Source organism: Cervus canadensis, chromosome 5 (genome assembly GCF_019320065.1).
Source record: "Cervus canadensis isolate Bull #8, Minnesota chromosome 5, ASM1932006v1, whole genome shotgun sequence".
Classification (NCBI taxonomy): Eukaryota; Metazoa; Chordata; class Mammalia; order Artiodactyla; family Cervidae; genus Cervus; species Cervus canadensis.
Window position 1 is genome coordinate 28,057,382 of NC_057390.1, and position 144,179 is coordinate 28,201,560.

At 40.1% G+C, this 144,179-nt stretch overlaps 1 protein-coding gene, 1 long non-coding RNA gene and 1 pseudogene across 7 annotated transcripts; 1 reads left to right on the forward strand and 2 right to left on the reverse strand.

Moving 5' to 3' along the window:
• Nucleotides 1-373: 373 nt before the first annotated feature.
• Nucleotides 374-98,827, forward strand: SOCS5 (suppressor of cytokine signaling 5). 6 transcript variants are annotated; one of them, XM_043468491.1, is made up of 3 exons: nt 374-609; nt 28,702-29,164; nt 94,662-98,827. In XM_043468491.1, the coding sequence occupies exon 3, from the start codon at nt 94,674-94,676 to the stop codon at nt 96,282-96,284; it is 1,611 nt and encodes a 536-aa protein (XP_043324426.1). In that variant the 5' UTR covers nt 374-609; nt 28,702-29,164; nt 94,662-94,673; the 3' UTR covers nt 96,285-98,827. The 6 variants fall into 6 exon arrangements, with proteins under 6 accessions (XP_043324426.1, XP_043324425.1, XP_043324424.1 ...); XM_043468490.1 differs by having other exon boundaries at nt 375-609; nt 28,702-29,114; XM_043468493.1 differs by lacking the exons at nt 374-609; nt 28,702-29,164 and adding exons at nt 29,325-29,450; nt 47,289-47,350.
• LOC122441645 lies at nt 14,937-17,084 on the reverse strand. The gene is made up of 3 exons (XR_006269413.1): nt 16,839-17,084; nt 16,100-16,154; nt 14,937-15,392 (listed from the first exon to the last, which is right to left on the reverse strand). It is a non-coding gene; the product is annotated as an uncharacterized LOC122441645 (long non-coding RNA).
• Nucleotides 48,475-58,983, reverse strand: LOC122442462 (annotated as a pseudogene).
• Nucleotides 98,828-144,179: the final 45,352 nt, after the last annotated feature.

The window sequence follows — 144,179 nt, forward strand, 5'->3', positions numbered from 1 at the left end:
GCCATCCCATCCTCATTTTTTTCCTGGAGTTGCCACGAGCTTTACTTGAGGCTGAAGCTCTGGTACTTGCTCAGGAAGGAGATGTGTGGGGAACTACTCCCTGATGAACTGGAGTCCTTGAGTCTCTATTCCATAGGGGTTTCTTCTAGATTTTCTAGGATAACTCATCCCACCAGAGGAAATGAGCTCATGTAGTCACTGGCCTGACAGATGGCAATGACTTTGGTCAAGAGTGCCAAGGAAAACACCCCAGAAGACGGCTGCTCCTCCCTGTGGCTTTGGTGGCAGCGCCACGTGGATGGGTCTGTCTGCCTATAGCCTTCTCATACCCGCAGAGTGTAAACACCAGGAGCAGCCACATTCCTTGGGCTCTGCATACGGGGTGCCTCTGGGCATCTGACCTGATCTGAGTCCACAGAGAAGACGCTGTCAAGCCAACTCTCATCTGGGAAATGCAGAGCTGTTTTTAGACTCTGACCTGGTCGAGTCCATCCTGGAAACATGAGCCAAGGAAAGTTGGCTGAAACGAGCAAGACTCATTTAAGAAGCTGTAATGGAGGAACGCCCATTCTGCCCTGTTGGCTGGCTGCCAAAGTAGATTGGCTCCAGGTAAGTCACTGGCAAGGACAACGATGCTTCTTCCTGCTCCGCATCAGTAACCTGTGCGTGGGTCGTGTGCTGCAGGAGGAAGGGCACGGTGTGGAGCTGGAAGGGCGCCAGAGGTTTATGTAGTCTGTAATCCTGGGGCTCAGTGACTTCTTCTATCTGATCTCTTACTTCCAGGAGGCTTCCTCTCCTCACTTCTCTCCAGGTACTGTGATGATTTGATATCGAGGCTCTCATTTAATATTTCCATTCCATCTCTGTCCATGCTTTCATCTGAGATTTTGTTGTGTTCTTGGCTGACCCAAATGATCATAATTCTGAGTTGTTTCCTCCAGTTTCTTCCACTTGTAACTGAGAAATGAGATTATCATGTAGTAAGTACTCTAAGAAAAAGGTACACAGGTTTGCTGTTACCAAGGTTATCTAAACTGACTTTAGTCCATACAGTTCATGTTAGAGGGAAAGGCACAGCAGTTTCCTTTTTCAAGAGTTTTCCCTCTGATTGTTCATTTTGTCCTTGTAACTCTTAGGACCATATAGAGATGAGTCAGATTACCTCTGTTTGACAGCTGAGGACAATTCAGCTCCGTAGTGACTTGTTTGAGGGAGTCCAGGTAATTGGTGACAAAGCTGATGTCTGGTCTCCTGATTTCCATTCTGGGGTTCTTTTTACCCATCTTCCTTATTTCATTCATGCATGTGTGCTAGGTCACTTCAGTTGTGTCCTACTCTTTGCAACCCTACGGACTGTAGCCTGCCAGGCTCATCTGTCTAGGGGATTCTCCAGGCAAAAATATTGGAATGGGTTGCCATGCCCTCCCCCGGGGGATCTTCCTGACCCAGGGATTGAACCCTTGTCTCCTGAGGCTCCTGCACTGCAGGTGGATTTTTCACCGCTGAGCCACCCGGGAAGCCCTTTTCATTCATTCAGTGTAGCGATTGAAATAAAAAATTGCCCCTATATGCCATGGTAGAAACAGGTCTGTAGTCTTATCTCCTAGCCCGCCCACAGAAACCATCTGTCCAGTCACACAAAAATAGCACCGTATTTCAGCCTCTGCACCTTTGCTCCTGCCATCACTTGCTTGAACTGCCCTCCCTCAGTTCTCTGCTTAATGAAATTTAACTGTCCCTTAAGCCCAAGATTAACTGTCTTCTCTTCTATATTGCTCTTCTGATTATAGCAGCAAAAGTAGTTTTTCTTACTTGGGACAGAGTTAATTAAAAAAAAAAGGTGTACAAAGCCATCATATACTGCCTTGGATTATAGCTTTTTTTGCAGGTGAATTTTTTTCTCCACAAATAAACTGTGAGTCCAAAAAGACAGAAATTGTGTCACACATCTTGTGTTCTCTGGAGAGTCTCACATAGACTGTAAGCCCAGTCTTTATTGAATGAGCAAATGTGACCTGGAGGAGGTTAGCTGGCTCCTCGACATAGTCACAGTACTGAGACTTGAATTCTGAATTCCAGAAGCTGGCCTCCATGTTCTTTCCACCAAGAAAACAGTGCAGTTTTCAATATGATTAGCCTCTTTGCAGGTCAACAATGGTTGAAAATAGGCTACTTCATATGGATCAGTCTAATACAATGCATATTGAGTTATTCTAAAAAAAAAATAGAATAGGTTAAAAAAAACCCCGAATTTCCTGGGTTGTTGACTAGTGGTAAATGAGTAGCCCTCTTTCAAGGATGCTGCTTTCTCTCACAAACTTGAAAATTGATTCTCACCATGAGTCAATGTGGGAATAAAGTATGGTGGTCATTAGGCTGGCTTCGTGGGCCAAAGAAAGAGGAGATTGAGAGTGACCCAGTGTTAATCTTCTTTTTTTTCTCAATCACTTTTTAAAAATTTAATTAACTCGTTTTTCATCTGTGCCGGGCTTTCTCTGGTTACCGTGCAGGGGCTTCTCACTGCGGTGGCCTCTCTCCTTGCAGAGCACGGGCTCTAGAGTGCGAGCTTTAGTAGTTGCAGCACGTACGCTTCCTTGCCCTGCAGCCTGTGGGATCTTCCTGGACCAGGTATCGTGCCTGTGTCTCCTGCATTGACAGGTGGATTCTTAACCACTGGACCACCAGGGAAGTCCCAGTATTACCTGCTTTTATCACCCATGCACTGTTTCCATCTGCATTGAACTAAGCATGCTCTGTCTGCCCACAGTGGACCAATTTATGTAGATACAGAAATAGCATGGAAATCCCTCATGGAATGCCAATCTTGTGATCATCTGTTGCTATTGCAAGTCATTTTAGTAAAAAGCTTTGATTTAGTGGATATCTTTTGTCTCTCTTCTTTTTGTTTTATCTTAAGGGTTGAATTAAGGGTAGAACTCCAGGCCTCATTCTATAGATGAAATGTACACTCAGTCTATATACTGAATCAATCTGTATACTGAAATAGAATGAAATAGAATAAAATAGAAATAATTACGCTTACTTGAAACCTCTCAGGAAGCTGCTTGGGTTCGAAGACTCCCAAGGGAATTATGCAAGTGACAACGGTATTTCACTCACCTGCCTTTAGAGTGGGGTGGGATATGGTCAGGTGTAGAGCTCACTTCTGCTGAGCAGTACAAGTTCGGGTCAGAATTAAATGGCTCAAGCCAATAGAGGAGAGACAGATTCTATCCTCTTTCACTTGTGGTTATGAAGCTGTCTTTAAATAAATATTAAGCACATATTTAAATATATGTGTTTGAAGCAATACAAAGTTGTCCCATTAAGGCATCTGTCTGTCTTGGTCTGGCCTTGTTTATCAGTGTCATTTTACTTATCAAAGGGAATGGACCACTCCTTGAACAGTCACAGAAACCACAGTGGAACTCAGGAATCTTAACCCAGTCTTGCATCCTATGCATTCACATCCTGTTGCTAAATAACAATTCATTCCATTTGTTTATTTATTAATGACAATTATCTGCATTGCTCAAATGACTTCCTCATTCAAATTAAATATTAGGATACTAGGTCACATACCATTCATACTGTTCATGGGGTTCTCAAGGCAAGAATACTGAAGTGGTTTGCCATTCCCTTCTCCAGTGGACCACATTCTGTCAGAACTCTCCATCAAGGCAAATCGGAAGTGGTCAAACAGGAGATGGCAAGAGTGAACGTCGACATTCTAGGAATCAGCGAACTAAAATGGACTGGAATGGGTGAATTTAACTCAGATGACCATTATATCTACTACTGTGGGCAAGAATCCCTTAGAAGAAATGGAGTAGCCATCATGGTCAACAAAAGAATCCAAAATGCAGTACTTGGATGCAATCTCAAAAATGACAGAATGATGTCTGTTCATTTCAAAGGCAAACCATTCAATATCACAGTAATTCAAGCCTATGCCCCAACCAGTAATGCTGAAGAAGCTGAAGTTGAACGGTTCTATGAAGACCTACAAGACCTTTTACAACTAACACCCAAAAAAGATGTCCTTCTCATCACAAGAGAAGACTCTACACATGGACATCACCAGATGGTCAACACCCAAATCAGACTGATTATATTCTTTGCAGCCAAAGATGGAGAAGCTCTATACAGTCAGCAAAAACAAGACCGGGAGCTGACTGTGGCTCAGATCATGAACTCCTCATTGCCAAATTCAGACTGAAATTGAAGAAAGTAGGGAAAACCACTAGACCATTCAGGTATGACCTAAATCAAATCCCTTACAATTATGCAGTGGAAGTGAGAAATAGATTTAAGGGACTAGATCTGATAGAGTGCCTGATAAACTATGGACGGAGGTTCGTGACATTGTACAGGAGATAGGGATCAAGACCATCCCCATGGAAAAGAAATGCAAAAAAGCAAAATGGCTGCCTGAGGAGGCCTTACAAATAGCTGCAAAAAGAAGTGAAAAGCAAAAGCAAAGGAGAAAAGGAAAGATATTCCCATGTGAACGCAGAGTTCCAAAGAATAGCAAGGAGAGATAAGAAAGCCTTCCTTAGCGATCAATGCAAAGAAATAAAGGGAAACAACAGAATAGGAAAGACTAGAGATCTCTTCAAGAAAATTAGAGATACCAAGGGAATATTTCATGCAAAGATGGGCTCAATAAAGGACAGAAATGGTAGGGACCTAACAGAAGCAGAAGATATTAAGAAGAGGTGGCAAGAATACACAGAAGAACTGTATAAAAAAGATCTTCACGACCCAGATAATCATGACGGTGTGATCACTCAACTAGAGCCAGACATCCTGGAATGTGAAGTCAAGTGGGCCTTAGGAAGCATCACTATATCACTAAGAACAAAGCTAGTGGAGGTGATGGAATTCCAGTTGAGCTATTTCAAATCCTGAAAGATGATACTGTGAAAGTGCTGCACTCAATATGCCAGCAAATTTTGAAAACTCAGCAGTGACCACAGGACTGGAAAAGGTCAGTTTTCATTCCAATCCCCAAGAAAGGCAATCCCAAAGAATGCTCAAACTACCGCACAATTGCGCTCATCTCACACGCTAGTAAAGTAATGCTCAAAATTCTCCAAGCCAGGCTTCAGCAATACGTGAACCATGAACTTCCAGATGTTCAAGCTGGTTTTAGAAAAGGCAGAGGAACCAAAGATCAAATGGCCAACATCCGCTGGATCATCACAAGAGAGTTCCAGAAAAACATCTATTTCTGCTTTATTGACTATCCCAAAGCCTTTGACTGTGTGGATCACACTAAACTGTGGAAAATTCTGAAAAAGATGGGAATACCAGACGACCTGACCTGCCTCTTGAAAAACCTGTATGCAGGTCAGGAAGCACCAGTTAGAATTGGACATGGAACAACAGACTGGTTCCAAACAGGAAAAGGAGTATGTCAAGGCTGTGAAGTAGGGTGAAAACCCTGCTTATTTAACTTATATGCAGAGTACATCATGAGAAATGTTGAGCCGGAAGAAGCACAAGCTGGAATCAAGATTGCCAGGAGAAATATCAATAACCTCAGATATGCAGATAACACCACCCTTATGGCAGAAAGTGAAGAGGAACTAAAGAGCCTCTTGATGAAAGTGAAAGAGGAGAGTGAAAAAGTTGGCTTAAAGCTCAACATTCAGAAAACTAAGATCATGGCATCTGGTCCCATCACTTCATGGCAAATAGATGTGGAAACAGTGTCAGACTTTATTTTTTGGTCTCCAAAATCACTGCAGATCGTGATTGCAGCCATGAAATTAAAAGATGCTTACTCCTTGGAAGGAAAGTTATGACCAACCTAGATAGCATATTAAAAAGCAGAGACATTTACTTTGTCAACAAAGGTCCGTCTGGTCAAGGCTATGGTTTTTCCAGTAGTCATGTATGGATGTGAGAGTTGGACTGTGAAGAAAGCTGAGCACCAAAGAATAGATGCTTTTGAATTGTGGTGTTGGAGAAGACTCTTGAGAGTCCCTTGGACTGCAAGGAGATCCAACCAGTCCATCCTAAAGGAGATCAGTCCTGGGCGTTCACCAGAAGGACTGATGCTGAAGCTGAAACTCCAATACTTTGGCCACCTGATGTGAAGAGCTGACTCATTGGAAAAGACCCTGATGCTGGGAGGGATTGGGGGCAGGAGGAGAAGGGGTCGACAGAGGATGAGATGGCTGGGTGGCATCACTGACTTGATGGACATGAGTTTGAGTAAACTCCGGGAGTTGGTGATGGACAGGGAGGCCTGGCGTCCTGCAGTCCATGGGGTCGCAAAGACTCGGACACGACTGAGCGACTGAACTGACTGACCTGAACTGAGGTCACCACATGGCCTTTCTGAAGGCCATACCTCTCTGATGTACAAAAGAGAATCAACAAACCAAGCAAAGACTAACAGCCTACTTCCTACCAGGCACTGTGCTAGGTACTGGATAGTACAATACGTTGGATCTAGTTTGGCTTATTCAGAAGACAACCCTGAGGCAAACCAAGGACTGTTTTTATAGAAGGATAAAAATAGTCTTCAATACATCATCTTTACAAAATTATAAAGCAGCTCTTGCTTCCTTTAACAACTCATTATGAATTCTTTATGCATGCAGTTACCTACATTGCAGTCGCATTTATTTTGTTCATGTCTCTAGTGCTTCTTGGTATGATGAATTTATAACGCAAAGACTAAAAGTAGAATCCCCTCTTACGTGTTCTAAAATTACTCCTTTCAAAGTTCAAAAGCTCCTTCTCCCTTTTAGTTTTAGTGGTGGAAAATCTGGTGAATCATTCCTGATTACACAGTATATAAACTTCATAGTTTCATAAAATCTAATCATGTTCCTGTTCAGTCTTCCTGCCAAAGAGCTTTACCCCATTCAGTAAGTCATCACTCCTCAAGTCATTTCTGAGACCCTTCTGGAGCTTTTCTAGATTTTCATATTTGTATTGATGTGTACGGTTTCCAGGAGAGAAATCAATAACTTTTTGAGGTTTAGACTGCCATGCTTCTACAAATATCCAGGTTGATGTTTACATGGCTCTTTAATAATAAACAGGTCAGCAATTCACAACATCATTTGTCATTAATCCTTGCTTCTTACCCAGATATTTCTTGCTGTATAAATGTTCTTACTGCAAAAATAAAACAGTTATACTGAAGCAAACACCTGTCTAGAACACTCCTTCAAAACTCCTTGTCTGCTGCTGCATTCTCTTCCCTGATTTTGGTTTTCTGTGTACATTTAAACACTCATCCATGTGCTCAAAATAAACAAAGATGCAAAACAAAACAACCAATATATTCTTCCTTTCCTCCTGCAGAATCCCAATCAACAAACCTTCTCGTTATGCCCTACCCATCCTCATTTTTCTCTTTACCCTATTTCTACACCCTCACTAAACTCTCTTTTCTCTTCATTCTTTGTCATCGTTGTTTGTCACAGGGTATACGTTGAAAACACAACAAAAAGAAAAGACTTCCCATTCTCCAGTTAATGTGTAGCCAATGCAGTGAGGAGAAAATAGCTCTCTTAGGCCAAATAAATTTTAGCAATTAACAATATCTTCTGTGAATCATACTTAAAAATGTAGCTTTCGACATTTCATACTTCACAAATGTCAATTGTGAGACTTGCACTTAGGTAATAATTAACTACTTTAAAACTACTCCACAAACATTGAATATGATTTAGCATGGCGCCTTGAGTATAGGAAATGTATCGTAAATAATTGATGAGGCTTTACTCTGATAACTATATGAGAAATGCCTACTGTCCTGTAGGTTATACTACTTAATGCAGATGTCTGGCGGCAGTTTAGTTAGCTTTATGAATGTTCTTGATGGATGAATAGAAATCACGTAGTGGATTGATAAGGAGTGGATGGAGTGTATGGGTTTAAGATTTTAGGAGGTAATAGTCCCGTTGGGATCTTCTAGATAGTTTGTGGGCTAGTACTCTGCAGAATTAACACAAATAAGACAGCAATATATATTTAAGGAAATTAATTAGTTCTAGAAAATGATGCTTTTTAATATTTAATTGGTGTATTTTCTAAAAAGGCAGGATTGCACCCATTCATTCAGGAAAAGCTTTTTTTAAAAAAAAAAAAAAAAACAGGTTAAAATTAGAAAATTGTCCAGAGTGTCTTTAATCTTTCATTGAACTGTCCACTCTTAAGTACTTCTATTCTAAGGACTCATCACTGCTCTCCAAACTTCCCCAAAAAAGCCTCTACTGAAGTTTCATCCTGAGTTTTCTAGTGACAAGTTCAATGCCAGCAGGGCTCCATGGACATGTAAATGGGATCTTCACCTTTACATACAAAAGCCACTGAGTAGGTGGCATCATATTTCAGTGAATTGGGAGTGAACACGAAATTCATAGGGACAAGCATGTTGACCCAAACATATGAAGATTGCTGAGTCTAATATTCTAAAATACGTAATTAGTCAATGACTAGGAAACCTTCCTCACATCAGTCTGGAAAGATAGTCAAATACAGAATGTTTTCTTTTTCTTAGATAACTGCGCTAGTTGACTAGTCAATACTATGAGAGTTGCTAATTTTAGAGGTTTTGGGCTCAATTTAACAGTATAGACATAAACAAAATATAAGGACCAAAAAAGGCAATTTTTTTTGAGACCATAACAGAAGTCCCTGTCAGTGGCTGCACATCATTCATGAAAAGTCTGTTGAAATAGAAGAATATAATAAAAGCCAACTGTCCCTCCCAGCTGACTTAAGAAAGCTGAAAAAAAACACAGACATATGACCCGTGGTTTGAGAGATGCCCGAATAGACTCCTCTAACATATTCGTATTAAAACTTGACCCCATGAGTTCTTCAGTTTCTGCTTCAAAGACTCTGTGACTTATGGAAGGATCCATAGGCACGTCCTCCTGATTTGGTCTCTGAAAGGCAGTGAGTCCCCTGGCCTCCAGCTGCATTGTTCATCTCAGAGCAGTGCATAAAGATTCTATAAAGATCCTACAGAACTGGAGATCCTACCAGCTCTTATTCACAAACTTCTTTGATATCTATTCACAGACTTTGGTTCAGAATGAAAATGCATAGGACATACAGTCTCTTCCTAAGATTTCACTATTCTCTTTCTGCTATTTAGGAATAGGAAGTCTATTAATTTAAAGTAAATGTCCATGATTTCCCTGGTGGTCCAGTGGTTAAGAATCTGCCTGCCAATGCGGGAGACATGAGTTTGATCCCTGGTCCGGGAAGATTCCACATGCTACTGGGTGACTAAGCCTGTGAGCTGCAACTACTGAAGCCTGCACATTCTAGACGGTGTGCACTTCAACGAGAGAAGCCACCATAAGCAGAAGCCGTGCACAGCAACTAGAGAAAGCCTGCGCAGCAATGAAGACCCAGCACAGTCAAAAGTAAATAAGTACTTTTTAAATATTAGGCAAATGTCCACAGAAAGCACATCATCCTCCAGGTAATTTGATCACATCTACCAAATTCTAATTAATTTGCGAAAGCAAAGAGGAACTGAGGACCCTCTTGATGAAAGTGAAAGAGGAGAGTGAAAAAGCTGGTTTAAAACTCAACATTCAGAAAACTAAGATCATGGCATCCAGTCCCATCACTTCATGGCAAATAGATGGGGAAACAATGGAAACAGTGACAGACTATTTTCTTGGGCTCCAAGATCACTGCAGATGGTGACTGCAGCCATGAGATTAAAAGACACTTGGTCCTTGGAAGAAAAGCCATGACAAACTGAGACAGCATATTAAAAAGCAGAGGCATTACTTTGCGGACAAGGGTCCATCTAGTTAAAGGTATGGTTTTTCCAGTAGTAGTTTATGGATGTGAGAGTTGGACCATAAAGAAAGCTGAGCGTAAAGAATTGATGCTTTTGAACTGTGGTGTTGAAGACTCTTGATAGTCCCTTGGACTGCAAGGAGATCCAACCAGTCCGTCCTAAAGGAAATATCAGTCCTGAATATTCACTGGAAGGACTGATGCTGAAGCTTAAACTCCAATACTTTAGTCATCTGATGCAAAGAACTGACTCATTGGAAAAGACCCTGATGCTGGGAAAGATTGATGGCAGGAGGAGAAGGGGACAATGGAGGATGAGATGGTTGGATGGCATCACCAACTTGATGGACATGAGTTTGAGCAGGCTCTGGGAGTTGGTGATGGACAGGAAAGCCTGGCGTGCTGCAGTCCATGGGGTCGCAAAGAGTTGGACACGACTGAGCAACTGAAATGAACTGAACCAAATTTTAAAATGAGGAGGAAATTCTGGGAAGATGGAGGAAGTGGTAGCATAGCTTTAAATCTCCCTGGATCCCTTCCCCAAAATAAATAACTGGATAGCAGAACTCAAAACCCTTGAAAATATTTACAGTAAAGCTTAGGTGATAAAGTAGCTTTGTGAACATCAAAATACCAACCAAATGGGATAGCCAGAAGACATGCCGGTTATCAGCACCTATGCATGAGGAAGCAGAGAGATCCATGAGAAACAGTGTATCCAAAAGGTCAGGGGACGGAAAAGTTCAATAACAACCAAGAGGTATTTGCTGAAAAGCATTTGGGCTCGGGTGATAATAGCCCTTGCATGGAAAAGAAAAATTTGAAAGGGAAAACTGCAAATTTAAAGAGATTTGAAAGATATATCCATAGTTTTTTTTTTTTTTTTAATGGACAAAACTAAACTATCATATTTATGGATGACACTTGGGTGGTAAAACCACAAAAGAAATTGATTTCTATAAAAATCAGTACAGTGGTTAATATCAAGGAGGGAGGCAGTTGTGATCATGGAGCACATGGAAGGCTGGCAAAGTTCTCTTTCTTGACCTGAGTGATGGTTAAAGGGGTGTTGCCTTATAACAATCCATTAAACTCTGCATTTATTTTGTTTGGTTTTCTGTATTTGTATTTTATAATAAAAAGAGGCTTTAAATTTTTTAAATGAACATATCCTTTGGCCTAGTAATTTCACTGCTAGGGATCTGTCTGTAAGAGAAATTCACCAAAGTATGCAGAGATAGGCATGCCCATTGCAGCATTGTTTGAAATAGCCAAAAAGTTGGGGGAGGGGTGGATATGAATGTCTATTAGGTGGAGACTCAGTAAATAAATTATAAAACAGCCAACCATTTAAGAGAATACTATGCAGTCAAGAAAAAAATTGAGATGGGTCTCATCTATACACGTTCCCAGACATATCATTATGCTTTTTTTAAAAACCAAGATATACAACAAAATTATTATGATCCCATATATGTAAATACATACACAGACACACAAGTGTGTCTTCACACTTAAAATATTTGGAGGAATATCTAAGAAACAGTTAAAAATCTTTACCCTTAAAGTTGAGTGGGAGTAGGCAGGGAGTCAAAGGGTGAGAATTCAATTGTCATTTTGTGTGCTTTTGTATTTTTCAAAAGTATGTGTGTATTTTATTGTTATTTTTAAAAAGCTGATGCCTTGATTGCAGTCTTGTAAAAGGCCCTGAGAGGGAGAAACCAGCTAAGCTGTACCTGTATTTCTGACAGAAAGAAACTGTAAGATAATAAATTTTGTTGTAAGCTCTGTTTTAGAATATTTGTTACACAGTAACATAGAACTAACACAGTTGACTAAATCCATTCCCTTTTGGAACTAGAGCACATATGCTAAAACACTTGCCTTTGGGAGGCTATATGATACATTGGGTGGATGTAGCAAAGTCAGTATGGTTTGTTTTTTTTAGCAAATGTCCTCACCTGTGCCACTTTATTTTGTTTCAACTCTTTTCTAGCCAGGTGACCTTATCTCTGAAGACTTTATTCAAAATGGGCTTTCTTTACAAATTCATTTTGTTTTCTTTTCTAGCAGTGAGTTTTTTCAATCTCATCTTTTATTTGAAAATTGCAGTTTGAAAGTGATTTAGTTAAGAATCATCCCAGATTCCAACTTATTACTCCACACACTTCTTACTTTCTGTCCTTGACTGCTTTGCTCCATTGTCTGCATTCTTCTACCTTTCTTTAGAGCTTTTCTTAATTCTTTCAGTGCTTGGATGGAGCATAGGAATCTACTTGAGTAAGCCCTCCTATTATTTCCATATTTCAACATTTTTTTCTTTTCTTTCTTTCCCTGGAACTACATTTTTTATATTATAGTCATTGCTCTGAAAGCTTGTACATGACTTCCTTTTATTTCTCACTTAATTAAGAAAGAAGGAATAAATCCTCCTGTAAGAGATAGACCATATGACCACATTTAGTAGTTCTATTGGGAGAACAATATTTGCATTAATTTTTGCAGAATTTCCAGAATGCTTAGTTCTTTGAGCAACATAAGGAATCCCAGATTTAGGAGGCCTGAAATTAGAGGAATGCTCTTCCCTCCCCTCCCCCAGCTTCTCAGAATGGCAATTCCTCAGCTATATAGGAGAATTCAGAAAGGTAATTGGAAAGGGAAGATTTTTGAATACCATTTTCCTTTGTTTACCAAGTTGGTGTGAAATACAAAGGGACCTAAGGATTTATTTTGGATGAATAAAAATTATAGGCTCTCTAAGTTACAAATAATAACAATAACAACAAAACAAAACACGTCACTTTTCCTTCCAAAATATTTGAGATGCACTCTATATGAGGAAAATGGCCTTAAGAAGAACATAGCAATATATATCTTCTGCCACGAAAAACTCAGATGAGATTGTGTCAAATAAGAGATCAAAAAAGCTGGCAACCTATCCGGCAAGGTTTTGACTTGCACTAAGTGTTTTACCCCTTTCTAAGGGCAGCACGGTCCTGACATAATAAACACATTCTTCGGCAATCAAACCGCAGCAGTAACAACAACGAAGACAGACACATAAAAGATTTGTTAGGTTTTATTTTGCTTGTTTGTTTTATTAGCACATGGCCTCAGAGAAGCTAAGTGAAGATTCGCCCCTCCAGCTGTTGGTGTTGCTCCTCAGGGCAAGGCTGACATTAGATACAGGTATTTGGAAATGAAAGATACTCCCTTCCAACCTAGAAGAAATTATTCAGGAATCTGGGAGACAGCATATGATATTTTGCCAGGTGCCACCAGTCTTTCTCAATAAAACATCCCTAGTGAAAAAACGTGGAGGCCAGAAAGGGCTGGTGAGGGAAAGCAGGACGAGGAGGCTGGCAGCAGTATACCCTCAGTGAATTCAATGCAAGGGAGAACATGCAGAGAGACGCCATAAACGTGCTTTCTCACCAAGTTCCTTTCGTTTTAGAGCTAGGAAAACTGAGGTGCAGGCATAATCACCAAAGGCATACAGCTAGTTGCTGACAGAGCTGGCTGTCTCTACTCTATCACACTGCTTCTTCATTTTCCTGATTTCCTACCTCTGTTCTGTTCTGGTCTAAACTGCCTTTGTTAATTGGCACTAAAGCCTCTGCACCTAGAGTTTCAGGCATGTTTGGAAACTTCCTTTAAATGTGTTGATCGACTGAGCGCTGAATTATTTGTGAGAGCAAGAACAACTCCCTCCAGGATGAGGTATTCAGAGATCAGTCATGATATGTTCCATTCTTCCAGGCTCTCTACATTTTCACACAGGAGGAATCAGTTTCTTGAGAGTGCACAGGCCCCCAAAAGCCATTGTAAAGTTATCTGTGGAGAAAACAAGGCAAAATCCCATGGGTCCAGCTACCCTCCACAGTCATCCTTAGGATGACCTTGGAGAACCTGATTCCTCCTGTGGCGATGATGTGTGTGGACTGGGTGATTTGTGAGAGACAGGTGAATGAGCTCTATGTACAGCTGGTCCTTGAGTCTTCGGTCCTCCTTAGCATCAGCTGGCAAGACCGTGTCCTTGTCCCACTGCCTCTGAGAGACACGGAATCTTGGCAGGGAGAGGAAGAGGGAGTGATACTGCATCTAACTTTGAGAATGATCATTACCATATCAGTGTGCAAACGACATGTTCCAATGGGCAGTGTAGGAGTATGCACGTTTGTCTAGTTATCTTGAATATTATAGGCATGGTCTAATTCTTCTTTATATTTTCTTCTAATAACGAACTGCAAAAGAACAAGATGTACGGTTGTGCTTTATAGTTCAGGCAAACAATACAGGTATTGGCTAACATGGTTTGATATGATCAGCTTTTTTTTTTTAAAGCCGATCTGGCAGAAAAGCAGTGGACTATTGCAGGAGTTGCATTGGCCCTTCCAACACTTCTCTGTCCAGTCCATTAATCAGTGGCCAAATCGCCAAGACACCACATTACTGCGCTGTAGCTCAAAGAGGTCTGTGGTTGTAATTGGGTTGACTGGGAACAAAGTTATATCATTCTAATTCTGATTGATTAATGCTGAAGTCCTTGCTAAAAAGTGGTTACCAGTCTGTCTCCACAAATCATTCAGTGGTGAAGGAGGACTAAGCTAAACAAACTTGGGCCTGTGAACACAGATTTTTCTTGCAGTGTGGGGCAGAGGTGTAGAGATGGTGGAAAGGGAAGAAAAAAACTAGATTTGACCGAAGGAGAAAAAAAACCCTGCAGTCTAGGTTCTTATGGCATCTTGGGCACTTCCCTTTCTTTTGTTACCTTGTTCCCATCTCTGCATTCACTGTCTCTCTGCAGTCAGATTACCACCAAATGGTACCACCATAGTCATTCCTTTCTATCACCCTTGGCTCTTTCTTTACAGATGCTCATTATTAGCCAGATAGAGTTATTGCCTAGTCAAATGATTTAAACCTCCCCTCTCTGAAAGCTTTTCTACCCAAATTCTCCAACTCCACCCAATTCCTCCCAATTACTTTTTTCTAGTGAAGCACACTCCCAGTCATCCCCTTTGTCTCTCTCAGTTTCTCTTTTTCATCACTCCCATATCTAAATTTGCTCATTCATGGAAAGATAACATTCCTCTACTTGGGTTAGATAATCTTTTCAAAAATGCTTAGTGTATTTCCACCAATCCTGGACACAGAGTAGGTAGGGTATTAGAGTTGCAAGAATGTTTTGGACAAAATCAAATTTAAATATTGCTTTTCTGTTTAGGGTTCTTTGAGATATATCCAAACAAATAATAGGGGGAAATGTTTTTTCAATTTTAAGTACGCTCTGGTTGTTTCAGTGTCAGCAATCTCAAGCATTACTTCTTGCCAGCTTTCCATTTGGTAGAAGGTGCTTCCTAAAGATGAACTTCTGTGGAGTCAGAACGAGCACAGATGAGCCAAATCACTATTAAAATGCTTGCTGGCTGCTGCTTTTTGCCAGTGTAGCTCTGTGTTTCCACTTGTTGGAAATCCATCTGCCTGTCAGTGTTTATGAACGCCAGTACCTTTTTTGATATAACTCACAGTGTTCCGCTTCAAGAACGCCATAATTTTTAAGTCTCCAACTTTAAAGAAATGGAAGCAACTGAATTTCTCTTCATTTAAAAGTAGAAATAGAAAAAAAAAAAAAAGTAGAAATAGTAGTATTACATAGCTAGAAATTTCTGTAAAGTGGATTAGCAATAACGTTACTTATGCTTTCAAAAATAGGGTTCTTTGAAATTTATGCCTGCGTATCGGTCACAAGATAATACATTCTTTGACTTTAAACTATTTTCTTTCTTGTCCTAGAAATCCTGAATGATTGTTACTCTGTGGACATTTACAGGAATTTGGCTTGAGAAAAAATGTTTCAAAACTCAGGTAGAGGTAAATTATAACTTATTACTGGGAGGAAAACACTCTTAGTTGCAACATCTAACTGGAAAGCTTTTGAATTTTCTAGATATGACATAAAGATTTATGAGGTGTGATTTCACAGAAGAAAAAACATTTTGGTAAAAACTTTTTTTTGGTAGGTAAAATAGGAACTCACAAGAGTAACTAGATGAACTTTAGTGGAAGTCCTCTGTGAACTTAATTGAGCGAATGAAGTCCATTAAACTCCAGGAAACTAAACCTGCATGTTTATTATTTATTTCTGGCACTGAGTCCTTTCCATTTCCCTACAGAGTTGTTTGAGGAATCTAGTATTTTGAAAACATGCTATTTTAACTTGAGTTAAAAACTTGATCCTAGTAATTTGGTGAAAGGGCATGAGATTAGAGTATGGCCAGGGTCTCGTTCTCACTCTGCTACTCACCGGATTTGTGACTGTGGTCATCTCTCTTCCATATTTTGGACTTCTGTCTTCTCATCTGTTTGACAAGAATAAGAAATACCTGATCTCGTTGCCTCTTAACATTGTTGTGAAGATCAAATAAAGTCCTAGTTGTTAAATCATTTTGAAACTATCCAGTGCTATACAATATAAGGCAGTCTATTCATTATCACCTCAGAATTCCTCTCCGATTACATTGCTTCAAATGCATTATTTAGGAAAAGTACAAACTTGAATGCCATATGGAGTCCCTGTTGACACTGCAGATGTTGGTTAATTTTAGATTCTAAAAGAACAAAAGAACAGAAGCAGTACCAAGCAAATTAGCCTCTCTTTAGCTTTTTCTTCGAAATCTCCTATTATACAAATACCAAACTAAAAATGGCAGGCTAAATATTATAGAAAATTACATCATTTGAAGCATCGAAATTCTGTATATCCAAGCCTTTTTGCAGTTTATTTTTGCGGGAGTTTATTCCCTTCAAAACACATCACCAATGAATTTAATGCTATAAGATTAATCATGGTTATTTCTTCAAGGACCAAGTAAGAGGATTTTAATCTTAAATTTTAACCACAAATAACAGAGTCAAGGGAAATAGAAAAGTCTCAGAAAGACTCACAAAAAGCCATTTTGGTGGTCATAGTCTCTCTTGAACTAATGGGAAACTGAACTAAGCTCAGCTAGCCTTGGTCTCTGATTCTGAAGATTCATATTTACCAGTGGGAATTTCCTTGAAGAACAGGTGTGGCAGACTTGCACATACTCATGACAACTGCTTTTACAGCCTCATCAGCTTGAGAAGACCTGTCCTCCTCACATGCGCCATCTGTAAGACATCTCTTTGCATTTTGTCAAACCTGACTCTGCTTACACATGCACAAGCAAGAGGTGTTTTTGTAAAACATATAGATGGCATCTGTCATTCTATCTCTTGTTTGTACACCACCCACTAACAAAAAAATATCCTGGAACAAGCTGAGCATTCTTTAAGTGCCTTGTAATTATTTATATTATATATAACATTTTTATATTATATATTATTAATATAATATTGCTTATATTATATATATACAAAGGTCCAGTTGATATTCTGAACCTAGATTTTTACTTTCTAGAGGATAATCATGTCCCCAAATTGTTCACTAAGTCTATCACTTTAATTAGAAATAATTTTCAAACACAGGCCATAAGTGTTTCAACTATAAGGCACCTGCTCCTCTAAAAGAGGCAAAAATTTTAAAAGTTTGTCTTAACCTATCTTTTAGTCATTTGGTGGATACAGTCTGATGTTTCAAAGTATACTCTCATGTGGATTAGAATTATTAAAAGCAAACCCAAAGAGTAGATTTTATGACACAGCTTATTATGGATGCAGTCTAGGCTGATTATTTTTGTATTAAGTATATTAGTAATCACCTCCCTATCCTGCCCATATACTGCCCCTATTAGCACAAAAGGCCTAAGAAGACAGGTGCAACTTGATTCTACATTACATGGTTCCCTCAAACTGGAACAAACTTTTAACTCCCTCAAATATTTTCCCCAGTGAAGGACTTTGGATTACTGCAGATGATTACAGGCCTAAAGAAGAAATGGATTCAAACAACTCTCATTCACTGCTGAAACTGAACTGGAACTGACCCCTAAAAGCAATTGGCTTAATTCCTATAAGAGGAATATGAATCAGGTTGCCATCTGTTCCCTTCCTTCTTTAACTTCCCCAGTGAGCTGGGTTTAAGCATAGAACTGGAGGAGTCTTTCAGGGAAGGGAAAGAAGACTCAGGTTTGGTGTTTAGATGGGTTTGCTGCAAGGCTTAAGTCACTCTAGATGTGAGAAGAAAGGAGTCTGGGAATTAGCTGGGGAAATCACAAAATTTGGCAAACCATGGGCACAACATGAGTTTAATTTGCCAAATTTTGTTTGAAGATGTTACATTAATCAAAAATCCTTTGCTCGCCAAAGTTGAAAAAACATAACCCAAAGTAGCTGAATCAAAAGGTAAATTTATTGACCCATGTAACTGGATAATTTAGAGTATCTGGTGCAGGTGAAGCTTGATCCAGGCCTCAAACAATATGACCTAGGACTTGCTTTCTCTCTCTCCATTTCTCAGCTCAGCATCTTCCATCTGGGCTTCATTCTTGGACAAGCTCTCACCTTCTGTACCCAATACGGATGCAAGCTGCTACTTACCCCTAGGTTCAAATCCAGGACCAAATTTTCTAGCAGATCTAGAAAGGATCACTGTGACCAGGGGAGTAGGATATACTAGATGACCTAGACCAAGGTCACATGTGTCACCCCACAGCATGGTGGTGGAGACATCACTATTCTCACCAAGCCCTGAGAGGAGGGAGGACCAGAGTCCACAGAACAAAATTAAGAGTGTGGTGAGTAGAACTGATGTTCTCCACAAACACGCAGGAACCAGACGCACAAATAAATTTACTGAGTATTATCCCTCACTTAAGAAGGAATTCTGGATATCTTCTAGAATCCAAGTCTTACCAGCTGAAGAGAAAAAAAGGAGAATGTATAACTCACATTTCCTAATGTTTACATAGAAGAATTAGTGCTTAATGAAAACTTGAAGGATAAATATTGCAAGTACAGAAACCAAAATATATGAGAAGGAATTTAAATTTAATTAATTTAAAACAAAAAAAGAAGTGGATTCCATTTTAAAAAAAGAAAAAGATAATGGCCAAAGGAGAGACTATAGAATCCTCATGTGAGACATTTTAAAAATTGAAGGTAGTTTCAATTAGAGCTACGAGTAGATACTCTTCAAAGATACTGGGCAGTTCTAGCTTCATGATTTGTAGATTTTGCAGTTTCTGAGGAAGAGAACTTTAGAGCTAAGGAAAGCTTTATAGGTGGCTATTTGTTGAAATTGTCAACTCATAGTTTGTTTTTAAATACTTTCATTCTATAATTGAAACAAACAAACAAACCTCCCCATACATGAAATGGAACCAAAGAGAAGTCCTATGTGGAAAGAAAATTTTATTTTCTAATAGTGATAGTAATATGGCTAGGCTAGCTTGTTACGATATTTACATATATTTCTTAAATGGCAGCTTTCACTGCCATGTTACTTGTACATATTTCTACATCTGTATGTTCTCCTAAATTTGTTGTTCAGTCACTAAGTGTGTCTGACTCTCTGCAACCACATGGACTGCAGCATGCCAGGCTTCCCTGTCCTTCACTATCTCCTGGAGTTAGCTCAAACTCATGTCCATTGAGTTGATGATGCCCTAAATAGTTCTAAATATTTCATGTAAATTAAGTACCCTAGGATTTTTCCATCCTGGTCTCATGTATCTGGAATCTAATAATAAAAAAAGTATGGAGGGAGGTGCCTAACATAAAGACAGTATGCTCACTTTACAAGGCTCAGTTATAAAGCACATTTACCAAAGTCTATCCATTTTACCAGGCCCTTAAACCTATTTTCCAAAAGCAACCATGGGAAACTGAAGAATTACAGAGACAAATGCAAAGGGATGCTAATTAAAAAAAAAAAATGGCTGAAGGATATTTGAACCTGGGGCTAGGGTAGCACTAGAGCTGTTTGGGGCAGTCTATTCCTTATAAGCTCTCAACTCCAAGCCCATTAATCCCATCATAGTCTTCATTCAAAAGATGCTTCCATATGTTGAATTAAGAAAACTCAAGTATTTTCTAGAGCTTGCAATTTATTAACTGGCACAGAATCAAGCTGAATATTATTCTTTCTTTTCTTCTTTTTAAAAGTACGCCAGCCATTACTGGTTATAGGAGAAGCAGATTAAATATTTTAAAATTTTCTGGACTTCCCTGGTGGTCTAGTGGTTGAGAATCTGTCTGCCAATACAGGGGACATGGGTTAGATCTCTGATCCAGGAAGATTCCACATGCCACAGGGCAACGGAGCCCATGCACCATAACTACTGAAGCCCAGGTGCCCTGGAGCCCGTGCTGAGCAATAAGAGAAGACTACACACTGCAACTAGAGAAAGCAGGCTTGCAGCAACAAAGACACAGCCCAGCCAAAAATAAATAAGTAAATAGATCATTTTAAAAAATAGTTAAACATGATGAAATACCAGTAAATGCTCATTGCAGAAGTTTTTTTTTTTTAAATTATTAGGAAATGATAAAAGCTATAATTTGCAGACCAAAGAATGAGGAATTATTTTTAATAGAACGTGAGAGCTAATCCTTTGAAAGTTGATGTTCTACTTTGGAAACCTAGTCATGCCACCTTAGAATATTCCTTTGGAAGATTTCGTTAAAGTGTTTGGGAGACTTCTGGGGATTTATCCTAAAGATATACCTGCAGACATATGTGTTGGGTTATTCATCTCAGCATTGTTTATAATAAATAGCAAAGACTGTAAACAGCTCAAGTGTTCATCGATAGGGGAATGGTTAAATAAACTGTAGTGTAATGTTATGCAGCTGTTAAAAAGAATAAGGAAGCTCTCTCAGTACTGATATGAAAGAGCTCGAAGAGACATTGTCAACAGGAAAAGCAATACACAGTTCAGGAGATATAATATGCCACCTTTTGTGTAAGCAGGGAAGAAAAGAACTGCTTACATGTGCATGAAAATCAGGACACATGGAAAATCCAATATAAGTAACTATCTCTACCTATGAGGGTGGGTGGGCATGAAGAAGGGGTGGAAAAAGCAGGGTGGGAGGGAGAATTTTCACCATACACCTTTTTATTTTGTTTTGATCTTTTTTAAAATTTCTGATGGAAATTTTTTTTACGTTTATTTATTTATGTATTTATTTTTGTCTGCATGGGTCTTTGTTGCCGTGCACAGACCTTCTAGGGGCTACTCTCTAGTTGCGGTGCCCAGGCTTCTCATTGCTGTGGCTTCCCTTGTTGCAGAGCACAGGCTCTACAGTGTGGGCTCAGCAGTTGTGGTGCACAGGCTTAGTTGCTCCATGGCACGTGGGAATCTTCCTAGACAGGGATCAAACCTATGTCCCCTGCATCGGCAGGCGGATTCTCAACCACTGGTCCACCAGGGAAGTCCTGTTTTGATTTCTGAAACATCTGAACGTATCAACTGGTCAAATATTAAAAATTAAATAAATACCAGAAAGAAAAAAGCTTGAGAGAACTCATTCAGGAGTCATACAGTAATTTCATGAAAGTTATACTTACAATAAAAAGAAAAAGAAATCTGAATTCATCCTCAACCATAGGTATTCTGTTGGTCAGGTATGAGTAGGTGGAAACAGCAGAAGCTCAGACCACAGAGACTCCCATTCCTGTTAGCAGAGCACCTTGCTTCTGTCCAGTATCTTAACCTTGTGGTTCTTTTTCCATATCCTTCTTTTCTCTTCTCTCAAGAAAAAAAAAAAAAAAAAAATCCAAGATCTCAGAAGATGCCACCAACAGAAAAGTTACCAACAGAAATTACCAGGGTAATTCTATTGGTAGAGGCAGTCCTCCCCACTAGCCTGGGTTGTTTGAGGACAAGTACGTTTCTTACTCAATGGGCTTTGTAGTCTCAGAGCCTAGCGCAGCACCTCCATAGGCACTGTGTAAATTCAGTAAGCTGAACTTCTATCTGCCTGCTTAGCTCCTAATCCTAAGAGTCATCTTTTAGCATCTTTCCCTCACTTGCTGTCATTAAATCCATCAGTTAGACTCATCAGTTCTATCTGCCAAACATACCCCCAAACTACTACCCTTCACCATCTTCAGCACTACCACCCTAATCAAGATCAGCATCTCTGTTCTGGACAGAAATAACTAGTCTGCCTTTGGATCCTCACTCCCAACTCCCCTGGAACACATTCTTCATATGTAGTTAGGGCTATTTTTTAAAAAACCAATCAGATCATACCATACTCCTGCTTATAATCCTCCAGTAGTTTCTATTATGATTAGAATATGATTTAAAGTCTCTGCCAGTCCAAGCTCTGTCTGCTTCTTTGACTTCACCTCCTACCACCTCCCCTCCCTCCCTCCACACCGTATCAGCTAACCTTCAGTTCCTCACAGAGACTTTGCCTTCCCCTGTCTCAGGGTATCGTCTGTGCTCTTCCCTCTGCCTGGAAGGCTATTCCTCCTTCTTTCTGTAGGACTGTCTCCTTCTCATTCGGAGAAGGCAATGGCAACCCACTCCAGTACTCTTGCCTGGAAAATCGCATGGGCAGAGGAGCCTGGTAGGCTGCAGTCCATGGGGTCTCGAAGAGTCGGACATGACTGAGCGACCTCACTTTCACTTTTCACTTTCATGCATTGGAAAAGGAAATGGCAGCCCACTCCAGCGTTCTTGCCTGGAGAATTCCAGGGACGGCGGAGTCTGGTGGGCTGCCGTCTAAGGGGTCACACAGAGTCGGACATGACTGAGGCGACTTAGAGCAGCAGCAGCAGCTCCTTCTCATTATTGATGCTCAAAGGCCACTTTCTCAGAGAGGCTTTTTATGACCACTCCAGTTACGTCAGTACCAACTCCCCATGCTCTTTCTGTAGAACCTTTAACTATATAGATTAAATATCATTCAGTGGCTCTGAAAAGTTTTTGTTGAATAAAGATAAAGACTTTTAAAATTAATCAGGGATAGACTATATAGTTTATTTCCTCAGAGACCTTTTGATGAAACTATTTAATTACAAAGGCAATAAACAATTATAAAGGGCTTTCCAGGTGTTGCTAGTGGTAAAGAATCTGCCTGTCAATGCAGGTGACATGGGTTTGATTCCTGGGTCAGGAAGATCCCCTGGAGTAGAAAGTAGCCACCCACTCCAGTATTCTTGCTTGGAAAATTCCATGGACAGAGGAACCTGACAGGCTACAGTCCATGGGGTCTCAAAGAGATGGATACAACAAAAAAAGAAATTAAGTGTCATGATTTGCTTTTATATTGTACAAAGTAGGCTAAGAGAATAAATGAAGAGAATATGGTTCTATTAATAGAAGAAATAGTAACATGTCATAAACCAATCTAGGCGACAGGCAGCTCGAGCACTAAGTTAAGTAGAAGGAATATAAAGATGGCCAGATGTTGATTTTGCACTCAAGGAGCTCAAAATCTAGCAGAAGACATTTTAAATATCTTAGTTGCTCAGTAGTGTCCAACTCTTTGCTACCCCATGGACTGTAGTCCACCAGGCTCCTCTGTCTATGGGGATTCTCCAGGCAAGAATACTGGAGTGGGTTGCCATGCCCTCCTTCAGGGGGTCTTCCCAACCCAGGGACTGAACCCAGGTCTCCCACATTGCAGGCGGATTCTTTACCATCTGAGCTACCAGAGAAGCCCAGCAGAAGATATAGCTTTGTCGTTATAGTCTCTAATAATCTGTATAGTGCAAGATACATTCACATTTATAATTATACTTAGCTCATTTAATCACCAGAACAGTCTTTTGTGGGGGTATTATTAAAAGTGTTATCTCAGTTTTGTAGTTAAATAACCAAGATTCAGAGAGGTTATGTGACTTGCCCTAGACGGTGCAGCAAGTGGTGAATGAGATTTTTAAGTTAGATCCAGATCTTCTGACTCAGCTTTCCCGTTCTTTTGTTGTTGTTCAGTGTTCACTTGCTAAGTCATGTCCAACTCTTTGTGACCCCATGGACTGCAGCATGCCAGACTCCTCTGTCCTCCACTATCTCCCAGAGTTTGCTCAAATAAATTCATGTTCATTGAGTGGGTGATGCCATCCAACCATCTCATCCTCTGCTGCCCACTTCTCCTTTTACTTTCAATCTCTCCTAGCATCAGAGTCTTTTCCAATGAATCAACTATTCACATCAGGTGGCCAAAATATTGGAGCTTCAGTTTCAACATCAATCCTTCCAATGAACATGGAGGGTTGATTTCCTTTAGGATTGACTGGTTTGATCTCCCTGCAGTCCAAAAGACTCTCAAGAGTCTTATCCAGCACTACAATTCAAAAGCATTCATTCTTTGGCACTTAGCTTTCTTTATGGTCCAACTCTCACATCCGTATACAAATACAAGAAAAACCACAGCTTTGACTGTATGGACCTTTGTTGGCCAAGTGATGTCTCTGCTTTTTAATATGTCTAGGTTTGTCATAGCCTTCCTTTGAAGGAGCAAGCATCTTTTAATTTCATGGCTTCAGTCACCGTCCACAGTGATCTCCTGTTCTAATTCATCACTGTGTCTGTTCAGTGTGATAAATATATGTGCAGCATGCTATGGGAGGTCAAGTGTAACAGATGGAATGACTATTTTTATCTGGAGAGGTCTAGGAAGGCTTTATTGAGGAAAGTCATATAAGTGGGGCTATGAAAGGTGGAGGAGTTTCCAGGTGGAGGAAGAAGCACATTTCAGACAGAAATCTGATACAAAGCACAGAAAGATGAAAATGTATAGCACGCTTTATGTGGCAGGGAGCAGAGGAATCCAGGAGGGGAGGTTGGGGCCATACTGTGAAAGATTTTCAGTGCTACTTTGTATGCAGTTCGGCAGTCTCTGAATGCAGAGGTTTGCAACAGTCAGCTCTGGGTTTTCAAAAGAGAATTAGAGTGGCAGATTGGTGGATGAATTCGATCATGAAGAATCTAGTTAGGAGGTTTTTTTTTATAGTGATCGTGTGAGCAAGCTGTATCTGAATGATGGTATTAGAAATGGAAAGGACTGATTACAAAATGTTTGTGTGAAATAGAATCCCTTTTTTGGGAGGTTGAAGAGAGGGAAGAATGAAGATTATTATTTTTTTTTAATTTTCTTGCTTATATGACTCAGTGGATGACGACTTCTTCAGCAGAATTGAAGAATGCAGAAAAATGATTTGAAAAGGGAATTGGAGGAGATGGTGGTTTTCTTGTAGCTAAGATAAAGCTTTTAGTCCTATTTGGTTTGAGGAGCCTGCTGGCCTCCTCTGTCTATGGGATTCTCCAGGAAAAGAATATTGGAGTGGGTTGCCATGCTCTCCTCTAGGGTAGTTTCCCAATCCAGGGATCGAATTCACGCTGGCTCCTGCATTGGCAGGTAGTTTCTTTTACCACTAGTGTCACCTTGGAAGCCCAGCTCTGTCAAGTAGATGGCTATAAATATGGGTCTAGAATTTGAAAGCAAGGTTGAAGTTAGAGACTAGATTTTGGAGTATTCAAAATATAAGTTGTATTAAAATTTCTGCTGTGAAAGGGGCACAAGGGAACTTTTGGGGATGAAGTAAATGTTCTATTTCATGATTATGACAGTGATTACAAGGGTATACATGTCTCAAAACAAATCAAATGGTGCACTTTAAATGGGTTCATTTTATATAATCTTGAATTCCTTAAAAAAAAAACTGCTAAAAATAAAAGTGAACTGCCTTGTATAACATACTGCTAAATTGTTTTTTAAAACTGTTGTTTTATAAGAAAGAAGAGAATAAGAAACTGTTCTATACACATCAGTTAAAAACAACTGATAGGCAGCAAGGAAAGCTGCCATGGTTTCATTGGTTCCAGAAGCCAGTGCCTGAGGTGCCAGTTTATGGGCCGTTTGGGAGTCCTCCATTCAAAAACTTATTCCCTCCCCAAACCACCCTCTTTCATCCTCAGCCCACCCTTGTACCACCTGGGTTGACTTCCCCATTTGGAAGAGCTGAGATAATAAAGGTACTTGAAGAATACAATATGACTCACTGCTGAACAAGAAATCTTTCCATATTGATTGATTTCAGGCTTATGGCCAATTTGGCCTCCTTGTTTGGCACCATTCCCTCAGCATCACTTCTGAATTGTTCTTTCAATGTTCAGCTTAAAATCTACTTTGTTCAAAAAACCATGTTTAATTTGACAGGAGGAGGAGGAGTCTGATACCTGTATTCACCACCCAGTGTGAACACATCTACCATGAATATACAGTAACCAAATTTGTACATTTATGTTGGAATCGCAGTTCTGTCACTAAGTCTTTGAGACCTTGAAGAAAACAAGGATTATAAGAGACACCTTGCAGGGTGGTATGGATCAAGTCAGTTAGCATATGTGAAAATGCCAAGTAGGGCATTGAGTAGGCGCTCAATAAAAGGCAGATGCCTTGTCAAGTCTGACTATACTTTCTGAATTATTTAGTCTGTATTATAAGTTTCTTGAAAGTAAAAGCACTCTTTTCTGCATTCTGCACTCCCACTCTAATATATCCTCCAGAGACATGGGTGAATGATGCTTAGAAAGCTGGCAGGTCAAGGATAAAGTTGAAAAAGATTTACACAATAAATATGTAGATGAGAAGAGATCATTCTGGGGACGTGGAGAAAATGGAACTCCATTTAGAGGAGGTGGCAAAGGTCTTTCTTTACATTTCCTCTTTTCATTCATTTAAAATTTTATCTTGCCAAGAAGAGGGGACAGAAGGTTTCATCTTGATGAGCTGCAGGACTGTGTGCCAATACACCTGGTATTGATTCATGCCAGCTGGGAGAGGAGCTTGGCTTCTCCGTGTTTTACTACTGTGGTTTTCTGGGCTGGGCAGCTGGGTGCCTAATAATGATAAAAACCATAATAGTACTTCATAATTATGCACTGCCCTTTGCCAGAACTTGGGTTTAATTACAATGACTATGACGGAACTGGCAACGTCTCACTCCCTGTTGGGGTGCAACACCCAAGGGCCTGGAAATAGAGTCAAGTGGCAACTGCAACCCTTCTCCTGCAGAGCCTCTCCTGGCAATTTACCCAGAGTGCTCTGGGTTTGAAGCTCCTCATCAGAAACAAAGAGTACTTTTAAATTGCCCACGTGTACTTGGCACTGTCAAGTAAAGTAGTGTTTATGATGCAACTCCTGCCCCACATGGGATACAGCATCATGGAATCCCAGGCCTGGAAGCAACCAACAGAGGTAATCTCATTCATTTATTACTCTGCCCCCTGCCAGGAGGCATCCCAGCCTCTACCCTCTAATAGATGAGCTTACTGACCTACCATTCTGATTGGGCTCAAGATGCTTTTATGGAGCCTGCTTCAGGGGTCAGGAGATTTCACCAGTTCATTTCAATATGCATTTTGTGAGTCCTATTCTGAGCCAAAACACTGTGAAGGCCCAAAGATGTATAAGGTGTGACCCCTGCCCTCAAAGTAGCTTATCTCCTAGCTGGGGGATTGGTATTAAGGCAGCCCTAACCAAAAGATAGAGGGAAGTCCTCACAGATGAAAGGACATAAAACTGCTCCGGATGAAACAATCAGGGCCATCTTTTCTTGGAGAACAAGAAGGAAGGATGAGAAGATACTAAGCAGGGTGGGGAGGCTGAGGGGGGGGGGTGGATGGAGGGGGAGACTGAGGTGAAGAGCTGGGCAACAACTTCAGGAGGTTCTTGCATGTTTCTCTGTTTTTTGGTGGGAGATCTTTATAGTATCTATTACCCCCTGAATTATTAATTTGCTACTTTACTCATATATGCTTTATTTCGCCCTATTCAGGAACTTTGTCAATTTTGTTCACCACTATATCCTAAGCACCTCAAACAGTGCCTGGCACATTGTATAATGCTTAGTAAATACTGGGCTAATGAATAAACGGCCCGGTGAGGCAATGGCTGTTGAAATTGAGAGGAAAGAGCAATTAGAAAAGATAATCAACAGGACAAAGCTCAAAGAGGTACAGAAGTGTTACAGCAAGGAGGGAGTAGCCTGGAGGATTGCTCCCAGGTTCTGGTTTGGTTAAGTGAATGAATGGTGATGTTATCAAAGAAGATAACAGACGGGGAGGAACAGGTTTTGTGGACTTCTTAGGGTATTTCAGTTCCGATTTGGATGTGTCAAGATTAGATGTAAGTGGAAATATCCAAAAGCACTAAGACAGGCAGATTGGAACCTCATTAAAGGTACACTCAGTCATCAGAATGGTTAGACCACCTTAGTGTGCAGCAGAATAACTCTGTACCTACTGAGGAGAGGACTAAGGATTAGATCCTGGGATTCTCTTCAAAAGCCAACACGATTGAATTAGCAAGGTTAACTGAAAAGAAATACAATCTGAGAGTTTATGGTCTCAGGGAAACTGGAGTGAGGGGAGACCTTAGAAACTACCGCAAAAGAGATCACCTTATACAAGCGACCCTTGAACTCGATCATATGGATGTCACTGGTGGCCTTGAGAGGGGCACTTTCAGTGGATTAGTAAGGAACATAATTTAGTCTGTACTGGAAGCACGAATTGAAATACGACTGAGAGCTAGACAGGGTCTCATAGTCAAGCTTGTTTTGTTTGGAGGTGTTGTGATACGACCATGGGTATGTCTAACACAAAAGTGGCCGGTAAATTTGTGAATGACAAGGCTTCTATAAGTTCAGATGGCCTGTCCTGGTGGAGTCAGATTGCCTCAACTATGTTTTTATCCTTTTAGCCATTTCTAGGGCGGGGGCCCTTCCATTCAAACTGCAAGCAAAAAGTGGGAGACACCCCTCCATCCGATCTGAGTCATGTTTGTGACAGCTGGCAATAGGGATGGGAATACTTGAATTAACCTAAGTGCCTAGGTTCCCCTGAATCTTGGAATTTAGTAATAGGCTCCTTGCTGGAGGGACTAGGGAGACTCATTCACATTTTTCGACAAGGAACTCACGCCTCCATTCAACATTTTTCCTTTCCTTTTCCCTAACAGAGTTGAAACCAGGGACAAAGCGTTCTTCCTCCTACCATTTCAAGGCTGACCTTCCGCCCTCAAGCCCACCGCTGCCCCTTCTTGGACCACGTGACCCTGCTCAGACCCAGTGACTCGCCGCCACCGACCCCTCCCCTTGGGCCCGTTTTACTCCGCCCCTCAAGCCCACGTGACCTTATATCGCCCATCTGACTGGCTCCTCCCTTTCCCCGGGCCGGACCCGGCCGCCGTCGCAGCGGCCCGACTCCAAAATGGCAGCCGCGCACAGAGCGTACCCGAGCGGCCGGACCTCCCTGACTCCCGGGCCGCCCAACTCTCGCTCCCAGCCTCCCTCCTTCGGCCTTCACCTACACGCCTTCGGATTGGCCGCTAGGAATCCCGCCCCTTCAGAGCCCCGCCTGCTATTGGTCACGGTAGGCTGCCCTTCAGAGAGGCGTGCCGCCGCCGCCCCCCGCCCCGGGAGGTATTTTCCATTCCGGTGGGGGTTGGGGGGTGGGGGGAGGGGTAAAGGGTGAAGAGGGGGAGGCGGCCCGGGAAAGGGGTGGGGGCTTGGAGGGGGCATCCGGCTGAGCTCGGGTCCCCGGGCTCCGTCCGGAGGAAGCGAGACTGCGCTCACTCGGGCAGTCGCTGAGAGCCGGACGGGACCGGCGGGCTGGCCAGGGGACTCGCTCTCGGTGACTGCGCCGTCCGGGCCCGTCCTGCCTGGCCGCAGGTGCCCCTGGATGAGGCCGCCCCGCGCGCCCCGACCGGTGAGTGTCCCCGCGGCCGACCTGGTTGGTGAGCGCTCCCCGGCCCCCGCGCCGCCGTTAGATGCCGCCTCTCCGGCCCCAGGTGCTCGCGCCGGGTGCAGTCCGTCTCCGGCCGGCGCCTCCACATCCCGGGCGGAGGCAGCGCCGGCCCTCCGGCCGGGAAGAGGACGACGGGCGGGGGACGGCGGACCCGGGCCGCGAGCCCGGTGCAGACCGTGCGGCGCATAGTGGGAGCTTGCGCTTGGTAGGCTTTCGATGCATTTCGTTGAATTATTTTTCTGGTTGGAGGAATGTGGGGCGCCGAAGGGGAGAGGGATCTCTCCAGGCTAGTCAGAGGGCGTTCATGATCAGGGTCGTGGCCAACCTCGGGGGTCACCAGAGACTGGGGCATTTGCACGCGCTGCCTGGAAGAGGGCACCCGTCAAAATACTGGGCTCTGAGGCTCCAATCCGGGGGTCCTCAAGGTCGACGAGAAGGTCCACCGGGAGATGAGAGAGGGAACTGGGAAACTTGGATGGGGGAAGTGGCTGGAGCACCTCCGGAGTTTAACCCGAGGTGGAAAGGGATGCTCAGGCGGGCTCTGGAAGACCTTCTGCAACTACTTGGGGTCCTAAGATTCTTTGGTACTGGGATTTGGGGATTCAAGTAGCTGAGGCGAAGTGACTTTCTGGAGAGGGAGTTTTATTTAAAGAAGGATGCTCAGAAACAGTTTAAGCGCTCATCTTGGCTTGGTTCTCAACTTTGAGAGGCTGGAGGATTGGAGTCGCGAGGTGATTTTTGACATTTTCTTTCGGCATTCCAACCAAAAGGTGGACCTTGGCAGCTACCTTCTAAAATGTATGTATGCGTTCGATGGTGTTTTACCGGTTATTATTTTTACTGGAAATTCTCAAACTGCACCTTGAAATTCACAAACTGCACCTCTTGTAGCACCTTCTCCATCTGCTGAAGATCTCACCTTCAGGTCTCTCCATCCATAGCAGTAGTTTACTTCCTTTCAATTTAACATTTAGACTGGTGTGTGCTATTATTACAGTTTGCTAATGATTTTTATTCTATAAGATTAATAAGTAATTCACGGACTTTCTTTCCCTTGTTATTGTTTCTTTACAAGGTCATATAAAATTGAACCACAAATTTTATAGAAGTTTAAAATAATTTAACTTTGTTGAGCTGGGAAGATGTTTGGTAGGCTAGCAGCTCTAGAAAGCAATACGAAAATCAGGTTCATTTTTCTAACAGTTGGGAATTTTAATGCCTGAAGCTTAGTTTAACTTTAATAATCTTGTATTTTGCATAACACTCTTGAGAATGAGTTAAGAGCATAGAAAATGCATACCAGGGTTAGTCCACAGAATCCACTTCTGTGGCAGCCCACGGAGGTTCTTCATGTCGTTTAGAAGATGAAGCTAAGAATTTCACAGCTAGATTTTTAATCTTTTCACAATCATATATCTTACTGATTCATCACAATTTATAAAATAAAAGCTTTTTTATTTTTTTAAGGGCATATTTAAGCATAAGAGAAAATTTTGTAGATCGTATTTTCACTTTGATGTAAAATGTAATTCATCCGTCAGAGAAAACATTTCTGCAAAAGGTTGTTAGTATATTCACTTGGCACCTTCTTAGTTATTGAATAAATAATAGAAAATTAAAATTTTTTCTCTCTATTGTCCTTGAATTTTACTATTTGTCCTTAGGGAGAATGTACTGGCACACAAAACAGTAGCCTAAAATATTGAAACCTAACACCTTTTAACATTATAATAGCTTCTACATTATTCACCTTCTGATTCATTTATGGCAAACCAGTGGTCAGAAAGGCTTTCTCCTCTTAGCTTTGTTTAGAATGGGATATTCTCCCATTGTAAAAATAAGGAAAAATAATGCTTAATACCTGCAAAGTAATGGTAATAACTAAAGAGGGTGAGAATAGGAAGCTTGGAAAAAAGATTTATGTGTATGAGTCACATTTCTTTTAGAGCTGGAACAGTAGAATTTGGATATAATTATTTTGCAGATCAGGAACTGAGACCCAGACCAGTGGAAGGGTCTAAAATGCTAGCTAGTGATGAGCCAGAATTGGTGGGCAGGTCTCTGGACTCTAGTGCAGGGTTTTTCTACTTTATCATGTTCACATTGTTTATTTCTAAAGCATTCTAGTGCCCACAATAAGTGGTTTTAGGATTATGGGTGATGTTCCCTTCTAAGGATGGCAAAACTTGGGTTGACTACCATTATACATGAAATGATAGACAATAAGATGAGCTTTTATTGAAAATTTTACAACAGTCTGCAGCCTTGTTAGTGCAAGTGCTGACATTTCCCTCTCATTGTCATCTAGATTGAAATATTAGGTGAACTAGTGTTCTATAATTTTTGTGCTAAAACTTAATTGCCTAAAAAATTTTCAGTTCAATAGGCTTAGATATTTTCAAAATAAATTATACAAAAATTATTATTTTAATTAAGTGTGGGGGTTTTGTTAAAATGGATTTTAGTACCTTTAAAAAGAACAGTAGTAGAATTGCATAATTATAAAAACATGATTTTGATCATAGTTGTAGTAAAGGCTGGATTTGTATAATAACATCATGATCCCTGGCAAATTATGTTAACCACTGTGTACCTAAGTTTCCTCACATGTAAAGTGAGGTTAGTAAATATACCCCCTCATGGGTATTGGTGAGGATTAAAAATACAGGGTAAGGGTACAACAAATATTAGATATCATTTGTCATGTTCATTAGGTACATACAAGCAGTTATATGTCCAATTGTTTACTCGCTATTAATGAAGTCACTTTGTGGCTACACAAATTTCCTAGATAAATACATGATCAAATAACAGTCTGCTTTAAGGGACACTTAGAGCAAATGATGCCCTCCTTTATTTATTTACTTATTTTTAGTCTTACTCTGCTCACCTTGGAACTTGAGTTAGAGATATATATATCAAGTTAGAGTGAGTGTGGCTGTTCTGAATGTCATCGGGAGACCCTTGTAGAAGTTTTGTTATTCTAGAATTAAAATGTTAACAATTGATTTGCAGATATTCTGTTGAAAATACAGTGAGTTCTGCAGGCCTCCTTGTTCAACTTAGATGAGGAAACCAGGTCTCTGTAAGGTCTATTACTATTTGCAACCCCCTTCTCCCAATGGAACCATGAGAAAATCATCGAACATTGTTTTCTATTAAGTGAATATTTTGATGACTTCATTCATTAAACTGTTAGGTTTTAGTGATAAAATTTGTTTAGCTCTAATTTTATAACATTTAATTCTTTTTGATTTGCTGTAGCCCAGATCTCACTAGTCTCAAGAACATGTGGTTTAGCAAATGTGCTTCATGGTGACAGTGGTGGATTTTTTCTCCTGGACATTTTGGAGTTCATCCTCATCAGGTTCTTCAGTTGATGTTACAGCAGCTTGTCTTCCGTTTATTGTTGTTGTTTAGTCTCTAAGTCGTGTCTGACTCTTTGAGACCCTATGGACAAGTAGTCTGCCAGGCTCCTCCATCCATGGGATTTCCCAGGCAAGAATACTTGGATGGGTTGCCATTTCCTTTTCCACGGGATCTTCCCCACCCAGGAATTGAATCCGTGTCTCCTGCATTGGCAGCACGTTCTTTAACACTGAGCCACCAGGGAAACAGTCACACAGGAGCTTACTTTTTTTTAATACCTTTTTTTTTTTTTTTTACATTAACTTCAATTATTTTTTAACTGATATCACATAATATTTAAAAGTTGCCCTTATTTTTAGAATTTCACTGAATTGAGCCTATTTTACATGTTTGAGATTAAAACAAACAATAAGTTGTAGTTCAAAAGCATTTTTGTTATGCCAGTACTTGATTTTGACTTATTTTGTTCTAGATCTCAGGTAGGCATTCTTTTGGTGGTACTGTAGATGATAAACACACAGGTCATCCCTTTACTCTGAAGTAATGCTGACCAGCAGGGCTAAGAGTTACACAGAGTCACCAAAAGTTTCCAGGGTCATTTTTTTTTTCTTTCATTGGTACAGAATTTTACTGTTTGAGAGTGACCAACCCCTAGTCCTCTTTTGATAAATTGTTACAATAAAAATTATGAAAAAAAAATTATGAAATTACTAACAATTTGTTGGTCATTTTTGGCCTCATGACATACTTTTAGGAATTTTGTAGAACTTAGACATACAGATCCTTTCTTCACACATACTATATAATCTAATTATGTGAATAAAATATTTAGTTAAGTATGGTTTCAAAAGATATCATAAATACCATGCTATAATAAAGAAACAAACCATTACTCAATTTTTCATTAAGTTGATTTTCTTCATGTACTTGAAAATAATCATGGTGGTGTGAATTGCCTGTTAGTCATATTGAAAATTCATGGATATGGACTGAGTAGATACAGACCATGCAAACTAGTTTTCTTAGCCTCAGTGTAGATGTTAGAGAATGACAGGGAAAATATAAATCATTTGCCTTGCTCAACTTAATGAATTTTTCATCTGAGTTATCCAGCTATCCTACTTTTAAAGCGGGGGGAGGGGTTTTGTATCTGGTTAGAGCAGAAGTAATCTTGAAGGGTAATTGGCTGAGTTGGACTGTTGGTGTTGGGTAAGTTTGCATCTGAGTAGTTTAACTGAGAGTTAGTTACCTGTCTTTACTCTCCACCTGGTCTTCCCTGGTGGCTCAGTGGTAAAGAATCCGCCTGCAGTGCAAGAAACATGGGTTTGATTTCTGGGTCAGGGAGGTCCCCTGGAGAAGGAAATGGCAACCCACTCCAGTATTCTTGCCTTAAAAATCCCATGGACAGAGGAGCCTGGTGGTCTACAGTCCATGGGGTCACAGTGAGTTGGACATGACTTAGCGGCTAAACAACAGCAACTCTCCATGCAGGTGACAAATTCTGAGGAATACCCTGAGGGAAACCATAGTGATAGGATTGCTAAATACATATAGGGAGAATATATGTCTGCAAGTTCACTAATAGTATATAAGCATTTTACTTATAAGCTGGTTCACATCAAAATTAAATTTACCTTCCCTTTGGTGAGATGTCATACAGTTACTCTATCTTTATTAAAGCTAATAAGAAGAAGCAGTGTTGAAAATAATTTTGAAAGTTATTTTTGAAATGAATTTATCTGCTCTGGGATTGTCTTCAAATAATAACTTCCTTATTTTATTGGAAAACTACAGAGCTTCCCTTGTGGCTCAGATGGTAAAGAATCTTCCTGCAATGCAGGAGACTGGGGAGGTGGAGTTTGATCCCTGGGTCGGGAAGATCCCCTGGAGAAGGGAATGGCTGCCCATTCTAGTATTCTAGCCTGGAGAATTCCTTGGACAGAGGAGCTACAGTCCATGGTGGAGCTACAGTCCATGGAGTCACAAAGAACTCAACATGACTGAGCGACTAAGCATGCATGCATGCATACAGGAATAATATCCAGTCTTTCTATTCTGAGCCACAGTCTTCAGTTAGAGGTGGTAATCAAGTATTCATATGCGGTATTTCAAGCTATTGAAAAGGATAGAAGCTTATTTAAATTATATATATAAATACACAGGCTTAAAATGGAACATGAAAGATAGAATGATGGAATGAAAATGATTTGGGAACTGAACTTCAGGCCTGCATGTGCGGCAGGTAGTCAGAGGAAGAAAGTTAAAAATTAGAGGTTGGATAGAGAATGTTGAAGAAAACTGGGCTTTGGTAGGAGTTTAGCCCTAGCATTGATCCTAGGTTCTATGTATTAGGTGTATCTTTGTATCAGAAAAACTGCTGAAGGATAAACTTAGTAAACATTAAATATAACCTGTTGGGAGAAGTCCAAGTACTTTAAGAGTTAAAATATGCATGTAGTCAAAGGGGAACTAATTTATCTAATTATTTATTTAGTCTTTGACCTTGGTTATTAACATGAGAAGTAGGCCATCCTTATTACTCTTCAGATGATCAGTGCTGGGACTAATTTTATTTAACATTTTTATAAATGGTTTAAAGACATACTGGCATTGAAAGTTGCCAGATTTGCAGCTGACTCCGTGTGTCGTTCCAAGCAGTTAAAAGCCAAGCCAACAAGAAGAAGCTACCGGAACATCCTTCGATGAGTTTTTGTGTGGCAGAGAACAAGATAATGCATTTAGGAGAAGATAGTCCAAATTATATTTATAGCCTGAGCTGTGACCCAGGAAGGGGATCCAGAAGTCATGGCGATAACTTCCTTGAAGGTGTTTATTATAGTTACTGCTTGGCCACAAAGTCCAAGGAGGAACATGTTGAGTGTTGTGGGGCCAGGTTCTGAAAACAAGAATGTTGTTGTACATGAAAATAATTACACAAGGGGTTACCATTTTTACTATTATGTTCCAGGCCAAGAGATTTGCCATTGTGCTTTGATTTAATTCTGTTTTAACAGTTTCGAAATGTAGGTGGCATTCAGTTTTATCAAAGAGGGAATTTGATTCGGAGAAGTTAGGTAACTTTCCCAAGTTGGCCAGTATGTGGTAGAATTGGGACTGAGGCCCTGGTTTTTGTTTTATTGTTAACCCTAAACATTTCCTGGTATGTTAGGGGGCAACTCTTCAAACTTGTCATCATTTAGGGTTTATGGACTACGGTTGTACTCCTTTGCTGTGGCAGCTTTGGATGTCATTACCAGAAGAGACAGTGTCCAGATATTTTGAGAGGACTTAAAGATGTTCCTTAAATTATTGATTTTTAAGGAAAACTAGGGATGTTTGGGGTTTCCTAGGCGGCTCAGTAGTAAAGAATCCGCCTGCCAAGCAGGAGACGGGGGTTCAATCCCTGGGTCGGAAAAATCCCCTGGAGAAGGAAATGGCAACCCACTCCAGTATTCTTGCCTGGGAAATCCCATGGACAGAGGAGCCTGGCAGGCTACAGTCCATGAAGTCGCAAAGAGTTGGGCATGACGTAGCAACTAAACAACAACAATAAGAATGTTTTAGTGTATAGTCTTACTCTCAGTGCTGGCTGCCCATAAAATGTTTCTCCTGTTGACTTTATAACATGCTGGGTTATTATTGGGCATTACTAAGGGAAACATTAACAAAAAATAGTTTTGGGGTGGAAAAGACACCAGAGTAGGAGTCCAGAGACCTGGGTTCTCCTAGTGCTCTGAAAGAGGGGTGTGAAAACATTTGGATAACATTGAAACAGGCATTAATTTTCTTGCTGTGGAAGTAGGAGAAGGCTTGAACTGTGTTTTAAGAGATGAGAAGGTGAAGAGAGAAATTGTAGTTTCTTTAAATGTGAGTTAAAATGTAAGAAAACATTTTATATTTCACTTACAAGGATGACATCTATCGTGTATAAACTGTTACAGGTATTTTGTATTTATTGATTTTGGCACCCTCGAAAAAAGAGGTTCTAAGAACCAGGTGAGTAAGTAAATGTGAAAGTACTTTGTAAATTTTTAAGTGTTCTTTCAGTAAGAGTGATAGAGGAATACTGATTCTCTTGAGAAGGGTGGACAAAGAGGATGCTGTGAAAACTTTAAGTAGGAAGAGAAAAGTACAAGAGGAGAAACAGCAGACGTGGTGAAGGAAGATGTTCAAGATGAAAGAAAGGAGGTGGATGAATGTGAAGAAGATTGAGCTGCAGTTCTCTGGGCCAGTTGATCAAAAGGAGAGCCATACATCTGTACTGAGGACTTTGTAATCGTGACTTACGACAAGGAGGTAGCCCAGCAGGTAGTCTGCATGGACCGTGTTAACAAGGCTATGAAAATAGGCTCATTGAGAGTTGACTGTGTTGTCTGTTTCTCCACTTCTGTATAGGTTTAGCTAATGGTTTTAAGTTGTATAAGGGTGCTCATAAAAATAAAATAAGCTGGACTGAGTTACTGTTTATTCTAGATTATTAAAAATAAAAGGGCACAGTGTGTTTAAGGAAAAGGGTGAAATTTGATCTGTCAAAATAAGTGCAAAAGAAAATTAGGGAATCAGACTAGAACCAAGGTAGAATGGGAACAAAATGCAATAGTACAAGGTAGGGTTTTTATTTTCTTTTATAGATGAGGAAGTGATTAAAAAATAGTTTGGTCTTTTAAAAACAGTTACAGGTGTGATAAAGAGAGCAGCCTAGAGGAGCAGGTAATGGAGACATTTATTCACCAGTAATGCTGCCCTGGTGGCTCAGTGGTAAAGAATCCACCTGCAATGCAGAATCAGACCTGATCCTGGGTTGGGAAGATCCGCTGAAGAAGGAAAAGTCAACCCACTCCTGAGCCTGGCAGGCTACAGTCTACGGGGTCACAAGAGTCAGACACGACTTAGCGACTAAACAACCACCAAGAGTACATACAGTAGAGTGAGTGAATGAGGTATTTTCTCTGGTCTCTGGTAGGCAATCCACAGTCAAAGATGCCATATAAGGCTCTATAATTCTCGTTCAAGAATGAGATTATGATGGTCTGAATTAAGGAATTTGTAGTAGGGATAGAAACAAGAGCACTGATTTCAGTGATACATAGGAGTTTTAACTCCTCCAGACTTGGTTTGTGTTTGGAGTTTAAGGAAGTTGAAGATGAGTCTAAGGTTCCTGACTTGGCGGTAGAATAATATGTGCAAGTGAGAGAAGGGAAACCCTGAGTTTGCTTTCAGATAAGTAGTTATGCTTTTTAGATAGATAATAAGTGATCAGTTGGAAATAATGGGTCTAGCTCAGGAGCATGGTCAGGTTTATAGATATGATTTGGAAGGTATAAAGTTTGTAGTTGAAAGTTTTGAAATTAGACAAGTAATGACCATAATTCCTAAAAAATAATGCATGCAAAACGAAAAGTAACTGCCAGTGTTTAAACTCAAGAATGTAGACATTTTAAAATATTTGTTTGAAATTTTGCCCACCTCTAGTCAAACACCCACCACGTAGCCTTACAAAGAATACATAGAAATATTTACTGCGAGCAAGCCAGAAATATTTTAGTGTCCTTGAAATAGTGTACCACATCCTGTCTGGCCATCCAGCATAACAGGGAATTCGTAGACAAATGCACTTCCTTATTCTTCACTTTAGTCTCTTTTTGGAATCCTGTTTGCTTCCTTGAGCTGGCAGGGTTGTCTGAACAGATACTGAAGCCTGAAGGCTTTTTTTACCTTTAAAATCTCTCCCAGAGCAGCTCTAATTAACCATCTCTTTACCTCTCTTTCCTACTTTTCCGGCCCTCTGGAGCTCAAGGCTCTGGCAGTAGAATGGCACTCTTAAGAGGGAAAAGTAAAAACATCACAAGAGAAAGAGCCTTGAAGAGGACTATAATCTTTTCAGTTCTCCCCCAAGGTTCTACTCTCTAATCCAGGGGATGGAGTTGGTGAGTCATTAAGAAGAGATGTCCAAATTCAGTAAAATAAATACATCTATTAGGAGCTTGGTCTTCAAGTGCCGAGGGAATTTGGAAAGAATCTGAGGTGGTTCAGTACTTAGTGGAAAAGATGAGTTTTTGGTTCAGTTTTAAAGGAGGTAGCAAGACAAGGCTGTGCAGTGCAAAGTAAGAATAACACTATTAAAGAGCTAGGGAAAACAGTATGTACCAAGAAGGAAGAACTTTAAGAAAAGCAAAGGAACTGGTGAACAGGATTCTTTATATAAAATGCACAGTTTGGGATGTGGTTCATGAGAAATTGGTGTTAAATGACTGAAAACTAAAATTTGGAGTTAGTACTCCTTAAAGTACATAAGTAGAAAGTTGAATGTGAACAGAGGGGTATTATAACATGATTTAAATAGCAATTAAGCAATTATGGAAGATGACAATTGTTATATATAGGTTATGATGTAATTATGATGTATGTGGCAGTGATTAATTTATATACCATCCAAATTCCTTATATTTTCTTTTTGTTTTTGTATTATGTACTTTTATACTGGTAGTTCTCAAACTTTACTGGGCATAAAAATTATATAAAGCTCTTGTTTGAAATATAGATTCATCCTGATACATGTAACATGTCAGTTAGCTGACTAGTGTTTCACTGTGTGGATATACTGTGGTTTTTTATTGTGGAAGAAAGGGTTGCTGCAGTTTTAAACTGCTATGAGGAAAGCTGCTTTGAACATACCCATACAGGCTTTCTGTGACATGTGTATTCCTTATTTGGGGGTGAATACCTAGAAGTGGAATTGCTAGATGTATGGGATAGGTGTGTTTAACATGAGAAACACAGAACAATTTCCAAGGTGGGTTTCCCAATTTACACTCCTACCAGCAGTGTTCCCTCTTCCTTTTTTGGGGAAGAGTTTGGGTACAATTGATGTTCTTCCTTAAGTGTTTGATAGACCTCACCAGTGCAGCCATCTGGACCTGGGAGTTTTCTTTGTAGAAAGGTTCTTAATTAAGGATTTGATTTTTAAAGAGATAGCTCTAAGACTCTTCAGATTTTCTATTTCTTTTGGTGTCTGTTTTGGTAATTTGTGTCTTTTGAGGAATTTGCTTCATCTAACTTGTCGAATTTATCAGCTTGAAAAATAAGTTACACATTTTATGAAACCGTATTTTCTTTTAATGTAAGATATGTACTGGTGTTCCCTCTTTCATTCCTGGTTATTGGATTTATTGTCTTCTTTTCCCTCCTGATCACTCTAGCTAGGGGTTATCAGTCCTTTCTAATAATCAACTTTTGGTTTTGTTGATTTGCTCTGTGATTTATCTGTTTTCTATTTCATGATTTAAGTTTTTTTATCTTTTACTAATTCCTTACTTCCTCTATACTTTGATTTTAATTTGCTTGACATTTTCTAGCTTTTAAAGTGAAAACTTAAATCATTGATTTTTAATTTTTTGAAAAATGATCAACATTTAAAGCTATAAATTTTCATTACCATTACATTCAAAATAGTTCCTAATTTCTCTTATAATTTTTCTTTGACCCATGGGTTGTTTCAAAGAGTTTTGTCAAATAATTTCCCAATATTTGGAATTTTTCAGCTATTTTGTTACTGTGCTTTCATTTAATGCCATTGTGATTATAGAATAAACCTAGTAATTCCAGGCAACTTAGGCTTTTTTATTATTTTATGGCCCAACAGATGGTATATCTTGGTGAATGTTCAATGTGTATTTGAGAAGAGTGTGTATTCTCCTATTGCTGTGTGGAATGTTTTCTAAATGTCAATTAGGTTAAATTGGTCTTTGTGATCTTCTTATATTTTTACCAATTTTTTGCCTGCTTGTTGTATCAATTACTGAGAGTAGAGCTGAGGTTTTCACCTACAATTTTGGATTTCTCTGCTTTTCAGTTCTGTCAGATTTTGTTTCATGTTTTAAGCATTATTACAGCACTCTTAGGTGCATACATATTTAGGATTGTTAAGCCTTGTTAATGAATTGGCCTCCGTGTCATCATGAAATGTCCTTTTTTATTCCTGATAATTTCCCTTGTTCTGAAGTTTCTGTGTTCTTTTGATTAATGGTATATTTACCATTGTTGTATGGTATATATTCTTCCATCCTTTTAAAAGCTTTTAACCTATCTGTATCATTATATTCAAAGTAGGTTTCTTGTAAACAGTGTGTAGTTGCATCTAACTTTTAAAATCCATTCTGATAATGTCTCTTTTAATTCGGTGTGTTTAGACCAGGAGTTGGTAAAGTTTGGCTGTCAGATCAAACTCTACCACCTGTTTATGTAAATAAAGTTTTATTGGGACATAATCATGCTCATTCATTTACCCATTGCTTGTGGTTGCTGTTGTGCTGCAGGTGGCAAGGTTAAGTAGTTGGGACAGAGACCAAAGCATAAAATATTTTCTGGTTCTTCATAGAGAAAGATTGCCAACAACTACCTTAGACCGTTTACACTGAATGTAATTATTGATAAGGTTGGATTAAAATGTACCATGTTATTATTTGTTTACTCTTCATTCTTTTTTTCCTTGATGTCTTCATTTGGATGGGTTATTTTTTATGGTTCCGTTTTATTTTTTCTATTGGTTTATAACATTTTTCTTAAAATTTTTTATTGGTAGCCCTTATACTTAATTAATAGTCTGCCATCAAATAATATCATGCCACTTCATAAGTAAGAATCATACATAATATTACACTTCCAACTTCTTCCCATCTTTTGTGCATTTTTGTCATACGTTTTGATATATGTGCTTTAACCCTGTTGCTGTTTTTTTTTGCTTTTGTTAGGCAGTTGTACCTTTTAGAACATTACAGGTGAGAAAAATGTCTTTCATATTTCTATCATTTTAACCATTTCTTTGTGTGGATTCAAGTTTGTATCTAGTATCATATTCCTTTTATTTGAAAAACTTTGTTACCTTTCCTTTAGAGCAACATTCTCTCTTTCCCTCTCCTCTTGCTTTCTCTCATTTTGCCTTCAGCTTTGGAAGTTATTGTTAATAGTTACAGAATTCTAGGCTTTTTGGATTTTCCCCTTTTTTAGTACCTTAAAGATGTTATTTTCCTATCCTCTCATTTGCATACTTTCTGATAGGAATTCTGTGGTGATTTTTATGTTTGTTTCCCTATATGTAGTGTATGTTTTCCGTTTGGCTGGTTTTATAATTTTCCTCTTTATCGCTAGTTTTCAGCAACTTTATTATGATGTTCCTTGGTGTGGTTTTATGTTTATTCTTTCAGTTTATTGAACTTTTAGATCTGTGGGTATATTGTTTTCACCATGTTTGTAAAATTTTTAGCCATCTAACTTCAGATTTTTAAGTTCCCAAGTATTTCTTTTCTCCTAAGACTACAGTCCTACATATGTTCATTTAGCCGCTTAGTATTAATTCACAGGATCACTGAAGCTCTTTTCATTTTTCTTCCAATCTATTTTTCTTTTTTTCATTGTAAAAAGTTTATGTTAACCAGTCTTCAAGGACACAGATTTTTAAAAATTCTTCTTTGTCTAACATACTGTTATACCCATCCAGTTAAATTCTTCTGTCAGGTATACTTTTTAAAAAATATAATTCTAGAATTACCATTGATCTTTAAAAAATAACTTCCACTTTTCTGTTAAGGTTTTTCTTTTTATTATGTCTGTGTTTTCCTTTAAGCCTTTGAACTCTTTTCTAATAGCTATTTTGAAGTCCTTTTATTAAGATTCTCTTTATCCCTGCCACTCCTGGATCCTGATTATAGATAACCATTTCTTATTTTTTCATACATTTGGTAATTTCTTATGGGATTATGGTGTTGAATATTTTTTTCTTTTTTCCTGTTTTGAGTATTAAGTTTAATTCTGGCAGGCAGTTACTTTGTGGATCAGCTTGATCTTTTGAATTTTGTTTTCGGGGTTTTTTGGGTTTTGGTTTTGGGCGGTTCTAGAATAGCTTTTAGTTTAGGGCTAGTTTAGGCTCATTACTGAGGCATGTTCCTTCTTGTGTCTCATTTGATTGCCTTATGTGTTCATCAAGGTTTATTCATCCTGGCTAGTGGAAATGGAATGATCCTGGCCCTATGTGAGCTCTGGGAGTTGTTAGAGCTCCCTAATAGTTGTTTTTTTCTTAGAAGTTTTCCTCGGAGAGTCTCATAGATTTATATAACACACATATGCAGATTGGTGTTTAGCCAGAAACTCAGAGGCCTCTTCTGTAGATTGTTGAGGGTTTCTGTTTAGTTTCTAGCTTTATGATCATATGCCCTGCAAATCCTACCCATCTCAGACTCCACAAATTCTGAGCTCTGTGACCTTAACTTGGTGAGACTGTTGACTCTGTTTGGGTTCCCCCTCCTTTTGTTGTTGTTCCAAACAGAAAACTAGAGCAATCTTTGGGTTGACCTCATTTGTTTCCTTCTTTCAGAGGTCGTATTTATTTCCATACTGCCTGTTACCTAGTGTCTGAAAATAATTGATTTATGTTTTGTCTAGTTGTCTACTTGTTTGTGTCAGGAGGACAATTCTGGACTTTGCTGGTCCCTTTTGCCTTCATTTTTGAAGGATATTTATGCTGGATGTAGAATTTTAAGTTGGCAGCTTTTTTTTTTTCTTGTAGCATTTAAAAACCGTCATTTCATTACTCTCTTAAATTGTTTCTGATAAGTTATTGGTCATTCTTACCATTGTTCACTTGATGTAATATGTCTTTTTCCCCTCCTCTGGCTGCTTTAAAGATTTTCTCTTTATCTTTGGTTTTCAGCAATTTTATTTACTCTAGGACTAGCTCAGCCCTAATACCAAGGCATGGCCTTTCTGAGATATCTACCAAATGCATGTAATACTCATTGAAGTCCCTCCTCTCCAGCTGCCAGGAATTTGAATGTCTCCCAGGTAGTTAGTTGTTCAGCGCATGCTCCATAGCTGTTCTTTCCCCAGATTTTGTTCTTTGGCCTCATGGAGTCTTGCCTTGTGCATATTTAGCTTAGTCTTGGCAAAGAATTAGGAGATCTCTGTATAGGTTTTTGAAATGTTTTCTCACCACATCTCCCTTCTTTCTTGTATTCTCTTTAAATTCCAATGATTTCAGTAGCCTCAAACATGAAGGTCTATTTTTTCAACTCAGTGAGATCTCTGTGTTTTTTGGAGGTTTCCCTTCCCAGGTACATGCAGAAAACCAGGGTGTTCATGAGTCTTTGTTTCCCTCCTCTGAAGAAGTGCAGTCTGATGCTGCCTGTTGTCCAACATCTGAAAATAATAATGTGTATTGCCCAGTTTGAGGGTTTTTCACAGCAGGAGGTCTAGCCCTGTATCAGTTACTCCATCATAACTGGAAATGGAAATGGAAAATTTCATTTTAATTTTTCTTCTTTTTAAAAACTTCTTTTGTTGTGTGGCTTGTGGAATCTTAGTACTCTGACCAGGGATCAAACTCAGGCCCTCAGCAGTGAAAGTGCAGAGTTCTCACCACTGGACTACCAGGGAATTCCCTAAAAACCTTTGTAACTTCTGGTATAGCATATCATCATATTTTAATTTTCAAGCCATACTGAAAGCTATAAAGAAGAAAGTTCAAAAGAAAGGAAGAAAGCTTAATATCCCAAAATGAGGTTACCATGGTTACCTTTATCATGTCAGATCTCTTATTGCAAATACACACATAGAAAAATAATTTTTAAGGTAGATTTATGCAATTCATACTATTTTTAATTAAAAGCACTTTAATTAACAAGAGTAAATTTATTAAGCAGAATCAACAGTGGAAGAATGGCTCAGCCACAGCTAAATATTTATTTACTACAAGAGATACTTCCTAAAAGGTTTTTCTCTAAGGTTATGAAATAAGATGATGGGAAAAAGCCCAAGAGGTTAGAATCATTACATCATAGTCAGCATGCTTCAGTAGGTCTTTCATATTAAAAAAAAAAAAATAAAGTGTTGGCAGATACTTGCTGTTGTTAGGAGCATAAATTGATACAAGTTTCTAAATGACTATATTAGCCCAAGCTTCTATAACAAATACTATAAATTTATGGTATTATAACCAACAGGTGACTTATAAACAACAGAGTTTACATTTCTTACAGTTTTGAAGTCTTGAAGTTCAGGATTGGGTGCTAGTGTGGCTGGGTTCTGGTGATGCCCTTTTCAGAGTTGCAGACTTCAGACTTCCTGTATCTTCACATGGAAGAAACAGAGCTAACTAGCTCTTTGACTACTCCTTATAAGGCACTAATCCCATTCTTGAGGGCCCCATCCTTGTGATCTAGTTACCTCCCAAAGGCTCCACTTCCAAATATGATCACATTGGGTATTAGATTTCAATATATGAATTTTGGGGAGACACAAACATTCAGACCACTACAGTGGCAGTTTGGCAATATATATCCTTTGCCCCCAATTCCATTTCTAGCAATTTATTTTAAGGAAGTATGAGATGTATATGTACATATGAGTGTGTACGTTATTCATTTCCATGCTATTTATAAAGTTTAAAAATTAGAAGCCTCTTAAATGATTAAATTATGCTACAGCCATATAACCAAATACCATAAAACCATTGTAAATTATGTTTAAATTTGTGTTTAATGTACTAAAAAGGAAAAATTGCAGGTGACAAAAATGAACTCTAAGATGTTTAAGTATAAGAAAATGTTGAAATATAGTAAATGAAAAAACTAAGATGATACTTTTGAGTTTCTTATAAAGGAAATATTTATCTAAAAGAATATAAAAGCATCCTAACTTTAAACAGTTAAGTTATAGGTTATTTTCCAATTATCTGTTATTTAATATTTTTCACATTTTTCTATAAGAAGCATGTGCTATGTTCACTTATACAAAAAACTTAATTTTTAAAATTCTGATAAGATGAATGGAAGGATAAGGGCAGAAGGATTTAAGTGATTATAGTTTTTCTCATCTTAATCATGCCTCTCCTCCACTTTTGCAGTTACTTTAACTTGAGCTTTATCAGTATAGATTTAGTGAAACATTTATTCTTACATTATATGTATAATATATATCCTAACTTTTTCTATTTTAAGGCAGTCTCCCATGTTTCATAGTTTAAAATTGTGGATTTCTATCAAGCACTGCTTTGTACACTTGAAGAGATTAATATCACTTTCTTTCCTTTTTTTTTTTTTTTTTTAAGTTTTTGTCTTGCTTTCTCAGCCACCTGTTACTGTGCACCTCCTTGCAGCTGTGGATACCCTTATGGTGTAAAAAAGAATAGTCTTAAAAAAAAAATAGTCTTTACTTTTCTCAATAAAATACTACATTTGCTGTCTCAGTCCCTGGCATCTTAAAGTGTATGGACCTGGTGCTCTTTAGGAACTCACTCTAGTGACTCAGCTTCACATTTTTTGCTATATATAGAACATGCTAGAAATCCATTGGGGAAAGTTAATATACCAAAGAAGAGACAAAGGAATGTTGTGGTTAATGAATAAAGAACTAGACATATCTTCCAGGGAGGTACCATTTATATCAGACCTTAGAAAATGACCTTAATTTGGACAGTCTGGTGTCTGTTCCTTAGCAGTTGCAGATGCAGAAACTTATTTTGGTCACGGGAACTGATTTCATGCTACGCAAAGTTACTGAAGACTCCTATGGGAAACAAGCAAATTATTTCTTAATAGTATCAAGCCATAATAGCTTGATAGCTTACATCTTCACAGTAGGGCTACATCTGCCAATGGGATGTGAACAATCAGGGTCCAGCTAATCAGACTGTGTTTTCCTGAAGGCTCAAGGCAGTACATTCTTCTTTGATTACCCTATTTTTAGACTTTGTGAAAGATTCTATAGCTGTGGGCAAATTTTTTAATCTCTGCAGTCTCAGTTGTCTCATCATTAAAATTGTGATAATAACTAGCTACTTCCTAGACTTGTTGTGAGAACTAAATAAGGTAATCTATGTACTGCAGTGCCTACTAGGGAGTTGCCACTCAGTAATTGTTCAGATGATTTGTTGTCTTCAACTTCTAGATTTGACATCTGGGAGTTAAGACAGGCACTCTTTATCTTTTCTTGCTCCCTGCAGGCATTGATAGGAACTCTACTCGGCTAGGTGTATTGAGGTACTAACACTATTTGATTTCTAAGAATATTGTTGTGAGTGATAAGTTAACTCAACCTGTTGAAGAACTGTGACGAATCTTTGCGGAAGTTACTTTTTACTGTGAGATCTCACCATTTTCATATTTTTAAAACATTCTATTTATTTATTTATTTTTGGCTATGCTGCATGGGCTTTCTGTAGTTGCAGAGAGCAGGAGTACTCTGGTTGTGTTTGCGGACTTCGAATTGCACTGGCTTCTCTGGTTGTGGAGCACAGGCTCTAGGGCACGTGGGCTTCGGCAGGTGAGGGCACGTGGGCTCTAAAGCACAGGCTCTGTAGTTGTGACGCAAGGGCTTATTTGCTCCGTAGCATGTGGGATTTTCCTGGATCAGAGACTGAACCCATGTCTTCTGCATTAGCAGGTGGATTCTTTACCACTGAGCCATCAGGGAAGCCCCCATTTTAATACTTTGAGACTAAGGTAAGAATCATTCTTTTAAGGAATTCAATAGTGTTTTCTTTTCAAATTTCTGAAGAGCCTGGTATTTCTTGTAAAACAAACAAGTCCAGGTAACGGATTTAATAAACTGTTTTTACTTGTTGCTGACAACTTAGTAAGGTTCATACTCTCTTGTTAATATTTCTAATTTATTACATTTGTAGATTATAATGTTGTAAAGGACTTGATCCCATTCCCTTTCCTTCAGATGAGCTTACTGAGACCCCGAGAACCAACCTGAAACTAAGTCAGACTAAGCTGATGCATCATAGTGGTTCTCTGGGACTGTGAGGTGCTGGTGCAGCTGGGTCCAGGACGGTGCAGCCCTTGATGAATTTGTACTCTAGAGGAGACAAGGAGAGCAGCTGGCTCCTTCCTTTAGGTGTCAGCATCCTTTCTTTCACATGGTTGTGAGAAGGTGTTACTGAATGCAAGCAGGGAGCTTGCGGTGTCTGCCTGAGTAGCAGACATCCTAAGTAGGTCCCTTCTAGAAGGAGCCCCTGCTTGCCCCTCCTTCTTGATTAGCCAAATCCAAATCACAGTGAATGAACAAATGTCCTTTTTGTGTCAGGTACCATGTCTACTCCCTGGGCACTGTGGAACAGCTGGGATTTAACCCTGGAGTTTTTTTTTTTTGGAATTTATTGTATCATTTTTTATTTACAACTTTATTGGCAAAAAAGAAAAGGGAGTGGTTTCAAACAATTTAACACAGGGCATTGCAGTTGATCCTGTCAGATTAATGAAGTTTCATTTTAAATGTCCATCTGATTGTCCAAAGATATACAATACTGAATCTGCATATGCAGTTTCCTTGATGAAGTACAGGTTCATATCTTAGGCAGTCTTTTAAACATATAAATACAAAGGAGATAGAATCACTCATTAAAAATTGCCTTAAATGAAGGGTAATTTAAATTTATGTTGTCCTTGTAACAACACATGCCCAATGAAAATCAAAAGCTGGAAAAGCAGTTTACACTTCCTACTTGAGTGGACAGTTACAACCATCAATCATTTTCTGCAGTGACCATTTATCTTTAATTTATCATGAACTACTCTGAACTTACTATGAGATGTAGCCAAAGTCAGAAAGCAAGATGTAGGGAGGAAGTAAGCCCTCCATAATCAGCATGGGAAACAAACATCCTGTTGAAGAGTTTTAGGTGGAAAAAAGTTAATGTAGTCAATTTCAACTCATGCTGAGCTGGCTCAATTTTTGCATTGACTTGTTTGGTGTCATTCTTCTAAATCAAGTGTGTTTAATTCTTCTTCTAGTTCATCCAGTAAACAGATTTTCATCCACAGGAGCAGCATCGATGGCTCCGTTTTCCTGTCCTTCCCCTTCGTTGTCCTCTTCCAAATCACTTCTCTCACCATTTTCAGCCCTACCTCTGGAAGCGTCACTTAATTTGTTTTCATCCTTTTCTGAAGTATATGTGCTGAATCTTTCAAGACTGGCTGCAGTAATACCTGTCTCATCTACATCTCTTGGGATGTACAGGCTTAAATCTATGTCATTTACACTCACTGAATCATCAACCTCATCACCACCTGTTCCCTAGGTGTAAAGGGTGTCATCAGCTTCCTCATCATCGTCGTCAACCAGTTCAGGACAAAATTCAAACACCTCACGACCACTGATCACTAGTGCTTTCCCAGCTTTGAAGTCTGCTTTCCTTCTTTCTATATCTTGCTCAAGTTTATCAATCTTTTCTTGTCTTTTTCTTTTCTTCCATGCAAGAAAAGATTCTAGAGTGATTTTGGTAACATTTGGACCTAGGGCAGAATGCTCTCTTTCAATTAGATCTTCTAATGAAATTTCATCCTCCTTCTCTTCTTTCTTTTTAATCTTTCTTTTTACCTTTTTTCAAGACAAATCCAGGAGGAAGTGCATGACGATACATGCAAATATCACCCCCTCCAGGACATACCCAAAACCAGCCCTATTTGTTGTTTTCAATAGCTTCAAGGAAATGTTTGCACACTATTTGAGTTTTTGGTTTTTTCTTTTCCGCCTCACCGTGCTTCTTGTTCACAACTTCTTCCAGTTTTTTCTCATCCCAGTTATCCATAGTATCTTTTTCAAGTTCTTCATCTCTTGCATCACTGTAAATGCTTCGCTTTTCACATTTTCTCTCCAGAGTCAAGTCATGAGAGAACTTACACTTATCTCCTTTAGTACACTGTCCGTGCTTGAAGAATGCACATACTACAGATTTGGGGTCTGCACCTTTACTTATTTTTTGAGCAGCAACTACAGGTTTGAACAACTCATTTAGCTCTTGTAATTCTTTCTTCTTGTCATCTTTCTTCAACTTCTTTTCAGCTTCACTTTGTGCTACCTGATGTGGATTCTGTTGACCAAATTTAACTTGATGAGTGACAGCCTTGATAAACTTCTGTTGCTTCGCTCCTTTCTTATCCTCCCTCCATCAGATGAATTTTTTCTTCTCTTCTGAATTACCATTTGACTTATATAGGAGACCTGTTAAAGAGTGTTTGACATCTGTTTAGATGTTATTCTTTAATTGTTCTACATAGTACTTTCTTGCTTATAGTCCTGGTGTTTTATTATCTCAACAGATGTGTACTGTGTCCTCAGCTAAATCATTGAGGATTTGTGCCATTTTGATCTCTTTTCTGTGACCCTTAGGGCTTGGAATATTTTAAGCATTCAGTAAATTGTTGATCAATAGGTAAATATTTTATCAATTTTTTAATTACACCAAATTTTATATTTTAACATACTTGCAACTTGAGAAAGATCTGTATTTGCTACTTAAAGCTTGTATCCTTGGAACAATTAAGATTGAAAAAAATTACAAAAGTGCTGTTATCATTTGGAAGAAATTGAGTGCTGTCACAGATAACTGTAATGCTTTAAGAACAAGGAAAAGTTGCAGATGGTGAGGTTGGTCACTTATTTGAATAAATGACTTGTGGTCATCTGTTTGTGTTTTTGTTTTTTACAGTCATAACCTAAGGTCTAATTTTATGGCACCCATCCCATATATATAATTATGGAGAATAGCTGTCTCGAATTATAATCCTCTGTGTGTTTTAGTAGATTTGCTCTGGGTTTATTTCTTGAGAAGAAAAAAAAATTATATCATGGCTCCTTAGGATGGTACAGAGTGGTACAGTTATGACAGTCTTAGTATGTGGTCTCAGTCAGCAGTCTTTTTTTTTTCTCCCAGTTTTATTGAGGTATAATTGATGAGTAAAATTTGTATATAGTTAAAGTGTATGTGTGCGCATGTGCACTTAGTAGCTCAGTTGTGTCTGATTCTTTGCAACCCATGGCCTGTAGTACAGCAGGCTCCTTTGTCCATTGGGATTCTCCAGGCAAAGAATACTGGAGTGGGTTGCCGTGCCCTCCTCCAGGGGATCTTTCCAACCCAGGGATCGAACCCAGGTCTCCCACGTTATACTTGGATTCTTTACCATCTGAAGAAGGGAAGCCCATGAATACTGAAGTGGCTATATATTTAAAGAATATAGCATGGTAATTTGATACACATGTACATTGTGAAATGATTATTGCAATCAAGCTAATTTATATTTCCATTGCCTGACATAGTTACCCTCTTTTGCAGGGGGAAACGAAAACATTCAAGATCTACCCTTTTTGCAGATTTCAAGTATATAATACAGTAATATTAACCATAGTCACCATGCCATGCAGAAATTATTCATCTTATAAATGAAAGTCTGTACCCTTTTACCAACATCTCCCTGTTTCTTCTACCCGCCCAAGCCCCTAGCAAACACCATTCTACTCTCTGTTTCTATGTATGTCACCTTTTCTTTATTCATCATGTCAGCATTCTTAAAAGTGTTTTTTTTATATCAAGCAGAATCAGTTGAGAAAAATTTGGATAAACCACTGTAAATCTGTAATTGCTATTAGGAAAAACAAGGGACATACCATACTAATAATAAACAATGTCATTTTTATTTCAAGGACCAAATGAATATCTAGTACGAATGTGGAATCTTTCTTTTGACTTAATATATGCTCTATTTATTTCATCTCAAATTATCTTTTTTACATGGTGATGTTAAATATTTGTCTTTAGTTGTTGCTACATATTACAGCCTCTATTGTTAATTGAGGGATAGAATTTGAGTTTCTGAGTTTAGAATTAATATCTTTGTATATCTGCCATATCTTTGTATAATTTTTAAAAATTTAAATCTCCTGTCCACTATCTCTTTGTCCTCCCATCTCATTGGTTTTCGCATGCTCAAAACATTTATTTTGAGCCTTAATTCATGACTAACTAGAAAAGAAAGCTCTAAGATAACTTAAACTATATATTTTTAAAAGCGTAAAAAAAAATCTTGATTAACCTACAGTACAATAGACTTTTTGGTGGGGAGGGTATTGTTAAGTCGCTAAGTCAGGTCTGACTCTTTGTGACCACATGAACTGAAGCACGTCAGGCTTCCCTGTTGTTCAGTGTCTCCCTGAGTTTGCTCAAACTCATGTCCATTGAGTCAGTAATGCCATCAAACCATCTCATCCTCTGTTGTCCCTTTCTCCTCTTGCTGTCAATTTTTCCCAGCATCAGGGTCTTTTACAATGAGTTGGCTCTTCGCATCAGGTAGCCAGAGTATTGGAGCTTTAGCATCAGTCCTTCCAATGACTATTCACTGTTGATTTCCTTTAGGATTGCCTGGTTTGATCTCTTTGCTGTCCAGAGGACTTTGCATAGTCTCCAGCACCACAGTTTGAAAGCATCAATTCTTCAGCGCTCAGCCTTCTTTATGGTCCCTCTCACATCCATACATGACTACTGGAAAAACCGTAGCTTTGACTATACGGACCTTTTTCAGCAGAGGGATGTCTCTGCTTTTTAATACACTGTCTAGGTTTGTCTTAGCTTTTCTTTCAAGGAGCAAGCATCTTTCAATTTCATGGCTATCATTGTCTATATTGATTTTGGAGCCCAAGAAAATGAGGGTGTATGGTTGTATACATTTTAACTTGTATGTACATCCATGTACCCACCACCACAATCAGGATACTAAACAGTTCCATCGCCCCTAGAACTCTCTCATGCTGTCACACCCCAAACTCCTGGCTATCCCCTCTTAACCCCTGATAATTCACTAATGTCATATAAATGGAATCATACAGTATGTAATCTTTTGAGACTGGTTTCTTTCACTGACAATAATGCTTTTGAAATTCATCCAAGCTATTGCATGTATTGGTAATTCATTCCATTTTATTGCTCAGTAGTATTCCACTGATAAACTATACTAAAGTTTGATTATCTGTTCACCTGTTGAAAAACATTTGGGTTGTTTGCAGTTTTAAGCGATTATGAATAGAGCTATTATAAACATTTATGTACAGGTTATTGTGTGAGCACAGATGCTCATTTCTCTAAGATAGATACAAGGAATGGGATTGCTGGGTCATATAGTAAGTGTATATTTATTAATAACTTTATAAGGAGCTGCCACACTTTTTCAGAATTGCTGTCCTTTTTGCCTTCCTGCTGACAATATATGCGAGTTGTAGTTGCTATGCATCTTCTCCAGCATTTGGCATTGTCACTCTTTAAAAACAATTTTAGCTGTTAAAATATCATTATGCCTTTAATTTGGATTTACCTAATGGCTAAAGTTACTGTACTTACTTTAGTGTAGTCAGTTGCCCTCTGTCTAGCTCCTTGGTGAACTTTTTGTTCAAGTCTTTTACCCAATTTTTAATTGGAGTCTGTGTTTTCTTACTGCTGAGTTTTGAGAGTTCTTTACATATTTACAATACAAATCCTGTGTCAAATATGCTATTTGTAAATATTTTATCCAAGTTATAGCTTGCTTTTAATTTTCTTTCTCTTTCACAAAGCAAAAGTTTTAAATTGAAGTCTAATTTATAATTTTTTTCTTTTATGGAGCATGCTTTTGGTGTTGTGTGTAAAAATTCTTTGTCTATCTCCATGTCATAACGGTTTTATACTGCAGATTCTAAAGGCTTTATCTTAGTATTTTACATTAAGATCTGTAATCCAGTTTTAGTTAATTTCTATAAGATATGAGGCTTGGGTTATATTTTTGCCTATGGATGTCCGGTTGTTCCAACACCGTTTTGGGAAAAGTCTGTCCTTAAGTTGCCTTTGCTTACAGTTTCCTTTGCCATGCAAAGGCTGTTAAGTTTAACTAGGGCCCACTTGCGGAGAAGGCAATGGCAACCCACGCCAGTACTCTGGCCTGGAAAATCCCATGGACGGAGGAGCCTGGTAGGCTGCAGTCCATGGGGTCGCTAAGGGTCGGACACGACTGAGCGACTTCACTTTCACTTTTCACTTTGATACATTGGAGAAGGAAATGGCAATCCACTCCAGTGTTCTTGTCTGGAGAATCCCAGGGACAGGGGAGCCCGGTGGGCTGCCGTCTATGGGGTCGCACAGAGTCGGACACAACTGAAGTGACTTAGCAGCAGCAGCAGCAGGAGGGCCCACTTGTTTACTTTTGTTTTTATTTCCATTACTCTAGAAGGTAGGTCATAGAGGATCTTGCTTTGATTTATGTCATCTAGTGTTCTGCCTGTATTTTCCTCTAAGAGTTTTATAGTTTCTGGTCTTACATTTAGGTCTTTGATTCATTTTGAGTTTATCTTTGTGTATGGTGTTAGAAACTGTTCTGATTTCATTCTTTTACATGTAGCTGTCCAATTTTCCCAGCAATACTCATTGAAGAGGCTTTCTTTGTCCCATTATGTATTCTTACCTCCTTTGTCAAAAATAAGGTACCCATAGGTGCGTGAGTTTATTTCTGGGCCTTCTATCTTGTTCCACTGGTCTGTATTTCTGTTTTTGTGCCAGTACCCTACTGTCTTGATGACTGTAGCTTTGTAGTATAATCTGAAGTCAGGAAGGTTGATTCTTCCAGCTTCATTCTTCTTTCTCAAGACTGCTTTGGCTATTCAGGGTCTTTTGTGTTTCCATATGAATTGTGAAATTTTTTGTTCTAGTTCTGTGAAAAATGCCATTGGTAATTTGATAGGGATTGCATTGAATCTGTAGATTGCATTTGTTAGTATAGTCATTTTCAAAATATTGATTCCTCCTCCCCAGGAACATGGAATATCTCTCCATCTGTTTATGTCGTGTTTGATTTCTTTTGTCAGTGTCTTATAATTTTCTGTATACAGTTCTTTTGTCTCCTTAGGTAGGTTTATTCCTAGATATTTTATTCTTTTTGTTTCTATGGTGAATGGGATTGATTCCTTAATCTCTCTTTCTGATTTTTCATTGTTAGTATATAGGTATGCAAGTGATTTCTGTGTATTGATTTTGTATTCTGAGACTTTGCTAAACTCACTGATTAGCTCTAGTAATTTTCTGATAGTATCTTTAGGGTTTTCCATGTATAGTATCATGTCATCTGCAAACAGAGAGAGCTTTATTTCTTCTTTTCCGATCTAGATTCCCTTTATTACTTTTTCTTCTCAGAATGGGAAAAGATAATAACAAATGAAACAACTGACAAAGGATTAATTTCAAAAATATACAAGCAGCTCATATAACTCACTACCAGAAAAACAAACAACCCAGTCAAAAAGTGGGGAAAAGACCTAAGCAGACATTCCTTCAAAGAAGACATACAGATGGCTAACAGACACATGAAAAAATGCTCAACATTGCTAATTATTAGAGAAATGCAAATCATTACTACAATGAGATATCACCTCACACTGGTCAGAATGGCCATCATCAAAAAGTCTACAAACAATAAATGCTGGAGAGGATGTGGAGAAAAGGTAACCCTCTTGTGCTGTTAGTAGGAATGTAAATTGATACAGCCACTATGGAAGACTGTATGGAGACTCCTTAAAAAACTAGGAATAAAACTTCCAGATGACCCAGCAATCCCATTCTTAGGCATATACCCTGAGAAAACCAAAATTGAAAAAGACACATGTACCCCAGTGTTCATTGCAGCACTATTTACAACGCCTAGAACATGGAAGCGATCTAGATCGATGCCCATCGACAGATGAATGGATAAAAAAGTGTGGTACATATACACAATGGAATATTCAGTTCAGTTCGGTCACTCAGACATGTCTGACTCTTCGCAACCCCATGGACCACAGCACGCCAGGCCTCCCTGTCTATCAGCAAATCCCGGAGTCTACTCAGACTCATCTCCATTGAGTTGGTGATGCCATCCAACCATCTTATCCTCTGTCATCCCCTTCTCCTGCCTTCAATCTTTCCCAGCATCAGGGTCTTTTCAAATGAGTCAGCTCTTTGCATCAGGTGGCCAAAGTATTGGAGTTTCAGCTTCAGCATCAGTCCTTCCAGTGAACACCCAGGACTGATCTCCTTTAGGATGGACTGGTTGGATCTCCTTGCAGTCCAAGGGACCCTCAAGCGTGTTCTCCAACACCACAGTTCAAAAGCATCAATTCTTCTGTGCCCAGTTTTCTTCATAGTACAACTCTCACATCCATACATGACTACTGAAAAAACCATAACCATAACAAGACGGACCTTTGTTGGCAAAGTAAGGTCTCTGCTTTTTAATATGCTGTCTAGCTAGGTTGGTCATAACTTTCCTTCCAAGGAGTAAGCGTCTTTTAATTTCATGGCTGCAGTCACCATCTGCAGTGATTTTGGAGCCCAGAAAAATAAAGTCAGCCACTGTTTCCCCATCTGTTTGCCATGAAATGGTGGGACTGGATGCCATGATCTTAACTTTTCTGAATGTTGAGCTTTAATCTAACTTTTTCACTCTCCTCTTTCACTTTCATCAAGAGGCTCTTTAGATCTTCACTTTCTGCCATAAGGATGGTGTCATCTGCATATCTGATTTTTTGATATTTATTTATATCAATTATTTTGATATAAATAATGCAGATGGTGTCATCTGCATATCTGATTTTTTGATATTTATTTATATCAATTTATTGATATTTCTCCCGGCAATCTTGATTCCAGCATGTGTTTCATCCAGCCCAACATTTCTCCTGATGTATTCTGCATATAAGTTAAATAAGCAGGGTGACAATATACAGCCTTGACATAACTTCTTTTCCTATTTGGAACCAGTCTGTTGTTCCATGTCCAGTTCTAATTGTTGCTTCCTGACCTGCATACAGATTTCTCAAGAGGTAAGTCAGGTGGTCTGGTATTCCCAGCTCTTGAAGAATTTTCAACAGTTTGTTGTGATCCACACAGTCAAAGGCTTTGGGATAGTCAATAAAGCAGAAATAGATGTTTTTCTGGAATTCTTGCTTTTTTGATGATCCAGTGGATGTTGGCAATTTGATCTCTGGTTCCTCTGCCTTTTCTAAAACCAGCTTGAACATCTGGAAGTTCACGGCTCTCGTATTGCTCAAACCTGGCTTGGAGACTTTTGAGCATTAGTTTACTAGCATGTGAGATGAGTGAAATTGTACTGTAGTTTGAGCATTCTTTGGGATTGCCTTTCTTAGGGATTGGAGTGAAAACTGACCTTTTCCAGTCCTGTGGCCACTGCTGAGTTTTCCAAATTTGCTGGCATATTGAGTGCAGCTTTTTCACATCATCTTTTAGGATTTGAAATAGCTCACCTGGAATTCCATCACCTCCACTAGCTTTGTTCATGGTGGTGCTTCCTAAGGCCCACTTGACTTTGCATTCCAAGATGTCTGGCTCTAGTTGAGTGATCACACCATTGTGATTATCTGGGTCATGAAGAACTTTTTTGTACAGTTCTGTGTATTCTTGCCACCTCTTCTTAATATCTTTTGCTTCTGTTAGGTCCATACCATTTGTGTCCTTTATTGTGCCCATCTTTGCATGAAATATTCCTTTGGTATCTCTGATTTTCTTGAAGAGTTCTCTAGTCTTTCCCATTCTATTGTTTTCCTCTATTTCTTTGCATTGATTGCTGAGGAAGGCTTTCTTATCTCTCCTTGCTATTATTTGGAACTCTACATTCAAATGGGTATATCTTTCCTTTTCTCCTTTGCTTTTGCCTTTAGCTTCTCTTCTTTTCTCAGCTATTGGTAAGGCCTCCTCAGACAGCCATTTTGCTTTTCTGCGTTTCTTTTTCTTGGGATTGTCTTTTCCCTGTCTCCTGTACAATGTCACAAACCTCCGTCCATAGTTCCATCAGGCATTCTGTCTATCAGATCTAGTCCCTTAAGTCTCTTTCTCATTTCCACTGCATAATTGTAAGGGATGTGATTTAGGTCATACCTGAATGGTCTAGTGGTTTTCCCTACTTTCTTCAATTTCAGTCTGAATTTGGCAATGAGGAGTTCATGATCTGAGCCACAGTCAGCTCCTGGTCTTGTTTTTGCTGACTGTATAGAGCTTCTCCATCTTTGGCTGCAAAGAATATAATCAATCTGATTTGGGTGTTGACCATCTGGTGATGTCCATGTGTAGAGTCTTCTCTTGTGTTGTTGGAAGAGGGTGTTTGCTGTGACCAGTGCGTTCTCTTGGCAAAACTCTATTAGCCTTTGCCCTGCTTCATTCCATACTCCAAGGCCAAATTTGCCTGTTACTCCAGGTGTTTCTTGATTTCCTACTTTTGCATTCCCGTCCCCTATAATGAAAAGGACATCTTTTTTGGGTGTTAGTTCTAAAAGGTCTTGTAGGTCTTCATTGAACTGTTCAACTTCAAATTCTTCAGCATTACTGGTCTGGCATATACTTGGATTACTCTGATATACTTTGAAACAAACAGAGATCATTCTGTCATTTTTGAGATTGCATCCAAGTACTGCATTTCTGACTCTTTTTGTTGACTGTGATGGCTATTCCATTTCTTCTCAGGGATTCTTGCCCACAGTACTAGATATAATGGTCATCTGTGTTAAATTCACCCATTCCAGTCCATTTTAGTTTGCTGATTCCTAAAATGTCAAGTTTTCCCCTTGCCATCTCCTGTTTGACCACTTCCAATTTACCTTGATTCATGGACCTAACATTCCAGGTTCCTATGCAATATTGCTCTTTTCAGCATCGGACCTTGCTTCTGTCACCAGTCACATCCACAACTGGGTGTCATTTTTGCTTTGGCTCCAACTCTTCATTCTTTCTGAAGTTATTTCTCCACTGTTCTCCAGTAGCATATTGGGCACCTACCAACCTGGGGAGTTCCTCTTTCAGTGTCCTATCTTTTTGCCTTTTCATACTGTTCATGGGGTTCTGAAGGCAGGAATACTGAAGTGGTTTGCCGTTCCCTTCTCCAGTGGACCACATTTTGTCAGAACTCTCCACCATGACCTTTTTTGTCTTGGATGGCCCTACAAGGCATGGCTTAGTTTCATTGAGTTAGATAAGGCGTCTGTGTGATCAGATTGGCTAGTTGTCTGTGATTGTGGTTTCAGTCTGTTGGCCCTCTGATGCCCTCTCTCAGCGCTTACCGTTTTACTGGGGTTTCTCTTACCTTGGATGCGGGGTCTCTATTCACGGCTGCTCCAGTACAGTGCAGCCACTGATCCTTACCTTGGACGTGGGGTATCTCCTCAAGGCTGCTGCTACTGACCTTGGACGTAGGGTATCTCCTCTGGGCTGCTCACTGCTTCATCACCGTGCAGCCTCTGCTACTGACCTTGGACAAAGGTTACTCCTCTCGGCCGCTCGCTGCTCTGGCATCGTGCAGCTCAGCCATAAAAAGGAACGCATTTGAGTCAGTTCTAATGAGGTAGATGACCCAAGCCTATTATTACAGAGTGAAATAAGTCAGAAAGAGAAAGAGTAATATCATATACTAACACATATATATGGAATATAGAAAGATGGTACTGATGGATTTATTTGCAAGGCAGCAGTGGAGAAACAGACATAGAGAACAGACTTATTGACAGGGGCAGAGGGGAGGAGAGGGTGAGATGTATGGAGAGTAACAAGGAAACTTACATTACCATGTGTAAAATAGATAATTTTGCTGTATGTCTCAGGGAACTCAAACAGGGACTGTGTATCAACTTAGAGGGGTGGGATGGGGAGGGAAATGGGAGGGAGGTTCAAGAGTGAGGAGACACCTGTGGCTGATTCATGTTGATGTTTGACAGAAAACAACAAAATTCTGTAAAGCAATTATCCTTCAATTAAAAAATAAATTTTATAGTTTCCTTTGTTGTGCAAAAGCTTTTAAGTTTCATTAGGTCCCATTTGTTTAGTTTTGCTTTTATTTCCAATATTCTGGGAGGTGGGTCATAGAGGATCTTGCTGTGGTTTATGTCGGAGAGTGTTTTGCCTATGTTCTCCTCTAGGAGTTTTATAGTTTCTGGTCTTACATTTAGATCTTTAATCCATTTTGAGTTTATTTTTGTGTATGGTGTTAGAAAGTGTTCTAGTTTCATTCTTTTACAAGTGGTTGACCAGCTTTCCCAGCACCACTTGTTAAAGAGGTTGTCTTTTTTCCATTGTATATCCTTGCCTCCTTTGTCAAAGATAAGGTGAAAAGACAGCCCTCAGATTGGGAGAAAATAATAGCAAACGAAGCAACAGACAAAGGTTTAATCTCAAAAATATACAAGCAACTCCTGAAGCTCAATTCCAGAAAAATAAATGACCCAATCAAAAAATGGGCCAAAGAACTAAACAGACATTTCTCCAAAGAAGACATACAGATGGCTAACAAACACATGAAAAGATGCTCAACATCACTCATTATCAGAGAAATGCAAATCAAAACCACAATGAGGTACCATTACACGCCAGTGAGGATGGCTGCTATCCAAAAGTCTACGAGCAATAAATGCTGGAGAGGGTGTGGAGAAAAGGGAACCCTCTTACACTGTTGATGGGAATGCAAACTAGTACAGCCGCTATGGAGAACAGTGTGGAGATTCCTTAAAAAACTGGAAATAGAACTGCCATATGACCCAGCAATCCCACTTCTGGGCATACACACTGAGGAAACCAGATCTGAAAGAGACACGTGCACCCCAATGTTCATCGCAGCACTGTTTATAATAGCCAGGACATGGAAGCAACCTAGATGCCCATCAGCAGACGAATGGATAAGGAAGCTGTGGTACATATACACCATGGAATATTACTCAGCCATTAAAAAGAATTCATTTGAATCAGTTCTAATGAGATGGATGAAACTGGAGCCCATTATACAGAGTGAAGTAAGCCAGAAAGATAAAGAACATTACAGCATACTAACACATATATATGGAATTTAGAAAGATGGTAACGACAACCCTTTACGCAAAACAGAAAAAGAGACACAGAAGTACAGAACAGACTTTTGAACTCTGTGGGAGAAGGTGAGGGTGGGATGTTGCGAAAGAACAGCATGCATATTATCTATGGTGAAACAGGTCACCAGCCCAGTTTGGATGCCTGAGACAAGTGCTCGGGCCTGGTGCACTGGGAAGACCCAGAGGAATCGGGTGGAGAGGGAGGTGGGAGGGGGGATCGGGATGGGGAATACGTGTAAATCTATTGCTGATTCATGTCAATGTATGACAAAACCCACTGAAAAAATAAATAAATAAATAATAAAATTAAAATAAATAAATAAATTTTAAAAAAAGAAGAAGAAATTGCCTTTGCAAACACCTTTGTCCAAAATCATATGGGCTGTATTCATATGGATCCGTTTCTCAGCTCTAGTCCATTGATTTATTTGTCTGTTCTTTAACCCAATGTCATACCCTCTTTACTACTGTAGCTAAGAATTGTTTGGCTTTTTTAGCTCCTTTGCTATTGTTTTAGAGTAAGTTTGTCTATATATACAAAAAATATCCTGGAGGGTGGTAGTTTGATCAGAACTGTGTTTAATCTACAGCTTAAATGAGAAAAATTGACACCTGTACCATGTTGCACTTTGAATTCATGAATATAATACGAATTTCCATTTAGATCTTTGATTTTTTTAATAGCGGTGTAGTTTTTGGCATATAAATCTTGTACCTGTTCTATTAGATTTATACCTCCATATTTAAAATTTTGGGGAGGTATTGTAGTGGCATTTTAAAATTTTGGTTTCTACTTGTTCATTGCTGGTATATATGTGATTGATTTTTTTGTGTGTTTTCCTTATATTTTATGACTTTTTATAATTTACTTATTAGTTCCAGGAGGTTTTGTGTAGATTCTGTGAGATTTCTATGTAGACAATCAAGTTGTCTGCAAATAGGACCTATATTCAACATACTTTTATTGTTAAGTATGATGTTAGCTGTAAGCGTGTCCTTCCTTCTACTTGATTTGGGTTTATTTTGCTCTTTTTTTCCCCTAACTAAGGTAGACACTTAAGATTATTGATTTGAGAATTTTCTTCTTTGCTAATATAAGCGTTTAATGCTATAAATTGTCCCCTGAGCTTTGTTTAACTGCATTGTACAAATTCTGATGTGTTTTAATTTTCTTGGAAGTAAAAATATTTTCTCACTTTCCTTGAAATTTTGTCTCTGACCTGTGGATTATCTGTATGCGCACCATTTAACTTTCCAGTTTTTAGAGATTTTCCTGTTGTCTTTCTGTTATTGATTTCCAGCTTAAGTTTATTATGGCTAGAGAACATATTTTGTGTTACTTCAGTTGTTTTAAATTTGTTAAGATTTATTTTCTGACCAAGGATAAAGTGTGTCTTGAAGAACATTCTGTGTGTACTTGGAGAGAAAGTACACTGCTCCTGTTGGGTGGAGTGTTCTATAAATGTCAGTTAGATGCAGTTGGTTGGTGGTATTCTATATCCTTGATGATTTTTTGTCTACTAATCATATAGATCACTGAGATAAGAGGGTTGAGGTCTCCAACTATAGAGATTTCTGTATTTTTTCTTCCAGTTTTGTCAGATTTCACTTTGAAGTTTACTTTATTTGAGATTAATAAAGCCATTCCAGCCTTCTCATGATTAATATTTCTGTGATACATCTTTCCCCATCCTTTTACTTGTAACCTACTAATATTATAAGTTTTTGAAATACATTTCTTGTAGGCAGCATATAAGTGGATCCTGTTTTTAAAATCCATTTCATAGTCTTTGTCTTTTATTTGGTGAGTTTAGGTGCTTTACAATTAATATAATTATATATTTGGATTTAGTGCTACCATTTTATTGTTTTCTTTCTGTTCTTTTTTCTTTTTTCCCCCTTTCTGCCTTTTTGGCAGAAGCTAAAACAGCTTTTAGTGTTTCATTTAAGTTTATTATTATTTTTTAAATTATATCTCATTCTAGTCTTGGTGTGGGTGTGTGTGTTTGCTCTAGGGATTATAATATATCTAAATTTTTATAGTCTATTTAGGATAAATGTTTTCCCACTTAAGTGGGGTGTAGAAGCCTTATTACTGTCTATACATCTTGCCTCTTTTTTTGTTGTATTGTCATATATTATATCTACATACCTAGAAAACTCCATCAACCAATGCTACGGCTTTTACTTTTAACCACTAAACATTTTAAAGAATTCAAGAAGAAAACAAATAGTTTATTGAATTTACCCATATGGTTATTAATTCTTTTTTATTACTAATGTTCCATTTTTCCATTGGCATAACATCCCTTGTGCCATTCAGTAATTCTTTCGAAGCTGATTTGCTGGTAGTGAATTTTTTTTACTTTTCCCTTCACCTGAAGGATATTTTCACTGAATATAGAAATTCTGCATTGACAGTTTTTTCCTTTCAGTCTTTTAAAAATATGCCTTTTCTTTCAGAACTTAATGGTTCCTGGTGTGAAATTCACATCCATTCAAATTGTTCTTCCCCATAAGTAATTAATCACTTTTATTCTGGCTGCTGCTGCTAAGTCGCTTCAGTCGTGTCCAACTCTGTGCGACCAGAGTGCACAGGCTCCCCCGTCCCTGGGATTCTCCAGACAAGCACACTGGAGTGGGTTGCTGTTTCCTTCTCCAGTGCATGAAAGTGAAAGTGAAGTCGCTCAGTCATGTCCAACTCTTCGCGACCCCATGAGCTGCAGCCCACCAGGCTCCTCCGTCCATGGGATTTCCCAGGCAAGAGTACTGGAGTGGGTTGCCATTGCCTTCTCCGTTATTTTATCTAGTTTCAGATTGTTTCTTTGTTTTTAGTTTTTATCAGTTTTACTGTTTTTATCAGTTTTACTGTTTACTGTGTCTGGGCACAGATTTCTTAGGGGATTATTGTGTTTGGGTTCTTTGTGCTTCTCAAATCTGTATGTACATTGTGTCTGTTATCAAGTTTGGAAAGTTTTCTGCCATTCTTTTCTCAAGTGCACTCTTTCATGTTCCTTTTACAATGCCAGTGACACCAAACTTAGACCTTTTAGTATCCCAGAGGTCCTTGAGGCTTTGTTTATGTTTTTTTCCTCCTTGTTGTTCATATCTGATCATTTCTGTCAGTCAGTCTGCAAGCTCACTGACTTTCTTTTGTCACCTCCATTTTGCTTGTTGAACCCATCCAGTGAATTATTTCAGTTGTTGTATTGTTTAAATCTAAAATTTACATTTGGTTTGGTTTCTTTGCTGAGACCTTTTCTTTTAGTCTTTTAAAGTGTTAGTTTAATATAACTTAGTTTATATTAGTTAATTTATGTAACAGTACATGCTTGTAAAATAGATACATGGAATTTTAAAATTTCATTGTATGGATGTTACTCTTAATGGTCATATAAATTGTTTTTACTTTTTTTCCATGTAAACCAACATGTATGTTTATATATGTATATTCATGCACACACATACTCACTTATATATCTGTAAATTTTTAGAAGTAGAATTCTAGGTAGGCATTATTTTTAATGCCCACAAAATAGTTCACATAATCTTTCCCTATTGAGGTGTAGATTATTTTCTGTTTTACACTAGTATAAATTCTAAAAAAAAAAAAAAGCAAAACCCAACTATTCAGTGAAATGGCTTTGCAGAACTAGAATTAGTATGTTAAGTGTTATGAACATGTTGAAATTTTTTTTAATAATTTGTAAATTGATGTCACAAAGACTTGGTGACAAATTTACACTTATAACTATGGGACTTAAACTCAGGAATAAAACCTTTGTGTTTCTCCTGTCAAAGAACAAGAGACTACTGGAAATATTTAGAGACCTGTTTGTTTCGAAGGTGTTTGCCTTCTTGGAGCATTTTTATAACAGCTGCTTTAAAGTTTGTCAGATAATTCCAGCAACTATGTTGTTTCGGAGTTGATGGCTCTTTATTGTACCAAGCAGGTTGAGATTTTCCTGGTTCTTCATATGCCAAGTAATTTTGAATTGCATCCTGATATATTATGAGACTCTGGGTCTTGCTTAAATTAAGTGGAGAATGTTCATTTTTGTGTTTTAGCAGGCAGTGGGCCCTGTTGGTTTAGGCTGCGAGTTGCAGCTAGCTTTCTGTGGGTTGAGATTTCAGTATCAGTTTGGTTTTCAAAGCCTGTAGTGCTCTGCTGTTTGGATCTGTCCTGTGTGTACCCTGCCCATTGGCCATTTTGAGATAGGTGACTTTGTGTCTTTGTTTGATTCTCAACCTTTTTCATTTGTTATTGAGGATAAATTCAATGCTATGTTCAGCTCTGGGGTGACCCCAGCTGTTCATAATCAACCTTATGGAGTTGCTTTTCTGAATTCCTCAGCTATTTCCCCTACCCTTTCTGCTTCCCTGGAATCTCCCTGAATGCTGTCTGCTGTGCTTTCTTCCTATGATTGTGCCCACATGCCGGGACCAAGTTGCAGGGGAGGAAGGGTTAGGAGAGGGGTTTGCCCCACCCTGTTGAAACCACAGCTTCTGGGATTAAGAGAGGAAGATTTCTCTTGCTCATACTTCAAAGTACCTGTGGGCCCCCTGCCATTACTGCCTCCCTTTTCCTGCCCAAGCCTTGAACTAAAGGATGCCATGTGAAACACAGTCTGCATTACTGCCCACTTCCAGGTTTTTCCCAGTGTAGGTGAGTGGTAGGTAGGATACAAGAGGGAATAAACCCACCTCTGGTTCCGTGGTACTTTGAATTCTGGTCTTGCCCAAGCTACCTGCTACCATTCAGTTTTTAGAGTCTTTAAATAACTGTTCCAGACATTTTGTTTAGATGTGATAGGTATATACAGTAGAAGGGACAGGGTGGAGTGTTTTTACTTTATCTTAATTGCCACGGGAACCCTGTATTGTGTACTTTTAAGTAGGTTATTGTTTATTCAACCTATATATGTCCTTATCATTTGAGTGAGGACCATGTGCTTGGCAGTTTAAATATGTTATTTGTTTACTTCTCTGACAACTGTCTGTCTTTGGACATGAGGAAGTTGAGGAGTGAACTCTCAAACTAGGTCCAAAGATAGTAAGTGACAGGCTGGGAATTGAACAGAGGAGCCTAGGTGTGTTCCCAGGATCAGCATCATCCAACCCACTTGAGAACTTGCTAGAAATGATCTAGTCTCACCTCAGGTCGACTAAATCCGAATTGTAGGAAGGGGGCCCAGTAAATGGTTTTGATGAGCCTCTGTTAACCTCATGGATGCTAAATTTGAGGACCGTTTCTCTATGCTATAGGACTTCACAATACTAAGTATGTTTTAGTTTCTTTTCTGAACTCTGAAGAAACAGAAGTAGCTTTTCACCATTGTTTGAGACATATGGTAGTATGCTGAATGAGAACTAATTTTCTTACTGATGTAAATAACATACGTCTTTAAAATTACACTTTATTATTCAAGTTGACAGTAGTTAAAATATTAATACTATGAATTTAAAAATTTAAATGTGTGTGTGTGCAAAGATATCAGTTTAAAGAGGTGGTTTTTGGCCAATAAGTCACTTAGTCTCTATATTATATGAGAAAGTGAAAGGGTTAGTCTCTCGATTGTATCCAACTCTTTGTGACCCCATGGACTGTAGCCCCCCAGGCTCCTCTGTCCATGGAATTCTCCAGGCAAGAATACTGGAGTGGGTTGCCATTCCCTTCTCCAGGGAATCTTCCCAACTCAGGGATCGAACCTGAGTCTCCCACTTTGCAAGCAGATTCTTTACCATCTGAGCCACCAGGGAAGTCCATGATCTGTATTTTAAAGTTTAGGATGTTAATACTTATTTCCCTAGATTTCAGGGTAATTTGTTATACAGGTTGAGACTAAGATTGGGTTAGATAAAATGGCCCAAATTTGCAGATAGTCCTATTTTGTGTAATTTTATTTTTTTCACAAAAGATTAAATGTACACCTAAGTTTAATTTGCATGTCCTTATAAGACATTTTATTTTTTTTAATTGAAATATGTAGTTGATTTAAAATGTTGTGTTTCTCTCTGACATAAATCACAGCAGGATCCTCTATGACCCACCTCCCAGAATATTGGAAATAAAAGCAAAAATATACAAATGGGACCTAATTAAACTTAAAATCTTTTGCATAACCAAGGAAACTATAAGCAAGGTGAAAGACAGCCCTCAGATTGGGAGAAAATAATAGCAAATGAAGAAACAGACAAAGGTTTAATCTCAAAAATATACAAGCAACTCCTGAAGCTCAATTCCAGAAAAATAAATGACCCAATCAAAAAATGGGCCAAAGAACTAAACAGACATTTCTCCAAAGAAGACATACAGATGGCTAACAAACACATGAAAGATGCTCAACATCACTCATTATCAGAGAAATGCAAATCAAAACCACAATGAGGTACCATTACACGCCAGTCAGGATGGCTGCTATCCAAAAGTCTACAAGCAATAAATGCTGGAGAGGGTGTGGAGAAGAGGGAACCCTCTTACACTGTTGGTGGAATGCAAACTAGTACAGCCACTATGGAGAACAGTGTGGAGATTCCTTAAAAAACTGGAAATAGAACTGCCATATGACCCAGCAATCCCACTCCTGGGCATACACACTGAGGAAACCAGATCTGAAAGAGACACATGCACCCCAATGTTCATCGCAGCACTGTTTATAATAGCCAGGACATGGAAGCAACCTAGATGCCCATCAGCAGATGAGTGGATAAGGAAGCTGTGGTACATATACACCATGGAATATTACTCAGCCGTTAAAAAGAATTCATTTGAACCAGTCCTAATGAGATGGATGAAACTGGAGCCCATTATACAGAGTGAAGTAAGCCAGAAAGATAAAGACCAATACAGTATACTAACACATATATATGGAATTTAGAAAGATGGTAACGACAACCCTTTACGCAAAACAGAAAAAGAGACACAGATGTACAGAACAGACTTTTGGACTCTGTGGGAGAAGGCGAGGGTGGGATGTTTAGAGAGAACAGCATCAAAACATGTATATTATCTAGGGTGAAACCAGATAATCACCAGCCCAGGCTGGATGCATGAGACAAGTGCTCGGGGCTGGTGCACTGGGAAGACCCAGAGGGATCGGGTGGAGAGGGAGGTGGGAGGGGAGATCGGGATGGGGAATGCATGTAAATCCAGGGCTGATTCATGTCAATGTATGGCAAAAACCACTACAATATTGTAAAGTAATTAGCCTCCAACTAATAAAAATAAATGGAAAAAAAATGTGTTAGTTTCTGGTATATAGCAAAGTGATCAGTTTTTTATGTATACATACATACGCATACACACATTATTACTTTTCACATTCTTTTCTATTATAATTTATTACAAGATGTTGAATGTATATAGTTCCCTGTGCTTACAGTAGGACCTTGTTGTTTATCTATTTTCTATGTAGTAGTTTGTTTCTCCTAATCCCAAACTCCTAATTTATTCCTCCCCCACTTTCTTTGCCCTTTGGTAACCATAAGTTCTTTCCCATGTATGTAAGTTTGTTTCTGTTTTGTAAATAAGTTCCTTTATATCATAATTTAGATTCCACGTATGAGTAGTATCACATGTTATTTGTCTTTCTTTACCTGGCTTACTGCACGTAGTATGATAATTTCTAGGTCCATCCATGTTCCTGCAAATGGCATTATTTCATTTTTTTTTATGACTAATATTCCATTGTGTATATATGCTACTCCTTCTTCATCCGGTCATCTGTTGATGGACATTTAGGATGCTTCCATTTCTTGGCTACTCTGAATAGTGCTGCAGTGAACACAGGGGTGCATGTATCTTTTCCAGTTGTAGTTTTCTCCTGACATATGCCCCTCCTGCTGGATCATATGGCACCTCTGTTTTTAGTTTTTTAAGGAACCTCTATACCGTTTTCCATAGTGACTGCACCAGTTTTACATTCTCACCAACTAGTATAAGAGGTGAGAATCATTTCCATGGAAAACCATTCAATATCACAGTAATTCAAGTCTGTACCCCAGGCATTAATGCCGAAGAAGCTAAAGTTGAAGGGTTCTATGAAGACCTACAAGACCTTCTAGAACTAACACCAAGAACAGATGTCCTAGAAAAGGGAACCCTCTTACACTGTTGGTGGGAATGCAAACTAGTACAGCCGCTATGGAAAACAGTGTGGAGATTTCTTAAAAAACTGGAAATAGAACTGCCATATGACCCAGCAATCCCACTTCTGGGCATACACACTGAGGAAACCAGATCTGAAAGAGACACGTGCACCCCAATGTTCATCGCAGCACTGTTTATAATAGCCAGGACATGGAAGCAACCTAGATGCCCATCAGCAGATGAATGGATAAGGAAGCTGTGGTACATATACACCATGGAATATTACTCAGCCATTAAAAAGAATTCATTTGAACCAGTCCTAATGAGATGGATGAAGCTGGAGCCCATTATACAGAGTGAAGTAAGCCAGAAAGATAAAGAACATTACAGCATACTAACACATATATATGGAATTTAGAAAGGTGATAACGATAACCCTATATGCAAAACAGAAAAAGAGACACAGAAATACAGAACAGACTTTTGAACTTTGTGGGAGAATGTGAGGGTGGGATATTTCAAAAGAACAGCATGCATACTATCTATGGTGAAACAGATCACCAGCCCAGGTGGGATGCATGAGACAAGTGCTCCGGCCTGGTGCACTGGGAAGACCCAGAGGAATCGGGTGGAGAGGGAGGTGGGAGCGGGGATCGGGATTGGGAATACATGTAAATCCATGGCTGATTCATATCAATGTATGACAAAACCCACTGGAAAAAAAATAATAATAATAATAAAAAAAAAAATAAGAACAGATGTCCTTTTCATCATAGGGGACTGGAATGCAAAAGTAGAAAGTCAGGGGATATCTGGAGTAACATGCAAGTTTGGCCTTGGAGTACAAAATGAAGTAGAGCAAAGGCTAACAGTTTTGTCCAGAGAACACACTGGTCTTAGCAAACACCCTCTCCCAACAACCCAAGAACATCACCAGAAGGTCTGTACCAAAATCAGATTGATTATATTCTTTGCAGCCAAAGATGGAGAAGCTCTATACAGTCAGCAAAAAACAAGACCTGGAGCTAACTATGGCTCAGATCATGAGCTCCTTATTGCAAAATTCAGACTTAAGTTGGAGAAAGTAGGGAAAACCACTAGACCATTTAGGTATGACCTCAATCAGATCCCTTATGATTATACAGTGGAGGAATTAGATCTGGCAGACCAAGTGCCTGGGGAACTATGGACAGAGGTTCATAACATTGAATAGGAGGTGCTGACCAAAACCATCCCAAAGGAAAATGTGAGAAGGGAAAGGGGTTGTCTGAGGAGGCTTTTCACATAGCTGAGAAAAGAAAAGGAAAGCAAAAAGCAAGGGAGAAAGGGAAAGATACACCCAACTGAATGTAGAGTTCCAGAGAATAACAAGAAGAGATAAGAATGCCTTCTAAGTTAACAATGCAAAGAAATAGAGGAAAACAAAATGGGAAAGGCTAAAGATCTCTTCAAGAAAATGAGATAGCAAGGGGACATTTTATTCAAGGATGGGCACGATAAAGGACAGAAATGGTAAGGATCTAACAGAAGCAGAAAAATTAAGAAGTGGCAAGAATACAGAGAAGAAGTATACAAAAAAGATGTTAATGACTGGGATAACCACAATGTGGATAACCACGTGTGGTCCCTCACCTAGAGCCAGACATCTTGGAGTGTGAAGTCAAGAGGGCTTTAGGAAGCATTACTAGGAACAAAGCTAGTGAAAGTGATGGAATTCCAGCTCAGCTATTTAAAATCCTAAAAGATGATGCTGTTAAAGTGTTGCACTCTATATGTCAACAAATTTGGAAAACTCAGCAGTGGCCACAGGACTGGAACATGTCAGTTTTCATTCTAGTCCCAAAGAAGGGCAATCCCAAAGAATGTTCGAACTACCATACAATTGTGCTCATTTCACATGCTACCAGAGTGAGTGAAAGTGAAAGTCACTTAGTCCTGTCCAACTCTTTGAGACCGCATGGGCTCTAGTCCATGGAATTCTCCAGACCAGAATACTGGAATGGGTAGCCTTTCCCTTCTCCAGGGGGTCTTCCCAACCCAGGGATCGAACCCAGGTTTCCCACTTTACAGGCAGATTCTTTACCTGCTGATCCACAAGGGAATACTCAAAATTCTTCAAGTTAGGCTTCAGCAGTACATGAAGCAAGAACTTCCAGATGTAGAAGCTGAGTTTAGAAAGGCAGAGGAACAGAGATCAAATTGCCAGCATTCCTTGGATCATAGAGAAAGCAAGAAAATGCCAGAAAAACTTCTGCTTCATTGACTACACTAAAGCCTTTGACTGTGTGTATCACAACAAACTGTGGAAAATTCTTAAAGAGATGAGAGTACCAGACCATCTTATCTGTCTCCTGAGAGTCAAGCAGCAACAGTTAGAACCTTACATGAAACAACAGACTGGTTCCAAATTGGGAAAGGAGTATGTTAAGGCTATATGTTGTCACTCTGCTTATTTAACTTACATCCAGAGTACATCATGTGAAATGCTGGGCTGGATAAATCACAAGCCGGAATCAAGATTGCGGGGAGAAATATCAACAGGCAGATGAGATAGGCAGATTATACTACCCTAATGGCAGAAAGCAAAGAGAACTAAAAAGCCTCTTAATGAAAGTGAAAGAGGTTAGTGAAAAACTGGCTTAAAACTTCAACATTCAAAAAACTAAGATCATAGCATCCATTCCCCTCACTTCATGGCAAATAAAAGGGTAAAAAATAGAAACAGTGACAGATTTTATTTTCTTGGGCTCCAAAATCACTGTGGATGGTGAGTGTAGCCGTGAAATTAAAAGACACTTGCTCCTTGGAAGAAAAGCTATAACAAACCTAGACAGCATATTAAAAAGCAGAGACATCACTTTGCTGACAAAGGTCTGTATAGTCAAAGCTATGGTTTTTCATGTACAGATGTGAGAGTTGGACCATAAAGAAGACTTAGCGCCAAAGAATTGATGCTTTTGAATTGTGCTGGAGGAGAGAGGAGAGTCCCTTGGACTGCACAGAGATCAAACCAGTCAATCCTAAAGGAAATCAACCCTGAATATTCACTGAAGGACTGATGCTGATGCTGGAGCTCCAGTACTTTGGCCACGTAATGGGAAGAGCCATGAGTTGGGAAGAGCCAACTCATTGGAAAAGACCCTGGTGCTGGAAGAGATTGAGGGCAAGAGGAGAAGGGGGCGACAGAGGGTGAAATGGTTGGATAGTATCACTGACTCAATGGACATGAGTTTAAGCAAACTTACGGAGATAGTGAAGGACAGGGAAGCCTAGTGTGTTGCAGTCCAGGGGGTTGCAAAGGGTCAGACACAACTTAGTGATCTAAACAATAACAAGTGTAAGAGGGTTCCTTTTTCTCCACACCTTCTCCAGCATTTATTATTTGTAGACTTTTTAACAATGGCCTTTCTGACCAGTGTGAGGTGATAACTTATAGTAGTTTTTATTTGTATTTCTCTAATAATTAGCATTGTTGAGCATCTTTTTATATGCCTTTTGGCTGTCTGTGTTGCTTAGTCGTGTCTGTTCTGCGAACCCATTTCCATCTGTATGGGAAAACATTTTATATGAATTTACCAATCAGAAAAAAGTCTTATTAGACCACATCTTCAGAATTTTTTAAATTAGCCTACAATCCACCTATGCTTTTGAGGTATGTGGATTAGTTAATTAGATTAGTAGGTTAGTTAGGGAACATTTTCTTTTGTGATAATCCCTCTTACTGGCAGAATAGCTGGGGATTGGGGTAGAGTAGGTATTAATTCTCTATTGTAGAAGTAGGTTTTATAGTTACTATTTATATTAGATTTTTAAGTCTGTTACCCCATGGTATCTGCATTAGCAAGACACATATTAATCACTGAATACTCTTGTAAGGTAAAAAGGGCCCTGCCCTCAGGGAGCTTACAGAGAAACAATTGCTATTCCAAAAAATTAGTTACTCTGACAAAGATATGTAGAGTACTGTGAGTGTGGTGTGTTGGAGACAGGCTGGACGTGTGAACCGAGCTGTTAGTATTTGAAATCATCTGTGGTGGTATGTACAGCACACAAATCAGAAATGTTACGTACATAGTCAGTTCTGCTGTAACAGGACAAATGTATTCCTAAAAATCACTGAGTGTAGGGAAAAATGGGATTGGAACACACTACTCGAAAACTTCCTCAGCCACACATTTCCTTTTTTTTTTTTTTTAAGGAGAAACCTAATTAAAATGGTAAACAATTTTGCATATTAAAATGGAAATGGTTAAGAAAAAATAAACATTATTATAAATAGGGTGCTTTAACCTGAAAAGCACCCTGTTTGCTTGTGAAGTGGGTGTGGGGGAGATTACCTTTTGTGAGTTGTGGAATGGTGGAGGGAAGGTGTCTGATACCTGAGGCAGGTAACACCTGACGTGGATGGGTGAGGCTCCCTACAGGAGGTGGGCTGAAGCAGCTGGGGGATGTTGGAGGTATGCGTGTGTTCTGTGTATTCCTAGGCACAGGGCTCAGTGCATCTGGGTGCCATTTTCTGCATTCATCTAGCGTTTAATCGTGCATAAGCAAATGCATTCCTGCGCTGCTCTTGTTGTTCTGTAGTGAAAGAAGGGCAGTGAAACAAATTTAAGTTTTCTAAACAAATGTTAGAGCAGAACTGAATGTAATAGGGCTTTTTTTCCCTTCTGAGACCTGGTTTACCAGCACATCTCTGGAAGTGGAGCTCTTTGGTCAACCTGGAGGAGTCTTGGAAGACCTGACAGAAGAGACAGTTGAACTGAGACTTGGCAAATAAATATAGTGTTTTGCCAGGAATGACATAGGTAGAAGGAGGGCATTCCAGGCAGGGTGAACAGCAGCACCTGAAAAAACAGGCAGATGTAAGCCTGGTATGTTTGAGAAACTCTTATGTAGTTCAGCGTTAAAGAAGGTTAGAACTTGGAAGGAAGGAGAGAAGGAAAGAAAGGAAACATAGTTAATAAAACATAATAGTTAGGCAGGGGCCAAATTATCAATGGCCCTGAATACCACTTTAAAGAATTTACATTTTAGCCCTTAGCAGGTACAGAACACTGAAAATTTTTCAACTGTGAATTATATTTTTCTGTCACTGACTTATATAGCACTCACTGTGACAGTATGGAGGGTGGACTGAAGGAGACTCAGCTGGAATCTGGGAATCTCGTGGAATAAGGAGGAACTAGTGTGGTTCTTTCATAGCCTTGACCCCTTTGAGAGTATCATCAAAGCTGTAGATGCTTACTAGCAACTGTGTCTTTTCTGTGTTCCTAGAAGTCACTACTGTAACCCTGTTTCTTGGTTTTAAGGGCTAGGACCTTGAAAGTTAGTCTTCTGTATGGTGAGGAGTCCAGTGAATTTATTAATATAACCACCTTCCACAGTAGCTAGTTTCACTGTTAGCTTTATTTATATAATGTTTAAAAATGATGTTGGCTAATCACTACTGGAGAAGGTGTATCATCGTGCAATCATTGAGAAATAATTACATGAGCCAAAAGTCTCTTTGCCCATTGGAATTCCTATTTTTGCCCAAATTATTTATTAATAAGGGATAACTATTGTTAGGGATAAGTAGTTATCAGATGAAATTCAGGGGTTAAGAAAATGATATAACTAGAGTCTTCCCCCGGAGAAGGCAATGGCACCCCACTCCAGTACTCTTGCCTGGAAAATGCCATGGACGGAGGAGCCTGGTAGGCTGCAGTCCATGGGGTCGCTAAGAGTCGGACATGACTGAGCGACTTCACTTTCATTTTTCACTTTCATGCATTGAAGAAGGAAATGGCAACCCACTCCAGTATTCTTGCCTGGAGAATCCCAGGGACGGGGGAGCCTGGTGCGCTGCCGTCTATGGGGTCGCACAGAGTCGGACACGACTGAAGTGACTTAGCAGCAGCAGCAGCAGAGTCTTCCCAGCAAAAGTTAGATACAAACGATTTTAATTACAAGTTCAAATAAAGAAAGCCATCTAGCCCACCCCTTAAAAAAGTGTATCTTTCCTCACAGGATTCCATAGCATGTTTTGATGCCAGTTACCAGAGGATGATACTGATAAACCTCACAATCTGGTTGAAGATACCAAAGATACTCTAAAACTAATTGAAAACAACAATATCAGAATAAAATATATATTAAAAAAAACATGTCCTGCAGTTTTCTAGTTAATAAATTCCAGTATTCCATACAGTACTTAGAGTCTGGTCAGCAAGTAATAAACATTTATTAGGAGGCTAAAATGCTATACTTAAGTTTAGGGAGAACTAGAGACAAAAATAATGAAAACATTGAGAGACTTCTTAAAAGAATTTTCGGATTTTTGAAATTTTGGAGAATATAATTATTAGATTATGGATTTATGGAGGCTGTATACTCTCTCAGTGTTTTGTCTGTAATACTTTAAATAGTTGCTGCTTTTTTATTTTATTTTATTGATGGGGCATTGGTGGTTGCTTGTTTCCTTAATTATAAAACTAAAACATTTGAAAAATAATATATGATTATCGCAGAAAATAATGCTACTTGCATGAATAAAAGTTAAAACTCTTAATAACCTTAATGCTGTTTTGTTTGTTTGTTTTTGCTCCCTCCTCATTTTTATAACTCTTCTTTGATGGTGAAAGGAGTTTGACCATCAAATACCAAGTTCTTACTGTGGACTAGAAGCTGTTCAGTTATTACTTACATGATAGTCTCTGATAGCCACTTTGAAAAGAAACCACGGGTATAGGTATACAATAAAAATAAAGTGTGTTACAATCAGATGGCCATATTTATACTGTAATTCACGGACCTCCGTTTGCTTTTAAAGGCAGATTCTAATCTTTGCCTCATCCAGACGTTGCCATATTGTATGTATGCTCCTTTCTTTGTACTGTCCATGTTTTCTCCCTTCACGCTCTCAGAACTCATAATCTTGATGCCAAATATTACTTCTTCTAGTCCTCAGGATTTACAGAAATAACAGTGTGTCCTTTTCTAATAGAAATAATGCTTTGTTTTCTCACTGAGCCATTTGGCTTTTCTAGAATATGCAGAGAATCATCCGTGGAGTCATAGTCATTCAGTACAACCAAGTACAGGAAGAGAAGCACCCTTTTTAAGCATGTCATGTAAGACCCTTTAGAGTCTTTATTTCCAGCATTTCAGGTTGCGTTTTCTTTTTATTTCACTCTACCTGCCCTGTCCTTCAACCACCTGAACACACCTCTCCTTTGGGAGGCCAGATCCTGTCCTCTGTCTCTGCCTTAAATACCTTTCTCCACTCACTCAGCAGGCAGCTGTTCATTTTTCAAAACCTAGCTCAAAATCACCTTTTCTGTGAAGTTTTCCTTGACCCCCTGTGTTAGTTAGGATTAGGTACAGTGGCAAGCAACAGAACCTACAAAATAACAATAGTCTGAAGAAAGGATTTATTTCTCTTCTGTAACAGTGGAATATGCCGCATAGAGCTGAAATGACAGCTCCGCTTCATGATGTCATTAGAGAAGAGATGTCTCCCTCAGGGCGGCAGAATCTCTCAGATTTAACCCTCGTCCTCACCATCCAAAATGGAGGTAATCTATTTTATGTACTATCATGTACAAAGGAAAGGAACAAAAAAAGGGACTAAGGATATTCGTGAGCTGTCTCATAAAATTTCCCTAAAGCTGCCAAATTATGTATCTGCTTACATCTCACTGGCCCCAGGGAAGATCTGGAAATGTAGTCTTTATTCTTGGTGGCTCCGTACCAGCTAATCGTATTATCATGGAAGAAAGGGAGAACATGTGTGGAACGCCGCTAGCCGTGTGCCACAGTTGCCCAGCTAGAGATGGCTTAATTGTGCTTGTGTTCTGGGCAGCACTCGAATTAGCATTTAGGTTGTATTAGAATTCATGTGTCTTCTCCACCAGATTGTGGACTTCTAAAGGCACTCAGGAAAATTATAGCAAAATTATCAGAGACAAAAGCAGGCAATGGTACTTAAATAGCCATGTGAACAAGGGAAATTGCTTATATAGACACTGATTTCTTAGACCTAAGTTTTGTTTTTTTTCCCCTTTTTTTGCCATTTTGTAGAGGGAAGTGGACACTGCCAATAGTAGAGGGCATGGCTTCTTTTCAGTAATGCCTCAAAATTGACCACACAGAACACAGAGTTACTTGAAAGGTTGTATATAAACAAGAATCGTGCTTCATTTAAAAAATTTTTACTGAAGTATAGTGGATTTACAATGTGGTGTTAATTTCTGCTGAGCAGCAAAATGACTCGGTTACACATAGATACATGTACACTTTTATATATATTCTTCTCTATTATGGCTTACCAGGATACTGGATATATTTCTCTGTGCTCTACAGTGGAACCTTGTTTGTCCATTCCATATATCATATGCTTCTTGATGTGCCATGAGTAATAGAATTCCTATGTTTCTGACAAAGAAAATAAATAAAAGTGACTAGTGTCAGGAACAATGAAAAATAAAAGGTTGTATATTTTCTGTATTATGCCATTTTTAAAAATTGTAGTAAAATTTACCTAAGAGTTACCGTTTTAACCATTTTTAAGTATACTGTTCCGTTGCGGTAAGTACATGCACATTGTTGTGGAGTCGTCACCACCATCCCTCACCAGAACTACAGCATGTCTGATGCCTAGAAAATTCTGGATATTGACCTCTATCCCACTAGATACAAAGTCCCAATTAGCAATTAAATTATTTTACTAAAATTCTGATTAAACTTTCAAAATTACATAAATATCAAAGTACATGTCCAGTGGTTTAAACAGAATCTCATAGATACCTTCCCATTGCAGCTGATTGGTCAGTTTGGCAAAGTGTGAGCCATACTTCTCTAGCCAACCACAGACCAGCTGTTGATTTATTCAGTTATGTGAACCAAGACCAAAGCACCAGAATAGAATAGAGAACCTTGGCTCTGTTAACATTTTGTCTTTTCCCTGAAAGTCTGGATGTAAGTTTCCATCCTTCCCCTAGGTGTTTTGAGTTACAAGAGGCAGTCTCAGACTTCCTTGTCACTTAAATCTTTTAGTACAGTTACAGAGATAAAATCGACATGCCTGAAAGGACCTGAGGAGAAAAGAACACAGTGTGGTGTTAGCTCTGAATTTTAGGGAAATCAGAAATTGATATAGACATTAAAAATCGAAGTGAATAGTAAAGGACAAAGTAGTGGAGGTGTTTTAGAGTAAGAAGTAAGTTCGAATAAAATGGGGCCTGATTATGGATGGCAGTGAGTGAAAGTGAGGTGCGAGAAGGTGTGTGTGACTGTTGAATGTTCCTGAAAGGAAATGAGTCTGGCAGGAAAAGAAGAGAGACTAAGGTGTTGCCGAAATCTAGGAAAGTGGCAATAGAAATTTGGACAGGGTTACTGGCAGTGAAAGTGCAGGGAAGAAGGTAAATTTGAGAGCCATTCTGGAGGGAAAAAAATCTATCGAATTAGATAACAATAAGTATAAATGTGTCAAGTGGAAGAAGAGCAAAATAAAAAATTTTCTGAGAAATTCCATAAAAATGTGATTGATATCCTATTTTGGGGAAAGTTCTTGAATTAACTTTAGATATGGTGAATTTGAGTTGCGAAGGAAAATAGCCAAAATGAGACAGATTTTTTTTTAGGCTCGTAGTGGACTGAAAAGTGGGTGGAATGTGTGGTACAAATCCAGCTGTACTCAAGGAGGTGAGAACTGGTCCTGGAAAATAAGATCACTGATTATAACAGTAACAGCGAGAGCACATTTTCTCCTAACTGCTGCATACCTGAGAAACTCTTAAATAAGTGTTTTAATTTATTTATTTTTAATTGGAGGATAATTGCTTTACAATATTGTGAAGGTTTCTGCCTTACATCAACGTGAACCAGCCGTAGGTATACATATGTCCCCTCCCTCTTGAGCCTCCCTCCCACCTCCCACCCCTTAAATAAGGTTCCCCCCCCATTAGCTTCATTTCAACTGATGAGACTAGTTAAATAGATGTAATTCGTAAGTTACATCCAGGATGCTGAGGTTCTTCTCCCATACTATTAAATAAGAAAGTAGAATCTATGCCTTACATAGAAGGATGCAGAATAGGGACAAGAACTTCGATTCTTTCACAAAGAAAAACATCTTGGAATAAATATTGTGGTACAATAATGTCTTGCCAAGGAGCATTATATTCTTAAATTTTATAAGCTACTGAATTAACTATTTAATTTGTTTGATTTATAACATTTGAAGTAATCTACTAGTGTATAATTGAATGTTTCATGTTTTCCTTTAGTGGAACATTTAGTTGAAGTTGCTATGCCAAATGTTTATGGCTTTCTGTCTCAGAATGGCTCTTTGTGTATATAGCAAAACATTTATAACCATATGGAGTTAAGAAAAAAACCTTGGCAATAGAGTGTTTCTCTTATAATTAGAAATTGCCTTAAGATACAATATATTACAGTAATGATAAAGGTAATATAATTGGAGAAATAGTCTATTAGCATAGAGATGATTGGAGTTTCACTGAAGATTCTAAGGTGGTAGGGTTGAATTCACATCAGAATGCTGCTTTTTTTATTAATATTTTTATAACATGGAATTCCCACCATTCCTACCACTGCTTTAGTCTTCTTTTTATTACTTGCTGGAAACTCATCTTCTAAGCTCAGCTGTACTAGAAGTGTTAAAGTTGTATTGCATCACATGATCTATTTCTGTTGGTTATCCTATAAATAGTATTATGATACACGAAAGAATGCATATTACTTATTATCGGTACTCTTTGGCAAAGGATATTTCCTACTTCCCAGTCTGGTGTTATTTACTGCTGATCCCAAATACTGTTTGAGAATCAGGTTGGCTTTAATGGAGAGCTCTCTATTTGTTATTCTTTTCTCTACTGATTGTGTTTATCAGCCCCTTCAACCCCCATTTCTTTGTATCTTTTCTAACTCACTGTTCCCCCACCTTTTCTTTAAAAAGCTTTTAAAAATACTTTATTTCTTCTTCATTTTACACATAATTTGGGTTTTATAATATGAAGTCAGATTGGTGTTTTTCAAGATCTACTTCCTTTTGAAATAGCATTTTTCCAACTAGGTAATTAATACACTACATTTGAAAGTTTCTGTCTTGGAAAAGACAGAAAAGAAAGAAAAAAAATGAAGTTACAGTAATTAAAAACCGCCCAAAATAACTACAGTGGTATTTCCTATCCATAATCTTTTTATTAAAATGTTTGTATTTATGTGTTGAGGTAAGTTTACATACTAATGATATTTTATTACCATATTTATTTTATATCATGAACATTTCCAAAACACTCAATGCTCCAGAAACATGGTTTTAATGTCTATTATCCCAGTCAATGAAAGCACTACAATTTATTTAACTAGTCCTCTGTTAACTGAACAATACAGTTTTTCCCCAATTTTTTCTAATATTAGTTAGGCTATGAGGAATATTTCTTTGTATATAAACCTTTGTGTCTTTATCTGATTATTTTCTTGGAATATATTTCTAATTGTGAAGCCTTGTCAAAAAGTATACACATCTTTTTTAAAGTTTTGATAACATAAAATTTCCTTCTTGAAATGCCGTGTGGATTTATGTTCTCAGGTTAATATGTAAGAATACAAGCTTCTCAATACCATATTTAGATACTACCATTAAAATGTAAGAGAAAGAAAAAAAACTTTGCCAAGTTCATAAGTAAAAAATCTTATACTTTGATTTGGATGTCTAGTAAATTCTAAGAATGACCTTTTTTCATACATTTATTGGTCAAGTGTTTTATCTGATTTTGTGATTTATTATTTTTTTCTGGACATACCCTTTTTTGTTTTCTATTTGTGGTGTTGTGCTTTATCTTTTTCTTATAAATGTATTAATACTTTCTCATATGTTGAAAGTTTTTTATGTAGCATACTATTTGTCCTTTAATTTTGTCTATGGCATTTTTTGACATTTAAAAGTTTAAATTATTCAGCCATTAAGTACTTTGATAATTTCCTTTTGGTTTCTTTCTTCAGCATTGTTTAAATAGATAGAAATAGACTCAGAATTGTATCTGATGTGCTTGCTGCGGGTAGATCTTAAATAACGTGACTTTCCCATCGCTCTGATAGGTTAGATGGTCTCTTATGTTTATTTTTTTATTTATGGTGAGTCTGTTTACAGTTCATTGAAATGCTCATCAATTCCTTTTGCGTTGGAAAAATTACAAAATTTTAGATTCAGAAGTATAGAGTTTTCTAGTTTAAGAAAATCTGTTAACTTTATTTTTACTCCCATCTCCTTAAGGGAAAAAAATGATTTAACAATAAATCTACACTTGGACACTTATTATGGTGATAATTGACTTATGCAAGGGAGTGGGAGGGGTAATCTCCAAGTCTGTAGGCCTTCCATTCAGGTTTCCTGTTAGTAATAGCAGAAAAGAGGAGGAACAGTGAGTTACATGATTCTCATTGTTTGCTTAAAGGAAGCCTATCAGTTTTCTTAAGAGAGAAATCTTGGCAGTAAAGTCAGAGGAATTTTTTGTATGGATCTTTATATGAGGAATGATGTCTTTGATACCATTTTTATAGGACATAGGATAATAGAAGGCCATTTATTTTATAAACTCTTAATAAAAGTTAAGGGCATAATATTAAGTTTTAATTCTAGTAAAATACTATATCTGCAGGAGTCAAAATAATATAAACCACATAGGTGTCTTTCTGGTGAAGTTATTTGATAAAGGGGAGAATTTAGAAAATGTCTGTGGTTGGTTAGATATTTCTCTTAACTCTTTCAGCATAATAATTGAGATTTTTAAAAATTAGATTTTGATCTGTGTGTATTTGTGATTCCAGTTAGAAATAGCAATTGTGGAATGGTTCATACACGTTAGACCCAAGTGTTTAACTGGAAAGTGTGACATTTCATTGTGAAAATTAGCCAATTATTTGACAGGGTCAAGAATTACCTCATATAAGTGGTTTTCCAGAATTACCTGCAAGCAATAGTATTTTTACTTGCTATTTTTACTTCAGACAGTTAAAATGTGAATAGTTTAAGTAAATAGTAAATCTTAATTCATTTCAAATCTGACAGAATATCTAAGAATTTTTTTAAATAAAGTACTGCTTTATTATCAAAGAATATTGAGAATGAACTGTACTTCAAATTGCTCAATTTATCTTTGACACAGTCTAAACTTACTTTATCTATAAAAATAACCCTAATTTTTAAGCTGTATGTAGAGCAAGTAAATATCTCTTAAACTGTGCTGGGAAACTTTTTGTAAGGAAAGACAGGATGGGGAAAGTTTGTGACAGAGTAGTATTGCTATTATGAGCGGTTTTGTTGTTGCTTTGCAGCTGACCCCGAACCTTTAGTGTTTAAATTGAACATTAAATCAGCACCTGACTGAAACCTGACTAGTTACTTAGAGTACAAGACTGTTAGAATAGCTCAGCATGTTGGACATTGGGGGATTATACTTTAATCGCACGGTAGTATGATTAGGACTCAGAATTGTATCTGATGTGCTTGCTACTGGTAGATTTTAAATAACGTGACTCTATTTGTAGATTGCTATACTTAAATTTTAAGTTCTGATATTTTAAAAAATCACAGGTCGTTGAGGTTAGTTAATGTAGTTGCTTGTAGAGAGAGGACTCCCTGGGCTGGCTGGAGACAGAGGGTTGCTTATCCTCTTTAACATCTCCCATGAAAGACTCCTTACAGCCTTCTTCTGGTTGTTTATTTACATTTTTAACTATTTGAAATACTAATTTTTTCTAAGAGTTTCTTTGTTTTTGTCTTCCTGAGGATTAAAAAGTGACCACTCAGAATTCTTCCTGGAGAAAGACTCTTTATATCCTTACTACAACCATCTGGTAACCTGGTTACATATAATACTGATAACTGTTGATTTGTTGCTCCTTTTGTGCTGAGATCTTAAAATGTAGAGGAAGAGCTGGACATAGAGTCCCTTGACTTTTCTTCACTGCTTGAAATCTTGGGATCAGCCTTAAGGCAGATAGATGTTCTAGAGGGGCATGAGAGTGAAGGAAGATGCATTACTTAAGCAGCTGTTTCAAGTAGTGTATGCAAATGATGATGAAGACTGAACCTGGGCCAGGGCAATGGAAAACAGGGGTCCTGACAGGGCTCTCGGGTGGTCTATAGACCACATTTTTCCAGTTCACCCTTCCCTAGGGGAAGTGTAAAGGCAGTGGTAACTCTAGGATGTCTGTATTTCTCTCCTTGCAATTTGAATCTCATACTTCCAAAGCATACAAAAGTTAGGGCTTTGCCTAAAGAGTAAAGAAATGACCTACCAGCCCTTTAAGGTCATGTTCATTGTTGCACTCTTCAGTTTCCATGTGTTTATTTTTAGCATATAGATCTTGTCTCCTGCAACCCTGCTGGGTTTTCTTTTCCTTTTTTTTTTTTTTTAGGGTTCCTTAGGTTTTTCTATGTGGAGAATCATGTCATCTGAAAATGGGCAGTTTTATTTCTTCCTGCCCAATCAATTAACATTTCTTTTTCTTGCTTTATTGTGGTGGCTTTCACTTCTCTTTTTTTTTTTTCTTTTTCTTCTTCTTTTTTTTCACTTCTCTTTTAACCCTAATCTCTTGCTCTGGCCACCAGTGATTTAGAAATCATAGTTGTTAGATTGATTTCTGCCTGGAACACTTGCCTGCGTTGGTGCTTTCCTTATGCAAAGATTTTTCATTACAGATTCAAAATCTTTTAGAGTTATGGGCTTGGTGTTTTTTATTTTTTCTTGAGTCAGTTTTGAAATTTTATATTTTTCTAAAAATCTAGCCTTTCTAAAACCCTTTTAAATTTATTGGCTTAAAATTTTTCATGTTTTATATCTGTTTGTTCCTTTTTAAATGTCTTAACAGTGTGTATCCATGTAGTTTCTGACCCCAGGCTGTTATGCTTTCTAAGGTTGTTTAGTCTCTTGCTCTGGTCAGCTTACTTCCTCAAAGCACTTTTCTTTAAACTTTTCTGCCCCGCCATCCTTTTTTCATTTGCAGTTTCCAAATTGCTGTGCACTTCTGCATGTAGTATCAGTAAACGTTAAAATGAATATATATTTTTATCGTCTTTTCAGATTACTTGTTTTTAATCTTTTGTTAGGTGAGGTTTTATTTCAGTTGTTAGCAAACTAAAGATTTTTTGATTGTCCTATTTTAAAAAAATTGTATGTAACATGGTAATACATAAAAGTGGGGTATATTATTACTTAGAGTTTCTAGTCTATAATTTTGGTCAGAGTGCTTCTCTTGAAATTAGTTTTCTTAAACGGTTAAAAGGTATCCTTTTTGTCTTTACTTCTCCCAGTATTGCTCCCAAATATCTTTCTAAAGAATAGACTCATTTCAAGATGTTTAAAATTTCTTTTACTTAGGCCAATTTAAGGATCTAGATAAAAAACCAAAGAAGTTGTCCTGTTCATGGGGCTTCTTCCTTTATTTTACTCATTCATTACAAGCTGTCAAATTATTTGAAGACCATGGATTATCTTCAGGCCTATAATTTGGTATAGAAGGAAGTAGTATCCTTTAGTTTGTATAATAGTGATAATAGAAGGAAAGTGTTATTAAAAAAATCATTTTATTTTAGTCCTTGGAATCTTTGTATTTCTTGTGACACTAAACTCCTGGAGTTACAAAATGGTTATCCTTCCTCGAGAAGGAATGCTCCAGATGACAATTGCTCACTCACCATTGGTAACTAAATATTCTTTGTAAATTATTAGCAGGACTGCAGTGAGCTCATTGTTAAACAGGCCCCAATCAGCAATGAAGGCTAACCAGTGTAGTCGCTTGATCCACTAAGTTCCTCAACTGAGAGCTGTTTTCCTTTGTAGATATTTGTTTCTAGTTTACTTTTTGGTATTAAGGGAGATTTGTGTATGTGTGTTGGGGGTAAGGGGCTGGCCCTGTACTCTAGGAAATGTTACAGGCATTTCTGAGAAGGTACTGATCACATTGGACTTCCTTGGTGGCTTAGTGGTAAATAACCTGCCTGCCAGTGCAGGAGACCCAGATTCGATCCCTGGGTCAGGAAGATGCCCTGGAGAAGGAAATGACGACCCATTCCAGTATCCTTGCCTGAGAAATCCCATGGACAGAGGGAGCCTGGCGGGCTACAGTCCATGAGGTCGCAAAAGAGTTGGACATGACTTAGCAACTAAACAGCAACCGATTGTATCCTGTTTTGATGCTGAGTAAAAACAATTTTGCATTTTGCTGCTATCACCAGCAGGTACTTTCTGCTGCCCTGTAGATTGTATAACAGAAGCTACCTTCTCTGAGCTCTTGTTATACATACTCGGCTATACTTACCTTTATGTCATGTTATCCTCTTAAAAACCCTTGTAAGAGAGGGGTAGTTATTTCTATTTTTAGATAGAAAGGCTGAGACTTAGATTTCACAGCTGGTGAGTGCTTGAATTTGCTTTTAAGGCTTTCTGAAGTGAAAGCACATGTTCTTTGTGTTCTACCACAGTCTGCCAATAATGCTGGCCAGATAAGAAACATTTCAATGAATAGTATGTTTGTTAGTATATTACATAAGATACTTTATCCATAGAAAATGAAGCATAACTTACTAGGATTTTATGCCTCCCTAGTGTGCGGTATATATATGGTAGAATTTAAATTATGGCAGTGTTATAAACTAAGAAGAAATTTTGAATAAAAAAAAAAAGAATGAGGACTATGTTCCCGGACCTTGCCCAGTACTGTACAGATTAGCTATGCTTAGTTTAGGTTGTAGATGAGCTATGGCTTCAACTGCTAAGGAATACTGAAATCCCTGTAATATTTCTTAGGAAATAATATAGAATTTTAAATGATTAATGATAGAACTTTCAGTCGGGCAGATTTTGTACATAGGAAAATACTGACATTTGTGGCATGACCTAGAAGAACTGAAAGGGAGAATTATTTTAAGAAGAAAGGAAAGCTAAAGGTTCATGCTAGATAGTACTGGTAACAGCCACTGTCTTTTGAGTGTCTCCCATGAACCAAAGGCTTTATAGATATGGTTTCTAATCCTCACATCCAGCGCATGGGGTAGACACATTTCTCCAAGAGGGACACTGAGGTTCAGAAATGTGAAGGACTGTTCTTACTCAGCCTCCTCCCCCCTCGCCCCTCAGTTGACTGTCTTATGCCGGTGCCCTTTGCACTGTGTTGTCCTACACAAAGTGCAGGCAGAATCACTACAAGTACTCTGTGTTTAAGAATCTGGGATTTTGATGGTTTGGAGCACTCTCTTGTATGACACTGGAAATTATAATTGTGTGAGTAAAATTTAAGAAACATGCAAATTTTAGATACTTTTTTTTTTAATCAGAAAAATAAATAGCTCTTAAGTTGTCTTTTGGGGGGTTTATTAAGGCAGTCTATATAATACTATGACTCTTAATTTGATTTAATGTCCATTTTTTCTTTTTTAAGATGTGCTATTGTATTTACCTTAATATGCAGAAAAAAATACAAGAAATTACTAAGCTTCATCCCTTGAAATTCAGCATGTGGTTCCAAATATATTCTTTTATTAAAAATTTATTTATTCCCAGTGTACCAGGCCCGAGCACTTGTCTCATGCATCCCACCTGGGCTGGTGATCTATTTCACCATAGATAGTATACATGCTGTTCTTTTGAAACATCCCACCCTCACCTTCTCCCACAGAGTTCAAAAGTCTGTTCTGTATTTCTGTGTCTCTTTTTCTGTTTTGCATATAGGGTTATCGTTACCATCTTTCAGAGGAATCGGGTGGAGAGGGAGGTGGGAGGGGGGATCGGGATGGGGAATACGTGTAAATCTATGGCTGATTCATATCAATGTATGACAAAACCCACTGAAATGTTGTGAAGTAATTAGCCTCCAACTAATAAAAAAATTTTAAAAAAAATTTATTTATTTTAATTGGGAGACAGTTACTTTACAATATTGTGATGGTTTTTGCCATACATCAGCATGAATTGGCCATAGGTATACATGTGTCATCCCCCACCCCCCGCCCCATCCTCAACCCCCCTACCACCTCCCTCCTCACCCCATCCCTCTAGGTTGTCCCAGAGCACTGGCTTTGGGTGCCCTGCTTCATGCATCGAACTTGCACTGGTCATCTATTTTACATTTGGTAATGTATATCCAAACATATTCTTAATTGATCTTATATTTGAAAGTAGTATTCTAGAAAAGAATTTTCTAGAAGTTTGATTTATCTGTTGATCTGTCAATAGATCCATTAGTTATAATAATATCAGAATGTTTCTGAGTGGTATGCACGCCTACAGAAAGTTACGACTTTCACAGTAGGTAGGTGTAGAATAGAGACACCAGGACATTCACAGCGGGCCTGTGAATACACCTTTGCTCTGGGTTCTTTTTGTCAGTGTTGTTTCACACATTGCACTTAAAAGGGAACAAGCCAGTGGTTTTCTTCTGAGTGCTAGCTTTGTCCCATTTTAATATCAGTTCCATCCTTTAATGGAACATTTTGATAAATCACCAAATTGCATATAGAAAAAAAAAATCTCCCAAATGTTAACATGCTATTGTCTAAATCATCTGTAATTTTCAGTTTTTAATTCTTCTACCAAAGAGTTATGAGAGCCTTTTATTTTCCTAATGGCTTTTTAAATAGTGTTTATTAATTCCCATTGTGGTCAAAATGTGGCTGTATAATTTTGAAACTGTTATTGTGCAGTGTACTGTGTACAGGAAAGACTGTAAAATTGTAAGTGAAGTCTAAAAAATATTTAATAAATAAAAACCATCTAGCCATTACCCAACCAAAGAAACAGAAAATTAATAGTGCTTTAGAAATGCCCTAAGTGCTTCTCACTAACTCTGTACCCCCTCCCCACAAACGTAACCATTTACCTGCTTTTTATATTCTTACTACTAGTGTGTATGCCTATCTCAACAACATATTTTGGACTTTAACAGATAAATTGATTCATAATGTATCTATCTTACATATCATACCGTTCTCTAAGCATTGCCTTTGAGCTTCATAGGTATAGATGCAAGTGGGTTATCACTCTTGCTTGTCTAGTTCCATCATATGGATATACACTCATGGACTGATGAGGTTTCACTAGGATGTCTCAGTGACAGCCTCAACTGCAATGTTTCCTAAACTGAGTTTATTAACTCTCTTCAACCTCTCATGTGCCAAAACTGCTCTATCCTACTGAGTTTTCTATCTCTGAAATAGCATTTCTTTCCACCCATTTACCCAAGCGAGAAACTCATTTTGGACACCTTTTTCTTCCTCTTTCACCATTTCAAGGCAATCATTAATCTTGTAGGTTTGACTTTTAATCGTTTCACATCTGTGTCTCCACTGTTAGCAGCCTCGTGGAGTCCTTGCCTGGCCTCTGAGGTGGCCTTTGTGCAGCACCAGCGTCCTTCCCTGTCCTCTCTCCATGGGTCACAGCCCTGCCTCTTGTGCTTCACCCCTCATTCCCTCCACTTGCTCGTCTCTGTCAACTTCAGCCACTGTTCATGCCATGCTCCTTCCTGCCTCACGACCTTTGCAGATGCTGCTTCCTCTGCCTGTACAACACTGTCCTAGTATTCTACAACAGTGTTGAACACCATTCATTCTTACTCATCCTTCCTGACAGAATTTTGAAATATCACCTCCTCAGAGAGAAGTCTTCCTTACCACCCCTGAATCTAGCTCATGACTCCCTGTTAACATTAGGACTTTGTACCACTCCCACGTGGCATGACTATAAAATTAATTAACTGGTTATTAAGGAAGACCTTTCCTTTGATTCTGTCAGTACCAGTAGTCTACAAAGTCTATTAAAGCAAGAAATCATTAAAAGGGATGCATGCCTTAAGTATTTTACTCTCAGAACATGACTCCATGTTCATTTGTCAGTCTTTTTATTAAGGGACAAAGGCCTTTTCTTTGGGAGTAGGTCCATTAGTTGCCAGTTCCATATTGTTTATCTTTTAGAAACTATACTCTTATCATTTAAGACTTATAGTTTGGGTTTTCTAAATAGAACAGGAGTTTAGACTTTTCTGATGCATTCTAATCTTAGAATCCTTGTATATATTTGTAGTATTTTTTCTAATTTTTGAAACTATTTTCTTGCCTATACCTAATTCAGCAACAGAAGTATCTCACTTTTATCGAGTATATCAAAAGTTATTCAATCAGTCTTCTCATTCCCCCACATTTTGTTAGGTTAATTAACAATTAAATCACCTAATTACAATAATAAGTATAAATGACATGAACAGATCTAGAACTCAGTAAAACTCAGCTGATGGGAAGAAGTCTGAGTATAGTAGGTCAGTGGATTCCACATGTACATGCTCTACTATATTAACATACTGTGTATAGTATAATACTGTAACTGAATTATACGACCATTTATTACCCACAAAACAGCAGTTTTATATGGTCTAATATAATATTAAATAACAGTGTAAAAGACATATAGGCATACAGTTGGATAATGTAGATCATGTCACAGACAATAACGTATGTTAAAAATATTTAAAAATAATTTTCTAAAAAACCCCAGTGGTTCTCAGATTCTTTTAAGGGACTAGAGCTATGACAGCCATGCTTCTCTGGATTTCTGGATCAGTCTTTAATATTAAACACTGTATTTTTTTTTTAAGTTATTGAAATGTCACCAAAGTATCAATCAAAAATGGAATCTCCTAAACTGCATCTTGTACTTGACTTTGACACAGAAATACTTTAGCCTCAGTCCATGTGTCCCAGTTTTTGTACTGTAACTGAAGAGCTTTCTATTGAAAAGGTATTATGGTTAGTAGTCTACATAGATTAAACAGTAGAGGAGAGGTTTAGTTGGGTCACATGTTTCCTCTTTGCCCACTGTGGCATGCCATTTAGTCTTAAAATTTGTTGAATTTAATTTATTTCTGATAAAGTATGGATTAAGTTCCACTGGAATGAACTCCTGGGAACTATTTCAATGACTTTGTTTTGTGGAAATTTTGTAATAGATACTACTTGGCATTAAGAGGGCCATTGACTACAGTCTTTACTTTGTTAATATATGTAAATTTTCTAGTAATGGAATTTGACCTCTCATTTTTCATAATTCTGATTTATAGCTTATCCTGTTAATTATCACTTTTCAATAAAAGCTGTTTAACTTACTACAGTACTATAAAATCAATTTAATTATCATTGTCCTTCAGGGAAGGAATGACTTTTTAGAAATTTGCTTTGGATAGGTTTAAAGATAACTCTGCAGGTGTAGAAACGTGAAAGATTGTTAATGGATGATTTCAATCTAGAATCAATACAATTGAAATTTAACACTTTTTCATAAAAAAGCCCTGTGTAACTTTATATGAAATCATAAAGTAATAGAGTTGTAATTTAGTTCTCAAATGGTTTCAGTTGTATTTCCAAAAATTTAACCAGAAAAACAAAAGAACCTCAAAACTGACATTGTAAATATTAAGATAGTTGGTATGTCTTCCTGATTCTTACATGGACTCTTCTATGAATCACTATTGGGATTTTCTTTCCACTATTACAGCCACCCACATGGCATTCCCCACATCAAGAAAAAATCCATTTTCTGTCGCCAAGGAGTTTGGAAGCATGCTAGTCTTTTAAGTTAGGATATTTTGTCACAATGCAATCTAGCAGCAGCCTTCCGCATTAGGAATAGAGAGATCACTAAATTTCATGCTCTGTCTATGAAACTGAACCAGAGGTTTAGTGTTGGAAACTGCCTGCTGTCACCTGGCCTGTCATGCAGCTTGTTCATACAGCTTACAAAGAGCTATATATGAAAATAAGTGGTTTTAAGTTTGGTCGCTTTCTAAAATGAATGGTTATTTTTTTAGGTATAATTTGCTTGTCAAAGAAGTATCTTTAGATAGCTACAAAATGTATCTTATAAACATGGAGATGAGAGATTTCTGTACTTTTTGAATATTACTCTTACAGTTTCTGCAGTGGTATGGCTTATTATCTTACATACACTAGACCAAGGTCAACAAACGTTTTCTGTAAAGAGCCAGATAGAAAATACTTTAGACTTTGCAGGCTACATGTGATCTCTGTTGAATGTTCTTTCTGGGCTTTTTGTTTTTGTCTTTTTTAATCCCTTTAAAAATGTAAAAACCATTCTTAGCTTGAATCTGTACAGAAGCAGGCCACAAGCCAGATTTCCTCCTTGAGCTATAGCCTACTGACCCCTGCTCTAGATGAGCGTTGTCCAGTAGAAATATAAATTGGACCATATATGTAATTTAAAATTTTCTAGTGGCCACATTTAAAAAATAAAAAGAAGCAGATGAAATGAATTCTACTACAGTATTTTACCAGTTACATCCAAACTTGTTATTTCAATATGTGGCACTAACCACATTTCAAGGACTCAGTAACCACATGTACCAGGCAGCACAGTTCTGCACCAGAGCTGTTCAAAGCAGGGGCCGTGAGCTGGTGTCAGTCTACAGTTACCAGTTTTTGATAGGTTAAGTATAGAAATGAAAAACAAGCATTTAAAATATTTTATAGCAACTTAACTTTACATCTGTTCAATTAGTAAGAAACTTGGCACTTACATTTCATGTCTTTTTTACATTTCATTTTAAAAGCAATTTTATTACATTTTACAGAAGAATCAGTCTATGAAATTAAAAAGAAACTGCTTTCACTACAGATAATTTAAGAGGCCCCTTCAGTGCTTCTGCAACCAGTTTATGCTCCTGGCTCAAAACTTTGAGGAACCAGTTACCTCCAGTGGTCAGGGTGGGATATGGAGCTGAAAACAGAACGGTGGGCAGTCTGTCTATCAGTCTCCCGTGCGTCTTTCACCCTGAGCAGCCTGGAAATGACTGTTCCTTTACCTTGGATAAAACTGGAGGTCAGAGCTGGGAGGAGTTTAAGAAGTTAGTCGTAACTAAAGTTGGGATATCTTTTGGAAATAAGCGCCACTTTTGAAAAACAGGAACTAAGTGAAAGTGAGAATATTGAGGTTAAGACCTCACAACTCGCCTTGCCTGTATTCAGAACATGGCAGTCAGGTGTGTATGCCCCACACAGGAGGCTGGAGCGTTTCCTTCTGGGATGAACAGCCAGGAGACAAAGCTTACAGATAGTAACTTTTGAGGATTCCCTAATAAAAAACCAACTCACTGTTTCCTCACCTGTAATAAAGCCAACCAGTCAGCAAGCAACGCCCCCCTGCCCCCCATCCACCCCCTGCTTCCCAGCCCGCCAGGGAACAGAGCTTCTGATCAGCGTGTCAGTGATGATGCATCATCAGACACTTACAGAAAGCCTCTGAAGTCAAAAACAAAGATCTAAAGATTTAAGGAGAAAAAACAATATACGTAGAAGAAACAGATAAAAATATTTAAAATGTTAAAAGAAGAAAAAAGGAAAACAACATTTTAAAACTTTGTATTCTTAGAGAAATGAGATAGTATATCCAGGAAGCTGGAATAGGAAGCTATTAAAAAGAACATTCAGAGAACAGGAAAATTTGTCTTGAGAATTAAAACTGTGATACAAAGAACTGTAACTGCACTGGAACTGTTGGATGGCGATGTCAAAGAGATCTACCAGTAGAAAATGAAAAGAAAGACAGTCTTAAAAAGGAGATAGATGATAATCAGAAGATGAATCTAAGTGGTCTAGTGTCTAATGAACTTTCAGGAGGGAGGGAGGGAAGATGGGGGAGTAAAAAGAAATTGAAAGGGCCTGGCACAATGAGTGTAAAAAAGGTCCCACACTATGGATAAAGTGTGGATAAAGAAGCTGCAGTGTTTCACGAAATAAAAACAGGTCACATGCAGAAGACTGGGAACTGGTATAACATTAGACTTTTCAACAGCCAAATTGAAACTTTTAGAATAGTGGAATAAGGCCCTCAAAATTCTGATGGTGAATTATTTCCATCCTAGAATGTTATCAACTGCTATGAACACGTTATCTAGAAACAGTGAGGAAAATAGCAGCAGAAACAGCTTAACAAAACTCAGAGTAACTTTCCTTGACCCCTGGGAGTGGGAATCAAGAATGGAGAGAGTGTACCAGGCAGCACTCCTTTTTGTTATAAGCCTTGTAGTAGTGTTTGCCCTTTGAAACTGTAAATGTATGAATTAGGTAAAAATAAAAAGCAACTTTAAGAAATGAGAAGGAAGCCAGGCTGAAAGGGGCCAGGATGTTGGAAGAGTACATCTACAAATTCTAGAGTCAACAAGAATGGAGCAGGAATTAGTCCTAAAAATAACAGGGCCATAAGTGAAATCTTAATATAAAAAGAATAACTGATAAAAGGTAAAACATGTTCAAATGGTGTAAGACTCAAAAAATGCTTACAAAAGATTTTTTTTGCAAGGAGGAGGAAGCAAAATGTTCTGACAGAGTTTAATAGATTTAACAGTCCCATCTAACATTTTATTAGAACATATACCACCTATCATGCAAATTTCTATGTATTTAACAGTATGCTTTTAATAAAGAGGACTCTAACAGTACATTTTATGATTTCAGAGACATAAATTATCTATGTTGGCATTGTCATTATTCCAAGAGCACTGTTAGTTCAAGACCCATTCTGTAAGAAACTAAAGGGAAGATACATAATTCTTCTTGAGAAAGTTTATTTATCTTGCTGCTAGTCAGCTTCTTGAAAATGGAAGTATTTCTGACAAAGAGATTTAGTCAGTTATGGAAAGATCAGCTCTAATGACTCATCACTGTTAAAACTCAGTTTTCCAATACTGATTCTGAACTGTGCAGAATAGTACACAATGAGATAGTAAATGAACATAAATAAAAAAAAGTCAGGGGAAAAAGTGCCATAAATATTAAATGGCAAAATAGAAGAAGAAAAAGATTCTGCTGTCATATTGTGATAAAACTGGTTGAAGTTTAAGTTTAGGCTTTTCTATTTCATCTGATGTTGATTTTTAGGTTACTAAATGAGACAGTGTGCCTATAAATGTCATAGTCTTAAAATAATTTACTTGTAAAGTGCCATGAACTACTTTAGATTTTTTTTAAAGGAGCAAGAATAAAGAACCCAAACTGCATAGTTTTTATTTTTTAATTACTATAGTATCATAACTTTTTTCCTATTACTCTGTTACTTCCAAGTTTTTCCAGGATTAAAAATCCGGACGCTTACCTTCTATTTAAATACTGTATTATCTTTCTTTTTTCCTGTTTTCAAACTACTTCAAAATCACAGAAAAAAATTATATCATAGGGTGAGGAGGACAGATTAGGAATTTTTACAAGTGATTGACATGTAAGGCTTAGATTGCTAGATGAGTGGAGTAGAGTTAGTTGGTAAGTGAAATTAGATTACTGCTTAAAGGTTTGTTTTTTTTAAAACTAATTTTGATGTATTACACAAATGTGGTCCTGATTATCACTTTTAAGAAGTTGAATGAAGATGTGTTTCAACAATGCAAAACATTTTCCCTTTATAATACTTGAGGCAGTACCTAAATTATTCAAAGGAAGGAGACAGAAACCAGTGTCATAATGACCTGATGACTCAGTGGTAAAGAATCCATTTGCAATGCAGGAGATACAGGTTTGATTCCTGGAGATCCCACAGATCGGGAAGATCCCCTGGAGAAGGAAATGGCAACCCACTCCCACTTCTTTCCTGGGAAATCCCATGGACAGGGGAGCCTGGTGGCCTACAGTCCATGGGGTTGCAAAGTGTTGGACACAGCATAATGATTACCAACAACAACACATATGAAAAAGCCACCAGAGTTTAATTCAAAGGGTTTGTTTCCTTTCCTCTGTATTCTGTTTGAAGGGAGGTAGAAAGTGAGGACTAGCTTGGGTAACGGTGCCACAGTAGGGTCTCATAACCCTACAGGTGCCAAACCTCATTGCCATAATGGGGTGATGTAAATTTCTGACCAGAACCACTGATATTTCTCATAAGAAAAAGAGGGGTGGGTACTTACTGCCTTTTTTGTTTTCACACACTCCTTTGATTAATTTTTCTTCTTTTTCTATTTTTTGTCTTTAGGTCTTATAATCAATGGATAAAGTGGGGAAAATGTGGAATAACTTCAAGTACAGGTGTCAGAATCTCTTCGGTCACGAGGGAGGAAGCCGTAGTGAAAATGTGGATATGAACTCCAACAGATGTTTGTCTGTCAAAGAGAAAAACATCAGTTTAGCAGACTCAGCTCCTCAGCAGCAAAGCAGTCCCTTGAGAGAAAATGTTGCCTTACAACTAGGGTTAAGCCCTTCAAAGAATTCTTCAAGGAGAAACCAAAACTGTGCCACTGAAATTCCTCAGATTGTTGAAATAAGCATTGAAAAGGATAATGACTCGTGTGTCACCCCAGGAACAAGACTTGCAAGAAGAGATTCCTACTCTCGACATGCTCCTTGGGGTGGGAAGAAGAAACATTCCTGTTCTACAAAGACACAGAGTTCACTGGATACGGATAAAAAGTTTGGTAGAACTCGAAGTGGACTTCAGAGGAGAGAGCGGCGGTACGGCGTCAGCTCCGTGCACGACATGGACAGTGTGTCCAGCAGGACTGTAGGGAGTCGCTCTCTGAGACAGAGGTTGCAGGATACTGTGGGCTTGTGTTTTCCCATGAGAACTTACAACAAGCAGTCAAAGCCCCTATTTTCTAATAAAAGAAAAATACATCTTTCTGAATTAATGCTTGAGAAATGCCCTTTTCCTGCTGGCTCAGATTTGGCCCAAAAATGGCATTTGATTAAGCAGCATACGGCCCCTGTGAGCCCACATTCAACATTTTTTGATACATTTGATCCATCCTTGGTTTCTACAGAAGATGAAGAAGATCGGCTTCGAGAGAGAAGGCGGCTTAGTATTGAAGAAGGGGTAGACCCCCCTCCCAACGCACAAATACATACATTCGAAGCCACTGCACAGGTTAACCCGTTATATAAACTGGGACCAAAGTTAGCTCCTGGAATGACTGAAATAAATGGGGACAGTTCTGCAATTCCACAAGCTAATTGTGACTCAGAAGAGGACACAACCACGCTGTGTTTGCAGTCACGGAGGCAGAAGCAACGTCAGGTATCTGGAGACAGCCATGCCCACGTTAGCAGACAGGGAGCCTGGAAGGTCCACACGCAGATTGATTACATACACTGCCTCGTGCCAGACTTGCTCCAGATCACAGGTAATCCCTGTTACTGGGGAGTGATGGACCGCTACGAAGCAGAAGCCCTTCTGGAAGGGAAACCTGAAGGTACATTTTTGCTCAGGGACTCTGCACAAGAGGACTACCTCTTCTCTGTGAGCTTCCGTCGCTACAACAGGTCCCTGCATGCCCGAATTGAACAGTGGAATCACAACTTTAGTTTCGATGCCCATGACCCATGTGTGTTTCACTCCTCCACTGTAACAGGACTTTTGGAACATTACAAAGACCCCAGCTCTTGCATGTTTTTTGAACCATTGCTTACAATATCCCTGAACAGGACTTTCCCTTTTAGCCTGCAGTACATCTGCCGTGCGGTCATCTGCAGGTGCACGACGTACGATGGAATTGACGGGCTCCCTCTACCATCGATGTTACAGGATTTTTTAAAAGAGTATCATTATAAACAGAAGGTTAGAGTTCGCTGGCTAGAACGAGAACCAGTCAAAGCAAAGTAAACCCTCCTGTCCCCCAAGGGCATTAACTAGATCTGCTTTTATGTGCACCAGGCAGTATACCTATAGCAAGCACACATATCAGTGTTAGGCCTTTCAGTCAGTATGTAAGCTTAGTGTTAGTATCTGTCAGGGGCAATCTGCTGTTACTTTGACTCAGTAAATGTGGTGCCTATTGAGACAACAGGGGGGTAGAGCTACAGGTTCAGGAAGGCTGCAAAGACATTCTGCCGATTTAGCTGACAGTTTGGTTTTTAATGGCTGTTGTAACTGAGTGAAGCAACTCTGGGGCATTTGCTATGAAGAATTCTATTTCTTACTGAAGAACAAATTATTAATATTGAATGAGTATTTCAATGGTATGACTAATGTTTGAAATTATTATTTTTTCTAAGAATTTTTCTATAACCTTCCAAAAGTAGTGATGTTTATAGTTACTATAAGTCAAGTTTGGAAGTCCAAAAAAATAAAGACTGCCTTCCTTTTAGAAAAAAAAAAATGCAATTTTCTGGCCACAAGGGCATAGTGCAGTTCATGTAAGTGTTGATATAGTTTATAGTCAGTCTCCTTTTCTCTTCTGCAAAAGGTACTGTTAAGTAAACCAGGTTTTCTAAGTAGTAGTTCTTAAAATTTCAGACTTATAAAAAGTTGTAGTAGAATTTTATTTAAGGCCTTACGTATTCATTTTTTTATGAGTGCTTTAACTTAAAACGCATTGGAAATAGCTGCTGCAAGGTAGGCCTGCGTGTGATTTTTTTAAGTTGACATGTGCAGTCGAGTTGCTGGTTCGTTAAAGTTGGATCTTTTTCTATGCCCATGATGAGTTTGTGAACCATGAAGAAAGTGAGATGAGACGATACCCAGACAAGTCAGATGATACTAACTACAGTGGTTGCTGGTCATTGAGATTATTGTTAAACTGTAACTCATAATTTGGATGGCAGTATTTATCTCTTTGTTGTAAACTCTTATAGCTGAATTGCTTAAGTACAAGTTATAGAATTTCAGTGCACTTAATTTTTAATGGAAAATCTGAAACCTAAATTGCTGATTTAAAAGGTACTGTACAACCATTGTATCTGTAAATAACTTTACTTAGCTCCTTTTTGTCACTTAGAATAGTATGCAGTACTACTTGAGTGAACTATTTTGGACGTAATACCAAGTTCTAGTGTTTGCTTCTTAGTATTGAACCGAATTTACAGTCTGTCTTAGACATTTTGCACTAAAGTAGTCAAATCCGTTCTCGTGTCTTTCTGTTGACGTGCTCTGTACCACTGGTGAGTGCTCCCTAGTTTCCTTACCTGCTGCTACAGAAGGTTATTTTACATCCCAATGGCTGTCGCCAAGGCCACAAAACAGGAAAGCTGTGTGTGTATGCGACACTAACCCTTGGACTGCTGGTGTCTGTTTCTGCTTGCCGTGCCTTGTTACAGCTGCTTTTTTGTGCTAATAAAGTATGTTTGGTGTTCTCCTTGTATATCTGCTGTTTTATACATTTGCAACAATTTCTCTTGTAAATGGAATGGTTTGGGGTTTTTAAATAAGCATTACCTGGCAACCTACTATAGTTAATGCAGAATTACTGAACAGTCTAATATTGACTTATTCCAAGTAAGCTAATTCTAAATTTAATTCTGTACATCTTTTCAATCATAATCACATATACTGTGGAACAGTATCTCTCTAGTTACAGAAAATTACTGTATAGTTTAGGTTGTAACAGAAAATGAACAGAGAAATACTGACTAAACCTATTGATTTCTCTGCTTATAAGTGAAAGATTGAAACTATCAACGACATGTTACAATAAATGAGTATCTGTAGCCTCCTGCATCAGAAGCAAGTTAAATGAAGTCTTGTGAACTAATAATACAGTAGCACCATTTATTGGTTTGGGGACCATTTTAATTAATAATAAATACCCAAAATGTAGACACTTTAACCAAAGACTTGTCCATTTTAAAGCAAAATGGGGATTGAAGGGACTTATAATTCCTGTCATTTCTTATAGAAGTCCCTGAAGAACATATACCAAAGTGTTTGAGAACGTCATCCAAACCTACTTTAACGCATTATGTGCAATTAAGTTGTTATGACATAATTACATTGCATAATTGTTGGGTCCGTTTTCTTGAACTTATAATGTACCTGCAAAATAAACCTCTTGGGGAAATAAAGAGTTCATACTGATTATTGGAGAAAGACTATATATATGCAAGCAAGATCTTGTTTTAAAGAGGTAACTTGAAACTCCAAGAAAGCACTTGATGTTTTATATGCTTGTAGGAAATTGATGTTTTAATTGTAGTTTTATAGAAAGTATTACTGCTTTTATGTATTTCAGAAATTTCTTATGTTAAATGGAAATTGTTTTAAATGTGTAAATATTTGAGTTTATGTAAGCATGTATACACTGTGCTAAAAGTCACTTATGTTTCAGTTTGTGTGTAATATTCATATGCAACTTTTGGTTTAAATTTTTTCCTTAAAAAAATTAGTGGCTTACATTTTAAAAAAAGAAAAATCACCAGCATGAAACTGCACCTAAGTCTATATTCCCTGTGTCTTTTTCTGAATCCCACTGTAGTCTGTCAACTAAATTTATGTTTTCATGGTTTTTTTGAAGTGCATTTTAATACAAACTAGGAAATTCTTTAGAACTTTAGACACTTCATATAGAAGTAATTATAATTAACCCAAAGAAAGATTGCTCTGGTTCGTATACATTCTCGTTCTTAAGTTCATTATCCATTCATTCATATTCTCTCTATATATACACACATACATATGTGTTTATGATGTTAATATTACTTTCAACATTAATATTGACATTTGATTCAAAATCATTTAAAGGCTTTATATAGATATAGATAGATAGACAGATATAGATATACACTCTATCCTTGTACCATTCAGATTTGATTATCTGCACCTGAAGTTTAGACTTGTAACTATAATCTTGTTTGTAATATCTTATAAAGAGAAGGCATTCATTAGTATTTTCTTTACTGGATAAATACAGTAAAGATTCTTTGAAGAAACAGCTTGGTTTAAATATAGTTATTAAGAGTCATAATTAAATTTATATTTCTTAGACAAAAGTTGAGCCCAAATAATCACACTTCACAAACTGATGTGTGTTCTTATTGTCCATGAGAAGATTTACATAAGATTTATAGTGGTTTGAACCATAAAAATTGATACTTGAATTCTGAGCTTCATTTGACAAAATTCAGAGTTTATGAGCACTTTAATTTGACGTTTTGACCTTGTTGCTGTTCATTTTCATCCTAAGTTTTCTCTTGCTCCATATCACTAAATATTAGTTTGGTAAGTTTTATTGAGATTGGTCTTAGATCCCTTATTTTTATAACAAAGAAAGCTATAAAGTTGCTTTTTGGTAGTGACAAAGAGTCTGGAGTGAGCCAGAACTCTCCTAGGAAAGATGCAGAGCCTAATTCCATCTCTGGAAGTGTGTTAAGTGTTAACACGGGGCAGATCACATGAGTTCCTTCATATTCTGTACCACAACACATACAGTTTAACCCAGATGAAATTAGATAAACATGCACACTAAGGGCTGACTTAAAGGTGAGAAATATTATTTCCAAAGGAGGCTTGGTGCATAAACACTACATATCTCGGCTTATGTTTTGTTTCATATTTTTGCAACAGCCAAATACAGAACATAGACTTTCACAATGTGGTATATTTCTAAGGAGGTTTGGGATGGAGTTTTTGTGGGAGGTGGTTGGTGGTTTGGTGGGGGCGGGGTGTGGATGAATTGTCCTTGTGAGGATCAGTTGGAACAACTTTCCATACCCAGGAAGCTTGATTAAATATTAAGACTCATTTCAGCTATTCATTCAACAAATACTCATTGAAGACCCATGAATACTCATGAAGACCATTTTAGTGATGGGCACACATTGGGTTATCAGACAAAGTTATAGGGTCATTGGGGAATGGTGACCTTGAGTGATGAGAAAATCACCAATATCAAAGAAAAGTATTTTGATGAACAATAAAACTAACGATCTGAAAGGCAGAATGAGCTTTTATACTGAAAAAGAATGCTAGTAAGCCAAGTCCAGTGAGTTTGGTGGAAAATGGTAGGTGATAAGGTTGTAGCGATTGACAAGGGCCTGACCACTTAGGGCTATGGATCCAAAGTAAGGAATCTAAATTTTATTCTGAGTCTAATGGTAATAAGGGCGTGACATGGTCTGCTTTATATTCCTTTAATAGATAGAGAACAAGCTGCAGTGGGGCAAAATTGTAGTCATCTAGGTGAGAGATGGTGAGAGCCTCGATTGGAGTGGTAGTCATAGGGAGGAGACTTTTGCTGGGAAAAGATAACAGGATTTGGTGATAGGTTGGATGTGAAGAAAGAAGAAATCAAAGATGACTGATTTTGAACAAAGGATGGTGATGCTATGATTTTAGAATAACATTGGAGGAGCAAATTGGAGAGTATAAGTCAAATCTTGATCTTATGTATGTTGAATTTTGAAATTACTATTATCTCAGTAGAGACATTGGGATGTATGAATTACTATTAGTTATCTCAACAGAGACATTGGGATGTCTGAATGTAGAGTTAAGGAGGAAAAGAAAATATGGGGCATTGCTATATGACTAATACTTAAAACTACAGGACAGGATAGCAAGAGCTAGGAATTTCAGGGCTTAAGTATTTCTTTGGAAAAAGTGAAAGTGTTAGTTGCTCAGTCATGCCCAACTCTTTGCGACCCCATGGACTGTAGCCCACCAGGCTCACCTGTCCATGGAATTCTCAAGGCAAAAATACTGCAGTGGGTTGCCATTTCCTCTCCAGGGGATCTTCCCAACCCAGGGATCAAACCCAGGTCTCCTGCATTACAGGCTGATTCTTTACCATCTGAGCCACCAGGGCAGACCTACCAGGGTAGCAAGTATTTCTTTGGGAGAAGTAATTATGGTAGTACTCACCTTAATTTGTCAATTCAAGATTCTGTATCATTAACTTTTTTCGTTTTCTAAGTCATCTACTTTCAGTAGAGGACTTGCACTTCAAAATACTGGAGTCATACTACTTGTACCCAGTTTCAAAACTTCATGTCAAATTAGTTGTCATGTTTTCCATGTCAAATTAATATGTCTTTTTTTAGTACAAGTGTTTATATGAAAAATGCAAGTTCATTATGGAATATTTAGAAAATACTGAAGATTATAAAGAATTGGTACCTCAGATGTGACTTCCCTAGCAGTTCAGTGGTTAAGACTCCATGTTCCCAATGCAGGGTGGGCACAGGTTTAATCCCTGCTTGGGAAACTAAGATCCCACATGCTGCACAGTGTGGTCTAAAAACTTTTTTAAAATAATCAGGACCACAGAAAAGTCCGTATTACCATTTCCTCTACCATCATCAACCCTGACCCTGACCTTCCCAACTCCCATTTTGTAGAGGTAACTGCTATTAACATTTATAATTTTCTCTTCCACTATTATCCATGCATTTCTAACAAAAGATGAAAGTTTTTGAAATATGGATAAAGAAAGATGATAACATACCAAGAGAGGAAGAGAGTTGTGGACCTTGAATCACTTTTAGGGCATACTCAGATATGGTTCAAACAGACCAGTTACCATTACTGAAATTGAATCAGTAATTTAAAAACTCCCAACAAACAAAAGTCCAGGACCAGATGGCTTCACAGGTGAATTCTACCATTTAGACAAGAGTTAATGCCTATCCTTCTGAAACTATTCCAAAAAATTGCAGAGGAAGGAAAACTTCTGAACTTTATGAGGTCAGCATCATCATCAGAGATGAAAAATAAAATAACTGAAATGAAAAATACACAGAAGGAATCGAGCAGAATAAATGAGGCAGAAGAATAAGGGAGCTGGAAGACAGATTGATAGAAATCACTGCTGCAGAAGAGAATTTTTAAAAAATGGAAAGAAATGAGGACAATCTAAGACCTATGGGAAAACATTAAATGCACCAACATTTGCATTCTAGGGTTCTCAGAGGGAAAAGAGAGAAAAAGGACCCAAGAAAATATTTGAAGAGATAATAGCTGAAAATTTCCCTAATATGGAAAAGGAAACACAAGTCCAGGAAGTGTGGAGAGTCCCATACAAGATAAATCCAAGGAGGAACATGCTGAGACACATATTAAATGGACAAAAAGAGAAAGAATCTTAAAGGCAACAAGAGAAAAGATACAAGGGAATCCCCATGAGGTTATCAGCTGATTCTTCAACTGAAACTGTAGGCCAGAAGGGAGTGGCATGATGTATTTAAAGTGATGAAAGGGGAAAACCTACAACCAAGAATACTCTTCCCAGCACGCCTCTTGTTCAGATTCGATGGAGAAATCAAATGTTTATAGACAAGCAAAAGAGAATTCAGCACCACCAAACCAGCTTTACAACAAATGCTGAAGGAACTCCTCTAGATGGAAAAGAAAAGGCCACAACTAGAAACAGGAAGATTATGAATGGGAAAGCTCACTGGTGAAGGCATAAGAGACAGCAAGGTACAGGAAACAAAGCACCTGTACTCTGAAAACTTTAAGATGCTGATGACAGAAATCAAAGATAACTCAAACAGGTGAAAAGATATGCTGTGTTCTGGATTGGGAGAATCAATACTGTGAAAGTCACTATACTACCCAGGGCAGTCTACTGATTCAGTGCAATACCTATCAAATTAGCAATGACATTTTTCACAGAACCAGAACAAAAATCTTCTAAATTTGTATGAAAACACAAAAGACCCTGAATAGCCACAAGAATCCTGAGAGAAAGAAAAACAGATGGAGGAATCATTCTCCCTGACTTCAGACTATACTACAAAGATGCAGTGATCAAAAGTATGGTATTGGCACACACACAAAGCAGAAATATACACCAATGGCGCAGGATAGCAAGTCCAGAAATTATGCTCACACTTACAGTCACCCAGTCTACAACAAAGGAAGCACAGAGATACAGTGAAGAAAAGACAGCCTCTCTAAGTAGTGCTGGGAAGCCTGGACAGCTACATGTAAAAGAATAAAATTAGAGCATTCTCTAACACCATATCCAAAAATAAACTCAAAACAGACTAAATACCTAAATGTAAGACTGGATATTATAAAACTCATAGAGGAAAACATAGGCAAAACATCTTTTAACATGGATCACAGCAAGATCTTTTTGGATCCACCACCTAGAGTAATGAAAATAAAAAATAACAGGATATAATTAAAAGCCTTTGCACAGCAAAGGAAACCATAAAGCAAAAAGACAGCTCACAGAGTGGGAGAAAATATTTGCAAATGATAAGACCAACATGAGATTGATCTCCAAAATATACAAACAGCACTTGCAGCTCAATATCAAAAAAAGCAAACCACCCAATCAAAAAAATGCACAGAAGATCAAAAACACATTTCTCCAAAGACATAAAAATGGCCAGAAAGCACATGGAAAGATGCTCAATGTTGCTAATTATTAGAGAGATGCAAATCAAAACTATAATGAAGTGTATCACCTCATATTGATCAGAATGGCTATCATCAAGAAATCTACAAATAATAAATGCCAGAAAGAGTGTGGAGAAAAGGAATCCTCTTGCTCTGTTGGTGGAAATGTAAACTGATACAACCACTATGGAGAATAGTATAGAGGTTCCTTTAAAAACTAAAAGTGGCGTTACCACATGATCCAGTCTGGGCATATATCCGGAAAAGACAAAAGCTCTTATTGAAAAGATGAATGCATCCCACTGTTCACAGCAGCACTATTTATAATATCCAAGACACGGAAGCAACCTAAATGTGCATCAACAGATGACTGGACAAAGAATATGTCGGGGGAGGGGGGGGGGTGTGTATGTGATGGAATATTACTCAGCCATAAGAAAGATGAAATAATGCCATTTGCAGCACATGGATGGACCCAGAGGTTATCATACTAAGTCAGTCAGATGGATAAAGGCAAATATGATATCACTTATATGTGGAATTAAAAACAATTATATAAATGAACCTATTTATAAAACAGAGATAGAATCAGACATAGAATACAAACTTAGGGTTGCCAAAGGGGAAAGCAAGAGAAGGGATAATTTAGGAGCTTGGGATCAACAGATACACACTACTAAACATAAACAAGAGAGACCTACTGTGTGGATCACAATAAACTGTGGAAAATTCTGAAAGAGATGGGAATACCAGACCACCTGACCTGCCTCTTGAGAAATCTGTATGCAGGTCAGGAAGCAACAGTTAGAACTGGACATGGAACAACAGACTGGTTCCAAATAGGAAAAGGAGTACGTCAAGGCTGTATATTGTCACCCTGCTTATTTAACTTATATGCAGAGTACATCATGAGAAATGCTGGGCTGGAGGAAAGACAAGCTGGAATCAAGATTGCCGGGAGAAATATCAGTAACCTCAGATATGCAGATGACACCACCCTTATGGCAGAAAGTGAAGAAGATCTAAAGAGCCTCTTGATGAAAGAGGAGAGTGAAAAAGTTAGATTAAAGCTCAACATTCAGAAAAGTAAGATCATGGCATCTGGTCCCGTCGCTTCATGGCAGATAGATGGGGAAACAGTGGAAACGGTGGCTGACTTTATTTTTCTGGGCTCCAAAATCACTGCAGATGGTGATTGCAGCCATGAAATTAAAAGACGCTTACTCCTTGGAAGAAAAGTTATGACCAACCTAGACATATTAAAAAGCAGAGACATTACTTTGCCCACAAAGGTCCGTCTGGTCAAGGCTATGGTTTTTCCAGTGGTCATGTATGGATGTGAGAGTTGGACTATAAAGAAGTCTGAGCACTGAAGAATTGATGCTTTTGAACTGCGGTGTTGGAGAAGACTCTTGAGAGTCCCGTGGACTGCAAGGAGATCCAACCAGTCCATCCTAAAGGAGATCAATCCTGAGTGTTCATTGGAAGGACTGATGTTGAAGCTGAAACTCCAATACTTTGGCCACCTGATGCAAAGAGCTGACTTACTGGAAAGACCCTGATGCTGGGAAAGATTGAGGGCAGGAGGAGAAGGGGACGACGGAGGATGAGATGGCTAGATGGCATCGTCGACTCGATGGACGTGGGTTTGGGTGGACTCCAGGAGTTGGTGATGGACAGGGAGGCCTGGCGTGCTGTGGCTCATGGGGTTGCGAAGAGTTGGACATGACTAAGCAACTGAACTGAACTGATACCACAGGGAACTATATTCAGTATCTTGTAATAACCTATAATGGGAAAGAATCTGAAAAAGAATAGTTATAGGTGTTTAACTAAACACTTTATCATATACCTGAAACACTATAAATCAACTAATACTTTCAATTAAAAAATACCAAAAAAAAGATGAGGTAACTAATATGATAACCCTCCTGTGGTGAATGGGAAACATAGAACAAATGAATGCTAGAAAAACTAAGGCAGTTGTTTCACATAGTTGGAGGTAACTATATCTATGAAACTATACACCCTAAGTTTTATGGCATTGAAAGTCATGTTTTTAAAAACTAGAAAACAGTGCCCTTGAAGAAAAAATGTATGACAGTTTATGAGATCTTAGGGAGGTCAGATGTGATTGGGTTCCCTCACAGCTCAGTCGGTAAAGAATCTGCCTCGAATGCAGGAGACCCGGGTTTGATTCCTGGGTCGGGAAGATCCCCTGGAAAAGGAAATGGCAACCCACTCCAGTGTTCTTGCCTGAAGAATCCCGGGGATAGAGGAGCCTGGCAGGCTGCAGTCCATGGGGTCGTAAGAATCGGACACGACTAAACCACCAACCAGAGAGGCGGGATGTGATGGGGTTAGAAGACTTGGGTTCAGGTTCAGAGATCACCACTCATGTCACCTTGGTCAAATTACAGTTTCTCTTGGCTTTTGCTTCTTCTCATTGTAAAGGAATTATCTGCCCCTTTCACAGAATCACATTTTGGAAATTATCTCAGATAAGAAATGATAGGAAGAGCACTAACCATTAATTTTCAGAACTCTGGCAGTTGAAAAAAATTTGTAATATGTGACTTAATATAAAGACAGAGATGTACGTAAAATGATTAAACTAAGAAAGAAGTCCTTTATATAATGTTTTTCTTTCGAAGAACTCAAGTTTATTTTAGGTGTGTAGCTGTTGTCAGACTGTCTGGGTTGTGCTTCAGTTCAGCTGCCTACTACCCGGTAAGTTTCTTAACTCTCTGCAGGCTCAGTCTATTCATTTAAGGCGCATCTCTACCCCCATTGTAGTGTGGAAATACATTTAATAATCCTTGAGAAACACATAGCACAGTGCCTGGCACATAGTAAGTTTTCAGTAAATATTGTTTTCTTATCCTTCCACCCATCATTGATTACATTAGCAGCTGTGCAGAACTGGAATCCAGAGCTTCTGATCAAAACCAGTCCTTTTTCTCTGTTAAGGGCTTGACTAAAATGTAAATTCAACCAGTAGTTCTCTTATATACTGTTGGCTTGATGTGGAGTTTTGCTGATGGACATAATCAAAATGTTGAAACATTATTTCTAAATCTCAGAAAATTATTGGGGAGCAGATAGGATAAAGAGAACCATAATTCTATCCAAATTTTTATTTCAGTGCTCATAAGGTGTTTTAGTTTTCCATAAAGCGAAAGAATGTATCTTTGGCATTGATAGATGCAGAGTTACTATGCATCTGGTTCATGTTTTTACATCCCGGGAGAAATGTGACAGGACACCTAGAAAAGTTTCGGGAATTATTTTTTTCCAAATGCACCACTTTATTTTCTAGCCTGGCTATGACTGTTAGGCTTAGGAAACACACACACACAGCATAGGCATGGCCACAGGATGTCTTAAAACCTGTTGCAGCCGTCGTTACCACTAATACAGATTGTCACAGTATCATCCTGTGATAAATCCAAACTGTTGTCAGTTGTTGCCTGAGACTCTGAAAACCAGTGTGGCTGCTTTCATGCCTGAGATTTCTGGGGAAATCGCCCTGTGTCCCTTTCCACCTAGTTTGTTGCTTCCCAACTTTACACACAGTGCTCTGCTTAGACGCTCAGTCATGTCTGACTCTTTGTGACCCGTGGACTGTAACCCGTCAGGCTCCTCTGTCCCTGGGGAGTCTCCAGGCAAGAACACTGGAGTGGGTTGCCATGCCCTCCTCCAGGGGATCTTCCCAGCCCAGGGATCGAACCCAGGTCTCCTGCCTTGCAGGCAGATTCTTCACCCACTGAACCATCAGGGAGGCCCAAGAATACTGGAGTGGGTATCCTATCCCTTCTCCTGGGGATCTTCCCGACCCAGGAATCAAACCAGGGTCTTCTGCATTGCAGGCGGGTTCTTTACCAGCTGAGCTACCAGGGAAGCCCTTACACACAGGGTCATTGCTGTGGGTTTGTGGGCGTAGAGACCATAGCACCAAGTTCCTAGCTAGATCCCGAGAACCCAGCTCTCCTCGTGGCTCATGGCAGGTGCTCGGTAGATATTTGTTCAAAGAGTGGATTCTCAAAAATTAAGTAATTTAATATCTATTGTGGATACATTTATAAAACATAAAACATGAAGGAATTAAAAAGCAAGCTAGCATTGTGTAACTGCTAGTTTTAACTTATGTCAAAACATTAATAAAAATCATTGTACTTTATTCTACATTGCAGATTGACTAATACAGTCATAGTACAGTCTACATTGCAGCCACTAATACAGATTGTCACAGTATCATCCTGTGATGTCATAAGACTAATGACTTAATTAGTTTACTGCCTTATAGTTAAAAGTCTCTTAATTTTGAAATTGAGACTTAACCTTTTTAGGCTTTATCGCATCTTTCTGCTGCTTAGGTAACTCTTTGAAACTGTAAACAGTAACTCCAGTTACTTAGGTAACTTAGGTAGCTTAGTAACTAAGTAACTTAGGTAGCTCTTTAAAACCATAAACTCACATCTTTTGATGCTAGACCTGCTGGAGGTTTAGGAGCCAGTTTTGCTTTGAGGTTGCAGTGACTACCATTTGTTGAGAAGTGAGGCTCAGAGGCCCTGCATGCATCAGTAAGAGGCAGCAAGTGCTCCCACCTAATCAAGTATTTCCTGAAAGAGAGACGAGCTGGGGGACACAGACACAGGCCATACAGCTGTGCCTCTGAACGTGTCTGTTCACACTGAATGGCTAGCACAGTGGTGCTTTCATTCTCTAAAGCAAAGTGTTCAGAATCTTGGGCCCTGCGCTGGAGCAGTTTCTAATGGAACATCTTGAAAACTCTATGACACTTTAAGGAATGTCTGAAAGCCATCATGCAGACCAAGCCAAAGAAAGCAGTGTTTTGATTTTAATGGTTTGTGACTTGTACTGTGTGTCCTGTCCTTGGGTCCTGGCTGCTGTGACATTGTGTGTAGGCTTCACTGCAGAGGCATTTGTTTCTCTATGTCTGTCAGCTTGGGAAGGAAAGTCAAGGTGAAGACAGGTGAAACAAACCACTTTGACCATATCCTTAAACTGAAGCTAAATTCTACCTTAAGTCCGTTGATTCTAAATTCTACCTTCAGACAGTTGAGTTCAAGAAAGCTAATCATACATAATCAAACCAGAAACATTTTTCAGGAGAGAACAGTTCCAATCTCTTTGAGTGATTCTTGTACTTCCAGGTTAAAAACTTTATATTGTTTGATCCTATGATTATTTTTATTCTGTTATTGAATGAAAGAATAACACTGAATGATTCAAAATATATTTTAATTTGTAAGTTTTGGTTAAATTTAAGTGTTTAAAAACAATAATTGCCTGGATCTCTCAACCTCACATCATGGAAAAAGAATATCTCCATGCTTACCAGAAGTCTCTGTGTCCAATAAGACACTCCTTCAAGAAATGATATGGCTCCCACCCTCACAGAAGCTCAGCTCCAGTCCCCAGACAGTTGGGAGTGGCAGTTGTTCAGACTTTTACTTGTGTCTGTGTTCTGCTCTTTCTGAAATCAGAACCGCTCCCTTCCTCTAACTGATGCATACCTCACATCATTTGAGCCCATTTCCCTGAAATCCTAAGTTCCCATTGGTTTACGGCAGCAGTTCTCAAACTTCTGGTCTCAAGACTTTATTACACTTTATAAAATTATTGATGACCCACCCAAAAGTTTTATTTACTGATTTATCTATCAATAGTTACCATTTTAGAAATTAAAACATAAAATGTTTATTTCTTTTTAAAAATTCATTATACATTAAATACATAATATATTTTGGAGAAATTGGTGAGAAGAGCCAAATTGTTTTAATTTTGAAAGTCTCCTAAATATCTGGCTTAATAGAAGACAGCTGAATATTCTTATCTCCACTCGATCTATTGCAATATGTTGCTTTGGTTAAAGAATTTGAAGAAACTCTGGCCTTACATACATATATAGTTGGAATAGGAGTATTTTAATAACCTTTTCAAATAACTGTGGATATTCTTCAATAATACTAGAGTAAAACTCAGCAGATGATAGTTTCTTAAAGGCTGGTTACAAAGCAGAGTCTGCAACTGTATCAATGAACTAATGGTCTGTCTTGCACTTTGAATGAGTTTTGCAGCATCATGCATTGGTCATTTGGAAAATCTTAGTTCACTGAATTATGCAGTTCTTCCGAATATTTATGCCTTTTAATATGCAATATTATAAAATCACATTTGATAACAGCACTCCTAATCTCATTGATAAATAACTAGGAAACTTATAATATTTGATACCAGTTCTCCAAAATTCAAAATTTTGTTTGAAAACTCAAATTTTATCATTAGCAACAAATTCTTTCAGTTATTTACCTTGAAGTAACACTTTCAAGAAAATGTCTGCCAGATAGAAATCTGAGTCACCACAGTTTGTCAGCCATTCTTTCAAATAAAAATGGTGTTTCATTAAGAAGTGGCTAGTTCAACTTGAAACTCAGTCACGCAAGTGCTTTTCACGGAAACAACCATTTATTTCGAGAGGCAGCAGAATGTTTTTTTTCACTTCCTCTGTTGGCACGCATAATATTAAAAAGATGTGTACTTAAGAGCTGAAATTGAATAAAACATCCTTTCTACTGCTTTATCAAGGACTTTCTTAGGTGGAGCTGGCTCTTTTTGTTTTGCCAGTGCATAGCAGTACAGAACACAATCATTCCTAGTACAGTTTGGTATCAGTGCCTTGATTCATGCAAGGGTACCATTTTTGCCCACCATGGCTTTTGCACCATCAATGCAAATTTTGACACAGTTGTATAGAATAAACCATGAGATTTGAAAAATACCTTTAAATTCCTAAAATTAGGTCGAGGATTTACCGATGCCTCAAATGAAATAATCAGTGGCTCCCAAGGTTAACAGTCCAAAAGCCATGGATTCAAAGTTGGATCCAGCAACTCCTTCCACCTTTGCTATGTGACTCTGGAAGCCTAGTCAGTTCTGGTAAAGAAGCTAGAAATAACTTTTTGCTATTTGATAAATTAATGAATTTAAATTCCCACATGCTATTCCTCCAGAACCCTTCATAATCATTAATTTTCTTTCAAATAAGAAACTGCAAAAAAAGAAACTGCAACAGCTAAAACCATTTGTATACAGTTAAAACTTAATCACTTTACATTTTGAACATTCCTTCTAAAAGAAATTTCCTCTGATTCAATACAAAATACATGAGTACCTATCATGCACTCAATACTAACTGGGCACTTTAGGGAATAAAACAAGTGCACATTCCTACTCAATTGTTTTTGTAAAGGCTTACTGCATGAAACAAAGGATGTATGGTTAAATGTTGCCTTAGATGTAGGTTATAAGTAATAAAAATAGAGATTTAGGGATTTCAAAGAGAAGCTGATGGATAGAAGATCCCCTGGAGAAAGGAATGGCAACCTGCTCCGGTGTTCTTACCTGGACAATTCCATGGACAGAAGAACCTGGTGGGCTACAATCCATGGTGTTGCAAAGAGTTGGACACGACTGAGTGACTAACACACACACACACACACACACACACACACACTGAAGCTGGAAACTGAGGGGTTGGAGGTAACCAAATCCGGTGTTCTTACCTGGACAATTCCATGGACAGAAGAACCTGGTGGGCTACAATCCATGGTGTTGCAAAGAGTTGGACACGACTGAGTGACTAACACACGCACACACACTGAAGCTGGAAACTGAGGGGTTGGAGGTAACCAAATCCGGTGTTCTTACCTGGACAATTCCATGGACAGAAGAACCTGGTGGGCTACAATCCATGGTGTTGCAAAGAGTTGGACACGACTGAGTGACTAACACACACACACACACACACACACACTGAAGCTGGAAACTGAGGGGTTGGAGGTAACCAAATCCGGTGTTCTTACCTGGACAATTCCATGGACAGAAGAACCTGGTGGGCTACAATCCATGGTGTTGCAAAGAGTTGGACACGACTGAGTGACTAACACACACACACACACTGAAGCTGGAAACTGAGGGGTTGGAGGTAACCAAATCCGGTGTTCTTACCTGGACAATTCCATGGACAGAAGAACCTGGTGGGCTACAATCCATGGTGTTGCAAAGAGTTGGACACGACTGAGTGACTAACACACACATACACACACACACACACACACACACACACTGAAGCTGGAAACTGAGGGGTTGGAGGTAACCAAAACTGTAAATATTTGTACACAGCCACATCCAGAGCTGGAGAGGGGAAGAGAAAGGGCTGGAATAGCTCTTTCTTCTTCACTCTCCTACCCTCCAGTTGCCTTTAGTTGAGCAAAGAGGATATTAAGTAAACCAAGGGACATGGGGGAGGCAACTCTAGAGTGAGTCACAGCCAAAAGGGATTGTCACAATGACAGAGTGAGACTTCCCTGGTGGTCCAGTGATTAAGACTTCCAATGCAGGCAGTGCAGGTTCAATCCCTGGTTGGGGAGCTAAGGTCCTACCCACCTCGGGGCCAAAAAGCCAAAACATAGAATGGAAACGCTATCATAACAAATTCAATAAAGACTAAAAAAAAATTTTTAATGACCCAGATTATCAGGGCACCATTGTCTGCTGGAGACCAGATGCACTGCTTAGATCTCCATCCTAGAAAGAACCAGCTATCCATCTATAGGAAGTGTTGGCGATCAATTTCCAACTGTCAGTTCCTTTAGAGTCGGCCTCAGCGGCAAAAAGCCATTTCTCTGCAAAAAAGGTACCATGCTCAAGGTCATACCCTTCCCAAGACAGTTTATATCCATTAACAGGGGCAGGGATGTAAAAGCATAGCCATTCTAGACAACTCTGCAGACAGTATTCACTCCAAAGCTCCCTGCTACCTTGGCTGAGGCCTTAATGCAATTCAACTTCTTCTGATCCATCCTTCTTTCTCCTTCTTCTCACAGGTGGGATTCCCCTGTAAGAATTCTTGCTCTCCAAATTCTGCCTCTGTACCTGATTCTGGAAAATCTAACCTGTGACATTCTCTCTTGCTGATCAGTACATATATATATGTGCATATGTTTATTTATACATGTGTGTGTGCTCTGTCGCTCAGTTGTGTCTGACTTTTTGTGGCCTCATGGACTGTAGCCTACCTGGCTCCTCTGTCCATGGGATTTTCCAGCAAAAATACTGGAGTGGGTTGCCACTTCCTCCTCCAGGGGATCTTCCTGACCCAGGGATCAAACCCACATCTCCTACACATGTACATGTTTATGTATATGTACATATGTCTATGTATACATATATTTTTAAATTACTTTCTCCATTCATATAGTATACTATCCACAAATTATCAGCAAATTGTGTTTTCAACCTGTTGGCTTATTTATTCTAAATATAGCCATTATTTCCCTCTAATAAAAATGTAGCCAAAAAATTTTTATAATGGCAAAATTATTTATTTTCCCACTAATCCCTACATAATTTTTGCACATTTTGGAGATATTAAGATATTAAATATACATAATTTGTTCAGAACAGTGGGGCATTTTATCTGTTTATCCCTGGGTTGGGAAGATCCCCTGGTTGGGAAGAAGGAAATGGCAACCCACTCCAGTGTTCTTGCCTGGAAAATCCAATGGACAGAGGAGCCTGGTGAGCTACAGTCCATGGGGTCACAAAAGAGTCAGGCATGGCTGAGCATGAGCACGGTCAACAACTGACAGTAATTCTTAGTAAGAAGGAAAAATATTCCAGTTGTAACTTCAAAAATACGACATGTGGAAGGTTGAAAGTCACTTTCTCAGCAGTGCGGGGTGTAAGCCTTAGTCTTGACACCTCTCTTTAGTAGCACACTCTGGCCTTTAGCCTCATATGCAGGGCAGAGGACCAAGGTCTGACTGCACTCAGTCTGTTTGCAGGAAACTCAAGCAAAGTCATGCCCCTTCTGAAAGACCTCCACCAGAGAAAGGTGATGGACTAGAGGATCCCTAAGGTGGTTCTTTTCCTAACATCCCAAGTCCCAAGCTCTGTGCTGTGTTGTCACATAGGTTATTTGGAGTCCTGAGAAGCAGATTAAACTATGACTTTAAATTCTTATATTAGGCAAGACTTTTTATATAAAGCAACAACAAGCGTTTGTGGCAGCCCTAAAATTTGTCATGAGAAATAAGCATTTCTTTCATGAAGCCCAGGTGGGAGGCAGCCCTGGGCTGGACTGGAAGCCCAGCAGAGGCATCGTTCTTCCCGGTCTCTTCTCTGCCCTGCCTGGTGATGCCTGCCAGCCTGCTCCTCTCACCACAGCTCCCCAATATCACTTCTACAGTCGCTGCTCCACTGACTCCCCGGGGCCACAAGATACAAGCCAGATCCCATAGGCTGGCGTACACGCCCTCTGTGGTCTGACCAGTGGCCACCTTTCTAACTGCCCTGGAGCCCCACTCCTACCCATGCACTCTGTCTCTGTGGCTCTGGAATCCTCACAGTCCATGAACACACTGCTCACTCTCAGCTCTGCCTCTCTGCACACATTCCTCTTTCTCCTCACTTGGCCCTGCCCTCTGTCCTGCCACCCCCATCTGCTTGGCAAAGCCGTGCCCCATGCCTCCCTCTGTTATTTCCTCTGACTCTTCCTGGATACCCATCTACTCTGTTTATAACTTCATTACAACCAGGCTTTTTGCATTAGAAACCATTTATTTTCCACACCAGACACCTCACTTGAATGTGATGCCTGAGGAGCAATAGCAGGATCCACTTCACCTTTGCATCACCAGCGCCATCACAGTGCCTGATACACAGGGGGCCTCAGGCACTGTTTCACATAGAAAGTTGAATCAATGGCTTCCTGCCACTGAATCCCCCACCAAGCTCTGTTGAAAGAATTGTTTTGGTCTTGCATTGTTTGCCTATTTTCTTTCCTTGTGGCCAAAGCATCTCCAACAAACGGGAGAAGTCTAAAGAGTGACTTGCAGACAAATCATACGCTAACCACAATGCCCAGCATCTAATAAGTATTAAAATGTCACTAAATTAATGACTGGAGGCCCCCTTCGATAGGCAATGCTATGCCTCGCTTTTCTAACTCATTGGTAATTCAATTGCAGGCTAACAGGAAGGTATATGGTGGAGGGAGAAGCAGGGCTCTCAATGGCCTCAAGTCATGGCATATGGGGGTTACCATGGTCTAAATGCTTGTGTCCCCTTGGGGTTCCTATGTTGAGATCTAACCTGCAAGGTGATGGTATTAGGAGGTGGGGCCTTTAGGCGGTGCATAAGTGATGACAGTGGAATCCTTGTGAATGGGATTCATGCCCTTATAAAAGAGACACCAGAGAGAGCCCTAGCACCTTCTGAGGATATTAGTATTAGTTAACTAAAGTAAGATGTGTTAGTGAACCCTGGAAATTGGAGTTGAGTGCTAGTGAGCATACAACTGTAAGTCTACAAGCCAGAAGAGGACCCTTACCTGACTACACCAGCACCCTGGTCTCAGGCTTCCAGGCTCCAGAACAACAAGCAATGCATTTCAGCTGTTTATAAGCTATCCAGTCTCTGGCACCTTGTTAAAACAGCCTCAGTGGACTGAGGCAGGGGACCACCTGCTCATACACCTGGCTAAGTATGGCTCCTGGAGGCTTAAAAAGGAAATAATTCAACTCTTCCAGGACGAAGTATGGTCTGGGCTCTGGAGGTATTAGTTTAGTAAACTAAAGTGAAATATGTTAGCAAACCCTGGGAACTGGGGTTGAATGCCTGTGTGAAGCTGAAGTTGGTAGGGTCTCCCTCATCTGTATGTTTCATGGGTATGATTGATGTTTGACTCTTGTCAAGTAGGGCTACAGGGAGGTTCCAAGAGGGGCCTTTCACTAGACTAAGAAAAGAGGAGGTGTGGGAAAATGTGTCTGAGAAGCTCATCCAGCACAAACATATTTGCTGCCAAACTGTGAAATTGTTAAATTTATACCACACAAGACTGTTACTTAAAACATCATGGTAAAGTTGCCTGCTGAAGCAGAAAAGAGCGCTTCACGCACCTCTTGAAGGGACATACGTGCTCAGGTGTAGGTCCCTGCCTCCTCCTCTCTTCTGTACTTAGTATCTGTGTTTCCTAAGACCCTGTGCTGCTCTCTGTCCTGTGAGTTTCAGCTAGGATACGAGCTTCTTAAGAACAAGGTCCTTAGTATCATCTTCCTCTCTTATGCTGGGCACACAGTAGCTGTTCAATAGATGAACATCTAATTAGACTGGAAGATGTGCACATTGCCAAAGCTGAATTGCCACCATGCAGCAGCGTGAAGAATCCAAAAACAGTTGCCCTTTATTGCTCTGCACAAGATATGCATGTTCGTGTATGTGTGCGTGCTCAGTCATATACAACTCTTTGTGACAACGTGGACTGTAGCCTGTCAGGCTCCTCTGTCCATGGAATTTTCCAGGCAAGAATAGTGTAGCAAGTCACCATTTCCTACTCCAGGGGATCTTCCCAACCCAGGGATCAAACTGGCGTCTCTTGTGTCTCCTGCATTGGCAGGCAGATTCTTTACCACTGTGCCACCTGGGTGCCTGAGAAAGACCCTACCAGAGCAGCATTCCTGCTGATAAGAACTATAAACTCTCAACAGAATGCAGGTGATAACTAAAACAAAACAGCTACCTGAAGGCACTGGAGAGTGAACAAAAGCAGGCAGATTCTGGTGAGGGGTCCATGCTTGGAGGAGGGGAGTTGTACGGAGTGAGTTGCCATTTTAGACTAGAGCCAGGCAGTCATTGTGGCACATAGGACAGTGGGAATGCTGATGGAACAACTGCTGTCTTTCTGGGAAACCAGAAGACTATGGGGGAACTACAGCTGCTAGAAAGGGCTCCAGAAGAGAGAGAGCTGGAGAAGAGATCCCCAAATTCTGTCTGTTCATATCGCTGTTGGCTTTGAATACACAGAACAAGCTGAGAGCAGCTCTGCTGAGGGCAGACAGTCTGATTTGAGATTGGAGGTAGTGGCCAAAAAAAGGATGTGTTGCAGTTTGAGTTCAGCAAAGATGACCACCTGCTTTAAAAAGAAAAGGGAAAGAAGGAAGAAAACACTTTTTAAAGAAAAGAAAGAATGTTCATCAGGGTAAAATAACATAATCCTGAGTCTCCATAAATTAAAATTCATAATGCCCAGGATACAGTCCAAAATTACTCAACATAAAAAGATCCAAGAAAATGGAACATATTTTCAAGAGAAAAGAATATCCACTGAGGAAAAAGCCTGAGATGAATGAAATATGGAATTACACCGATTTTAAAGCAGCTATCATAACTATCCTCCATGAAGTAAAAGAAAATGTTCACAATGAAGACAGAAAATTTCAGCAAATAAAAAATTTTAAGATATTCTTAAAAAGTATATGTGTATAATATATAAAAACTGCATAATGGCTGAAGTTTTACAAAATCTACTGGATAAATTTAACAGAATGGAGATAACAGAGAAAAAAGTAAGTGAACTTGAAGATAGATCAGTAGAAACAATCCAATATGAAGAATAGAGTTTAACAACTGAAAAAAACAAAAGCCTCAGACATCTTTTAGATAACATCAGTCAAAAATATATGTAGTTGAAGGGGAAAGGAAAGAAAATAAGGCAGAAAAATATATTTGAAGAAATAATGACTGGAAATTTCATGAATTTGTTGAAAACTTAAATCTATAGATTCAAAGTATTCAAAGAACATCAAGCAGGCTGTGCTAAGGCACATTTTATAGTCAAAATATTGAAAGCCAAATACAAAGAGTAAGCATTCCTGAGGTAGCAAGAAAAGAATAACGTACTACATTCAAAGAACAGCTCAATAAATGGCTGACTTCTTATCAGAAGTTATTAAGCCCAAGAGAGAGTAGAACAATATTCCTGAAGTGCTGAAAGGAAAGGAAATCTATCAGCCCTGAACTTTATATCTAGCAAAAATATCCTCCAAGAATGAAGGTCAAATAAGGAAATTTTCAGATAAAACAAAACTAAGAGAATTTGACACCAGCAGACCTGCACATAGAAATGCTAATGGAAGTTTTTCAGAACAAGGTAAATGATAGCAGCATGAAATTCGAATCATCAGACAGGAATGAAGCAGAAGAAGTGATTAGGCAGCATTAGAACCTGCTTCCTCTTTTTTGGCCCAGACCCCTCCAGTAGCCCAAAAGTCAGAGACAAGATTGCCAGGTTTCCAAGCAATCCACAACATTCTGTTAAAACTAAATACCATTTTTTAGTAGGATGAAAAACATCAAATACTTAGGGATAAATCTAACAAAAAATGTTCAAGGAAAACTGAAACCTACAAGACACTGCTGGGGGCAGAGAGTAAAAAAAAAGAGGGGACTATGTTGGTGGAGCACATTTGTTCCACCCCCCTCTGCAAGTTCTGCCTTGGTGCCCCAATTTAGAACAGGGAGCAGGATGGAAAACATGGGCCTCAGACTCCTCTCCGGCTCTTGAGTTTACATCATACATCCAGCCACCTAGAAACAGCCTGACTTCTCTCTTGCTAAGTCCATATTCTAAGCTGTTCAGTTGCTAAGTCATGTCTGACTCTGCAAACCCTTGGACTATAGCACTCCAGGCTTCCCTGTCCTTCACTGTCTCCCAGAGTTCACTCAAACTCATGTCCATCTAACCATCTCATCTGCCACCCCCAATTTGTCTACCCTTGAAACAATTAACCATAACCATGCATAAGTCCATAAAAGAGCTACCAGGACCAATTGCTTTTGCCAAACGAGTTGATGTGAGGCAGCTTCTACAAAGTAGGCAGGAAGGCAGTTCATTTGGTATCTAGTACAGTAAGAGAAGAATGAAGAAAACTCTCTTGATTTACCAGCAAGCAAATGTTAAGGTGAAACTCAATCTTAGGAAAGCCTCCTATTGGGAGGGTACAGGATGTGCTGGTAGCAAAGGGGGAAAGGACACAAGGGGGAAAAGGAACAGGATGAGCTGGAGGCCAGGAAAACATTTGGAATCGGGCAGGCAAGATGTCGGTGGAATAATCAGCAGGAATATGCTAGTATTGCCATGCCAGTTCTTATTATTATTACTAGAACTCCCATAATGATTGATCAAGAGTGTAATAGTAACTGCAGCTTGTGGTAAATGAACAATATACATTTCGGCATGTGTCATTTATCTCCAAAACCACACAACAATGCCATTTCAGAACATTTGTCTGGTTTGGGCAGCGGAATTTAGAGCTGGGAGGGAAGAGTACAGCCTGGAGAGTGGAGACACCTTGCTGTTCATCTCAGGTGTTAGGGACTTGCTTATTCTCCATGACCATTCATTTTTCTAAAACCCCCTCCAGTATCCCCGTTTCCTCCTAGACTCGACAACATTCTTGAGGGGGACTACAAGTACCTCCATTACAACTGAAGAGGAGTGTGAGGCTTACAGGTGGGGGTAGCTGCTCAGGGTTGGCTCTGGGGGCAGGGCCAGCTTTCAAGTCAACAGCGACGACGTCAGCACAGGCAGCGAGAGCCCCCCTTTGGGCCTTGGTCACTGTGGCACTGTCTGTGACCCCCAGCCCACGGGGAAGTCCCTTGCAGGCTCGCAGAACAGTATGTGCAGATGACTTCTTGCCTCAAACACCTGAGACTCTGCCCAAGGGTTTTGTCTGGAACCCTGAGCACTCTTTGCCTGTGAACAGGTCAGACTGAAAGTTTGAGGGAGTTAATGCTTTTTTAGGGCCACCCCCTCAAAATACAAAGAACCAGAGCTGGCGGAGATACCCTAGCTTCCTCTCTGCTCCAGCCTCCTCGCCCTCAATAGGGTGACTCAAGGTGAGCTGTACGCTGAACTTCAGCAGATCCTCAGCAGGACTGCCTCTCAGTTGCCCAAGCTCAAGGCCCAGAACTCACTGACGTAACCCTGAGTGGTCTCCTCCCTCCCCTGTCTCTTTCCCTCTGGCCTTTTCCATGCTTCTGGGAATCATCTCCAAATAAACAAAATGAAAGTGGAAGTCGCTCAGTCATGTCAGACTATTTGTGACCCCATGGCCTATACAGTCCATGGAATTCTCCAGACCAAATAAACAACTTGTACCTAAATCCTTGTCTAGAGTCTCCTTATGGGGGGCACCCACACTGGGACAGACAGCAATCCCATCCAAAAGTGCTGGACCCCTCTGCCCAGTGGAGTTGGGAGACCACTTCAGGTGGCTCAAAGGAGGGATGGGGAGGGACTATGAAGTCAGTGGATGGCATTTCAGGCAAGAGGTCTGGCATGAGCCTACTCTCGAGGGGGTGTGGGATGTAATGTGGTGGGGGTGGAGGGGTGGGCAATGGGAATCTGGGGGTGGCGGGGAGGAAATCGGGGATGAGACCCTGACTCTTCCAGCAAAGGGGACTAAACCCACAGGCCTCCAAGCAGACGCCAGGGAGGCCGCAGTCGCCCTCGACTCAGTCAAGGCTTTTAAGGGCTGGAATTAGAAATGCCATTTTCTGGTTTGCTATTGGCCCAGTATTTCTTGTTTCACAATTTTTTCTCTGGAATTTCCATTGTCCTTACTCCTTAGAGGAGACTAGACTTTTGTGGGTAGTAAAATATGTCCTCTAAGTTAAATGTCATTTCACCAAGTGCCATCATCACATTTTTCAGCGCCTGGCCATTTACATAGCTCTTTCATTTTGCGCTGATAAAATAGCCCTTTGAGGTCAGAAAGGCAGAGGCTAGAGTTTCCATTTCTGAGATGCTGGCTAATGTGCCCAGTGTGACCCAGCTGTAAGTGGCAACACCTACCAAAGTGGGAGGGGGCTCCTAGAGCCTGGCTTCCCTGCAGCAAGATGGAGTGGGGAGCTCAGCAGGACCCCTGTGAGTACGGCCCCTCCACTGGGCCCAGTCAGCACTATGACAATCGTGGGCAGGGCAGTCCCCCTGGGGATGGAGAACCAGTGCCCGAATGCAGACATCTGAGGTCTGGACAGTGCTGGCCACCCTGCTTATATAACACCTGTCCTTTCAGGCTCCCACTGCAGCTGGCTAGACTTTCTAACAGAAAGTTCTCTTTACCAAGATTTCCAAGTCCTAGTTCTTGCAAGTGGTTCTGCAGATGGCAGCCTTTGTCTAGAACACTACCACTTGACCACTGTCAGTCGCTGCCAAAGGTGGCAGCCTGGTGACTCGGGGGCCAGCTCAGGATCAAGGGTGACCAGTCTCAAGTCCATCTGAGTCTCCCAGAGCACAGACAAGTAGCCAGCTCTTTGTAGGTTTTGTATTTTTATGGCACATTGCAGCTTCTAAGTATGTGTTTAGGATATTGAAAACACTTGTTATTCCTTGTGTTAATATGATGAAAGCAATAATAATAAAGTAGGGTCAGTCTCTCAGAGGTTCTGTGAACAGAGCTGGGCTTCCTGCCCTCCTGACCTCGGTGAGATAGGCTGCACTGTGGCCACGTAAAACTCCGGCAGAATTCTGTGCCCCTCCCAGGGATGGTCCCAGGTCAAGGAGCAGCTCCAAGCCTTCCTGGCAGGACTGGCGGTGGAGCCAGAAGCAGGGACCCTGCCCCATCCCTGCTGACTCCAAATTCTTCCAGGTCTGGCCCTGCGGAGCAGGGCCTGCCTCCTGGATAGGAGAAGTAAGAACCCCAGAGGTGGCCTGAGGTCTCCTGCTTTGGGGACTGAGGGCCAGGGGTGGGAGTTGATCAATATCACTTCTGCTGAAACCTTCAGGGAATTACAACCTGTCTTGATCAATATTTTCCTGTAACCTTCTCAATTTCTTCCTAGAAAAGTGAGGATTTAACAAAGGAAACTATAAAACTTCTCTGCTGGAATCAGGCAAAAAGGAAGATCTTTAATAAAAGAATCAATAATGGATGTTACACCATTAAGCCTAATTTTCCATGAGGGCACAGTTGACATGAGAACTAATATTCTCTCAGTTCAGTTCAGTTGCTCAGTCATGTCTGACTCTTTGCCACCCCATGGACTGCAGTACGCCAGGTTTCCCTATCCTTCACCAACTCCCAGAGCTTGCTCAAACTCATGTCCATTGAGTCAGTGATGCCATCCAACCATCTCATCCTCTGTCATCCCCTTCTCCTCCCACCTTCAATCTTTCCCAGCATCAGGGTCTTTTGCAATGAGTCAGTTCTTCACATCAGGTGGCCAAAGTATTGGAGTTTCAGCTTCAGCATCAGTCCTTCCAATGAATATTCAGGACTGACTTCCTTTAGGATGGACTGATTGGATCTCCTTGCAGTCCAAGGGACTCTTAAGAATCTTTTGCAACACCACATTTCAAAAGCATTAATTCTTCAGTGCTCAGCTTTCTTTATAGTCCAACTCTCACATCCATAGGTGACTACCAGAAAAACCATAGCTTTGACTAGACAGACCTTTGTTGGCAAAGTAATGTCTCTGCTTTTTAGTATGCCATCTAGGTTGGTCATAGCTTTTCTTCCAAGGAGCAAGTGTCGTCTAATTTCATGGCTGCAGTCACCATCTGCAGTGATTTTGGAGGGCAAGAAAACAAAATCTGTCACTGTTTCCATTGTTTCCCCATCTATTTGTCATGAAGTGTGGGACCAGCGAATGCCATGACCTTTTTTCTGAGAAAAGAAGGGAAGCTAAAGGCAAAGGAGAACCTTTTTTTCTGAATGTTAAGCTTTAAGCCACCCTTTTCACTCTCCTCTTTCACTTTCATCAAGAGGCTCTCTAGTTCTTTTTCACTTTCTGCCATAAAGGTGGTATCATCTGCATATCTGAGGTTATTGATGTTTCTCCCAGCAATCTTGATTCTAGCTTGTGCTTCATCCAGCCTAGTGTTTCTCATGATGTACTCCGTATATAAGTTAAATAAGCTGGGTGACAACATACAGCTTTGACATACTCCTTTCCCAATTTGGAACCAGTCTGTTCCATGTCCAGTTCTAACTGTTGCTTCTTGACCTGCATACAGATTTCTCAGGAGGTAGGTCAGATGGTCTGGTATTCCCATCTCTTAAGAATTTTCCAGTTTGTTGTGATCCACAAGTCAAAGGCTTTGGTGTAGTCAATAAAGCAGAAGTAGATGTTTTTCTGGAACGCTCTTGCTTTTTCGATGATCCAGCGGATGTTGGCAATTTGATCTCTTTTCTAAGTCCAGATTGATCATCTGGAAGTTCACAGTTCACGTACTGTTGAAGCCTGGCTTAGAGAATTTTGAGCATTACTTTGCTAGCCTGTGAGATGAATGCAATTGTGCAGTAGTTTGAACATTCTTTGGCGTTGCCCTTTGTTGGGATTGGAATGAAAACTGATCTTTTCCAGTCCTGTGGCCACTGCTGAGTTTTCCAAATTTGTTGGCATATTGAGTGCAGCACTTTGAAAGCATCATCTTTTAAGATTTGAAATAGCTCAACTGGAATTCCATCACCTCCTCTAGCTTTGTTCATTGTGATGCTTCCCAAGGCCCACTTGACTTTGCATTCCAGGATGTCTGGCTCTAGGTGAGTGATCACACCATCATGGTTACCTGGGTTATGAAGATCTTTTTTGTACAGGTCTTCGTGTATTCTTGCCACCTCTTAAAATCTTCTGCTTCTGTTAGGTCCATACCATTTCTGTCCTTTATTGTGCCCATTTTTGCATGAAATATTCCCTTGGTATCTCTGATTTTCTTGAAGAGTTCTCTAGTCTTTCCCATTCTATTGTTTTCCTCTATTTCTTTGTATTGATCACTGAGGAAGGCTTTCATATCTCTCCTGGCTATTCTTTGGAACTCCGCATTCAAATGGATATATCTTTCCTTTTCTTCTTTGCCTTTAGCTTCTCTTCTTTTCTCAGCTATTTGTAAGGCCTCCTCAGACAACCATTTTGCCTTTTTGCATTTCTTTTTCTTGGGGATGGTCTTGATCACTGCCTCCTGTACAAGGTCACGAACCTCCATCCATAGTTCTTCAGGCACTCTGTCTATCAGATCTAGTCCCTTGATTCTACTTGTCACTTGCACTGCATAATTGTAAGGGATTTGATTAGGTCATACCTGAATGGTCTGGTGGCTTCCCCTACCTTCTTCAGTTTCAGTCTGAGTTTGGCGATAAGGAGTCACGCTCTGAGCCCCGGTCCGCTCCCGGTCTTGCTCTCTCAGCTCCTTTTCAAGCCTTCAAGGTCTGAGTCTAGCTAACTGACCCCACTTTATTATTATTGCTTTCATCATTATAACACACAGAAAAAATTTTTTTTTCCATGAATTCTCTAACATCCCAATTGCCATGGGATTAATCTGGAGTTTAGAGATGACATTTTTCTTCTCTTTGGAGAATATTGTGAGAAGGCCGACCCTGAATGCTCAAAAGAATAGCTTTTGTCTCTGGTGTTTCCACTAAGGAAAAAGATGTCAGCTGGGAGGCCAATCTTGTTTCACTCTTCACCCCCAACCTATGAGAACCTGCCCTTCTGCCCATCTCAGTTACCGCTACCTAGACCAGGGGGGCCTTTGACCTCAGGTTACCTTTCCCAAGTCCACTGAGTTGTGGCCTGGTTTAAAAAAAAAAAATGGCCCATTAAGATTCCTTTTTCAGGCCGTAAGCGGGGGAAACTGAGAGGCTGCTGACATTGTGGTGCAGAAAGGGGAGAGACGGAGGTGATCGCCAGGGTGGTCACACACCAGATGAGGGCATAAAGCAGCCAGGGGCAGAGCCGGGAGAATGGAGCAGACAACAGCAGCAACTAGAGGCCACGGGTTCCTTGAAAGATGGAGAGCATGGCCTTAGCTTGGGACGGCTTTCCCATCTCAGTTCCGGCTCCATGCGAGCCAGCTGGGTCAAGGCTTCTTTTCTAGGCGTCATCATCCCTTCCTCACAGATCCTTGCACTAAGTCCCTCTTCCCGAGCCAGCTCAAGGTGGGTCGGGAGGTCTCTTTCTGAAACAAGAAAAAGTGTTTAGATCATTCACACTTAACGTAATGATTGATCGAGTCAGGTTGCTACCTACCATCTTGCTGCTTAGTTTCTACTTGCTCCCTTTATTCTGTTCTCTTTTTAATCTTTTTGTCTTATTTTGCATTAATTGTGCATTTTTTAGTATTCCATTTTACCTCCACTATTGGTTTGCTAACTATATCACCTTGCCTTATTTTTTCAATAGTTGCTCTGGGATTTAAAATATGCATAATTAGGCTGATTCATGTCAATGTATGACAAAAACCACTACAATATTGTAAAGTAATTAGCCTCCAACTAATAAAAATAAATGAAAAAAATAAATAAAATATGCATAATTAATGTATCACAGGGTATCTTCAAATACTATACTACTTCCCATATAAAACTTCCCAACAGTATGCTCCTATGCTTCCCTCCTGCACTTTGTGCTACTGTTGTTATATATTTTACTGCTGTATATGCTATTAACACCACAATACATTCTTTTACTTTAAGTCATTAGTCTTTTAAAATTTTTTAGTAAGGGTAAAAAAGGTCTCTTATTTTTACCCACATTATTTACCATTTCCCAATCTCTCCAGGCCTTTGTGTTGATCCAACTTTCCATCTGGCATTATTTTCCTACTGCCTGAAGAACTTTAATATTTTTTAAGTTCAGGCCTATTGGCAACAAATGCTTGCATCTTGTCTGTCTGAAAAAGTCATCATTTCACCTTCATTTTTAAATTACATCTTTGCTAGATTTAAAATTCTGGGTTGACTTTTTTTTTTCAACACTTTAAAATGCATTCCACTGTCTTCTGGGTTGCATTGTTTCTTATAATAAATCTGTGAAAAGTTTTATCTTTGTTCCTCTGTACAAAATGTGTCTTTTTCTCTGGATGCTTTAAAGATGTTCTTTTGTCACTGTTTTTCAGAAACTTGATCGTATTGTGTCATGGTGTAAGACATTTCTATCTGTAGATTTATAGTTCTCAACAAATTTGGGGAAAATTTTTGGCCGTAATTTCTTCAAATACTTTTCTGTTTATTCCTCTCTTCCATCTTTCTGGAAGTCCAATTTCATGGACACCAGACTGCTTGATATTAATGCACAGGTGATTGGAACTGTGCTATGCACTTTAAAAATGTATGCATTTTCTTATATGTAAATTAAAACCAAATATAGCTGATTTAAATCAATGAGAATATATACAAGACCCAGCACCATTCATGGCACACAACAGGTGATTAATAAATGCTGCTTTTCATCTCCGCAACCTCACCGCTTTAATTCCTCTCTGTGCTCCTGCTCTCTTTATGCAGCTTACACAGTTCAGCCTCTTTCGCTTCTCACACCCCTCTGCCTCTCCAAATTCCTCCCATCCTTCGAGGCGCAGTTTGAATCCCTCCACCCTGAACATTTTCCAGGTGACTTTAGGTCACAGTTCAGATCTAAGCACTCCCCGTCTGCCTCCCCAGAAGTAAGCATTATTGTACATTGCTATGCGTCTTTCACAGTGCAAGGGTGCTTCTGGGTCTTGCCTCACCTTTGATTTTGAATTCCTCAGGAATGAGTACTATAATACTTTTTCCTCCTGCAACATCATTACCATCTGCTCCAACAGTGCCAAGAGGTGTTTCTCATCGTGAATCACCTGGGACAGAGCCTCCCGAGCATCCTGAAGCACCAAAGACCTCCTGCCTCTGGCCAGCCAGCTCCCTGGGGAAAGAAACTGCTCCAGAGTGACACTGTGGTGTTCTGAAGGAAAAAGGACTCTGGAGACCAACCATCCTGGTAGAAATCTGAGCCCTGCCTGCTTCCTTCTATATAACTCTGACCAAGTTACTTAGCCAGACTGAGTCCCAGTTTCCTCATCAGTTTCATGGATGTGATGGAGTAAAACAGAGGCTTGCATCAAGCCCCTGGCTATCATCTGCTGTCATGAGAGCTGGATTCATGAATGTAGCACAGTGTTCCAATCTTTCAGAGGGTACATGAAGCTGGTACTCTTATTCAGAGAACACCTAGACTTATGAATTTTTGTGCCAGCTATGAACTCATTTCCCCAGGCTGTGTCATGAACTCATTTCCCCAGGCTGTGTCTAAGAGCTCTGCATCCCTCACAAAAGCTTATTGTGTTTCTTTAGTCCCATCCACACATCTGGTTGCACTTACTGATCTAAAAATGTATCCATCCTTCTTGCCATGTTCACATTTCTGAACATGGTGCAGGCCCCAGGGGGAAAAACTCGTAAATACCATGCATTAGAAAAATTAATGCCATGCATTTACATCCTTCCAAAAAAGGAAGGTCTAGGACAAGGAGCATAGCCCTCTGTAAGCAGCAGGCACATGGACAGCTCTGCACGCCAGGGGCTGACACACCAGCACCCCTGGGACTTGAATCTAGTGGTCATGGTGGTGGTGTTAGTCACTCAGTCGTGTCTGACTCTGCGACCACATGGACTGTAGGCCACTGGGCTCCTGTGTCCATGGGATTCTGCAGACAAGAATACTGGAGTGGATTGCCATTTCCTTCTCCAATCTAGTCATCTTAGGCTAGGAAAACCCCTCCAAAACAGTGAGGAGAACTTCTAGGGCAAGGAATCCAGAAAATAAGAAGTTCTTTTGACTATCTAGTAAAGGTTTACTTCCAAAGATGAGAGGAGTAGCAAGGAGAAGTCAAGAGACAGGGCACCTGGTTCTGCCTTTAGCACGTCCAAGAGCAAGAGCACGTCACTCAGTGTCTGTGGGTCTCTCCTACCCATCTGTGCATAATCACTTATGTCTCCACTGCAGCTGTGATTCTGTGAATGTCTCTGAAATGAGGCAGAGGTATTTGTCTTTGTGTTTGTATCTGTCCATGTTCTCAATGCCAATTAAGTGCTTGGCATGTAGCAGATACTCCACACATGTTTTTTAAACAGATGAATGTTTTAAGATTGAAATTGTAAGCCTCTATCTAGATATGCACTTTGCCCTCGATTACTGTGACATCAAGCAACTTCATCACTGAGTTCCAATCTCCTCATTTGTAGAACAGATAATGAGGTCTACACATGATGACTGTGAAAATTAAAACAGGAAACCCTCATCTTAAATGGACTTGAGAAGTCCTGAAGGGGGATCTTTCACACGCAAACCACCAGTTGCATTTTATTTTACAATTCTGGGCAGGAAGAAGCTTACCTTACCACCCCATTAGAAGGAAGTAAGATTTTCTCTTCACCCAATAACAGCCCAGCCAATGAAAAAGTTCGATAACTCAGCCAATGAGAAACTGTCACCATCCTAACCCCTCACCTTCCTTGGATGGACTTTCATTCAAAGAAGCTCCCCTCAACTTCCTCCTTTTTCTCTATAAAGTTACACTCCTCTCCTTTTTCCTCCAGACTTGCACATGGTTTGCCATAGCTTGCATATCCTGCATTGCAATTCTTCTGCTATTCCCTAATAAACACATTTTGCTAGTAAAAATAACTGGCTGCCTTATTTTTAAGGTAGAAATGGTTAAAGGAGATGTTTGTTAAGTCCATAAAGGGTGCCTAATACAGAGAGATTACTCACTAAATAACAGTGATCATGGTTATTGTTATATCTACCACAATTCTGCTTGTTGGTTTTTTGGAATGGCTGTAGGAATTTCCTCTCTTGTCTCTTTTTTCCCCACTCTCCCACTCCCAGTATAATGGTGCAGTGTATGGGTTTTCTCACTCAATGGGCTGTCTCTAAAGATCAAACCAAAAGAACAGGCTTGTGTTGTAGTAGGAGATTAGATTCGAGTTCAAGCTGAACAAAGAAGTTATGAAAAGAGATGAGGAACTTTCCCCAGGAAATCTGTTGGATATATAGATGTTTTCATCAGTGACTGGTTCCTGTGTTGACCCATATGGGTCTGTATGAGCTTTTACTTAATGGCCTCTACAGGCCATGAACAGCTCAAGGAAACTGCGATGAAGCCAGTGGGCTCAGTCAGAGATGCTCTGTGTGTGATCTGCTCCACAGAGACCCATGGGTCTTTGAAGTCACAGAGCTGCTGAGATGTATTAGTGCTACCCAAGGATACAATGAAAGAAGTAGATCCCTGCCTGGCACCCAGCCAGCCCTGAGGTCTGAGTCTGAAAGAGGTAATAGAGAATGGACCCGCTAGACCTGCTTTCTCATGAGACTTTTATGCACTGGGTCTTTGTAAAACCTCCTGGCACCTTTAAAGCCAACCTAGGGCACAGCCCTATGCTAGCACAGCCTCAATGGCCAGGTCTGGTGGGCTCATGTACCTACAGTGACCCCTTCTGTCCTCCTGCCCATTTCACTGTGGGTTTGGTTTATAAGGGAAGAAGAAGAGTCACATTCTAGGCTGAGCTGTGTCCTCCAGAGGCTCTCCCACCAGTGTTGGGGACCGCCAACCACCCCCAGGGCCAGTTCACTAAAGGAGCTGGGCCTTTGGTTCCTGTTGGGGAGGGACCGAGATGGGGGTAGGTGAAGTAAAGGGGGAGGGATGCTGCGAGTTGTGAGTGGTGCGGAGAAGACAGAGAAAATTTCTGCTTGCGTTTTTCAACTACTTCACCAGCTGTCAGCTGAAGATAAGGAGGGCTGACCTAGGACAGGTAGGTAGTGTGAAGAGCAGGTTATACTGGGCTGAGTTGAGCTAAGTGGAGTTGGAAAGACAGATCCTGCTCTCTTAGAATCCCTTGGGCCGAGGCATCCGTTCTAGGCAGAGATTGAGTTTGTTTTCCTAAAATTGTCTCTGGCAATTGAAGAAGAGAAATGCTTGACTTCCGGACAAAACACCCAGGGAGACCATCTCAAGTCCCCAGAAGCGAGTCTTCTGAAGGTGCCCTTGCAAAGCTCCTGGGCTGTCTCCACTTCCACCGCCCCTGCTCTTCCCTGCTCCTCATTCCCACTCTTCCTCTGCCCTCCTTTTCCCCCAGGGGAATGACTTCATGCATTCTTCCCCAAGGGCCTTCCAGACTTCCTGCACTTATCTGGCTGCATTTTACCATATCCTGACCCCCATCCTCCATTTGTTTTGTTTCTCTGGGTCCTTTCCCCTGAATAACTGAGTGCTGTAGAGGCCAGACATGACATTCTTCGGTGTCTCCTAAAATTTAGAACTCGGAATACAATAAATGCTTCTTGAATGAATGACTGAAAGGCTGTATTACCTCAGATCTTAAAATGCAATTTTAGGGCTTCTCTAGGCAGTCTAGTGGTTAGGAATCCACCTGCCAATACAGAGGACATGGGTTTAATCCCTGGAAGATCCCATATGCCACAGGGCAATTAAGCCCATGTGCCACAACGACTAAAGCCCGTGCACCTAGAGCTCATGCTCCGCAACAAGAGAAGCCACTGCAATGAGGAGCCTACGTGCCACAGTGAAGAGAAGCCCCACTCGCCACAAACAGAGAAAGCCCTTGCGTAGCAATGAAGACCCAGTGCAGTCAACAATTTTAAAAATAAAAAATAAATTAAAAGTTTGGGTCATAACAGGTGTACACATTCCAACTTATACCTTAAGGATTATTACTGAGGAACTTTGGGTTTCTAAGGCTCCAGCTGTGAGTCCTCTGAGGCTGGTGAGGATGGCGGGACCGGGGCTAAAGACATTAGGCAGATGCCGCAGCTCTGCCACCAATTTATGTGTGATAGAGAATAAGTCGTGTAACCTTTCTCCATGTCCTTACCTGTTCAGTGGGTCCCCACCCACTTGTATAAAGTACTGACAGCAGAAAATGGGGCAGTTTTGAAAGCGGTTTGGTAATGCTGAATAAATGAAGGAGATTATTCTTCTCAGGGGTTCATGAGGGATTCATTCAAAACATCCTTAGTGATAATCTACTCTGCATCAGATACTAGGAATACACATACAAAGGTGCTTCAAACCTTGGCCCTGGGAAGCTGGGGAGAGAGACTCAAATAGTAACAATGGGATCAGCATTGTAGGAAAGGGGGAGGAAAATGTCTGGGGGGCAGACAGGAGTGCATTTGAAGACAGCTTTGGGAATCATCAGACATCTCCAAGTAGAGTGGAGAGGCAGAAGCCTGACAGAAGTGAAGGTTGAAGGCGTGGACGGAAGCTGTGGATGGTGCCTCATGGCTCCAGTGGAGAAAAGCAGGGTGACAAGGCTGCCAGGGAGCTCAGCACAGATGCTGGGAAGGTAGGTGGCTGAGCTGGGGAGCTCTGCCACTCTGGTGGGGTAGGCCAGGGTGGGGTGGGAGTGCAGAGGGAGGAAGTGTCAGAACCCTTCTGGGACTCTGGCTGGTGCAACCACAGGCAGGGCCTAGTTACGGGGTGAGCAGGGAGGCCAGGCCCTCCAGGTTGCTCAGCACAGATGGGCAGGAGCATACTGCCTGTGTTGTAGCCACGCTCTCCGGGAAACACACTCACTCAGAAGGACAGTGCAGATAGTGGAGTGCAGTCAACTACACTCGCGGGCCCAAGGCAGAGTCTCCTCTTAGCCAAGGACCCCGGCCAGTTTTTGTGAAAACCTTATATACCCTAAGTGTACGCCAAACCCACCTCCCCATATTCCCTGAAACTAGTCTGAAGAAAGGAAGAGAAAGATACAAAGTTAACCCATGATTCCTATGCCTTAAGCCTAGGTAGTTAACAGTGGACAATTATCAACAGGCCTGTGGTCATACCCCAATAAGCATAATAGAATATATGATTCTATTTGGTTACACAGATAATTAGGGTATTCTTTTAGGCAACAGAGAGTCTAGGTACGAGCCCTGGGGCTCTTCCTTTCGGGGACCTGGTTTTCTTCCTTCCCGGGGCCTGGTTTTCCAGTTGGTATGTCCTTTCCATAGATACTGGGCATGTAGCTCAAAGTCCACAGTCCGGCCCAAGATGGAGTCCTGCTTTCAAGATAGAGCCTGTTCTGTCTGTTTCCTCCTTCACCTGGTCTTTCCTTCTCTTGAGAGCTCCAAGGGCAGCCAGGTCAGATTACTCGCCTGCTACTCAAACGGGTAAAACTCTCTCACCACTGTGCCTCTGCACAACTCTCCCTCTGCATGGACTGCTGTTAATGGCCCCCACCCTCCAACCTGCTTCCATGCCACTCCCCGCCCCGGGGCCCTCCTCGGCCCATGGGTCCTCCTGACCATTCTCCATCATGGCGCCCCCACTGTTCCTTTGACGCCATGTAATACAAGTGGCCCTTGTCTTTCCTGTCCCTCCCCTCTAACATGTCAGTTCTGTGAGGCTGGGGACTTTGTCTCTCATCCCGAGTTGTTCCTGGCACACAGTAGGTGCTGAATAGCTGAATCAATGGCCTGGCTGTAAAGTGTGACTTGAAGGGTGTTGCACTTAAACCTGCAGTATCATCCATGGGTTATGGTGGGGATCAGCATCCCCCATAGTAGAAACCAAGAAATCGGGGCCCCATTCTTGGTCTTAAATACGTATCACATTAAATTTCATAGTAGGTGACAAGGAGAATTGACCACAAAGCCCCAAGGCTGAAATCTGGCTCAGCACCTGACTCTCCTCACTCCCCAAGCATCATGTCCTAAATGCTGAATCCCAAATCCAGCCAGAGTGCAAGCCCAAGGTGGACACAGTCCTAAATCCAGCCTGGCCAAGGAAACCCAGCTGGCACAGGAAGGTCTCCCATAGGGACTGGGCCAGCTACAGAGAATGGAAAGAACGGGCTTCAATGGGCAAAAGCTGCCATTGCCTTACTTGGCAACACACGTGTCTTTTTAAATAACAGATTTAAATAAGTAATGCAAACTGTGAAAATCTATGGTTAAAAATGAAAGAGGAGGGGTGGGAATAAAGAGTCTAGCAGATGGTTGCCGGGCCTCCCTCTCTGACAGGTGGGACAGATCATCTACACCAACACATCCCGAAAGGTCTTCTTTCTTAGTGGAGTCCCACAGAATGAGCCCTGCACGTTCAGACTGCATCATCAGCCCAGCCCAGAGCAGCTCTGGAAAGAGGACCTTGGCCTTGGCTGGGCCTCACCTGTGGCCACAGAGTTACCCCTCACCAAAAGCGGGCAAGGAGAGAGAAAATCCTGCAAGTCTAGGCAAAGGCACGATCTAACCAGAGGTGGGGAGGAAAGACTCGACGCTAGCCCTTGGGGTATCTGAGCCAGCATCTCACTCACACTCACTCACTCACACACACACGTGCTGCCTCTTGCAGTCTCTTGGCCCTCTTCACATCTGCTCTGCCCACACCTGCTCTCTGACAGCCAGGACTGTGGGGCCCTTTACAAGACCCCACCTGGCCCTCTAACTGGTTTACGGAGGAGAGTCATGGGCCCCTCGCTAGACTGTGGCCCACTGGGAGGTGCAGACCAGCCCTCGTCCTCCAGTATTCCCAAGGCCAGTCACAGGCCTAGTGTCCAAGGGGCTCAGGCACAGCCACCTTCATTTCCCAGCAGAGCCATCAGTTTGGGGTCAGACTCCTTTCTGCAGCTGCCACTAAGGGTCCTGGGCAGGCCTCCTCCCCACATCCTCCAGCCCCTGGGTGTGTTAGCACTGAAGGTTGGATGCTGATGCTGAGTCAGTACTGGGTCCACAGGGTGTCCCTTGAGGGACTGGCAGGGAGCTGTCCTAGGAAGCAAACCCTCATCTCGTCTCAGGGTCACCTGCCATCATTAAGCACTTGTTGGGCTGGCCACTGTGCTGAAAGCTTTACATGCAGAATCGCTTTAAATCCTTACGACACCCTACGAGATGGGCCAGCATCACCCCCATCATTGTCATCTGCATTTAATAGAAGAGGAACCTGAGGAGCAGAGAGGGCACAGAACTGGTCCGAGGTCACAGTGAGCGGGATGCGGACACGCGGACCCCGCAGTCCTGCCCCAGAGCGTGTGCTCCAAGCCCAGGGAGGCCACAGCCGTGCCGCACAGCCTCCCTGACTGCACGTCCCTCGGTCACTGGCACCTTTACATAGGCTGCAGGACTGCGCGGGCTCAGCTGCTAGTGCCCCTGGTCAAGTCCTTGCCTCTCCCCGAGCCCTTGGTTTCTCATTAGTACAATAATACAGGGTTTGGGAGAAAAGCCATCTCACAGGGTGATCGGAGGAAAAATGTGCTAATATGTGTAACAGGCTTAGAACACTGCCTGCTACCAGACACACTCAACAAATATGAGCCTTGTCACTATTATGGATAATATGAGTATTCCAGTGGAAACTTCCCAGTCCTTGTCTGATCTACAGTCTCTTCTCCATGGGGTTGGTGTACTGACCTCCCATATCCACTGTCTTTTTAACATCTCCCTCCAGCTCATTCTTCCACCTTCTCCTTTTCTCCTCCTTCCACTCCCAACTTGCCATTCAATCTGTTTAATTCATCTTAATGCTCAGAGCCCCAGATCCCTGACTGTGACAGATTGAGGGGGTGGGGCGGAGGTGGAGAATGGAGGAGCTTGTGTAATAGGACATAAATAAACTTGCACACGCTTCTTGGTTTTCACTTGCAGATTTTATCCCGTCACAGGGCAATCTTTGCTTTGTCTTCTCTAGAATCAGTGGGAGGATGTTTTATTCATGCCCATCTCCCCAGCATGCAGTGCAGGAGGCGCCCAGCGTGCCATGAGCTTGGTTCTGTGAGACCCGATGTTTATGCCAGGTGCTGTTTGCTCTCCGGGCCTCACACACTCACTCACTGATGCTCTGATACCATCTTAACGTCCCGATGCCCAGCAGATAGCAAGCACTCCAATGTCTGGCTAGCAAGGAACGGTGTTCAGTCTCTGCCCTCTACACCATTTAAAACCCCCATCTCGGTCTTGGTGACTCATGACCATCCCCTCTTACCTCTGGCCTCATCCCTCTCTAATATTTAGGAAGGGGGTTTCAGTGCAAACTTTCAACGTGATGAATGGCCCAGGTGACAATGACAAAAGTGAGCACATGCCTAAAGTGACTTAGGTGCTTCCCTACAGGGTGTGACTTGAGCAGCATGAAATCATCTAAAACCTCTCCCTCAGCACTGGTAAGACATTCTAGTTACTTTTCCAAGTAGCTGTCCGAAAACTGCAAATCATGAAGGCGTAACACATCACTCCAAGTCACGGTCAGATAGGCTTGGGTTCACATCCTGTCCCGTTATTTTTTGAGCAAATTCCTGATGTCCTCTGAGCCACAGCTTCCTCAGTGATGGAGAGAGGGTTGTGGGCTACCCTGAGGGGCCATGGGAAGATGACCCAGTTCAAAGATCAACCGTTTAGTGGGTGGCTTCCTCACTCTTAATAGCCCACCGAGTACAGGCTACCAAGGAAAGAAGAATTTCGAGGGAGAAGAGAGAAAGGAAGGATGATTTTAGCATCTGTCAGGCCTGGGGTGGGATGGGGTGGTGGGTGGAGGCTGGGAAGGGAGTGAGCTGTTTACCGGCACAGTCAACAAATAAGGATCGAGACTATAAAGCCAGGCATTGTGCTAAGTGCTGAGGCAGTGAAAAGGAATTTTTATTTATAAGTTATACTCCACCTACTTCCCAAGAGAATTTGAAGGTGACTCAAAATGAAAACCACATATGCAACATGATCAGTAAAATAGAAAATCAAATCCATGGAAATGAAGAAAAGAAACCAACACTGATGATCACCATGCGTCAAGTTCTTGAGCGTCATCGTTTAACCCAACAACCCCATTTTACAGATCAGAAAGGCAAGAGCAAAGAGGCAGGCTCAGACCATGTGCAGGTGCAAGCACAATGGGCTTGGGATATTTAGGAGCCTGTGGAAATATTTAAAACATTCTTTTAAAATCAGAGTCAGAAGAAAAATTTAGGTTGAAGAAAATGTTTTAATATATAACCTTAATATATTCTTCTTTATACCTCTATACTTTCTATACAATCATAAAATATAATTTTTACTATTTTTAATGGAGGAAGGGACTCAAAAATGGAAAAGTGCCCCAAAAGTCATCCTGCAGCCCCAAACTTCAGCCTAACTCCAAACCTGTATGTGAGAGTATTTGTTGTTATTGAGTATCATGTGCAAGTCAACTCTGAAACTAAAGAGAGAGTATGATGAGATAAATAATTTTCAGTTTCATAAAAAGGATGTGTGGTGGGACACATGTACTTACTTTACAATGTGATTGTAGTTTTCTTATTTTCTTTGTAACTAGTCAACCCTTTCTTATCAATTCCACCAGGGAGCCAACCCCTAGTTGGCTGGGGGGGGCGGGGCGGGGGGTGGCTAAATGTTGTCCAATTTGATAAATTTCCAATCTGATTCAGTAACTAAAATTGTCTAAGTAATGGATGACTCTATTGAATCTCAACCTTTGGGAGACTGTTTTGTCTGCCTCCTGAATCCAATGTGGCAAACGGTTCTGACGAGATCATTGTGGCATCCTGGGAGAAGGTCCCTGGAGCATGCCTGGATCCTCACTGCTCTCCGCTGCCGGGGTATGGACCAGCCTGCTACCTGAGCTGATGGACCACTGAGGTGGGATGGGCTGCATCCTGCTTTACAGGGTGCTGTGCCAGGATGCATCAGCGAAGCCTGTGGTCCCCACCGGCTGCCGAAGTGACCACTCGGTCCTGTGGCCAGGCCTGTACTCTGCCATCCTGCTGGCTCTCCCAGTATCTCCTTGTGTGCTGCCTCAGGCTTCCCTACCTACCACTCCTGCCACACATTCACGGCATCATGTGAGTACTTCTGGACCTGTCATGGCCCCCACGTACCTGGAGGCAGATAGAACACTAGCCCAGACACTCGCTGTCTCCTTCATACTTTTCTGGATGCCTTAAAAACTCCAACAGATTGTACCCTGACATATTGGTAGGGACAATGGAGGAGGCAATAAGGAAAGTGGCAGAGAAAAACCCTGGGGCCTGATCTGTTATCTCTCCATCCTCCTTCCCACAATCTATCAAAAGAGAAGAAACAAGATTTCCTCTCTTCATTTTCTAAAAACTATTCAGGCAGACCTAATTCTTGATAGGTTAAATGAGAGATGAAGGAATTCAGAAAACCTTTTCATTTAACAATGACTGAATTCCATCCAAGAATTTTGCTATGACTCAGACAAAAATCTAATTGGAATATACTGAGCTAGTATTCTATGTGTCTTCCCCTTACCTCCTACACCAAACATTGCTTCAGTGGGCAAGTAACCCCAGAACAAGATTTATAGGATGTGAAAATTCATCGAAAAATAATTTCAGAGTGTCAACCCTGTTGCAGAAACATGTTAGTTCAACAGGAGAAACCAACTATAGTGTAATTACTGCTGCTAAGTCACTTCAGTAGTGTCTGACTCTGTGCGACCCCATAGATGGCAGCCCACCAGGCTCCCCCGTCCCTGGGATTCTCCAGGCAAGAATACTGGAGTGGGTTGCCATTTCCTTCTCCAATGCATGAAAGTGAAAAGTGAAAGTGAAGTTGCTCAGTCGTGTCTGACTCTTAGCGACCCCACGGACTGCAGCCTACCAGGCTCCTTCGTCCATGGGATTTTTCCAGGCAAGAGTACTAGAGTGGGCTGCCATTGCCTTCTCCAATAGTGTAATAAATCCCCCCCAAATGTATTCTGTGGGTCCTTTTACAAACGATATTGAACAACATGATGAACACCATTTTCAATGCTTTCTTGAACCTACTGGATCACAGGTTTATTAAAAAGAATATAACTCAGGAACAGCTGGGTGGAAGAGATGCATAGGGTAAGGTATACATAGGGTAAGGTAAGGTATGGGGAATGGACACAGAGCTTCCATGCCCTTTCCAGATGCATCACCCTTCCCCCATCTGCATGTGCTCACTCACCCAGAAGCTCTCTGAACTCTGGCCTTTTGAGTTTTTAATGAAGGCTTCATCACATAGACATGATCAATTAAATCATTGGTCATAAGCAACTGATTCAACATCTAGCCCTCTCTCCTCCACAGAGGACAGGAGAGGGAACTTCACTGCTTACTTTGCAAAACTTCTTCCAATTCCTTTTGCTATATGGGCTTCCCTGATGACTCAGTAGGTAAAGAATCTGCCTGCTATGCAGGAGACACAGGAGACAAAGGTTTGATTCCTGGGTTGGGACGATCCCCTCAAGGAAGAAATAGCAACCCACTCCAGTATTCTTGTCTGGGAAATCCCATGGACAGAGAAGCCTAGTGGGCTACCGTCCAAAGGGTCGCAAAGAGTTGGACACGACTGAGTGACTAAACAACACCTCAACAAAAGTAGACTAGGATATTAGGTATTTCTGTATGAAATGGGGATCATCAGGTGAGTTCAGTTACACTATACCTGGTGTTCCTAACAGTTGAATACAGGTTAGACACCCCAGAGAAGATAGCACAATACTGTCCACCTAGGTTTTTCAAGCAATGTTTAGATGGGGGAAGAAAGTCACTGTCCTCCTCTCCCACCTTTAAGGAGACGAGGGAGAATCAAAGAAAACAATGATAGGTGTTTGGTTTTTTTTTTTTTAAGATTCATTGTGATTCAACATTTGGGCCAGAAGTGGTTTGAGAGTTTGTGCTGGACTTCTATGAAGCTTTATTAAGAGATATTTTAAAGGATGTGCTAAGAAATGCAGAGGTATTCTACATTCATGGATGGATGAATTGGTATTATGAAGAGGTCATTTTCACAAGTTTATATATAGATTCGATGCATCTCAATTAAAATCCCAATACATATTTACATGTAGAATCTGGCAAGCTTATTATAAAACTCATTTGAAAGTGCAACAATGAGAAGAAAAACAAGGTGAAGGGATTGTCCTACCAGGTATTATGACTAACTACAAAGCCATAGTAATTAAGACAGTGTGACATTTGCACAGACATAGAGAAATAGATCAATGAAGCAGAATAAAGAGCCCGTGAACAGACCACACATATAGGGATGCTTGATATATGATAGAGGTAGGATTACAGAGCACTGGAAAGAACAAACTATTTAAAAAATGATGCTGAAAAAAGAGTTATGGGGAAATGTATTCTAAGTGAGAATTAATTCCTTTGTGGGGTCTTTAAGGATCACTCCAACATGGCCATAGAAATTACCCTCAGAGAGGCATACAAAATGAAAGGATTTATTATACTCATGGGTCCAAAAAGAGAGAGGCATGGCAGGCTACACAAGGTCATTTATATCTCAATTTTAAAAAAATAATGCATACAGTATGTTATTTATTTACCAAGCCTAAAAATAGACTCAACTACTAGCTTAAACTACAGTTGGCCTTATGTACTTGCATGTTGTGCATCAGTGGATTCAACCAATTGGGTATTAAAACTATTCAGGGGAAAAATTCCAGAAAGTTCTAAAAAGCAAAACTTGAATTAGCCATCCTTCAGCAACTATTTATAGTACTTACATTGCATTTACAACTATTTACATAGCATTTACATTGTATTAGGTATTATACATAATCTAGAGATGATTTAAAATATATAGAAGGATTGCATAGGTTATTTGCAAATACTGCACTATTTTATATAAGAGAGCATTTTAGGATTTTGGTATCTGTGGAGGTCCTGGAACCAATCCCCTGTCAATACCAAGGGATGACTGTATGTGAAATTGCTGTTATTTAACCATTTTTTGTGAGACAAAATGGCAATTTCCTACAGTTTACCCTAGATAGAGTAAAGCAGTGGGAAAACGATTAGAAATGATGCTGAAAAAAGTTATGGGGAAATGTGCTGTAAGGAGGGAGAGTAAGTCCCTTGTGGGGTCTTTATGGATCACTCCAACATGGCCATAGAAATCCCTAGTATTTTTAGGGTGCATACACAGATGGTAAAACCATAAAAGAAAGCAAAGTAATCATGAACTGAAAGGTCAGGATTGTATTACCTCTCTGGGGAGGAGTGAGGGAGATTTGACTGAAAGAGGAGGAGGTGGAAGGGTGACTTCACAGGTACTGGAGATGTTCTAGTCTATTTCTTGACCTCGTGAGTGGTTACAAAGATATTTGCTTTACAGTTCTTTAAACTATAAATAATTTTACGCATTTTTAAAAAAGGAAGTAAGAAAAATGTAGATGCCAGTTCTGAACTCAGGGCACCCTAGCCAAACAAGTCTATGCTTGAGTGGCAGAGAGCAGGGCACCTCCTGTTGGATGCCAGGGGCCCTCATTGCAGATTACCTATGACAGTTGCCCTGGCACCATTGGTTTGTCTTGTTTTGTTTCTCCCAGATAACAACTGGTGATACTTTTATTACCCCACTTATATTATACTAGATTAGTTATGTGTCTTTTCCCAATGAAGGGTAAGCCCCTTGAAGGCAAGGACTGAGAAGTTTCCATGGTTGATCCAGTGACGCCGAGTGCCTGACACATTGTAGATCCTTGAATAATTGAAAGGATAAACTCCAGAGGAATGTCTGGTTGGACAGACAGATGGATGGACAGAGAGCTTACTGGCTGCAGGTCTTTACTGAAGAGGGGATTTAATTTTCAGAACTAGTGAAGAGAGTTTTACAGCCAAACATGATGAATAGAGTGGCTTTATATGTGTAAAAGTGCTAGTACAGTATAGTATAAACGGAGTATGGTATAAACCATACTTAATGGTTTAGTAACTGGGACAACACACGCTGTGTTTTGAATATTCAGTGATGTCCCGTCTAATTATGCTGCGAGGACTTGCCAGCCACACAGGGCCCGCTACTTCCTTGCACAGCTGCAGGGCAACTACTCACTTCATATTTACGTAAATAGCACTCCCTGAGTTGTGCAACAAGAAGGTTTGGAACCCGCCTTTGTAGGGAGGACCATGGAGCAAGGGGTTCAGGAACGACCCGGGAAGGTTGTTGGAAAGTTACCGTGTGCGGACTGGTTCCTTGGTGCACCTCGGTCTTGGAGCCCGCTCTCAAGAGGACAGCGTGCAGGGAGACGTGTCCCTGCCTCACGTCTCCCCTTCCTTTTCCCTTCCTTCCTGCCTGCTTTCCTCCCTCCCGCCCCCGCTCCGGTCCTTCTCTCTTTCCTCTCTTCCTCTCTCTCCCTCCTCCTCTTTCCCTTCCTTGATTCTCTTTGTCCCTCGGCCTCTCCCCATCCTTGTCCTTGTCCCTCTCTCTCATTCCCCCTTTCCTTCCCCACCCCTGCACTCCTCCCAGTCCCCTATTTATATCTCCCACCATCAGTCGGCTGGACCCAGCATAAAGAAACCCAAACACTTTTAACTATCCTTCCCTTTGCTCCTCAAGAGACAGCTCTGCCTGTGGTTTTTAGGAGACTGAATTCCCTCCGGGTCCTTCACCCCAAGCACTTTCCATCCACCCACACAGTCCCTGGACTCCTCTGGGTGGCCTGGAACCTGCTCCACCAAGTGACCACAAAGCCCCCCTTGGGCTGGCCTGGGACCCCTTCCCAACCCACAGCCAGAGAAAGGGCCATTTGTTACTTCTAAATGTCTCCATCCTCAGCTCTATGAGCAAATGCCGCCCCCCTCCCTTTCTAGACCCCATAATAGAAACACAGATTTTGGCTGCCCTTCTCTTCACCCTAAAGAAGGGCTGCTTTTGCAATAAGGGGCATTAGAAAATTGTCATCTGCCAGGAACGCAGAGATGTTTTTTCTCCACAGTCTCTGCCCTGGGCTGATTTGGCCTGATTGACAGGAGAGACAGAGATCATGGAATGAGGGGGAGGAGGAGGGTAAGAAGGAGGTTGGAGAGAGTACAGAGAAGTAGAAAGAAAGATCAAATTCCAGAATTTTAAAAACTGGAGGAGGAGAAGGATGGTCATCTAGTAGGGTGGTCCCAACACACACACCACCCATTCTGCAGAGGAGGAAACTGAGGCCTCAGGGACCAGAAGTGGTCTGCTTCCATCCTGTCCCGAATCAATAATTGGCAGAGTCCCGACTAGCAGGCAGGTCTCCCAACTCTAATCCCAGCCCAGCAGCAGCACCCCCGCTCCCTTGCCTGACTCAAAGCAGAGAAAGTTGACTCTCTTGGCAGCAAAATGAAACCTTTTGATTTACAAGGAATTCTGAGATATCTTCCAGTTGACAGTCTGGAGAATTGCATAAGTCCACACTTTTTGTGGGGGTAGCATTTAATGAAATGAACACATGAGTTATTCATTTTTCATTAAGGATGACATGCAGAGAGTCCGTATCTAAAGATGAAAAGTAGGCCCCCGTCTGGAGCCCCACAGTCCCATGGTCCCCTGGACCACTTGTCTCAAAACACAAACACTGACTGTCAGATTCATTATCTCTTGTAACACTCATAGAGACACAGAAAGCCAGTATTAGGAGAAAAGTGACGCTCAGAGAGAGCAAGTAACAAGCCCTAAGTCACCCAGCTAGGAAGCGACAACTAGAATTTACATCCCAGGAGGCTTTGGCTCAGCTTCAACAAGCTCTCCATGTAGCAATGGGAGGCCTGGGGTCTAATTGTGTAGATGTTGCTCAGAGCAGGGCCTGAGCCGCAGCCACTCACTCCAGATGGATGCTCCAGAGATAAAGGGGCCCTGAGTCTTGGCAAGGGGATCTGTGGGCTTTAGTGTTCAGCCAGGCCCAGCTGGACAGTGACTGAGTCCATTAAGTCTAGGGGACAGTGGGGCCATGAAATTGTTGCCTGAGAGGCTCTGATTTCACCACTTTGCAAATCCTCATCCTCAGAGCAGCTTGGCATCTGCATCAAGAAACCCAGCCAGGGCCCCATCTCAGATGCAGGTAAAAGTGTGAGCCTTGGAGCCGGTCAGATCCGAGTCTGAATCCTAAGCCTGCCACTCATTAACTGTCAAACCCTGAAAAAGTGCCTCAACCCTCCAGAGCTGAAGTTCCCATACCTGTTATAAGTATGTAACAATACCTACCTCTGGGTATTGAACTGAAAATAATAAAAGTTATTATTAACAACAACTATTGGATAGTAATGACAACTAATATGCATTGAAGGTAATTTTTGTGCTCTATGCTAGGCTGAGCATTTTACTACATTACCTGAGTTAACCTTTGATACAACCCTCTGAAGTGTCTTATTATTAGCTCCTATGAGGAAACGGAAGCACAGAGAAGTTAGTAATACTTGCTTGCCCAGACCACAGAGTTAGCAAGTGATAGGATCAGCACTTGCACCGAGGTCTCTGTGCACCCCCAGCCCGCAAGCATGACTGTAAGCAAAGCACTGAGCATATAGAAGACACTCAAATGGGAATTCCTGTCCCTTCTTTTTCCCCTAAAAGCCCAGATTTCCATGGTGCCCTCTGGGACCTGCTTTTGGGCTTGCCTACACAGACTTCTCTGGAAGTCAGGAGAAAGCTGGAGGTGGGGGATGAGGGTTGGGGGGGAATCTCTCACTCCAGGCTCCCCTCCCCTCTCCCCCCGACCCCCACCCCCCACCCTGCTTCCTTATAGGGTTTGGCAAAAGCAGCTTCACTCAAGGCCTCTTGTGTTGCTGGAAACAATGCAAGTTTATTTTGGCACCACAAAGAGAGCCCAACTCTCCCACTCTGGATGGCTATGTGGGAAGAGGACCTAGAGAATGTGGCCCAGACCCCCTCAGTTCCCAGTACTCTGCAAGTAGCCATCCCGTGCAGCTTGGAGAAGGAAATGAGATAAGAGCTTTCTTTCAACTTCATATAGATCCTGAGATCTGTCCGCCCCTTCCGGGCTCCCTCTCCAAAAAGAAGTCAAGCTGAAGGCATGGTGCAACATTTAACTACCCGCTCCTATCCCAGCGCCTATAAACCCTGTGGGCATTTGGTCTGGCAGTGTCCTCACCTGGGCCTTTGGCTACCTAGGCTGATTAAAGTCATGGACCCTCAGAGTTGCTGGGGATCACCTGGTACAAGCCCCCACCTGGCTTCTATTCACACTCAACCAGCATTTATCCACTACTGATCCTGGGCCAAGCCAAGAGTACTTTTGCATGTTAGTTCATATTTCAGAATCCTCATACTGCTCTTTTTCAGAAAAGCCTTATTTCTGCATTTTCACAAAAGTGGAGCCCGTGGTTCAGGGAGATGAAGCAGCTGACTCAAGACTGTGGAGACGGTAGGTCAGAGGGGGACCAGGATGTGGTCTTCCAGGACTGACACCAGCCCCGTCTGTCCCAGCCTGAGAGGCAACCTTCTGCAATGCTCTCTGTGGGAGCTTCATCCAGGTTTGGTCTGGGCGCCTCTTGTGTTCCCTGAGAAAGCCTCATTTCAAAGGTTGTCCAGGTGAGCTAAAATCTGCCTCCCTGTCACTTTCTCTCTCAGGCCCTCGAAGTCCTAAATCTAACATCAAGCAAAAAGGGAAATCCAGGAATCTGCCCTTGGCCATATCTGTTCTTCAGAGATGGGGAAATGGCCCCAGATGGTCCCTGATTCTGTCCCAGGACTGGCTGGGGGTGGGGGTAGTGTTTGCACCCTCCCAAGGAGACTGACCACCAGAACCCTGTCTCTGGGGGCCTTCTCAGGCTCTCTGACTGCCCCGCATGGCTCCGGGTGGGAGTTAGGGGAATCTGGAGGTTAAAGGTGCAACCGGGTGAGCCTGCCGGGCAGGTCCCAGGTAAAAGGGATGGATGGGGACTCCAGCCCAGGCCCAGAGAACAGGAAATGTTCGGGAACACCGAGGACGGCACCGCTGAGCGGGCTGTGACCTGTGGCGGGGGGAGGGCCCTTGGGCCCTAGAGGGCACATGCTCCCCACACCCCACACCCCCCAGGATGGCCC

Coding starts and splice junctions, on each gene's coding strand:
- SOCS5 (XM_043468491.1), top strand. CDS start 94,674: ATGGATAAAGTGGGGAAAATGTGGAATAACTTCAAGTACAGGTGTCAG.